The following is a 144,179-nucleotide window of genomic DNA, read 5'->3' on the forward strand; positions in this document are numbered from 1 at the left end:
CAAGCTTTACTATTCTTTGGGATAAACTCTAATCATCACTGGTGGTACAATTACAGCCAGCAAAGAAGTGAGGAGAGGAGTCTTGAAGCTGCTCCCAGTAGGTGCAGAAAAGCTGGTAGAAAGCAAGTGAGCCTGGTGGGTGACCTAAGGTGGAAGCAGAGCAGTGAGGAGTTCATCTTGACCATAAAGGAACTGTAAGCCCTGTTGGACAATGTGGTGGCCAGAGAAAGGTGCCTTTGGACACTTGACCTAAATGTAAAACTTCCGTGATACACGATTGCCCGGATCCAGAGCACAGTACAAAGAATCATCAGGCACCAGGTTGTCTCTTGTTTATTAGCAGAGACAAACATGAACACCTTAAAAGTTGTCTCATTCTTCAGGCCACTTCTCCCTTTGTTTGCCTGTTCCTGCCTATCTTCTGGTCACTTTTCTGCTGCATGTCTTCCCTGAGAACTCCCCACCCATGCTATGCTGAGAGAAGGTATAAGTGCATAGTGCCTGTTTTCTTGCAGAAACCTACACTCATTAAATAATAGCGGGAGAAATCCTCACAGGCTCACTAAGTTCCTGTTACTTCCACACAGGGCCAGTTTCAAAGGCAGACTAAGGTAGCAGCCATCTATCCTAGCAAGAAACTGTATGTACTTAAAAATTTTATAAATGTGAAATTAGCCACCTGCAATAACTGTTGTTAAATTATTAAATTAGTAACAGTGATTATTCTCATTTCTTGCTGGGATATCAGGGAACTAGCACGGAGCAGCAGTAAAAAAGGCTCCTACACAGTTCAGAAAATAGGCTAAAGCAAGTGTTGCTCCTGCAATGAAACCAGAAACCTTGCTGAACTCACTGCAGGGCCTCCTGCTTGCAAGGACTTTAAGTGTCACCCTATATCCCCACTGGAATAGTACAAAAGTGAACAGGAAAGAGTGATCCATTTTTTAATGCCTGCTAAAAATTAATCTGGCATGAAAAGTATTACAAGTCACAAGACGCCACAGAAAACTGTAATGTTTAAGCTTAATAAAACCACAGTTCCCAATCCCATATTTTTCCAGTGTGAGGTGTCAGATCTTCAACATACATTTCAGTGAATCCTCTTTATTTAATTTAATGAAGTACTTGAAAGCTCCCAATTAATAGCAAGGCTTCACTCAAGCATGTACTGTATCACAGAAGGATCCACTTCTTCTGCCATCAGACTGGCTTGCAGACTTTGAATCGTTGCTTTTTTCCCCAGGCGTTGTCTCCACAGGACCAAGGCAGCTACCACCTGCGACTGCAGGTTGTGAGGGTGGTTGACTTTACATCGATAGATATCACTATGGGACAAACCCAAGCACAGAACTACATGCTCCCATTCAGGTCCCAGTCTCCTTGCAAGCTTGTTCAGCTGCTGATCTGTTGGTGAAGTCTTCAAAATAGATGGTGCAATTTCAGTTATATCTGTAAAAAATGAAAAAGAAAATGCATACATGTGTCACTAGGCAATACTGCAACTATTAATATAAGACCTTGACAAAGAAGAAAATAAGCAAAGCTGAGGTGAAAAAATTAATTAATTAAAGAAACAGCATACATAGGCACCTAGAAAAATTAAGTGCATAATCAATGAGAAGATTAATTGGAGGATAACTAATGCACAATGAATTATACTTGGGAGCCTTGATGGTTTTGGGCATCAACAATCCAGATATCAAAATTCTACTCCAAAGTCAAGGCTTCCAAAAGTAACAGAGTATAGATTTGGGGGCAAAGGTTTGAACAACAAAGGTTTCCAAAAATCATGCTTCCAGCAGCCATGACTCTCAGAAATCAGTCTGCTTGTGCCAATATGATATAGCGACAAATGACAAATATAGGACCAATGACACCGTGTTAATCCTATTCTGTGACCTGTTTATACACTTCAGAAATAACTTTGATTCCTTAGTTACTGAGTATCACCCAGTTTCTTTGATGAGGGCTGTTTACAGGAAATTCTTCTGCCTTCTAAAATGCTACTTATCCTTTATGCCCAGACATTGGACTTCAGTAAAGCCTTTGACACAGTTTCTCACAGCATTCTGCTTCGGAAACCGTCAGCCTCTGGCCTGGACAGGCGCACACCCTCCTGGGTGGAAAACTGGTTGGCTGGCCGGGCCCAGAGAGTGGTGGGAAATGGTGTGAAATCCAGCTGGAGGCCAGTGACAAGTGGGGTTCCCCAGGGCTCAGTGCTGGGTCCAGCCCTGTTCAATGTCTTTATCAATGACCTGGATGAAGGCATCGAGTGCACCCTTAGCAAGTTTGCAGACGACACTAATCTGGGTGGAAGTGTGGATCTGCTGGAGGGTGGGGAGGCTCTGCAAAGGGATCTGAACAGGCTGGACCGCTGGGCTGAGACCAATGGCATGAGGTTTAACAAGGCCAAATGCCGGGTCCTGCACTTGGGGCACAACAACCCTGTGCAGTTCTACAGACTAGGAGAAGTCTCGCTAGAAAGCTGCCTGGAGGAGAAGGACTTGGGGGTGTTGGTTGACATGAGCCAGCAGTGTGCCCAGGTGGCTAAGAAGGCCAATGGCATCTTGGCTTGTACCAGAAACGGCGAGACCAGCAGGCCCAGAAAGGTGATTTTCCCTCTGTACTTAGCACTGGTGAGACCACACCTCAAACACTGTGTTCAGTTCTGGGCCCCTCATCACAAGAATGATGGTGAGGCTCTGGAGTGAGTCCACAGAAAAGCAACAAGGCTGGTGAAGGGGCTGAAGAACAAGTCTTAGGAGGAGCAGCTGAGGGAACTGGGGTTGTTTAGCCTTGAGAAGAGAAGTCTGAGAGGAGTCCTTATGGCTCTCTACAACTACCTGAAAGGAGGTTGTAGAGAGGAGGATGCTGGCTTCTTCTCCAGTGACAAGTGATAGGACAAGAGGGAATGGCCTCAGGCTGCACCAGTGGAGGCTAAGACTGGATATCAGAAAAAAAAAAATTCACAGTAAGAGTCACTGGACACTGGCAGAGGCTGCCCAGGGAGGTGGTTGAGTCGCCATCCCTGGAGGAATTTAAAAAATGGGTAGACTTGTTCAGGGACATGGTTTAGTGGCAGACAGGAATGGTTGGACTCGATGATCCAAGAGGTCTTTTCCAATCTGGTGCTTCTACGATTCCATGATTCTATATATGGCAATCTTGTCTTGAGGAGACCGGCTTCGAGGGCCTTTCTTCTGTTTGAATGAATCTATAAGCATGTTTCAGGTGAACCCAAATGAATAGGGCATCAGCACTGGTCCCCAGTACAAATTATGCTTCCTTATCCCACATTCCAGTGATAGTAACACTCCTAGAAACATGCATGTATGTGCTATAGCCCCATTCACGTGGCCTCCTTGAAGCTGTTTTCAGGAGAGTGTAAGGAAGCCCCATGTGTTCTTAGAGATTTCTGCCCTATGTCCATTAGTATTGCCCAAGTATCGAGCATATCGTGGAACGCACTCTTCATCTGAGAAGATGTTTAGCTGGTACCTGAGTCATGGAGGATAGGATCAAAACAACTACTGAAATAGATTTCATAGGAAATATTAAGGTACCTGTAATTATCAGTGGTAAAAATATCTCAGGGACTGAAGTATTCCTTACCAATGCAAGTGACTTCTTTGTGTATTCCCTGTGGTAATTGATTTTTTTTTTTTTAAAAAAAGAACATTAATACATACAGTGGTAATAGCAGAGGAGAATACGGTGCTATTCAGAAACATGCTGGGTGGGATCCACCTCACCAAACTACAGATAGCCCCTCCAGAACTAATTATACTAGGATTAATTATTGCTACAAAGAGAAACAGGCTCTTCTCGAATACAGTCCATCTCAGAAGATGTTTAAAATAAACAGATTAAATACTCCTCTAAATGTGTGCATTTCTCTCCATTGACTGTAAAAGGAGTGCTAGGTACAAGCTTAGATGTTGACATTGATGCTGTAAACACCCAGTGTTGGTGAAACAATTCTCTACCTATAAATTCAAGCCATTTACCAGTTGCTTCAAAAAGGTGCATTTAGAAAAGCAGTATAAGATGTCTATAAAGAATATTTGCTCTTCAATACCCTTTGCAATCACAAGCTGAAATGAAAGGTCAATGCAGCCTGCAACGGCTGTTCTACTTTTGTTGCTGAAGATACTGCATCAAAACAAAGCAAAAATATCCCCAAGAAGATGCTAATTTTAGTCTGTCAGTCTGAAGCAGCAGCCTCCCTGCAGAAGAGCCGCTTTGCAAAATCTAATTTATAGCTCCAATATCATGCTCACAGTCTCCACTACAGCAGAACAGCAATACTAGAAAGCACCACTCCTTTATTTTATCAAAAGTAATTGTTTTTGCATAGAATACCCAGAGCCTGCAAACGTTTGTACAATTTAAGCCAAATCAGACATAAGTACTATACAAAGCTGCTTTGAGTAAAGGGAAAATTGCTTTCTGAAGAGCATTTCGGTCCCTTTGATCTTTCTGTCTCCAGATTGCCAGAGAAACCTGGGTCAAGCAGCTGGTTCGAAGACAGGGCAGAGAATGCATGGCTCCTGAAGAAGGATGAGCGATACTGGTGGGGCTATCACATAACACGTGATACCAGCTCCACAGGTAATCAGGATAAGGGAGTGCCTTTCACAAATGTAAATATTTGAGAATATCTAAAATTTAAAAGAAATATAGCTACACTGTGTTGTCACCAACACTGCTTTTTGATGTTAAACCCTTGCATTGGCTTATGGTCAGCTACGGAGCAAAAAGTGTGCCCAAAGGAACATTATCTGCCAGCCTAGTCTTCTTGCTCTCCTGCTGGAATTTTTATACTTCATTAGCAGAATGATTTTATGATACAGAAATGTGATCAAGCAGGGAGGCCTAAAGTAATACATGTCAGCTTGTCCATCCAGCTTTTGATATTAGGCAGATTTTTTTACTACAAGTATCTTGCCTTCAGCCTGTTATCAGCCCTTTAGTAAGAAAAAGAATAAAACCCATCCAGGAAATCTTTTCATCTTAGGCTAGCATCTGAGTCTAATATGGATGCAGAAAATTCTGGGACAGAAGCCAAATGTTAGATTTAATGCAAAGGACTGTTATTTTAGTCCCATTTTATTTTCTGTGATATCTTTTTTTCAGCTCTGATACAAAGCCACTGAGGAAAATCTGAGACAAGTATTACATGATGGGCAATATTATTTAGAGGTATAGAGAAATATTTAGTGAGATCTTTTAGTTATGACAAGTGCAAATTCATAAAAAGATTTGGAGATGTTCTAAGATTAATGTCACTCATAATTTATTAAACATAATGGCATCTGAGGTAAAAGAGAAGCAAGTTTTCTGTGCTCAGCACCCAAGGTGCTGTTTACTACAGATCCTCACTTATAATCTCCATTTGTCAGGTACTGCCTGAGGGAGGTAACGAGACTAGAACAAAAGTTTCAGTTATGCAGATCCTGCATTTGAATCCTGACCTCAATTTGGCAAAAAATGAAGCTCTTCTTGCTTTATGTGGATCTGATGCAGAGGTGTATGTGCTTATGTTAGATATGTGCTTTGGCTTAGCAAAACAAGGACTGCACTGCTAGGAAGAAGGAGGACTGGACACACCACTGGACGTTGTCTAGGATTTCCCCAGAGAAGGCAATTTGTTGTGCCGTTGCTTCCACCAAGCACACCAAGTGAAACACCTTGAAGCATCAGGACTGTGTGCTGTGGAGATTTAGGGTCTAAAGTCTTGCTGCTCACACTGAAATCCCTAAGCCCCTGAGGAATGAGGAGCTGATGGCTTTATGCTGGGGAGCACGTCAGCCTGGCACAGAGCTGCTGTACTGGGACTGCCAGCCAGCTGACTGGTGCGGCACTTGGGACCATGAAAATCCTCTTTCTTCAGGCTGGAGGTGGTTTTGGAACTGAAACCCACACAGAGGAAGAGCCACAGCTCCGTCTATTCAAAATTGCAGCACGAGGAAACATGCTTCTCTTCGTCTCCAGGTCTTGCTGGTCAAGGAAGCTCATCCACCCTAAGCCTTTATCCTAGCTGTCCCAGCTATCAAACAGGAGATGTTGACAACTTCTGGCCTGTGTACATCTGTGCTTCCAGACTGTTGCACAGATAGGGAGATACTGCAATGCTGGTGAGCGTGGACAGGAAACAGAACTGGATATAAATAGACAGGATCACAGATATGTACCAGACAAAACAGAGTAACACAGACACCAAAGCGATATATGGGGCAAAGGAAGCCAGTCACCACTTTAGCATTTCTTTTCCTTCAGGACCTCTCCAGCTTTAAGTAGAAGACTCCAAGATGTTGCAACAGTCAGAGGGATGGAAAATAACCCCACCCCGCTGCCCCAGTTCTGTCCCGCTTGGCATATGTGGAGGGATGCAAGACAAAGTCCAGAGAAAATGGGCTTTGAATCACTCAAAGAGGGGTTTATTTGCCTTTGCTTTCTCATCATGATCTCTAAGTGATGAAAAAAGCTGAGATCATCTCCTAGGCTGTCTTGCACCACAGGAAATCTTTATCAATATTGAGGAACTGACCTCCCACTCTCTATGCTGCTGGAACTGAGTGAGGAGCAAGCAAGCCAGTTTGGCTCCAACAAACAACAGAGCAGTGAAAAGTGCTGAAGCGTTTTTGGGTGATCTGCAAAGTACCCAACTGATTCCTCAGAACTGCTGGCAGCCCAAAGCACCTTACGGTTTTGTCTGAAGGATCCTTCTCCATGTAAGTATGACTTCTATGTGCACGCCCAAAAGCATCTGTTGGAGTTTCAGGGAGCTTTCTCCCTTATGCAGTCAATACGTTTTTACACAATGTAACACAAGAACAACTTTTTTGGGTTTTGCTCTCAGCTGTGTAAAAGAGACTTGACTTATCTAAATTCTCAATCAGCTGCTACCTAATCCTGCAAGGACAACTTCACAGGCAGTTCAGAAGACAGTTGGGGAGACAGGGATACAATGGCCCAGATCTTATCTATCTAATATATCTTTCTCTTGGTAAAAGATGTTCAGGGGATTGCTCTCTGCTTTCAGTGCTGCCTCTGTATTTTATACTTTAAAGCAGCAATGTATTCACTCACTGGATAATAAGACAGAAGCAGCCCTGGAGGAAGAGATGGGAATCCAGGTCTCTCTGAGCTGCACATCCCAATGCTGAGGCACACAGTCATGCTTCTCCTCTTCATTCCCTTTTTCTTGATAAATCACACCAGAAAGATAAATAAAGGCTTCCCAGAATGAAGCCTGTTGCAAAGAAAACTCTCCTATGAAGTAGGCTAAGAAGGGGCAAAAATCAATGCAAGAGCCCTTGGCAGAAACAATGCTAGGCAAATACTGTGATTTTTATATAACTACATCATAAACAGGTAGGCAATTCTGGGCTTCAGACCCTGCATAGCTAGAATGAAGCTGAAGAAGTAGAAACTGCTTAGGCATGCATCTGGCCTTGACATCTCCTGCTGATTAGCGTAGAGTCCTTCAGTGATCTGAGCTTGTCACTAACTGTTTTTCACTTGATCCTCTTACCAGATCCTGCTCTTAATTTCTGAAGAGTTCAAAGCAAGCATTTCAGAGTCTTCTTTAATTGTCTTTCCTGGCATCTGGAGTACAGTTCTTCCCTGAGAAGTGCTAAACTTAGATCAAGCAGTTCCATAAGCAGCAAACCAAACAAGCCTTGTTTCCCCCAAGTGTGAGTCCTACAGCTGACTCATGCCTCAGGCACCTCTCTCCTTCAGCTGCTTACTGATTTTTGAGACACTCATGCTCATGAAAGTGTCCCTTTCTAAAACAGCAACTAGGTGGGCTTCTTGAAGCTGGCCAACAAGTTCAGACACTACTAGGGGTACGTGCATATACACAACGGCCCACAGCAGAGGAGCAAGTAGGTTATTATAAGACATCATGCTAAAAGGAACTCTGAAGCTCCGCAGAACCATCATGGCCAATGTGTCAGCAGTCAGAGACATTAAGGGCTCTTCAGCTAAAGGGAAACGTATATAGGAATCTAGTGCTAGGTTCTGCTTCCCTGTACAGTGCACTTATTCACGTAGCCTGAATCATAGACCCAGCAGTGGGTACTGAACAGGCATGATCATGATTGCCACACTGTAAGCTCTGTGTTTTGGCAGCTGTGTGTTTTGGCAGTGTTTTGGCATAATCTACTAACTGAATGTCACAATAGCAAACAACTTGCACATAACTAGGTATATTTGCGTTAAAGTGAAATCCCTTTGGCCTGAGCACAATGGTAGAAGTGGGTCATGAAGCAGAACACCAGTTGGTGGATCAGGTTGGGACAAGCTGGGGTTGCAGAACCTGAATTGGAAGGTAAGTATGTAATGATCCCACTAAGGGAGGGATCAGAGACTTGTGAGAGCTGCATCCCCCCCTTTAGCCATCAGAGATGCTGGATGAAAGGGAAAACAGAGAGTAAGAGTCTTAAGGGATCCCAGTCGGTACAGTAGACCGTTGAAGTCAAAGGGCAAATCATGGTGGAGGTCCTGGTGAGAACGGCAAAATAAACAGAAGGTGCTGAAAAACTGCAGGGGATAGCTTGACTTAGTTTGTTAAAAAAGGGGATAGGAGGTGACAGCGGGCCTCCATTTCTATGGGGCTCTTCTGCTTCTTGTTCAGATGTTCTATCCCAACCCTGTTCTAACAGGCTGAACGGCAGGCAAATGCTTCCCTCTTCCTACAGCACATTCAAATTCATGAGCTCTAAGCCAACCTGCAGCAATGAATGACTGAAGTGCCAGATGGGAAAGTACCACATTAGATATATGACACTTGGCAGGCCTACACAGAGAAAGCAGCACTTACTCCCTCCTGTGCAAGTTAAAAATGATCATGAAGGATTATAAGGTTATTTCATCACTGTGAACTTGAGAAAGGTCTGATTCAGGACCTGCTTAAATACAAGAAATAAGTTCCAATCACTGAGCAGTGAAAAAAGTAGAATAGACTATCCAGAAACCAATCCCTACTATATAATTTAGCTGTTCATTTTTTTCTTCTTGTTGTTGTTGCTGCTGCTGCTAATTAAACACTGAACTAATTCAAAGGCTGGAAAGGGAACATTAGTGTTTCGCAACTGCTCCAAAAAATCACGCTCCAGGGAACCTGGGAAAATATTTCTCTCCTACATATATCACCATATACATATCTTTTCTATATGTTTGTGAGCAGCATGGATCACAGAGTCCAAAGTGTATTCAAACCCACTAAGATTTGCCCCCTGGTGTCACTAGGTTTCAAAGAGCAAGAAAAAAGTTAACCAAATCCTGCACTATTTGAAGCAAGATGGCTGTTCCCATTATAGATTCCTTTCCATATGAAAAGACAATAGACTCAGATTAAAATAACTTGGAGATGTATAGCCTTCTCCTGCTTTTAGGACACATGCAGCTATTTCTCTGTCTCCCTGCTGAATGTGAGAGGGAAGTTGCATGGGTCGCCTCCTTTTTAGGCTTCTCCTCCTACCGAAGAGATGCCCACCTCTTTCATCCAATTTGAGGCTATCAAAGGTCACCATTTAACGATGACCGCCAAGCATCCAGTGAACACCCTGTTCTTCCTCCCACAGAACTGACTCAGCACAGGGAAATTCCAGTGATGGAAAACTTGCATCTTTGTAGGAACAATAGGCCCAGTTACCTTCCCAAGAATACTTGCATAAATCCAGAACAAGTAGTATCTTCTCTAATGTAATCAAAATAAAAATCTCAGTCAGTTAAATACTCGGAATGAACTACGAAATGGAGACTGCACCATAAGCTTATTAAAAGAAAAATACCTAAACCAAGAGTTTAGAAAGCAGTACTTTTTTTTAACTGACTACATTACAGTATAACAAATTTGACAGAGACTTTTTTGTTCGCCTGAGTATATGCGGCAGTTATGCTTCATAAATGTAGGACTGTAAAGTTTCTGTGTCTTTATAATTTCTGATCTGATGAATGCAAATAGCCATTAATATAAAGAATATGTATGACTACAACCAACCTCTGTCATTATTGATCATAAAACACTTACTCATAAGTGTACTTCTATCATGGTAATTTACATTTCCATGTCTTGTAATTAAATTGTGGAAGGCATCAATTAAAATGAAAGCAAATATGAAAAATTTTTAAGACTGGCTGCATTCTTCCACATCGTGCTGGTTTTCTAAGAGCAGCGTTAAAAGACAGGAAATTCTCTGTCTTAATTTAAATAAATTTGAATCTGATAATATGACAACCCACTTGCAAAATAAATTGTGGCCATGACTGTGAGGCAATAAAATCTATGGCAACTTTAAACGGTCTCCAACAAGCAAAACAGAATCCATCCATGATACTAAATTCAGCTCTTTCCTGCTGAAAGCTTGCTGGGTCTCTGCATTACTGATGCAATTTAAAAGTACTGATATAATTTAAAAGTGCATGTATCTTCATTCATTGGCAATCTCTTCTCTTGTGTGAGCTCTGACGTATTGCACTTTGTGACATTAAATACATTTTGAGTGTTAGGGTAGGAAAAAAAGGCAGCATAAAATTTCATAAATCTACAGGCAATTCAAAAATGCAGATGTTTCTATTTTGGCTCAGTACCAGGAGCTAATTTGTATATTCTTTATCACTTGCTAATGACTCCCCAGTAGCTGTGGATTTTACAGTAGGCTGCTAAAACCTGAAACACAAACCTTCAGATTTCATGAGAAAAGTTTTCAATTCTATTCCCACTATTCAGTTCCAGAAGCTACGCAGTTTTCCTGAACTTTTTCAAAATCTGTCTTACAGGTTTCATGCTGCCTTATGTTTTCACCCTTTTCAAGCCATAGGGAGCAATCCCTAATTTTAAGGAGCAGAAAGAAATTGGGGGTTCACTTGTTCATTTGCTTTTATTAGGAAGGGCAAGGAGGAATTTTCAGCAGTTAATAGCATGGATGTAATTCTGTTTCCCATGCAAAAAATTATCTATGGCCCTATCTACTATTTCTCTGCTGTTGCACACCCTGAAATCAAATAACTAATTTCATAAATAAAATAGCAACCATAGATCCATGCAGGGAATACAATATCTATGCAAAGAAAATACAAACACAACATATATCTGCTCTCTTTTCAAGAGGGATTGGATTACCTAAGCATTACAGACAGGATTGGACTTAATAATTCTGTAGTTTTACAATTTCTTTTTTATATTTAGCAGCATTTTATGCTGACATAGACACTGAAGTGGAAGTGAAATTTGCTTAATATTTCCTATGAATTTCCATATAGTTATATGTAACTAAGCTGTGTGCATCAGCACTGAAGCCACAGCTAACAATGACGTTCTCGCAAGGATACCTTTGGTATAAATGCATGAACAAGTTCAGCATGCAGCATTATACTAAGGAAAAAATAAATATCTACTCTGTTGGGAGGTTCTAAGGAACACCTGAGCTTTTAGGAATCAGTTGGAAGAACTGCTTAAGTACAGACACTGAGCATTCAGACCTTGGCCAGAGATTTTTTTTTCCAAATGAACAAATAAGACTTGAAACGTTATATGGAAAGAAGATGTATGACCATTCCTTTGGAAGCCAGGTGCAACTAGTCATTAGACAGCACAAAGCTACTTGATAGCCTGAGAGAAGAGACAAGAGTCTCTAGTTTACACGCCAGCAGTCACATTGAGAGTTGACTCTAGAAATAAGGCTGAAAAAATCAAATTCTGAAGTGTGCCAGCAGATTTCTATATACCTTTGAGTGCTCTGCAGTTCTTAGTAAACTCAATGGAGTTTGAGAACACTCATGATGCTTTCAACCGTTAATTATTGTCTTGAAGCACACAGAGCCATCATTTCCTTCAATCAAGTTTCTCCTCCGTGCTATCACAAATAATAACTACCAATCAGCAGATATTTATACGAAGTCAAGACGATCATACAGCAAATTCTTATTCGCAATAGACTTCTCATGGTTTCACAGGAGGCAAATGTTTAAACCATGTGGGTCGGGCAGCTCTGACAGTAATTCACCCACTCTAAGTGCAAAACAAAGACAACTGGAGCAATTAATCATTATTTTATCACGTAGGTGACACACTCATCATGCCAGTTTTGTCAGGGAATTGGAAGATAACTTCTTTTGACAAATGCTATTTGAATGCTTTTTTTAAAAAGGCTGATCTGTCTTTCAAATAGCTGAGGCAAGTGTTAATCCTGTTGCTCCATTGCGTGCAAGAATCATGGCAGACTCCTCGGGATGTTTATCTGCCGAGTACAATAACTGAGTACATTTTTTACTAGCAACTTTCCTACCAAGAAATCTTTCTAAAGGCTGCGGCATTTCAACAATAAAATCATTTGCTTGGATTTTAGCTATTGATGTTCCTTTCAGGCAACGACAGAAATCATACTGCCAGTACGAAGGACTGTTTTCTTATATAACACAACTAATCACACATGTTTCCCTTACAGCAATTCAACCAAGTATGACAACAAGCCATTATATTTAGCCTTGATAAAACTGTTCATTCTTCCTAAAGATATTTTTCTTTAAGTTGGCTCTTCTTTTTGCTTTGGCTCGAGTAGTAGAAATATCAGAACCAAAGATTTGCGCAACAGATGGAGCTCGGTTGAGAAGAATTCCTTTGGCTGGTGAGGATCTTTGGCTGGTGAGGATCTTTGCCTGGCAGGTGTCAAACCAAAATTAATCCTGCACATATTATGCTTTACCGAGTTTCAGATTTTAGTGAAGTGAGACTGCGTTCCTTCCTGACCACAGACCTATATTAATAGAACAAGCCACGCAGAGCAAGCTAAAACAGTACTATCATTATGCTGAATACTCCACTGCTTGGCATTTTATTTCATCATTTGCACCCATGCGAAGCAAGTAAACAAAATGTCGCGGGTTACTTCAGTGTCTCTTTAGAGATATTTTTCACAGGTCTAAAAGACTTCACAAAATGACATAAGGAGCACAGACTTAGACACCTCCTGGTTTCTTTTTTCCCTCCTTTTCTTGTGTCAGTGCCTTAAAGGTTTATGAACTATAGAACAGACTTTTCAACATTTCAAAATCCACAGGAAAAACAGGTACTGGTACTAAAACACGTTGCTCAGCTACAGTCAGTTGCTACGCCTGACTTGCCAAGTGCAATTCAACAGCCTGAGTCAGAAGGCAGAGTTTTCCATAGGCATCGGGAAGGAGAGCTTCAGGTGGCATCATCTGCTTCTCTCTGTTTCCAGACTAGCAAGAGGCTTAGCAACGCAACTGGCTCTCTCAAGTGCCAAGTCACTTGAAGATCTGAAAGAAACCAATTTGGAATCTCATGGCTGATTTGACAGATTGGTAGAGTCTAAAAGCAATTTTATCTGACCAATAGGGCAGTAATTTTAGAATGTCACAGTCACAGGACTTTTAATGATCTGTAAAGCAACTGTGAGATTATATTTGTGTGTATACATACACACACACACATACACACATTTTCAAAATCTTAATAACAAATATGAACTTTCAGATATCTGCAAGTCGATTTCATCCCTTTTTTATTTAATTTCCAGAAATTCAGGTTAGGGAACCATCCCACCACTTTGTGAGAAAAAGGATGGAATCTGGAGCGTGATGAAGTCATTTCATAAAGAGAGGTCCTAATTCACGGAGCACTTTACACTCCCATGGGTTTGATGAGTCCTTCCTTTCCCCTCTGAGTCAACACTGACCTAGCATCCCAGGTGATGTGCTCACTGGCATGGCTCGTGGCTGGCCTGTAACATGGGTTGTACCGAGTGACACAGCGCGCTGACCAGCTGCAATCATTAGAGGTCACAAGACAGTACAGAAAGTAATGAGGTGACTCACAGTTGCAGCCACGCATTTGAAAGCTGCAGATCTGATTACTCTTTTACTCACTCAAGAATGGTATTTTGCCAAAGGAATTGAAGCAAGATCAAAATCAAACAGGCTATTAGCAAACATTTGTATTACTTACAGTATTCATAGATGATTTATGCCAGTATGAGTGGGACAATTCATATGCAAAACCTAAACATCTGAAAAAATATTTTTCTTAAACAATTCATTTTCATGTCTCGTGCATACAGAACTATGTTTTCCCTCATAGTTTTGTAGTTTATTAGCTGCCAGATCTTGATCCAGAATAGAAATTTCAGTCACTTTGGCTTTTGTACATAGCAAATCAGAAATAAAAATGTTTTAACATCAGAAATAAAAAGGCTGGAAGATCAGACAGACCATAAAAATTTGTTTTACTTGGTTAGGGATTTTTACACAGCTATGCTTAACCTAAGTAAGACTGAAACATAACCAAAAGGCAAAACTAAAAACTAGACAATTCTGTTCTTTCCCAGAGATGCAGAAATACAAGTGATGCCTGTGTCCTTGGGGGAGCTAAATGTGAAATCCTCCTACATAGAAGAGATAGGGCTGTTATTTCCTCGACAACTGTTCCTGCCATAACTGGTACCTCCTAGAGGTAACAATAGAAAAGCAATGTTAACAAAGGAATTTTTTTTTCCTTAAACAAGCATCTTTTTTAGTTCTACAAACTCAGAAACAAAGAGATGAAGGGCTTTTTTATAAAGCTGGAAATTTTAGTGCCAGAACTGTAAACATCAGCATCTTTCTCTTCCTTCTTTCTTTAGATGTAACTGCTATGCATTGGTTGACTTTGTTGAAGAAATCAAACACACTCTGTTCTGAACCTTCTAGTTGCTTTAAGTGTCAGATAGGGCTAAATATTTTGAGCTTCACATTAAACATGTTACCTAATTTTGCATGTGCGCTCCTCAGAGAAGAGCTGAATGATCTTATGATGTGAGGTTAACACATTCTGTGGAAGTGGCCTCAAACTTCCATTTGTGGAAACAGATCAATGTACGCAAACCAAATTCTGCTGTGTACAAACCACAAAAGCAGTGTCTGGATACCTAAGCTGACCTTTCACTTTTGCTCTTTAGTGTGTGTAAATGCTAACAATAAGCACAGTGTGCAAGTTTACAAGTTAAAGTGCAAAAGACAGATGAAAATTCAGCTGCAATGCTTTGTTTTTCCATTGTTTGAGGAGAATACAGACTTGTAAGTCTGTTGCACAGCCTACGAGTTGCATTGTATAGTCAAATGATTGAACTATTAAAATACCTTTATTTAATGTTTAGATTGAAATAAGGCTTCTTGTCTACTCGAAAGAGGTTGACAAGAATATGAAGGTAACACTATGACTCAGACTTTTCCAGACACTGACTAGACATTATTTAGTGATATTTATACTGTATTTGAATCATTTGAGAACTTCAGGCACGCCATGAAAAGTCCTTGCTCAAGACATCTCAGAATCTAAAGATATATGAAAGTTTTCATTTCCAAAATTGCTAAGTGAGTAAGGACAGTCAAGCTGAAAAACCACGAAAAGCCTCTCAATGTTTTCAGGAAGTCCTGTGCAGGTGGGTTGTGAGAATTGGGACAAGAATCCCTGGATCACCCCCAAGAAGCCTCCAGATCTTTTTAAACAATCTACATCCAAAGCACTCAACTAAGAGACTCAACAGACCCCTTCTGTAAATCAAGCAGGGAAAGCAGAAGCAATTTTTAATGCTCCTATAATATTTGTGTCATGCAATTATTTCCACATGCAAGTACAGAAAGTCAGCCAACCAAGGATGCCTGTGCCTGGAATTGCCACAGGAGCACACCTTTTACAGGGAACAGAAGTATATTTGGAACAGCTGAATATAAGCTTAATGGAGTAATTTTAAACAATACATAAAATTGCCTCAGATACACAACTGCAAAAAATTTGTAGCTCTGTAAATCCACAGACTGCTATTTTAAGGACAGTTTCATTAAGAAACGCAGCTTGAGAATATGTATCAAGTAAGATCAGAGTGACATGTAGTGACAGCACAAGGCAGCTGAAGCAATCTGCAGCACAGGTCTGGTGCCCATTGGTCTCTGACCCTGAGAAAATTATAATTACTGCATGAATACACAGAATCAAAAGATATTTTAGATTTTAGATCAAAAGAGAAAGCCTAGAAAAAGACAAAGCTCTACTAGAAAGATATGGTGAGAACTCCACAGGTTTTATGCAACAGTCTACGGCTCTGTATGTCCCAATTCAATATACTTTGTTAGACTGACAACATGGTTATGGCTTTAATTTTTAAGTCCACATTTTTCTACGGGAATCATTAAATATGACATATTTGTCCAGTTCAGCAGAAAAACAAATCTGCCCCTACGTTTTATTCCTCTGAAGCCTTAATTTAATTGTGCAACATTTGCTTTAGAAATGTATTTGAAGATGTTTTAGATATTACCTCATCTGTACACCATCCCAGGCTTTCCAGGAACTCTGAACCAACAGCTTTCTAGCCTTTCTTATATATGGCCTATTATATTTTATGGCTTCCTCACTGTACTGTCTAGAGATTCCCCCTGACACTGGCCTTGTTGTATTAAATGCAAATATGTAGGGACGAGAGGTACTGCATTGGAGAGTTTGCAATCTCAGGTGTGGGTTGCGTAAAAGGATTTGCATGTATTAGTTTATGTACACAGAGATTGCCATAATTGTGTTCCAATAATTGCAAAAAGCTAGGCCACAGATTAAGAAAAAGGAGAAGCACCAGAGGAGCCAGCAGCCCAGCAGCTCATGCATGTTGGATTTCCTGCTTGTGACAACCGCTTTGAAAGGTGCCCATCTTCAGATGCCAGTGAAGCCCTGCTATGCCTCGACAACTTTAATAAGAGAACCTAATTTACCAGGTCTCAGAAATAAAAATAATAAATTGTCAGATATAATCTCATGGATAGAATTGAGCATGCTGGAATCTGGAAATCCACTTAGGTGCTGATAACCAAAGGAGTCAGTAGCTATTTAGGTTAGAAAAGCTGAAATGTCAGGACACAAGTATGGACATGTGCTTAGGACAAGACTGCTGACCTTGTGGCTCTGTTCAAAGCAGATCCTCCTGAAGCTTTTGACCTGCAGACCTAGGAAGGCTCTGCACAGAGGAGTTCCATGCATTTAAGATGACGACAGTGAAGTTTTGCCCTGTTCTGTTTTCATTTATCCAGAGACCACAGGTAACTCATGAAAATATCTGAAAATATTTCCTATCTGTGCTCTTTGTGTGTGTAGGTGCTGTCATGACAATTTCTTGAAAATTCATGAAAAGCTACACAAAGGCCATAGCTGATCTACTGTCACTGCTCACCAAAGCATTCTCCAGCATCTGCACCCCATCTCTGTTCTGCAAGTTGCTTCAAGTGGAATTTAAGGCATTAGATTTAATTTGGAAAAAATACCTTTGAGTCAAATTCTGATGTCTGCATTTACACAAAGTGATAGATTTTTCCAGAAAGTCCACTGTGTGGATTTCTTTCGGTCTCCCATTCTTAGCAGTGACTTGGTCCATTCCCATTGTCTGCCATCTCCTCCATCTCTCTCCTCTTCTCTGCCTTGTGCTGTGGCTGCTGGAGGACCATAGAGCTTGGTCAGGGTGCTATCACCATGGCCCTCCAACAGGGAATGGTAGTTGGGTCTTGTCTCCTAATTTACGCCAGGCAGGCACGCAGCCCTTCCACCGGATGGGTGGACTCAGCTGTGTCAAAAGCATGTTGCAAGATTTTCCGTAACAAAAACTCCCTCCTACTTTTCAATAATGAATTTAGGGGATTTTTTCTTTTTTAGTTCCTTCTCCAATTTCTTCTCTCCTTCCCCACCCATTTTTTCAAGCAGGAAAGAGTGACAGGAAGAATAATGATTTCCTCAGCTTCTGTTGGAAAATAAAACACAAATTTTTTTCACCAAGACAGAATTTTTTGGTTTGTTTTGCTCTGTTCCATTTTTCAGTGAGGTTCAGAAGGGTATTTTTTATTTACACTTCCTAAATAAGTGTCCCGTTAATACTGGTATTTTGTGTGGAAGGTATCAGGGATGATTCATTTAGCACAGATCCCAACCTTAAGTGTAGCAAGAGGTCAGCTTGAATTTTTCTCTTGAATCATATCTTTGCAAACCTCTTTTCAGGGCTTCAGCTTTGTAAATCAAACCCCATAGCCCAGCGTGGGTGCACAGCTTGTGATGATTTCCTTCTGCCAGTTGGCTTTGCATGCCTCTGGTGTTAATCCCCACTGCCTCCACATGTTTTGGAAGGAGGGAGGAAAGCACTGGTGAACAAGAAGAGGAGCAGCCAAAAGCTGAGGCAGCCTCCCTAGGCATGGAGAGAGTGGAAGAGACCGGAGTGGCCAGTGAAGGAGAAGAAAAAGGCACTAAGGCTACTGGTTTTCCAGTGGCATTGATGGGCAGGGGTCTGAGCAGGTTTGGGACCCTGCAGTCACTGATGAGAACTGGGAGTGTGTATACATCACACACTGTCTCTGTTTCTGCTCAGGAGTCAACCTTGTTTAAGGCATGTTTTGTCTGAGCAGATGGCAAAGCATGACGGCTGCTGGTTAAGATGCTGCTGCCAAACCAGCCCCTGGCTGTTTTCAAAAAGAAAGACCACTGCTTTCTTTACCAATGCAAAAAATAGATGTCTCTCCAATTCTCTCCTTCAAACTACTATTGTATGTATTACAGGAACACAAATCTAGCCAGAATATATAATTAACATTGCACAATTTTTAATTAACTACCTACAACAATATTCCTGCTTTGACTGGGGATGGTGGAGGAGGATTTTTTCTGAGGCTACTAAGAAAATCTGAATTCCCATCAAGAAAATTCATATGGCTGAGAGCAGAGCCTGCAACACCAGGTGCAGAAGGTGACCTGTTGCTTTCACTATATCACTCTCCCATGGAAAAAAAAAAAAAAAAAGCAGCTTATGACACAGGAACAAGCCCAAACCTCATTTGCAATAGCAAGTACATAAGGCAAGTTTGTACCAGAAAAGAGAGTGACAGAAACGCATTCTGATTTAGTTTATTCCTTCAGCAGCTTTTTGTTAATTTTCATTTATTTTTGGCTAGGAACCTCCTATAAAGCTTGGCTGTTAGCCAACCAAGCCCTTTCCAACATCTCCAAGGGCATCCTGCAACCACAAGGCAGCATGGCTTCTTTTGAGTATCTCTCCTTACGATGGTGCAGCAGGGCTCACTGGCACAGTGAGATGTAACTCAGTGCTGCCCTGACCCAGCAGCAGGGCGTTGGCCTCCTAAAACTCAACAACTATCTACAAAACATGAAATAAGTGAAAGTCCAGCAACCATCATTGGCACAAGTAAGTTCCATGCAAACCAACACAAATAACAGCTCTTGGAAACATGATGAGTTCTGGGGACAAACAACCATCATCCTCTTTCCTCCGCAACTCTAAGTCTGCTTGCACCTGGAAATAGTAGTGGAAGAAACACCTCAATTGCTCACACATACACATGCAGCTTCTCAGCAACTGTTGATCCAGCAACTGCAGCTGGAACATAGCAACCCTACACCGGCATTAAAGCACCAACAGGTCAGATTTTATGGTGTCAGCCCAATTTCAGTATGACAGAGCATACATCAGCCTGGCCAGCTGTTCTCCCTAGTTTCAGGGAGCCTTGAGCACTGCATGGAATTGTTGCTTTCCACAAGGAATGTCTCATTAAGAGCAGTGTCTGCCACAGCAACTGCAATAGCACCACATATATTTGGTGTGATAAGCCATATTTAGAGTGCGAAAGTATCACTTTGTGAGCTGAAAAGCAAGCCAAACAATGAGCAATAAAGTCCAGAGCTCCAGGCCAAAGGTTTTAATAACTGGTGTTCACCCTGTTTCCCAAAACAAAGGACAGTTTATGCACTGTAGACATTTTCTGTCTGGAGCAATGTACATTATCTCTTTATTTACATTGCTCATGAACCCACCTGACAGCCTGAATCTAGATACACCCTGCTGTTGTTCGTGGGAGGAAACCCAGGTGTGTCCCAGAACTGATGGTTCCTGATATTCTGCAACAACATCTGGCAGAAAAGACAACTTGAGTCCTTCCTCACAAGGCTCCAGGGTCATCCCAGAATGATTTTAATATTGCCTGCGGCAAGGAGATGAGACTGTTAGGCAGATTCGTGGCAGAGCTAAAAACTCAGGTTTTCTAGAGTCTCCATCATATGTCGCAATTGTAAAATCATGCTTCCAGTCTCCCATGTGCACAGTAAATCTTTTTTCTCTCTTCATTCTGGAAGGGTACAGATGATAGGGAAATTCCCTAAGCTTCCCTTGCTTTGGTTTCTTCCCTCATTTCAGCACCTGACTTCAAAACCAGATCAAGCCATTGAACACGGTCTGGTCTTTTGCTTGCAAACACTCCTTTCAGCATGGATAGCATCAACCATGAAACAACCAAACAAGTCATCCTGTTATGCAACAGATGGGAAAGCTATTTGTGCCGGCACACTGTGGTTTTCATTTCTCTGAAGGCTGCTTTCCTCCAGGGAATTCCAGTAACTGGACTAATTGAAGTGTGTTTTGACAAGTTAAAACAGCCCCAAAAACCCACCTATGAAATTACATCCCGGTAGCATTTTCCAAAGTAAACAGAAATCTTGGTACCGTAGCTCATTTGAGAAACTACTATGCCATGGCTTTCAGTCATTATGAGAACACAGCTTGATTTTTTGTTGTAGATAACAGGTGGTGTGACACCTAATGATGTGACCTAATCTTCCCTATTACCAAATTTCTGTACCAGCAGGGCCCTATGGATCATCTCCTGAAACTCTAACCAGAATGAAACCATATAGTCTTAATTTATTCACATTTAATCTACTTTCTTTCACTTCAGGTGACTTCCTCACAGAGCCATCAGCTCACCCCTAAGGTTGTCTGTCCATCAACAATAAAGTGATTGAAGAAAAACAGAATACGCTGTCAGCGTAGACGAGAGCCTTGTGAGAAGGCAGGGATAAGGGCAGAGTACAAGGATCAGGCAATGTTATTCTGAGAAAGCCTTCTTACTACTAAAACCAGCAGTGCCTGTAAGCCTCAGCCACATGCCAGGCACAGCACATGGTTCCCATCACTTAGGTTTTCTTGATTTATTCCACTGCTCCACAAGCCTACTAGTCTCATACTGCCTTTTGATTGCCACTGCCACAGAGAGAAGACACTTGGTTCAGGAGAAGCTCTTATATAAAAATAATTCAGGATTCAGAGGTCAGAAGCTTTAAAATGCTAGAGGTTAGAACATTTTGAAAAGTGAGCCACAAGAAGCATGGGTAGACGAACTCCATGTTGACTCCTGGGCTCAATCACAGCCAGGACGAGTTAGCATGTCCTGAACTACCAGGAAAACAAAGGAGACAAAGGCAGTGAAAAGGAAGGAAGTCCCAGACTGGAATATTCTATTTTTCCACATTTTTATTCCTCAATATCCCAAAACATAGAGCAGACAGATTTTTTGCAGAACTGACCAGGATTTATTAAAGACAGGATATTGATATGAAACATTCATGACCCTCAACTTAGCAATATTTCTCTTGGATGGGGTAATGAAGTGAATTTATTGCATATCAGTGCCAAGAAGCTCATAATAAAAATACAGATTATAGTTCTCAGATTCATCAACTCAAACCAGATATTTTTGAAAAAACACTCCAGCAGGAAGAATGTTAAGTCTCATAAGATACTTGAGCTACCAAAGCAGCATATGAAATACATATTTTATCCAACAATAGGATACAAAGTAAATAATTTGATTTAAAAACCCTGAAACAGAGGCAGTCTGTGAACATATGAGAAGGAGACTCCTTGTCAGGTTATCCCAGGTGCGTGCATGTGGAGGAATGTACATATATATGTTAGACATAAACAAAGCAAGCAGCAATTTTATTGCATTGCAAGTTGATGATTTTACAAGACTTGAAGTAAAATAATAACGCATGGATAAAGTAAAATAGAGAAATACTGCAACTTCTTGGGAAGTCAGGCTTCGGCAAAGGTTCAGACAGACCACAGCGTTCTACCCTGATCATTTGGTCTCCTCTTCCCTTCCATCTCTGACCTTCATTTCCTTCTTTACTGGGACATACCTAGTGGAGAATCAGGCAAGGAGGACCTATTAATTAAATACCTAATAATGAGCTTTGACTATTTCATTCTGCTTCTGCCACACTTCCTGCAAAAAAAGGAAAGATCTCTCACAAAACGCTCCCAGAGATTGCCTGTGTCACTTCTGCATGGTTTGCTTGGCTTCAGGAAGACCTAACATGTCAGCATGCTGTTAGAAAAGGAACTCGTAAGCCCCTAGGTATGACTGAAGGCTACTGATAGTTTCCATAAATCAGAGTGTAATGGACCAACTCTTTAACAACTCATCTCTCTGTATTTCCAGACATACTACCAAGGGGAAAAATTTATTTTGATTTTAGTGTCAAGGATTTCCAGAGTTTTCAATTCCTCACTTTTTCCAGTCCATCCTCAGGAAAATAAAGCAAAAAAAAAAAAAAAAAAATCCCCCCCAAACTCCAAAGTAAAGAAAAATCAACTAAACCAAAAAAGTAAGTACCACAGTGTTTCTAATTGCCTTCCAAAAGACAACAAACAAAAAAGCATTTATAATTGCTTTAGTTTGTCGAAATTACTAATCATGAGATCTCCAGTGCCTGTCTGTGTTTAATAGAGAATGTAATGGAAAAGTAAATAGACCATTAGTGACCATCCAAGAAAGATTTCATGAAAAACAGAGTGGAAAGGAGTTTGTTTGGATTTTATGTTTCCCCAGAAGCATCTCTAGTCCAAACATTACACCAGAGTTCAAATGGAGGGGAGCCAGAAAGTGTTACACTTTCTAAATAGCACTTTAAAAGGAAAGTGAAAGTGGCCAGTCTAGTTCTACCTTTCCTGACCAGGAAATGCAAATTCTGTGATCAAAACCAAATCTGGGCTCTGGTACCATCACCGAGTGTCACTAAATAATGCAACCTACACATTTTAAGTCCTATAGAAAAATATTGGTCCAGCTTCTAAAATTCTTCCAGACTTGGCAATCAATGCTGGTACTATTGTTTATATGTAAGCTTACATTAAAATATTTCAGTTTGGAATTGACAATTTAAAATACTACAGACTGTCCTCAGGCTTCTGTTGTAGCCCTTCCAAGCCACCTCCTTGCAGATGGGGAAGCTCAGCAAAGCTCTCTCACTAGACCAGCTGCCACCAAGATGAGAAAAACTGCACGGGACAGCTGCCTTGGTAATATTTTATAGCTGTAAGATTAGTCTTGCTACCCTGTTTCACACACAGAAATTCTCACTTTACTTTAGGTGTTCCTTTCAAATGAAGGAAAGAAAACTTTTTAATGTTTGATAATGCTCAGGCTTTGCATTTTGATGCTCACATAGGTTCATTTTCCCTTTATAGCATTACCTTGGACCTCAAGGTTGAAGATGCTGAGGAAAGAGAGAAAGATGGTGATGAGATTACAACAACGGAAAGCAGTCAATCATCCCTAGCAGATTCTCACAGTCAATCCCTGCAAACCCCCTCAATGCCTCTCAAATCGGCAAGACAGCAAAATGCCTTTAAAGCATTTTTTCTCTCTTCTCCTGCTGCTCTTTGAGAAAGAGATGAGCTCTGTTAAACGGAACCAGAGGGTTAAGCATTAAATTGCCTGAAAGATAGAGCACTTCAGGCTCAAACAAGCTAAATGTCTTAGTCAAAGAAAAGGTAATTCCAAACTTCTTGTCAAGTGTCATCAAGAAAGGAGTTATCATGAAATGACCAGCAGCCTGCAGCACTTACGCAAGAAATACAAGCTTTGGGAGAAAAGTCTGACACGTTCTCAGAGGCTGCTGACAAGTGCTGCAGAAAGCTAATCTCCCCTGAGGCTCATGAGGTGGAAAGGAAACCCCCTGAGAAGGCAGGGGAGGTGACATCTATCTACTCTGACGTGTCATCTTGCAAGAAAAGCAGTAGCCCAATAAAGTAGCAAAGGAGAAACACTGAAGAAAGAGAAGTTTCGTATCTTGGAATTGACGCAGAGAGTGGAACCTGCTCCAATACAGCAAGCTGAGCATTTCAGGCTTCAGAAGCAAGCAAGCTCTGCATTTCTTAAGAGGAACAGGCAAATATAAACAGTGCTCCAGGGAAAAGATGCTGGTGAAAAATATTGTGCTCTGTGATTAAAAAGAAAAAGAGAAAACTGCTACAAACAGCTAAGGGCTCCACAGAAGTCTGAACAAATGAAAAGTGGTAAGTACAAACTTGAAAGATTTCAAAGGCTGAATTTTCATGGGACCTTCAGACACCTTCCTGAAGGCTGAGGCTCCCTCCATGTTGTGCATGGGGCAAGCGAGACTTGAGACCGTGATCCACAATAGCTGGCAGACTGAGTAAGAAGCAAAGAAATGAGAAATATCAAGCTATACTCTCCTCAGTAATGTGAAAGCTTAACACAGGGCAATGAGGAGTTATGTGTCCATTGATGGTTCTCAACCTAGAATCCTCTTCCAGAGCTGGAAGAATCCTTCATTTCAAAAGTAAGCAATGTCACAGTTCTCACAGTGAGAACTGAGAACTTGTGCTGCTGCTAAGCCTCTTTGCCCAACATCCCTTGGCACCCATAAATCATAACTAAGGAGGTCTGAATCCACGCCTCTCAAGCTTCCAGAAGATTGCCCTAACTTCTTTGTCCCTCCTAGTGAAGGTGTTCCTCTGGCTACCCTCAGACACTGAAAGCACGCAGGGCTTTTAGCCTCCTGCCTCAGTGTTCACAACCAGTGCCTGCTCGAGGGTCTGCAAATTACTAGAGAAACTCTTGGCCTGAGCTGCAAAAGGAGATGAGTCTCAAGCAGGGCACAGCACAACTTCCTATCCCAGCATAGCCAGAGGAAGCCAGAGAGGAAATCGGAAAATTGAGTCAACTCAGGAAGCAGTCTTGGCCAGGAACGTCTTTGGTTTCTAAACTGCCTGATTTAAAAAAGGAAAAAAAAAAAAAGAATAAAAAAGAAAGAATGGGGGTGGGGGGAAAGGCTGTACTAGAACAAGCCCAGTCAATCAATTAGTCACTCATTTCCAGTTCAAACATCTCCATAAGTGCTTGGCAGTGTTTTCTATGTAACGGATGTCTACTGCTAGTGAAAGATTTCTTAGATGGCAAAAAAATCCCCTTGATGACAAAGTCTCCACAGACAAGCTCCAGTCTGAGCAATTTCCCTTTGGAAGCCCTCACAACTTGTTAATTTGTTCAAGCATTCTGAATCTTCTTGAAAGAAAAAACAGTTGGCTATCAGTTACATTTCCATATACTGACAGATACAGCACTAAAGGGTAGGAAAATTCCTAAATTTAAGACACCAGGAGCATATTATGTACCTGATCGGAATACCTTCACAGGAAACATTTACACAAGTCCTTAATGTGTCCCAAACAGGTCTACAAACAATCTGTGTTCAAGAATAATTTTGTGTGTTATTGAAATTCAGCTTTATCTGAATTACAACCTGGCAGCTGAAATCTGTCAATTCTTACACAGAAAATTATGTTGCTATAAGTAAACAGAAGTACTATAATAATTTATATTCTGATAACCTAAAGTCCCCCTGAAAAAAATCTAAATAATTTAAGAATTGGACATGGTTTTGAAATTAGGCACCCCTTCCTCCAGAAAATATTGTGGGCTTTTAGTCAACTCTGTGAGCTCTGTAGAGATTTACAAGATAAGGAGTTCATGATCTGGCTCTGCAAGCAGGCAGCAATATGTTCCACTTATTAAAGTTATTAAAGTATATATGAACATCACAGCAGTTCTGCCATCTCCTCTGCTACTGAAGCGCTATGTCCTTTGAGGTCACCTTCAATATTTTGCAGACTAATCAAATTGGCATTGCAGGTTTGCTGAAAAGGTAGAAAGTTTGCCAAGAAACTAGAAGCTGTTCTCTTCAATCCACATCTTCCCTCTGATTCTTCATCACAGCGAGCCAGCTGCCTTACGAGTCGAGCAAAGCCCATATGAACATAACACACCTGAGTCCAAACTGGAGGGCAGGGCGCAGCCAAATTCTGATTATTAATCCCAGCTCAGATCACACTCCCACAAATGGATGTACAGGCTAGCTAGTACACAAGTAGGATTATGAACGCTAATGACACAAAGGCAAATTTTAATTATGGTACATAAGTGTCTCCACTATGCAGCAATGTCTAAAAATATCTATATATTTATTCCTAAACTTTGAAAAGCAGTTACAATGCCAGTAATGGAGTATCTACAATCATAGCATTTGGTGGCTTTGTCTTATTTTTCTTTCTTGGTTATGCTGGCAAATCACATATAAGGACAGATGATAAATATTCCTCATACTGCAGAATGCTCTAATGCTTTCTTATAAAGAGACATAAACGATGTCATTTCTCTCTCTCTGTTTTTTTTTTCTTTGTTAAGGTTTTTTTAGCTTTGAAATGGGAAGTGAAGTGCTCATCAGCTGCAAAGTGCTACTTTAATATCACCCATGCAACAATTACCTCTGCAATAACCCTCATTATATTAAATTACATGCTATCCTTCTTCAGCTCAGTGTGAAGACTAGCTAGAGAATAAAACAAGCTAAAACCCAACCCACTGCAAAGTTGTCATGCAGGACTGTGCCTACATAATGAAGGTGAATATACTCCCTGCAGGGAAAATAAGTATCACTTGAGAACTGCCTGCCTTTGTTTGAAGTCTTAAATAAAACCTAAGTGAAGTCCGTTCACCTATTCCAATATTCATTTCACTGTAAGGATGTGAAAATGCATACAATATGACTGCGTAATTCAAGAGTATTTCAATACACAGTCATGAAGATTCAAATAGCGAAGCCATTTCTCCTTTCAGAGTTTTCTTAATTTTTAGTAATTCTCTTAGCAACCCAAATATTCTCATAAACTCTCAGTACAGAAAAGAAGTTTATAGATTCCATTACTTTCTCTGAATAACCCGTACTAGTTTGTTTCTTTCTATGCCATTCTCAAGATATGTCTGTCTGTACTTGCTAGCTTTTAACAAATACATTTACCTATTCAAATTCTCAGGTTTTAAAGTGAAATTTATTCTGAAAAGTGGCTTATCCAAATGACATTAAAAATTTGTACCTTTTATGTCTCAGTGACTTCCAGATAAAATGAATGCCATTTGCAAAGTATGGGCCTAGGGGAATTTTTTGGTGGTGTCTTTTCTTAATTCTGTCCCTGTTGACTGCGCAGGAGCTGAAAACTCATGTACTCTTTTTGATTGAGTCATTAACACTCATAATAACAATTATGCAGAATAAGATATGCATTCAAGAGAACAGGGCACTGTAAGTAAAGGCAAAATGTAATTACTCAGCAAAGAGTTAACTCGTTGATACTGAATAGAAAACAGTTCATAGCTATGCAAAAAAAATCAGCATTCTGAAAAAAAAAAAAAGAAACAAAAAGGGAACTAATAAGTTTCAAGGTTGTGGGCAAGGCATGTTCCTCATTGATGGATAACTCTAGAAACGCCATGAGCAACCACAGCACCAAGTGGAGAGACTGCATGACAGAAGTGGGCTGACAGAGCTGAATGGAGAAACAGAATGCTCCGCTCCAGGATCTGCAGCCCCAGACCACAGCTTGAATACTGAATGACAAATGTCCTCTGTGTCCTTGGGCACAGTAGATCATTGGAGGGTAGGCACCTCAGGGCTTTCCATCAGGCGGCCTGTCCGTGCTACCATCCAGTCCCACACAAGGCTCTGGGCTGCTGGGCCCTTGGGCTCAGATTGTATATCCAGTTATAACTTCGGGAAGTCCTGGCTAAGTTGGACCAGCAGTAATAATCATGCACATGACCAGTATGTTTTCTGGAAAGAACATGGAATTGTGTATACCCTTTGACGCATATTTATGCTGTAAAGCAGCTGCTGAATTCTCAATGGAGAGAGGGTATTGCCAACTCTGTTCCAGTCAGTTGGGATCTCTGAATGTTCTCATGGCTTTCTCTCTTCAGTCTTTTGAAATCTTGTTGGAAACTGGAGGAACATGTTGAGAAATGCTTTTCAAGCATCACAAAGATAATGTCCATTGGGGCCTACACTCTGGATTTCTTATAAAAGTGAGAATATGGTACCATAATGATGGTTTAGAGTTCCAAAGCATTCATAGGACACAATGTCTTCTAAATACCACGTCTGAAACTATATATTCAACTAGGCTCCCCAAATTATTCTGGAAATACTAATGAGCAAATCCTCTACTGAGGGTCTGGTGAGCTAAGAAGCAAAACCTGCTGTGGGAGTTTAACTCATCTGTTAACTGGAAGACATGAACCATAACGAAAGCCTTTTAGTATACCTGCTGTTAAAATAACAACAGTTGCACTGAAGTGAGAGCTTTAGGAAACACAGATAACATCTAGCAAACCACAGCACATTCATGAACATAAAGGTATCTTAAAGCACTACAAAGTGTATCTAAATTGTTTTAACTGGATTTTATTTCAGGCCACTAACACCAATAATCTTTAACAAGAATACTTTTTAGTGTCCATGTTTGTCATCATTGATCAGAGATGACATTACTGCATTTTTTTAAGGATACAGCACAAAACCCAAGAAGAGAATATAGGCTATATGCAGTTAACTTTATTTCTCTTGGGCAGAATTCCCAATTGCTACATTGCAAGACAGTAGAAATGTCATTTGAAATCATGTTGAGGAATCACAAAAGTGTACTGCGGAGAAGTTGATTAGTACTTTCATTTATCTGCAACATCCAAAAATAAGCAGATGAAAAGAAGAAGGAGAATAATCTCTATTTACCAAACAAATCTAGTAAGGACAAATCTGAAGTCTTATAAAAAGAACTGGTTGAATACATTTCAAGGTCCATCTCACTAATACAGAAAAAAAAAAGGCAAGACGTAAAAGGACAAGATTTGCTTTATTCTTTCATATGCTCATTGGAAAGACAAGCAGACATGGAAAAAAATGAGTGACCCTGACAGACAATACCACTCAAAAAACCTTTACCAAGTAGCCACACACCTACTGCAGGATGGGACATTAACATATACTTTAAAAAAAGGCCTCTGCCATCTAAAGGAGCACCCATTACACACTGAACCAATCTTTACACAATCCACATACTCCTGCTGAAAATCCCCTTAACCCACATTAAAAATTCACCAGTGACTGGCATATACAAATGCACCCTGGGTGAAATCTTGAGGTAACTTGAGGATCCTATGATCATAGAATAATTTAGACTGGAAAGGACCACAGAAAATCTCCAGTCCAATCTCCTATTCAAAGCTGTATCAGCTGTGAGATCAGATCAGGGCTTTATCCAGGTGAGTCTTGAAAATCTCCAAGGATGGAGACTGCACTGCCTGTCTGAGCAACCACTGCTTGTCTGTCCTGGTGGAGAAAAAGCTTCTCCTTGTATCCAGTCTGAACCCATCTTGTTTCAACTTATGCCTGTTGACTTAACCTACTTTTTCTGTGAACAGCCTGGTTCCAACTCCTGAATTATTCCCATGTAAGCAGTGAAGGGCAGCTATCAGGTCCCTCTGAAGCCACCTTTTCTGGAGGCTGAACCACTCCATATCCCTCAGACTTTCCTCACATAGGCAGGTGCTCCTGCCACCAACCATCCTGAGCGGCCTTCACTGAACACATTCCACTTTATCAATGTCTTTCTTGTGCTCATGGGGCCAAAACTAGCCATGGTATCTATAAGGACTCTCATGAGTGCTGAGGGAGTTAAAAGCTTCCCTCAGTATACTGACTCTGCTTCTCTTAAAAGAGACCAGGACGCTGTCGACCTTCTTTGCTGCCAGGACACAGCACTGGCTCAAGTTTGCTTTGTCTCTCACATTCCTATGTTCCCTTCCAGCCCAGCTACTCCCCACAGTCAGTTCCCAGCCTGTGTTATTACTTTCCCAAGTGCAAGCCTTCACATGTGTCCCTGCTGAATTTCCTAAAGTTCCTGTTAGTCCGTTTCTCCAGTCTGCATAGGTCTCTCTAAATGGCAACCGTGTGCTTTAGTGTACTGACTGCTTCTCCCAGTTTGATGTCTTCTATAAACCCGATGAATCATAGAATCACCAGGTTGGAAAAGACCCATCAGATCATCGAGTCCAACCATTCCTATCAAATACTAAACCATGCCCCTCAGCACCTCATCCACCCGTGCCTTTAAACACCTCCAGGGAAGGTGAATCAACCACCTCCCTGGGCAGCCTCTGCCAGTGCCCAATGACGTGCACTTGGTCTTCTCCCCCAGGTCACTGATGTTAAACAGGGTATATCCCTGTATACACCCGGTTCTACTCCACTTGTCACAGGCCTACAGGTTGAGTATGACTCATTAAATACTAAGAGCACATTCCAACCTCATACTACCATAGAACAACAAGAAACTGTCCCCCTAAAATGGTGGAAGGATCATTAGCCTAAGTGATGTCAATCTATGTCAATGCATGCAGCATGGGCAACAAAAAGAAGGAGCTGGAAGCCATTGTGCAGCAGGAAAACTATAGTATTGTTGCCACCATGGAAACAAGGAGGGATGACTCACACACCTGGAGTGCTGCAATAGATGGCTATAAACTTCTCGGAAGGGATAGGCAAGAAAGGGGATGTGGTGGTTTAGCTCTCTATATTAAGGAGTGTTTGGTTGTCTAGTGCTTAATGGCAGTGATGACAGGGTTGAGTGTTTATAGGTAAGAATCAGGGGGAAGACAAACAAGGTAGATATCATGGTGGGGGTTATAGACCACCTAAACCTGGACGAGGAGTCAGATGAAATATTCTATAAGCAGCTGTGAGAAGTCTCATGATAGCTTACCCTTGTTTTCATGGGGGACTTCAACCTACTAGATGCCTGCTGGAAATACAATCAAGTAGAAAGAAAGCAGTCTAGGAGGTTTCTGGAGTGTGTGTGTAGCATAAATTCCTAACACAGCTAGTGAATGAGCTAAGTAGGGGAGGCACCTTGCTGCACCTGTTGTTTACAAACAGAGGACTTGTAGGTGATGTGATGGTTGGAGGCTGTCTTGGGCACAGTGATCACGAAATGATTATTTTTGATTCTTGGAGAAGTGAGGAGGGGTGTCAGCAGAACTGCCACCTTGGACTCCCTGAGGGTAAACTTCGGCCTATTTAGGAGACTGGTCGACAAAATCCCTTGGGAGGCAGTTTTGAAGGGCAAAGGAGTCCAGAAAGTATGGACATTTTTCAAGAAGGAAATCTTATAGACACAGGAGCAGGCCATTCCCATGTGCCAAAAGACAAGTTGGCAGGGAAGAAGATCAGCCTAGCTGAAGATAGAGCTTTGGCTGGAGCTTAGGAAAAAAAGAAGAGTTTATGACCTTTGGAAGAAGGGGAAGGCAACTCTGGAGGACTACAAACACATTGTGACTTTATGCAGGGAGAAAATAAGAAGGGCCAAAGCCCAATTAGAACTTAATCACTCTACTATTGTAAAAGACAATTAAAAATGTTTATATAAATACATTAGCAGCAAATGAAGGGCTACAGAGAATCTCCATTCTTTATTGGATGTGGGGGGAAACACAGTAACAAAGAATGAGGAAAATGATGAAGTACTTATTGCCTTCTTCACCTCAGTCTTTAATATAAGACCAGTTGTTCTCCAGGTTCCCAGCCCCTTGAACTGGAAGACAGGGATGAAGAGTAGAATGGAGTTCCCATAATCCAAGAGGAAATTATTAGCAACCTGCTACACCATTTAGTCTATGGGGCCGGATGGGATCCTCCCAAGGGTACTGAGAGAGCTTGTGGAAGCGCTCACTAAGCCACTTTCCATCATTTATCAGCAGTCCTGGCTAACTGAGGAGGTCCCAGTTGACTGAAGTCTGGCAAATGTGATGCACATCTACAAGAAGGGCTGGAAAGAGGATCTGAAGACCTACAGGCCTGTCAGATTTATCTCAGTGCCAGGGAAGTTTATGCACCAGATCATCTTGAGTGCCATCACACGACACTTACAGGATAACCAGGCGAACAGGCCCAGTCAGCATGCGTTTAAGAAAGGCAGGTCCTGCTTGACAAACCTGATCTCCTTCTATGACGAGGTAACCCACTTAGTAGATGAGGGAAAGCCCATGGATGTTGTCTACCTAGACTTTAGTAAAGTCTTTGATACTGCTTCCCACAGCATTATCCAGGAAAAACTGGCTGCTTATGGCTTGTTTGGGTGTACTCTTCACTGGGTAAAAAAATGGCTGGATGGCTGGGCCCAAAAAGTTGTGGTGTGTGGAGTTGGTGGCTGGTCACAAGTGGTGTCCCCAGGGCTCAATGTTGGTGTTGGTTCTGCTTAATATCTTTATCAATTCTCTGGATGAGAGGATTGAGTGCTCCCTCAGTAAGATTGCAGATGATGCCAACATGGACAGAACTGTAGATCTGCTTGAGGGAAGGAAGGCTCTGTAGAGGTATTTGGACAGGCTGGATTGATGGGCTGAGGTCAACTCTATGAGCTTCAACAAGGCCAAGTTGCTGCATTTGGGTCACAATAACCCCATGCAACGCTACAAACTTGGGGAAGAATGGCTGAAAGCTGTCTGGCAGAAAAAGACCTGGAGATATTGGTTGATAGCCAGCTGAATATGAGCCAGAAGTGTGCCTAGATGGCCAGTAGCATCCTGGCTTGTATCAGAAATAGCACGGCCAGTAGCAAAGTGGTTGTCCCCTATACTTGGCACCGGTGAGACCGCATCTAGAACACTGTGTTCAATTTTTCCCCACACACACACTACAAGAAAGACATTGAGGTGCTGGAGCACATGCAGAGAAGGGCAACAAAGCTGGTGAAGGATCTAGAGAAAAAATCTTATGAGGGAACAGAGCTGTTTAGTCTGGAGAAAAGGAGGCTGAGGAGAGACCTTACTGCTCTCTACCTGAAAGGAGGTTGTTGTGAGGTGGATGTTGGTCTCATCTCACAAGTAACAAGTGATAGGACAAGAGAAAATAGCATCAAGTTGTCCCAGGGGAGGTTTAGATTGGATATTAAGAAAGAATTATTCACTGAAAGGGTTGTAAAGCATTGGAACAGGCTGCCTAGGGAAGTGGTCAAATCACCATCCCTGGAGGTGTTTAAAAAATGAGTAGATGTGGTGCTTAGCAATACAGTTCAGTGGTGGCGTGATAGTGCTAGATTAATGGTTGGACTCAATGATCATAAAGGTCTTTTCCAACCTAAACAATTCTGTAATTCTATTTTTCTATGAGATTGCATCATTTATGCAAAAAAATGAGTGTTTTCACAACATCAATAACCCAAACTGCTTTGTGGGCTACAGTAAATTTCAAAAGATCATAAAAAAGTATGTTCTTATCTTATTTGAAACTATGTCTGTAAACACTGAAAAAAAAACCCCAAACCATCTGTGCAGAGAATATATGGTCTTCTTGAAAAGATTATTTGTCCTCATACTTCCCATGTGGTAATAATTTTTTATATATAGTACCTATCACCATGTCAGCAACACTCATTGAAAACAAAGGAACAGAAAGACAGATGCAAGCCACCCTTGAGCACAGGTGCTTACCATACATACCTTAACAGGCTGCTTATAACTGAAAAACACTAAGGAAAAAATTAGCTTTTTGCTTCATTCTACAATTTGCCAAACTCATAGACACAGGATTTTCTAGAGGCTAAGGTAAACTGAGTTCAAAACAGATTAGAAAAATTCAGAGGATAAACAGTCTCCAGCGACTACCAAAGATGGGGATCCAAATGCAGGCTTTGGGCACACTGAGGACATATAAGGTCTGACATAATAAAACCCTGAGACTAACCCTATAGCTTGGGAACCAAGAGTGGGAGGGTAGAGACAAAGAGATGGTTACAGAACACGTTATAACCCATCACAGTTGAGACAAGGCTCGACTCAATTACTTCACTCAGTACATGTGGATGTGTGTTCAAAAAGAGATGTTTTCTTACCTTCAGTCAGAAAATGTCCGTGTGCGCCAGCCCATGCTTTGTCTATGAAGTAGTTTTTAGCTGATAACAACATAAGAGTGCTTGAACGCCCACCCTATTCACCAGACCTGGCTCCCTCTTCCCAAAGATCAAGTCAGTACTCAAAGGAACCCATTTTTTGTCTGTAGGAAATCTGAAAGCAAAAACAGCAGAGATTCTCAACAGCCTTTCAGAAAATGATCTGCGGAATTGCTTTGAACGTTGGCAGCATTGTATGCAGCTGTGGGTTAACTCAGAAGGGAACTATTTTGAAGGTGATCATTGTTGATTTTTTTTTATCTTTTTTTTTGTCGGATGTTTTATACATCTCCATCAGTATCTTCCATCAGCCTCTTTCAGAGAAGCAACACTTCACTAGACAGGCTCTTTCCCCAGTCCAGTCCGCAGCTTTTATCATGCCTCTCTAACACAAAGGAATGCTTAAAAAGAGGGCCTTCCATAAAAAAAAAAACCCCAACTTTCTATCAACTGCTTCAGAGTTTCATATTAAGCTCTAGTAGAAAGATCCTAACATTTTGTCTCAGCTGTCATGGTACTCCAGGCTAGGGCTAAATACCCCTGCTAGGCTATCATGCAATATTAATCACCATGGCACAAGAAACAAATCAATCCAGAGATCCAAGTCTGGATCACCTGAATACCCAGAGTAACTGTAAAAACACTTGCAGAACTTCTATAATAGAAATTCTTATCTCTATTAACAGGTTACGTGAGCATCTTCTAACAGACAGTATCCATTTCTTAAGGAGCTGGATAACCTGGAGAGAAAATCTGTCATTCACTTCAGATAATCTTCCAGCTCTTTCTCCAAAATTCTCCTTTGCTATGCTGCCTGCAAAACATCAGCAATATTCAGAGCACAGAGATGCTGAGTTCAGTGCATACCATCCTGCTGACAAATATCACTTTATAATGCACTGTGGACCATGGTGGTTCATTGGTTTGTTTGTTAAGTAATTGCAGTGGTATAAATAAAGGTTGGGATTTCTGAGAGGCCCAGTAGATTAAGATCTCTGTTGGCTGACCTAAAAGACAAATAATTTCTTTTCCCATACGTCAGAAGAAGGAATTGTTTCCTGCTAATTAGGTAAGAGGCAATTAAATGTGTGATGTACTAGTTGGGCAGCTTGGAATATTTTGAGAAAGTGGAGAAGATGATGTTATATAGGTTATATAAGGTTATATAGGAGCATTTGGGTATGACATTATGAGATAAAAAGTTTGGATAAAGTATTTTGTAAGGTCATTGTGACACTGATTATATTCCCAATTCAAAAGCAGGTAAATATAATAAAAGCAGAGTTCGTATCATAAAAATAAAATCTGGTAGTTTGGTTTATATTTTTTATAAAAGGCCATGTACGTGGAGCTTTCTCCAAAATTATGAGTCTACCTCTTTCTATCAACAGAACAAGATGACCAAAATGTATGTATAAAAGTGAACTCAATCAGCTGGTGGATTTAGGCATTTTAAGAGTACCTGTTTGATTTTACGAAGAATGTTTCTGCTTATGTAAGCTAATAACTTTCCTTTAAGTATCAAATTATTTATTTGGTGTAATGACAATTTATGCCAAGTATGACTTGGAGCAGGAACCATCTGCAAAATGAAAATGACACTTTGCATTTGCATAATGGTTCCTGGTTAGTCCATAAGCTCATAATAAAATGCACATAATAAAAATAACAACAAAACCACATCACTTAAAGCAATGTTTCACAGTCAAAAAATAACTCTCACAACAAATACCAATTTCCCAACAACATATTACTTCCTACCATCTTCCTAGCCCTACGTAGAAGGATAAGAGTAGTTCCTGTCTTCTGAACACAAGCTCCCAGGAATTATAATTGACCGATTTCTGAAATGCATTACAAACACTGTTTTTATTTTTTACTTGCATAAACAACTTTTCTCATTGTTGGACTTTCTGTCAGTGGATCAGATAATAACAGGTAATCTGCTTGGAAAGTCACACCTGAGATTTCTAGAGAGTAGTGGTGTTCAGCTGGAGCTGAACCCCGACACATTGACGTGCTTTTGGAAGTCTCAAACTTGGTTCACAACAGTCTCTTATTCCTGATTCATGTGACTATGGACACGATTCAGCTCTATGTCTAACAGTGTCACTGCTACAGGGATTTTAGTGGGAGAATCACAAATGGTGACAGAACTATGACCTAGTTACAGGAGTCTCAGTCTACTTTCTGCTGTCATATTAAGACAATTATATGGGTTTCTTAATTGCTCCACACATCATTAATTCATAGGTTACTCATCTTCAAGGCCTTACACGTGTCCAGGATCACAAGAAAATACAACACGTTGTATTTGTTTTATCTTCCATCTTAGGATAAGAGAGTTCCCTAACCGCACAGCTATGCCTTTGTGAATTAGGCAAATGTTTTCTCTATTTTATAAATGAACATATTGAGCTGCAGTACTTGTGTTCTATACCCATCCTTGCCTTGCATCTACTTTTCCAGGAAAGTCTGACTGAGTTCAACAAAAGTTATGAGGTTCACAGAAGAATTACTATGCACACTACGTGAGCTATAATGTGGGAGGGCAGGTTAAACAGTACCCTGTAACTCCTAACTTCCCCTGCCAATCCCAGCCTTAAAATTGCATTGACGGGACTTTTTTCCTCTGTATTTCCTTCCTAGCCCTTAACTGCTTGTTTTCTGTCTCTTAAGGGAGTTATGGGGTTCATCAGCACCATTCCTGTATGGTTATGCTATACTGGTGATGAGAACTTTCTTGGGGCAGTTGCTATGAGTTCCCTCCTAAATTTTCCAGTCTTTGAGTTTTGACTGTAAGCAGATCACCTTGTCTTTCTAAATCATTATTCCAATGTCTGCACTCTTAAACATTTTTTGCGTATCTAATCGCATAGCTTAGGCAGACGTTTTACAAGTGTGGCACTAGCTGAATTTCAAGGGCTGGAGTGACCCTGCAGAGGTACACCTAGGCTTCTGCATGTTTTTAACTGTCCTCACAGTGAGCGACCTGTATGTCTTAGCAGAAGTAGCTACTAGCCACAGTCTTCCCAGAGGCTACTTTTCACTCTATCTCACGATGGATAAGTGCTACAGCAACAGAGAGTGGCAGGCTGGATGAGGGGTCATGTATGATCTAGACTTAGGTGCTGAACACTCCCAGTCTTGTCTAATCTGTAGCATTATCACGAATCATTTTATTTCAGACTGTTGCTCTTTCACTAAGTTCAACTGTGTTTGAATACAGGACAAATTTATGTTTGGCTACAGTACATCTTTCAGAAAATCTTCTAGTCTTTACTTGTAGGTATCAAGAATTATTTGATTTGCCAACCAGCAGGTTCCTCCAAAAGTTAGCCACCGCTCTTATCAAAAATATGAACCCTGCTTCTAATTTGAAATTTTCTGGCCCTAGCTTCCAGCCACTGATTCCTGTTATGCCTTCTGCTCCTGTTAAAGTGACCTTTAGTGACCCACTATTTTAGCATCCAGCATCTTCTACCCATGAAAGTACTTACACATTACAAATGACCCAATATTCTAGTTTCATTTAAAAAAAAAGAACTCAAACTGTTAAGCTTAACTGTCTGCTTAAGTAATTGGAGGTCATATAAAAAAATAATCATGTTTTCCCTCATTTCTTCATCCTCTTAATTAGAGCCGAATGTTAGAAATATCCTTAGAAATACAGAAATAGGCAAGACATCCCTGCTTGGCCTAGATACACAGCATGACTCAACAATGGCCACAGAGTTGCAACACATTAAAACTTTTTTTTAAAAAAAAAAAAGAAAAGAAAAAGCACTGCTTATGCAGACAGTGAGCCAAAGTTACTCCATGTAAATCTAGTATAGTATTGAACACTTACAAATTATTTACTAGCACAGAAATTAGAAAGTTAAACCACAACAAGAGAAAACAATCACAATAGTAAAACAGTACACAAAATTGCAAGCTCCAAATTTCACTCTGATTTAGCTCACAGCAGAAAAAAATTTAGCCACAGTCGAAAAGCCTCAATAATGCAGTGTATGTGGCCCTCTTGCTCCTATTTTCTAAAAAACTTTAACATTACTATCGCCAACCTGCTTGATCCAAAGTTCAAGACTAATTTTTGGCATGGATTTTAGGTCCCTTTTTTTTGCAAATATTATTTTTAAAAAAACAGCTTGAAAAATTTCACTGATTATTTGTTAAATTAAATTAAAATATATTTTTCTATCCTAAAAGCAGCCAGCTTCAGACTTCAAATTGTATCCAAGTTTCCAGTTTGAACACCTGGCTACCAAATTCACTGGCTGAGAAAGCAATGCAGCAGTGTATAAGCTGCTGTTTTTCTCCTCAGTTCTTTCATGGCAATCTGATAGCCCAATCTGATGGTGTTCTACTATGGGATGACTGTTTGGTGATGAGAAGAGAGCAGTGGATGCTGTTTATCTTGACTTCAGTAATGCTTTTCATGCTGTCTGTCATAACATCCCAGCAGATAAGCAATGTGGTTTGGTCTAGTTGAATAGACAGTGAGGAAGACTGGAAATCGAACAAGCTGTTGGACTTCAAGGATTGCAGTTAGAATCATAGAATCATGGAATGGTTTAGGTTGGAAGGGACATTAAAGATCATCTAGTTCCAACCCATTTGCCACGGGCAGGGACACCTTCCACCAGACCAGGCTGCTCAAGGCCCCAGTTCAACTTGGCCTTGAAGACTTCCAGGGATGGGGCAGCCACAACTTCCCTCAACAACCTGTTCCAGTGCCTCACCACCTTCATTATGAAGAATTTCTTCCTAACGTCTAATCTAAATCTTCTCCCCTCCAATTTATCCATTCCTCCTCAGCCTATCACTACATGCTCTTTTTCAAAGTCCCTCCCCAGTTTTTCTGTAAGCCCCCTTCAGGTACTGGAAGGTTGCCCTAAGATCTCCTTGAAGCCTTCTCTTCTCCAGGCTGAACAACCCCAACTCTCTCAGCCTGTCCTCATCAGTGAGGTGCTGCAGCCCTCTGATCGTCTTTGTGGCCCTCCTCTGGACCTGTTCCAACAGTTCCATATCCTTCTTATGTTGAGGATAAACAACATTGTGCCAGTTAGTGGCACAAAGTCCAGCTAGAGACAAGTCACTAACGGTGTACCCCAGGGGAAGATACTGGGACCAAGACTAACCTCTTCCTCAATGATCTCAATGATGGGACAGCGGGCACTTTCAGCAGATCTGCAAATGATACAAAACTGTGAGCAGTGTCTGATACAGCAGAGGTTCTTGCTGCCATCCAGAGGGACCTGGACAGGCTGGAGAAATGGGCCAACAGAAACCTAATTTAGCTTAACAAAGGGAAATGCTAAGTCATGCATCTGGGCAAGAATAACCCTAGGCACCAATACAGGTTGTAAAGCAGCCTCCCAGAGAAGGACTTTGGAGTCTTGATGAACAAGTTGACTGTGAGCCAGCAATGCTTCCCTGCAGCAAAGCAAGCCAACAGACTCCAGGGCTGCATTAGGCAGAGCATTGCCAGAAGGTTGAGGGAGGTGATGGGCTCATTCCCCTCTCCTCAGCATGGGGAGACTCAGCTGGAGGGCTCAGTCCAGCGCTAAGGTCCCCATAAAAAGAAAGACATGCTGGACTGAGTCTACCAAAAGGCCAGGAAAGTTTGAAGTATCTGACAAATGAGGAGAGGCTGAGAGAGTTGGGAGCATTCAGTCTGGAGAAGAGAAGTTCAGGGGGATCCTATTTATGTGTGTCAATACCTGGTGGTATATAGTAGAATAGATAGAGGCCAGGCTCTTCTTAGTGGAGCCCAGTAACAGGATGACAAGCAATGAGCACAAATTCAAATGCAGGAAACTCAGCTTAAATACAAGAAAATTTTTTACTGAGAGAATGATCCAATACTGAACCAGATTGCCCAGAGAGGTTGTGGAGTCTCCATTCTTGGAGATGTTAGAAATCTGATGGGTCAAAGTCCTGAGCAACGTGCCTTGACTGACTGTGCTCTCATCAGAAGGGTTGAAGTAGATGATGTCCAAGGGTCCCTACCAGCCTCAACCATTCTGTAATGTTGTGACTATGTATGCGAAAGTAGAAAATACTTTTCTTATTTTGCCACTCTAAGAAGTCATCTGCCCTACCCTCACTGCAAACTAATATGTTTCGAAACTTCCATGCTCTATAGAGTTTTGTTCTCTTGGCCTTTTTGGTAAACATTTCTTTATCCATGCCTCACCCACTTTTTTAAGAAGAATTAAGTCCTTCCAGCACATTGCTTTTCTTGTAACCTGAGAGAAATACCTCAGAGCCGTGTGTTTTTACGTTGCACAGAAAACACCACTTCCTACGGGACTGGTGAACAAATATGCCCTAACCACACTCAGTGGGCTCTGTTTGATTATTATCTTGAACCACACTTGAAGAGCACTTTTTTATTATTACTTTCAATAAAAGAAATAATATGAAAGGAAACAATTTTTCCTTTGTTTTCTCTCCTTCTTGTAAAAAAATGACACAGCCCCAAGATTAATTTTATCATTTAACACACAAATTCAAAAGTATAGCTTTCCTATCTCTAAGGTTCCTTATCAAATGCCAGTATATTTTCTAAAGAAGGAACTGATCAGCTTTCCACCACTGCCACAGATATCAAAGCCTGCCATTTATTTCAAAGCCACAGGGGGCCTCCAGTTCCCCTTATACTCTGGTAAAAGCAAACCCCAGTTCAGACAGGAAAAGGAGAGTTTGGCCTTGATACACACATTCTATTAAAATGAGCAAACAAACCTCACGGAGAAAAGAATAATAGGAATAGTAGGGATGCTCTGAACACTCAAGCTACCTGCTCTAGTCTCTCTACCCTCAATGACTGCAACTAAGTTTGGAGGATTTCTGGACTAATACTGGCTTTAGAAAGCTCTGATTTACCACAGATGAAAAAGTACTTCAAGTCATTTTAAAAGTCTACCAGTAAAATAAAGATATAAAGCAAAGCAGCTACTGTAGTTGACAGTTCCCAGTTTCTGTGAGCCCTTCTGCTATTTGTGTCACTCCACCAAGCAAAGTTCACACCAAATGGATGTTCTGGCAGAGGTCCCAGATGCACATGCCACCAAATCACAAGCGGCCCATCGCCACACCACTCTTACTAATGAGAAAGAGCAAGCTACAGCAGCAGTTCTTCAACATCTTTTCCTCTCTGCTCTCCCGGGATACATTCCTTAGGCCTTCTCCTGCCTTCCTCAGCCAGCTGGAGAACTGCTGATCCCAGCAGGAATAAGAAAGGGACAGATGGAGAACTGCATACAGTGTCTTATGAGGAAGAGGCTGCTCTTCCAAGAAAACACCGGGGAGGGCAGCTAGCAGTGACTGGGCAGGGGTGCCAGGAGGTGGGGTGACCAGAACTGACCACAGCTAGAGGAGTGTAGGCTGGCAACCTCCATGACAAAAGACGGATGCTGCACTGGGCAGTAGTCACCATGCACTCCTGCTTGCCCTGTTGTCTGCCTTACTCCTTCACCTTCCCCAAGCAACTGAAGACTCTCACAGTCCTGTATGAGCCACTTTTTTTCCAGGTACACCCTTTGCTCTGCTCCTTGAAGCACACTGTAGCGCAACCCGCTCTGGTCTCCTCAGCGTATTCCACATTCCTTGTCAGATAGAGGTGTGTCCTGGCTTGGCAAACCACCATACTGCATTGCTGGGAAAGCAGAACAGCAAAACATTATATGATGTGAAAAGCTGTTTGGATGGAGGGTAGGCAGCTGGTATGTGAGAGCAGGAAGATTCAGAGGGAAAAGTTGCAAAGTAAAACCAAACCCAGATGAGACATTGAGTGGTAGGCACATTAACAACATGAGAGTGAAAAAGTAAAGAGAAAGATCTTCCTTCAAAAGAGCTGGAAAGGATTATCTAGGATTGTGACTACATCTTTCCTCAACCATTCAGGCCTGCACCCAGCTAAGCAGAAAAAACACAGAGCTTATTTTTTATTATGCATGAGGACTCCCTGGGAAGTTTCTTTTGAAGAGTGGCTATTCTTCATTCAGGGGACAAGAAACAGATTTTTCTTTTGCAGAGTGCTTCAAGCACTGAGATAATCCAGGTGCTGGCTTCTTCCTGGAGCCTGGAAAGAGCCCTAACCATGTACAAAATATTCATGAGGAGAATAGTTAGCTCGTTCCAGAAAGCAACGGGAAGGAACAGCAAACAGATCCACCAGACTGTGACAGCATCTCTGCCTGCTGGAAAGTGAAGTGGACACTTTCAGGAAAAGACAGAAAGGGGGATGAGTGAAGACAGAAGCATTGGCCACGTTCAAGGCTCAGAGAAAGTCTAATAGAAGGCACTGAAGGTTTAGAAACTAGAAAGTAGAAGCATGAGCAGCTTGAGGTTTCTAAGAGGGAAATAGCAGAATGTTGTGATTGGGGAAAAATGGAGAGCGCTCTCTCTCTATATATATATATATTTATATACATTATATCATTCTCTTCTTCTCCAGGGAATTAGCATCTCTTCTCTATGCCCCATGATGAGGTACCTGTGCGGGGTTGGGGGAACACTGTATGACCAAGACAGGGGAGACTCTGCTGCTGTGTGCAGGATCCAGCACAACTTTCACTGTCCAGCAGAAGCCACCACAGCCCTGAAGGCAAATTTATCACTCTGCCAAATCAATGCAATTTACACTATGTACAAGGCAAAGACAAAGGACGAAGGAGGTGGTTTCTAAACACCGTTTTGGGGTGCAACATAAGCCACACTATACAGCCTTGAATCAGCCTTTCTCCTTCTGCAGGAAAGAGGTCCCTCTTCTCCACAGGCTCGCTGGCCAAAGAGACTGGCATATGAACTTGCTGGCACGGTCTCAAAGGGGTGGCGACTGTTCAGAGGACAGGTAGCATGAAAAATCATAGGCATCTCTGGATTACAAGACTCTGGATGGTTTCTCTTATCCACTTTAGCAGTCAAGGTCACTGAATGGGTGAAAATGTGGTGGTGGGTTCCAAGAAAAAGAAACCTCCAGCAGGAGAAGGGGATGACAATCTCAAGGCAGACCTAGTAGGTGCCAGCAGAAGCAGTATCTGCACAGGGATATTGGAAGGATAGCTATTCACTGCCTTTTCCCGACACAGCAGGGCTGTGGTGATTGCAGCCAGCATCAAGTTTTGTACGAAGCACTCAGCAGTGCTGCAACTTCAAGGATTCAACATGTCCCTCCCTTGAAAGGTGTTGTGCAGATACCATCACACCTGAAGCACATTTCATCACCAGGGCATACACTCTCCTTTCTTATTTTCCGTTATCTACCAATAAGTCATTAAATGAAAAATTACTTTCCAAGACAGTACAGGCATTTACCACACCCAATTTCAACACCTGCTCCTAGCAGCACAAGCACAGAGACATTTTACAGAGGGATTTTCTTTTTTTCTTGCCATTTCTATGCATTTCAGCTACCAGACGCTTCTGACCAACAGAATCATGATATGTGAGAAAACTCTTAAGGTTTAAATAATTAATCTTAGATATTAAAAGTTTGGTGCTTAAAGAGAACCTAATGGGAAAAGCAAAAAACACAACTGATACCAGCATTATAAGTAAATCTGCACTAAAAGGCCAACTCTGCTACTCCTTGGCAGGGAGAAAATTGCAGGTTAGGAAGAAAAAATGCTTTGCAAATACAGAGCTTCACTCAAGTAACCTGTTATTATACTATGAAGTGAGAAAATGGATGTTATTCCTGTCACCGGGAACTGCTACAGAGTGGACTTAAGTCAGTCTCCACACGCAAATACAAGGGCCAACATGTCAAGAAAAAGCATGCATATCAACAGGAATGTACTTTTCTCAGCATTGAGAAAAGTATAATTTAATTTACTATAGTCAACATAAAGAAAACACCAGCTATCAGAAAGGAGATTGCCTTTATCATTAGAACCTACTTAAGAAACTCAGGTGGAGAAAAGGAAAAGCTTTTACCCAAGAAAATGGAAGCGAAGAAATAGAAGAGCAAGGCAATATTCAAGATGGCAGATAAGATCAATTATTTGGCTATCTGTTAAATTGTGAAATGGGTAATCATGTGTCCAGTTCTGAAGGTATGCAGCAGAACCTCAAAGAAATGCAGACATTATGTACTACTTATGATTTGCTTGGCTAACAGCACACAGCCAGTACATACTATAGTGCTGGCCTTCAAGTGTTAAATATATCCCAGGATGCACACCAGGACAAGGAGTGGAAAGGTATTCCTTTGGAAGGCAGCAAGTCATAGTTTTTTTAGGGCCATTTCAGGGAAGACAGATATAGGCTCAAATGAGCAGCCCATGCCTGCTGAAGAAGCTGCCGAGACCCAGGTCTGATGGGAAGGACAACGATCAGCCCTCCACAGAGCTGTGGAAGAGCCAATTTCACTACCAGTCGTTGTCTGTTTTGGACCTGCTTTCCTCTAACAGACTGTTGGAAAATATCCTGTTTGCACACATCAGTAATTCTTACTCATAAAATAAACCTGGGCTGTGATAAATGAAGTATTTGTTGCTATGTACTGACTGACTACTGGGATAGCATTTGTACTCTTGACTGACAATTCAGTTAAGCTGAGCTCAGAGTCTTTCACCAAAGACATTATTCACTTCTCCCAGAGAGCAGAAACTGTTGTAATCCCAAGCAGGATTAATAGACATATATTGTTTTACATCATGTGGGAATCAGCCTATTTACCTTAAACTGCCTTTAACTTCATAGGCTACTTATTTCATCTTTTACCAGGAGTGATTATCATGATCCTGAAAAAAGGAGGAGATCTATACCAGGTATTAAAACCCAACAAGACAGCTCTGGCAGCTGAGACACATTCTGAGATAACAGGGCAAGTGAATTTCAGTTCCTAAAATCAAGCTTGAATCCTGCTGATGCAATACCTGCTTGTGTTTCGAACTTACTAGCCTAAAGCTTCCTTCCCTCTCCTGTCTTTTTTTCTAATTTATAAAAACAAAAAATTAATAGGTAGGCATTAGATTTCAGTTTGCAGACTCTGGTGCTGGTGACTGAGGTAGGAATGTCCTCAACTGTTCCTTGCTAAGAACAGAATGGGACCTGCTAGTCTAAGGAAAATACTACCATAGTTTCTTCCAAAAACTGAGCATCACTGGACTTGGGCCCTGAGAAAAGAAGGATGAGGGTGGAGAAAATATGGAAAAAGACAGGAAAGGACTAAAGACAGAATAATTCTGAGGAAACACCTGGAAAAGGAGAAGAATAAAAAGAGAGAAAGGTCAAATTTTGGCATGCTTAACATGAAAAATTAATAGGAAAATGATAGGAAAGAAGGAACGTGCAACCTTCACAGAAGCCAGTGAGAATAAAAAGCAGATATGAATGGCAACAAGCTATTTCATAATTTCTGTATTTTTTAAAAATCAGGTTTTATTATTTAGTTACTTACCCCTTCCTTTTTTTTGTTCTGTTATTAAAGTCACTATTTTTCTGGAGGAAAATGTTTGTTTAATGTAGCAAGAATAAATCTGCAATTACTGTTTGTGTTTTTTTGCTCCACAAAGTGCAATTAAATGATATTAAAAAAGTTTACAAGATAGCAAACAGAGTAACAAATTAGAAACCTCTATTTCACTGCTATCCAAATTTCAACTCCCTGAATTGAAGGCTTTATGTTTTCAAATTCTAAGTAGAACATTTCTTAGTTCTCGAATTCCTGGAAAACATTAAGAGTGAGAAAAAAACTAGGAACAGCACGAGCTCAACGAATAGCAACTGTAACTTAATTAAAATTTACTTAATTTCATACTTGGCTCCAGGAAACACCTGCAATTGTTACAGAAATTTTGGTCTCTTATTCCACTATCAGACTGAAATAATTTATCTGTATTCTATATTTTAGTATGTTTTTAACATAGGTTTTTCTGGAGAGGGACGATCATCCTATAATTTTCCAAAAGCTTTAAACTATGCTGTTCTATACTAAAAAAAATTACTCAGTCTTAAGAAAGAATAAGAATGTAAAGCCCTGACTGTGACTCCACAACAAACAAGCTTTAATAATTTCCCAAGTACTGTAAAAGATTTGCTGGTATGCTAAGAAATTATTCTGAACATTGCCTGCACCTTTTTCAGTCTCAAACACACAATGAAAATTTATCTTCTTAGAATCAGCCATATTAAAGGAATATGCTACTTTCATCTATTAACTAGACTTTTGTACAACTCCAACCAGAAAAAAAAGTCAACTTATAAAAGCAGCTTCATTTTTCAGGAAAAAGAAAACATTCTTTGAAATTGCAGCTTTAAAGTATCTCTGTTAATATATACAGTTAAATATTAAAATGCTTTCCTGCAATGCTGCTAAGATGGTTGGTGGTTTGGTTTTTTTTTGGTATGCATAGTAGTCAGATGTTCCTTTAATATGATAACAAACTATATTAAATTCATCAACTTTTACTACGCTGTGTGCAGTTCTTCAATATAAGCCTTTTTTTATTAAGCAATTCACCAACTGATTATGGTATGTATTTTCTCGAGAAAGAAGCCAGTAACCATGGATCAGATCCAGCAGCCTTGGAGCCAGCAGCAGAGAGCAGGAGAGAGGGCAGGCTGCTCAGGAGCTCAGAAGAAGAAGGGTTTTCTCATTGGTTTTGCTGTTACAAGTTCAGGGCAAGGATAAAAAAACAATGACAGTGACTACAGCAGAAGTGGGGCAGACCCAAATAATTACAAATACAACAGAGATAACTGGATATAGAAAGTGAGGATATTTGACAGATGCTGGTTTTATGCAGGGAGACAACCAGTACCGCGGCAGGGACTTAGCACAAATTTGCCAAAATAAAAAAAAAAACAAAAATCCCTTAGATAAGGGAGATTGTGTAAGCAGAGAATAAGCCCTGTGAGCAGTGGAAGGAAAGGGAACTTGAGGAAAAATAGCATTACAAAAGATAAAAGAACAGAAACACTGAGGGACTGGATCCTCACAGTGTACTGGAGACTGCAGCTAACACAGCAAGCAGGATGCTCCATTGACAGGAGAAAGGGTGGAAGAAAAAGGAGTCAGATGCATATCAACACTGGGCAGCGGAAGGAGATACACACAACAGGAGACTGACCACAACAAGAGCTGAAAACCTGTCATCTGACTGGATCTGTGAAGAATGGCATATCACATGGATATAGGATATGGGGTTAGGTTTAAAACTGATGCTGAAAAATCTTGCACTTAAAAGATATGGCAATGGACAAAGGAATGTCAGTGAGGAAAAAAATGAGAAAGAAAACAGATTCAGTACTGCAGAGTGCAGTAATTGAGAGGAAACACAGGATTATGCCTAATCCAGTAAGGGAAATGGATGTGGTTAGTGAGAAACAAGTGTAATGTTTGTGTACTAATACTTAGGCCATGGACCAGAGAAGAAATAGTGGAACTTCAATTGCTGGTGCAAAAAGTGAAGCAATATATTGCAGGAATAACAGAACATGCAATCAGGACTAGAACATGACTGTGTTCGGCAAAGGTAAAAACGGGAGTAAAAATAATGGACAAGAATTGAACATAAATAATATCAATGGCAACGTGATAAGAAAGAATAGCATTGATAATACAAAATCCATTTAGGAAAAAGATGATCTCAGTAGACTCAGATCCTTTGCTGATTCCTTCCATTTTTCTCCCAAGGAACTTTTACCTGGCACTCAAGAGACACAATGCCTAGCCAAAATCAAGATTTAAAATTATGAAATACAGAAAGCATATCAAATGGATCTAGTAACAGCAGGGGACCCTTTATTTCTGTATGTGAGATCCTATCTATTTCTTTACCAAACACTGGTTAAACAAGCGGGTCTGTGGGTATTCCTAGAGGTGGTTTGGGGAGTGGCTAAGATACCTGTAATATAACTGGATTAAGAAAATAATCATGAGTTGCAAGAGAGAGAAGCAATATTGCCTGTAATAAAAGTTCAGGACTTCAAAGGGGCAAGTTTGATAAACTAAAAGAAACTTGTTTATTAAATAACCACCTGGCCTGAGGAGATACCAAATGGGAAGAACCATCTGAGCTCATGAAGCATTGCTATAGAAGTGCAACGGGAAAAGCAAGGTCACGAACAAAAGGACTGAAAGTAGGATTTCTGCTATAAACTGGAAACTCATCAGCTGGAAATGTCAAAGATGATAAATCCATTAAATCACACAGAGACTCACCCTGACATAATCATAAAAGACAAAGACACTGCTAAAGTTAATCAGGTGTGCTTCTGCTTGATAAAGATCACTGCTGTGTTCTTGTTCTACAAAGCAAGAACTCACCTTGAGCACTGAGCAAAGGTTTTCATTACCCATATTGAAGGGACCTGCTCTCAAACTGGTGCAAAGAAGGTTTACTGGGGAGGTCAAGAGAACAGACAAGCTTCTCCCAGATGAGAAAAGGACCTGAAGAGCTTGGCTTGGTTAGCTTTGTAAGATATAGGCAGAGAGGGCTACAAGATTTGCTGCTATAAATACATTTCAGAAGAAGCAAAAGAGCTAGTTAACAAAAATGTCAGTGTTAACTCAAGAACAAGTGGATATAAGCAGGTCACAATGAAATTCAGGATGAAGTTAAAAGAAGGCTTCTAGCCTGACCACACTGAGGTTTCAGAACATATTTTTAATGACAGTAGTGAAGACAAAGAACTTAGCAGGATTTTGATCACTTTGCAAATGGCATAGCAGGAGGAGGTTGCCTGGAACAGTAAGAGAACAAATCCTAGGTTCTGGAAAACTTTTTCATTCCTAATTTAAATAAAAATTTGTTCACTGAAACTTGGCAGAAGCAGTTCAATGCTGTCTTTTAATAGCTACATTTGTTACATCATGAAGTATACTTAAAAGGATTCTTAAAAGGAAAACCTTTCTGGTGAAAGATAGCATGGTGTTTTTATGATGTACAAACAATAAGTATCCTACAATCCTAGCCAGCACACTGAAAGTCATGAAAATAAGTTGCAGCAATTTCATTAGGGATGGTAATAACTATAAAAATGAGAAATTATTGAAACAGCTTAAAGTTTGTGCATTCTGGAGTTAGGTATTTTGGTAAAATTCCCCCAATCCAATTCCAGATTCCAAGTGAAAATTCAATGCAAATAATCTGATACCTATTCTTCATGCCCACTGGAATCTAATATTCAGACATGTACAACTGTACTGCAAAAGAATTTATCTTTTTTAACACATTCTTCTCTGTGCCACCTAATCTCCAGAACAGAAATAAGCCCCTGGATTTACACAGAAGGGAATGAGAACATTAGGAAAAAAAAGATCTTTAGAGCTAATATAGGGTTGCAATTTTTCAGGAATTTAAATAATTATTTTACAAGTTTTTCTAGAAAACACACACTGATAGTTTTGAAATACTACCTCGCATAATTCTCTACAGGGGAAAGAGCAATTTCTCTCTTCTTCCGGGACTACGGAAGAATTCAAAAGTGAGCTAGTAGGAGACTTTAATCTCACAAGTTAAATTCCTGGAAATTTTTTAAGTAAAATAGATACCAGACTTTAAAACACTCACAGGTTAACATGGACTGGCATCATCAGTGCTGAGACACCCTTGAAAAATAGCCTTGAAAGCTTTCAAATTATTTCATTTAATTGATGATAGGAAAAACCATGTGTGGTTAGGACAATGGATGTGGACTTAATAGTTCAGTTGCTGAATCTGCCATAAACTTTAGGGAAACCATTCATTCTTCTGCTTAATTTGTTAGCTCTAAAAGCACAATAATAATCTTCCCCACCCCACACCCCCCTCCCTTGTCCTACATATCAAGGCCTCCGCACTTGGAGATGGTGACTGCAGAGAACAATGGGGTGGAATCTCATTTTACATTTCTCCCATTACAGTGACCAGCAAGTTGATCACACAGGATGACTTTGGCTCCATCAACTTACTGTGCCAGCTCCTAGTGACTGACTGGGCTTGCACTTTTACAAGTAAAATGGTGCAACAACCTGGAACACAAGTATGGTCGACATGTCAGCTGTATCAGGTCTATATCAACCTGATAGATCAAAGCTCTGGTTTGCAAATGAACTGAAAGGCAAGGCAATCATAACCACTCTTCACAAAGTCAGTCAAAAACCTTCATATTAAAAACTCCTAATCTTCAAGTTCAAAAGTCAAACTCAGTCATATTTTTAATATTTAAGTAAAAATAAAATGTACATTTTAACTTCGTCTTTAATATCTCTTCACAGAAAATACTCTATATTCAAGGCTTTTCTCTGAAAACACTTGTTTTATTCCACTTCAGTACCTCCCAACAACATAACAAAAAGAAAACAGGATAAAAAACAAGGACCAATGTGTAAGCAGAAAACCCCACTGCACATCTGAAGACATTTGTGAAAACAAGGATTACACATTCTCATAAAAGTTGACTTGGTTTAATCCATATTTTGCTGGGGACTAATTTATACAGAGGAGACAGACAGTGCCCTTCCATGCATGAGGCTGGTTTGTCGTGCACCACGCACCAACAAAAGGAAATGGATCAAGTCTCTGTACAAGATTTTATGTAAATAACACCAAATCGACAGCTTCAGGTGGTTGGGTGCCATTATTCTTTATCAGAAGAATTATTTGTCAGACTAAAACAGTCTCACTACAAGACTTTATAGAGCCAATCCTAAAAGCAAATAATAGGCTCACTTTGGTCCCCGAGACTAGGAAGGTCCCTGGTGAATGAAGAGGGGAGGAAAGTCAAAGATCAAAGGTCTTCCTATATGAATCTTCTTACAGAACTCCAACTTGCCTTTCTGCATGAAGGTAGATGTTTTTATTACACAGTCATCACAGGCTACATCATGGTGAAGAGTATATTGCCAAACTAACCTGATAACCTGATCGCCTTCTATGACAAAGTGACTCGGCTGCTGGTTGAGGGAAAGGCTGTGGATGTGGTCTTCCTAGACTTCAGTAAAGCCTTTGACACAGTTTCTCACAGCATTCTGCTTCAGAAACTGTCAGCCTCTGGCCTGGACAGGCGCACACTCTCCTGGGTGGAAAACTGGTTGGCTGGCCGGGCCCAGAGAGTGGTGGGAAATGGTGTGAAATCCAGCTGGAGGCCAGTGACAAGTGGGGTTCCCCAGGGCTCAGTGCTGGGTCCAGCCCTGTTCAATGTCTTTATCAATGACCTGGATGAAGGCATCGAGTGCACCCTTAGCAAGTTTGCGGATGACACTAAGCTGGGTGGAAGTGTCGATCTGCTGGAGGGTAGGGAGGCTCTGCAAAGGGATCTGAACAGGCTGGACTGCTGGGCAGAGTCCAATGGCATGAGGTTTAACAAGGCCAAATGCCGGGTCCTGCACTTGGGGCACAACAACCCTGTGCAGTGCTACAGACTAGGAGAAGTCAGTCTAGAAAGCTGCCTGGAGGAGAGGGACCTGGGGGTGTTGGTTGACAGCAGACTGAACATGAGCCAGCAGTGTGCCCAGGTGGCCAAGGTGGCCAATGGCATCTTGGCTTGTATCAGAAACGGCGTGGCCAGCAGGTCCAGGGAGGCTATTCTCCCTCTGTACTTGGCACTGGTGAGACCGCTCCTCGAATACTGTGTTCAGTTCTGGGCACCTCACCATAAGAAGGACATTGAGGCTCTGGAGAGAGTCCAGAGAAGAGCAATGAAGCTGGTGAAGGGGCTGGAGAACAGGCCTTATGAGGAGCAGCTGAGAGAGCTGGGGGTGTTTAGCCTGGAGAAGAGGAGGCTGAGGGAAGACCTCATTGCTCTCTACAACTACCTGAAAGGACGTTGTAGAGAGGAGGGTGCTGGCCTCTTCTCGCAAGTGATGGCGGACAGGACAAGAGGGAATGGCTTCAAGCTCTGTCAGGGGAGATTTAGGCTGGACATTACAAAAAAATTTTCACAGAAAGGGTCATTGGGCATTGGAACAGGCTACCTAGGGAGGTGGTTGATTCACCTTCCCTGGAGGTGTTTAAGGGACGGGTGGATGAGGTGCTAAGGGGCATGGTTTAGTGTTTGATAGGAATGGTTGGACTCAATGATCCAGTGGGTCTCTTCCAACCTGGTTATTCTATGATTCTATGATTCTATATTGCTCTCTCTCCAACAATGTTTAGGCAACAGAAGTGCATCAAGTACAACAAAATGGGTAAGTAGGTCAATAGTTAAATCTGTCACAATCTCCAGGTGCCAGATTTCAACAAGCACATTCTCAAATTAAGGGAGAGAAAGATCCATGAAGGCCTATACAACACTAAGATACAAATTGCAGCTTATGAGACCTCTTCAGCCTGCAGAAGAGCACGGCAGGTACCTACTCCTATGGGCAGGTCCTATTCTTGCAGCTTTCCCTCCACCACTGGGTTACGGATCTTAATCGGAAATAGATTGCTGAGACAGATGGACCTTCGTCTGGCTTCATAGGGCCATTCCTAGATTATTTTTATATTCATGTTTTCTCAAAGTTTGTCCATGCAAAAAATATGCACACAATATGCTGTTTCAAAGAGTTAACACATGGATTAGAAAAAATTGGTGACACTTAGTACAACACTGCCAGCCCTGAGCGGCTTACATACCAGCAAGAGAAAACAAAAGAAAAATCTGGAAATGGCAGGGACAAGGAAGTTTATTTTGTAAATTTTTGGCAGGGTAGCTAATTTGTTTTTCGAAGTTTGTTTCTGTAGTTGGTAGGCGAAATGTTTTAACATTACCAAAAATTCTTTGCAGGACACAAGTACCTTTGCAAAAGGAAAATGAAAGGAGAAGCTCTAAAATTGCTACAAATCTGAACAGCACAGTATTTGGCATGTTGATACCCTCTAAAATCAGAACTTCCTTGTTCTTTTTTCTCTCCCAGCACTCCTCAATATTAGATTATCTAATGCACATTGCAAGTGTAAACTTGCAGATTAAATGGATGCAGAGCTCTCCTTCCTATATAAAAAAAAAAACAGGAAAGAAGGTTTAGGAAGAAAGTCAGGACAGTGTTTTATCTGCTGTAGCACGAGATTTGTCTAGCTCTGCTTAAGTGGAACAGCTGTCCCTGAAGAAGATTCCCAAGATATTTCCTTGATCCTGGGTATTCTCCAGAGTGCCATGACATCACACGCTGGTGTTGATCCCATGAACTTCTAATTTCACAGCCATAAGACTAAACCAGGGGAGCTGCACCTGCCCTGGCTTGGCAGCAGGATTCTGGATGACACACCTAGGAGTGCTTGCTAGATTTTTTCTCAGCTGCATGGCACCAGGGGTGGGGTTGGGACCAAGAACATAGGATACAGGGCAATTCTCCTCTTCTGCCAAATCTCTGCTCCCACTGCATGAATCTGGGATCCTTTTTGCCTGCCCAGGGACTGGGAGAAAATACAGCTCAGCCTTTTATGTTCCCCCTGCCTTTGCAGAGTAATGAAAAAAATAATGAACAGAGGATAAGTATCAGCCTGTCAGGATGTCCTGTACTACAACAAGAACAAAGGTCCTGAAAATCTCCTCCCATGCCAGACAAACTACAGCCAAAGACAGAAGAGCCTGCTGGTTATAAAGCTGTTAAGTTTTGCTTTTCTCTTCCTCTTGCGGGCAAAACAGTCTCACCTCTGGGAATTTTACCTAACTCACTTTATCACAAATCAGCACAAACTTTTATTTACTGATTCAGATGTTGGGGTAGGGGGTGAGGGATGAACTTCTCCCTCTTCCTAGCCTCAGTTTGCCTATTTTCCCCATGTGCCACACTCTGTCTGTGGGAGGACAGGCAGCACAGGTAGCTGGGGTCAGGCTGGTCAGGTCAGTTCGTTCCTGCTGTGCCTCCCTTATTCCTTGTCCTCCACACATCTTGTTCTCCCCTGCCCCTCCGAGGACCAGGAGCAGTCCCCAGCTGTGCCCCAGCGACGGTCCCCTTCCAGATGTCTCTTCTGGCTTGCTGCTCTTACCCCAGCACATGTAAGCCAGGTGGCAGGGGCTGCTCAGGGATCAGCAGCAGGCACCCCACAGGCTCCTCAGCCCAAACTCTGCAACTCACACACCCCAAAACCTCACTACCAGCTGAACACCAGAAGCCACAGCTGTTGTAAATTCAGAAATCACACTGTGAAGCCTTTTTTTGAACCAGTAAAATGAGGGAAAGTAACGGCCAGAGGCCAAAACATGCACTGCCCAGGCATCTCCGACAGCGGCAGCAGCAGGGCTGCTACAAGAACACAGCTCACATCAGCCAGGCTGAGTTTTTGCACGAAATTCGTTCTGTATTTTTTCCAGATAAAAATCAGTTTTAGCTGCAAAATCCAGTTGTCCAGGTGGGTGCCTCTGGTCTGGGGGGAAGGAGAGGGTGTTTCAAGCATGGGGAAGATGCACTAGCAGGGCTTGGGAAGGGACAGGCATTGCATCTGCTGGGGTTGCAGCTGGCATGGCCACACAGGCAGAAGTGTGAATTTTGTGCAAGTAGAACTTTCGGGGTAAAGCTCTAGATGTAATAGCTGTAAATATTTATCTTCTATGCTTAAAACCCCTGGCTGCACAGAACTGCTGGATGCTGGTGCGTGCGCTGGAGGGGCAGGAGAAGGGGAGGAGAGTCAAGGCCCAGAAGGTTGCCTGCTGAGCTCCTTGTAAGGTAAATTTTCTGTAGCCTGCTAGCAAGAAATCATCTGCTTTAGAGAGAAGCATGCATTGGCGTGTTCTGTTTTCTCGGAGAAGTGTGGAATTTGAAGCCAGGTCCTTTGGCTTATCTGTTGTAAACGATGACTGCTTCTCAGCGTCACACCACTCAGTATTTCCTAGAGAAGGGATTCTGAGAAAAAAGAAAGAGCCCCAGTTCCCTAGAAGCATTAAATTAACACAAGGGATCTGTAAACGAAACAGCAGAGGTTTGAAAGCCTTACCCTTTACTGTTTCCTGCTTTCTTGGAAAAATCTCAGTATTAAAACAGATTGGATTACATTACAGGACTAGTTGCTGCTGAAGAATTTTATTTTGGGTTATAAAACACAATGTTTGCTGTTTTTCTAATTCAATTTGCTTTTACCTTCGTTATGTCACACTGTTACTAAGGTTCCTGTGAGAAAATGCAGGTTGTTACTGCCGGCAAACTACCCCAATTATTATCTGCTCTCACTTTGCAAAGTAATTGGGGGTAGAAATGGTGTAGTAAGTACAATGCTGACCTAAAGAAGTATGTCATAATTTCGAATTCATTTACAGATTTTGCTTTGGGCATATTAAAAAATTACATTAAGAACTTATTCTTCCCCCCCCCAAAAAAAAATCCCAAACTTAAAAGGTTAACACATCTCTACATTAAACAGTGAAGACAACACTACCAATCACTTTACATCTCCAAATTGTGAAATGTAAACAAGTTATCTTGCAAACGTTATTTTCGAGGGATTGGGCTTTTGTAGTGAAGTTTTCAGCTCAAATAACAACACCAGCAGCCTCGTGTGGGCTCAGAATAATTTCTGCATGAAGGGCTGACTGTAACTCCAGCCATACTCCTGCAGTCCTGACACAAGGAAGACTTGCATTTAATCCAGTGGGAATTTCTGCCAGGTGATAGCCACAGGATCAGGCTTCCTGAGTAGGATAAAAGTCTAAGGCAAATTTTTATATTCACATTTAAATGTTTTAAGTAGGTGAAGTGAAAATTCTTGGCACTCCTAAGTGACATCAAAGATTAAGGGAGGAAAAAAACAGAAGATTCTTGGTAGCAATATATTTAGCACCTTTCTTGGAATGTAATTGTTACTGGAAACTTTGGGGGTGTATCCATATGTGTTAACCATTCTTGTACATTAAAGTCTGGTCTCTGAACTCATAAAAATATTACACAATATTCTAACTACCTCGAGAGGCCTGATAATAATCATAAAATTATGGCATTCCACAATAATCCTAAAGATAAAGGGAATAATTAATTTGCAGATGGAAAAAATATGCTACTTCATATGTTACTGCAATTACAATTTCTCTACATACTGCAGTGATGCTTCTCACATAGCAAGTACGAACAGAATTAAAAATATAAAAGTGACAGGCCCAGGCAAGTAATTAACTCTGCCAAATTTACAGATGTGTGTAAAAATTTGATTTAACAATGTTTTTTTCCCCAAGTATATGGGCTGTGTGAAAAACTCAGGGTGGAGGGATTTGCAGTGAAAACAAGCAGTGCAGGTCAGGATCAGATTTTTTTTCCTGTCATTTTTTGGTAATATTAATCTGCTTGGTTTAACCTTCCTACTGCCACCTGTATGCTAAAACAGTGAAGTTTTAATGAAGAACATTTAATGCTACTGTAATGCTTGTAATCAATATTCCTTCTTGAAATGGCACAGCACTACCAGATTTGAAAAAGGAGGAACTATGTGAGTGAAAATCTGTGACCACCATCTAGTCTGTGTGGTTGTTCTTGAGTGTTTGTAAGCAGTTTTGTTTAAAGGTAAGAGAACAGGGCAATCTATCAAAAACCCCTGTACATTCCTCTTGGCAAATATTTTACCACCCCTACCAGCTTTGTATTTAGAGAAGACATAGATCAACCCAAAACCAGACTATAGAGCCATTTTTAAGCTAGGCATGAAGAAAACAAGAAGTTACAGGAACAAACTAATGAAAATGACATGAGAGCTCTGCAGATTTTTAGATTATTTATTCTTGTTCTCTTTTACATACTAATACAGTTCCTAATACCACGAGCAGAAAATGTAGACATCAAAACATAGAGTTATTACAATATTAATCAAATACCTAGAGTGTAAAATATTATGCATTTCCAACTGAAATACTGAGATTTTTTTCAAAAAGTTAAGTACAAAAAATACGACTCAGACCTGCCCACAGTTCGCAGCTGACTTAAAATGACCTGAAAAATAAATTAAGATATTATTCACCCAAATGAATTCTTTGTTGAGTATTCAGATCAAATAGCAATAAGGACAGTAGCTCATATCATCTTTAGGATGTAATTTTAAAAGTCAGCCACAGAATTATAGCAATTTTGACACCACAAGGAATATAATTGCAGTTCATACAGAAGCTTTTCTGTCTACCAACTTCACATGTATCTATTAAGTTATAATAAGGTAAAAAGGTATTTGCTGAAGGAAAAAAAAAAAATAATTTTTGTTGTTCCATACACAATATTTCTTTTCAGCTGTCAATACTTTCAGAATTATTTTCTTTTACCTCATCCCCTTTGGAGTACATTTACCACTGACCATCAGATTTTTCTGAGTTGTGCCACTGTCTGCCTTGGGACATGAAGGGTGCTCCTTATTTTAACAATTAATCCCCAACTACATTAAAAAGTACACATAAAACTTTAGTGGACTAAAAAATATTCTAGGCTGTCACAACCAATAAATATCCACGCCTGAATGTTTTTAAAGGAAGTTAATGTTAAATGTAGGTACTCTGAGCCACAAACATACCCAATATAGTGCAATTCAAGCAGAAAGGAAACAGTCTGAATTCTTCCCTCTCTTCACCCATGCAATCCCTACCAACTTCTGGGAAAATTCGGATTTCAGGAAAATCAGATTGATGTTACATAAGTACATTAAATTTTATGGAAATAAAACATTTCAGGCCTTTATAATCTTCCACACCCAGTTCTCCTTTACATATATATACACACACATATATATGTGTATGGGTGTGTATAAATACCTATTTTAGATATCTGTATGCATCTGACTTCTTTAAAAATCTTACATATTGATCACATATTGCGTGATAACGATGAAGTGCTAAGCTACCCACAGCCAACAACAATAACAAAACTTTTCTCAGAAAAGATTTTTCTTAGGCTCTCATAGTATTTGCAGAAACAGTTCTGTATTATTAATTTTTATAACTAAAAATTATGCCACTAGCAGATTTGTGTGAAAAATACAGACAAACTTAAGATTTGGTACAAGTCTTCAGAATAAATATAATTAATGAATATAGTATAGTATCAATTATTTTCCATAAATGTTCAATTTTTGAGACTATGATACACTTCTTTTTTTCAGAGGCTGTGCTAGCAAATAGGTCTTAAGAACTTGCCAAATATACAAAATACATTTATCATGAAAATTATATGCTTGGAGGAACATACTCCTGATTTAAATGTGGATGCTATGAAAAAATATTTGCTTCAAGGGGAGGGAGGGATAGAGTTAGAAATGCAAACTCATTCTGTCTGAAATATTTAAACAATTTAGTGAACTTCCTACTCTAAATCCTACACACGATATTCAATATGAAAACAGGTCACTATAGCCTGAGAATGAAACCAGAGGTGGTAGCCTTGGGTGAAAAGGAATAAGTTGCTTCTGTGGAGAACGTGGGACAGGTTCTTAGTTGATGGTCCACTGGTTTAGCTGCTTTCAGTAGGACTGTGACAATTTAAACCAGCTGAAGGATTACCCCACCATTTTGTTGTTCAAGCACTTCAAAATGATGCCTGTTTCAAGGAGAAAAGGAGGGCAAGATTTCTAATAAAATGAATGCCACTACCTGATTTTGTGTTTTCTTTATTTTTAAAATAGGCAGAGCTCTAAAAGTCAATAATACTATCACATTGTAGATGTGGGACTGAAGTCAATAAGAAACAGTAAATTCAGTTATGGGAAACAGCTTTGAATGGTTTTAATTATATTTTCCTAGAAAGGCTTATAGAATGTTATTGATATTTGACCTGGATAGTTCTGTTTTCTATTACAAAGTACATAATATCAATACAGCACCATATATGTCTGCATTCAGCAGTCCTTAACCCTTTGCAGGCCCCAAATGAAAGGAAAGGCAGGTGGATATATTTAATTCTTTTTAATCTGAGAAAAGCAGATGCCATCAAACCTGTCACCTGCCATAAAGCATTAAACCTCAGTCGAAGTGAAGAAGTAATGAGGTCTGAAACACCATCACATTCTAGTGGGATGAAGAAAGAGAGCAGACAATTCATTTTGTGTATGGTATTTTGTATCTTAACTGCATTAGACATCTTTTATTTTACAGTTGCTTTCATTCTTTCTCTCTCCTAAAGCTGGATCTTTGGCCTGGCCTCCCCAGAAGCCTCTGCTGCCCATCACTTTCCAATCTGCACATTCCAGCTGATTGAATCCTTTATGAAATTAGATACCCCCATACTGGAAAAATAAAAAAAAGAGAAAAGAAAAAAGAAAAGGGCCCAAAAAAAAAAAGGGGGGTGGGGGGTGCAGCTCTATACAGTATGAAGAAAGGAATCCAGTTTCTCAGAACTATAAATTTTGAATCCATCTGGCCCTGGGAGTGGGACAATGAAAATACACAGGAAGTGATTAAGAAGCACTCCACAATACCCACTGCAGCTAAGTTACCACAGGTCCTGTGGGTCCACCCGCCCCGTGCATTCATTCCACAGCTGAGCAGCTCCAGGGGATGCATAAATGAATATCATTGCCTCCAGCGAACGTAAGGGAAAGCAAACCAGCAGTCACTTGCCCAAGGCCACGCTTTAAATCAGTGCTAGGACTGGGAATAAAATTCCCAAATCATTCTGCTTTCCCAGTTCAGACGCCATTCAGTAGATTGCAGCACAAAAACCCAAACAAGCACACACACAAAATTAACAGTTTGGTGTAAAGGGAAAATTATTTCAAGATAGGAGCGCTGTGGAAAGGCTAACAGCACCCAGGCTCAATCACAGCACCTCCCTGAAATGGGAATGCTGATAAGCCTCAAAGAAAAGTGGGTAATTTTAAGAGGCCTGGGAATTATCACCACACCAGTTCAGGAAAAAAAGCAGGATTTTTACACACTGCCATCAACAGTAACCACCCCACTATTTACAGCTTATACACTGTATGCCATGCGTATACACCCTCACATCCACATAGACACAGAAGACAGCTCTCCGTGCTGATTCAGTAAGGTTAGAAGTGAAAATGAGCTGCATGGCACCTGGCGTGATGACAGAAACAACCAGAGACAGCAAGGTTCAGATGCACGCCCCAGTCAGACATCGTTAGGATGCAGAAAATCAGAGCTACAAGTTTGACAGCAAATATAGGTTAGAAATACATGGGAGTGACTGGTGGAACAGGCATGGGGAGTTGTTTCAACACCCTAGCATGCTGCTCAGAATGATCTTTAAAATCCATTAAAAAGAGAAAAAGCAGTGAGAGTAAAAAGGCATCAAATGCAGAAGATTGAAGAAAACAACCTCCTGCCCAGTTAACGCTCTGCTGGGCTGTCCCCTGCACCGACAAAGCATCAAAATGAAACCAAGAGGGCACCAACACACGTAGCAATTTTTCCTTCTGTTTTCTTTTTTTTTTTGTTTTAAATACCAAAACAAGCTTTCTTGTGCTCCACAACTTAAATGCAACTGTTAACCCTAAGAAGGCAGGGAAGGATTTTTTCATATGGGAGAAGTTTTATTTGTAACTCAATAATATGGGGATTCTTTCATGTTTCTCAAGAAGCTCTAAAACCTGATATTATGTAGATGGATGGCACATCGGGGAGTGGTTTGAAGAAGCCATCTACTGAAAATCTAAGCAAAAGGCTCTTAGGATAGTTTTTGATGCTGGAGGAGGAAGTCTTTGGAGACATCACATACAGTGATTATAAGGGCAGGGAGTCAGTCAGCAATCTTAAAGGTGAAAGGGAGATTACTGCCCTCAAACTAAGACAGGATCAGTCTGTGGAAGTGTAAGATGTATGGCATTTGGGTAAGTGCATCCGATCAGGCCAAGACGTGAAATGTAAAACATAGGTGAGACCACACAGGGGTTCAGACACAACTCAACAACAGCACGTCAGGAAATGGTTTGTGACCTGTGAGATGGGCCGTAAAAAGACACCGTTAAGCCTGGGTGAGTAAGCCACGAGTTATGAATGCATGAGAGCTACCGAAGTGTCCTTTAAAGAATAAAAATCCAGCTCGCACATAAACAGAGATCGTCATGTCAAGGAAGGTGCAAACTGAACAATCCATGTGAGCAGCGAGGCTGCGGTGCAAAGCAGGAGCTAATGGGGTAGTCTCCAGGCCACGCTGTCCACATCCCACCCTCACATTTGCTACTGACCCAGTACCCACAGCTCTTTCTCCACAGGAACTCTGCTGTTTTGCCTAAATGCACAGCTCCTGGCATCATTTTGCCAAACCCGCTGCCCTTGGTTTTCATGAAGAAAAAAAACACACATTCTTCATGATGATGGAAGGGGGTAAGCCTTGAAAATGTTAACCCTCAAGAGTCAGAAATGAAAGCCATGTGTTGCTCCCTTCAGTGCGGCTGGGGGTAGCACGCTCCAGCTACCCCTGAGACACCCTGGGTAGAAAGGCAAGTGGTCTCAAGCACAGCCTCAGGAGACAGTGGATTTCTGGGATCTTGGTTTGGCATCCAAACAATGTTTAGACATGGTCCAGATCGAGACCAGAGTCCCCTGTTTAAATATCTCATCTGCTGGCACAACTTATCATGTAAACAATCATCTAAATCCCAGCTTCTTTGGTAACATTTTTTAGAAGGAGAACAATAAGATGGCATGCGTGACTGCAGCCCATCTCAGCCACCCATGGGAGCACAGCAGACAGCTACATTAACTTTTTTACATCATTCCTTGCTATTGAATTAAAAGGGGAAAATCCTTTTCCAAACAATTTTTATGGGTAGTGTGCCCTGGACAAAGATTAAGATCCATGTAAAGTAAATAGTAGTTTTGGAAGTTCAAGTGCAGTACATCATTTGGATCAGAAATTCTGGAAAAGTAGCATAAAGCAGCAATGATGCTTGCTTGAGAGAGCAAACTGAACCCTTCAAAAGAGCCACTATTCCTGAAAAGTCAATTATGCGGTGCCATTTTTTAAAATGGTCAAGTTGAGGCAGAACATGACAATTAACATATGAGACATTACCAGCAGCAAACCTTATCTCAGACCTAGGGGAGCAAGGCAAGACAAAAACTTTGGGTTATGGATAACATCACACAGTCAGATCTAAACAGGTTGAGTAAAGGAAAAATGAGGTTTCCGTAGCTACTGATACCATGAGCTCAGCCAAATGACTACGCATATTATACACCAGTTTCCTCTTCTCTTCCAAATATAATATAAGGTGCTGATCACAATCTGCTGAAACTCTAAAAAAAACCCCACGCTGTAGTGAACAAAGATGTCTCCCATACTAAGTTATAAATACTTGGCACTTCCAGGCTTTACCCCTGGTGTTAAACTGCCCTCGAGCAGAAAGAGGTGTCTTGCAGGAAAAACTGAAATCTGTGGAAAGTGCATGCTCTCAAACGTCATGCTACGGCCCCACTGGGCCCTGAAGGATCTTCAGTATTACACGAGTCAGCTGTATCTTCTTTTATGAGTTTTAAACATGAGCTACTGTAAAGGCATCAGGGCCTAAGAGTAAAGCATCTACACAGGACCAAGGCTTTGAAGTTTGGGTTATTTTATATATTTATGTGCTTCTTAATGAAAAAAATATAACATTGCTCGCCTTTAAGAAGCCTGGGAGTTTTGCCCCTCTTAAAAGAGCTTTCTCGCTAGTCCCAGTGCCTGGTGGGAAGATGACATGTGTGTACTCTGACATGTTACCTAACACTAACTTGGTTTGAAGTTCAGATTTCACCAGCATATTCCTTAAGGCAGGTCCCAGGGTAGACCTGAAATTTAGCACTTTTCCTTTGAGATATATATGATGAAAGTTAGCAGGTGATGCAGTGATTTCTACTCCATAGGCCAGGTTCTTTACAGCAATTTAAATAAATTGTTAGCAAATTAAATGATTTTTCATGTCACTGTCTAGAAGTCCTACTAAATATTTTTCTTTACAAATTACAATCCAACTGTTCAAACACAGTAAGAACAAACCCCAAAAAATATATCATAGAAAGATTAATGAGTGACAAAAAGACAGCCTGGCCTGATTCCCAGAAGTTTGCTGGGATACAAAAAATTTGGATATACAAATATATTCTACCTGAGGTTCATGTTTCTCATGGTCCACAAGAAAACAAGAACTACTAAGAAACATGATGAGAAAACACAGAATGGACAGGACTTTATACATCAAGAGCATATTTTCCTTAATCTTTCTTGATATTAGTAGATTTCATTTGTGTTCAGAACAAAAACAAAAAAAACAAACCAAAAGCTAAACCTTCAACTTGTGGCAGAAAGACTAGCTTTATCTCCAAACAGAAATGGTTCTTTAAAGTTCCATTTCAAGACTCAGTAATGAAACTAGAACAATTACTAGGCTTTGAAGATTAATTGAAACTCTACAAAACAGCTGTAGACAAAAGGCAAATTTCAGCTTTTCCTCTGGCTTTAGTCACGAAGAAAACTAGCCTGAAATTAAGTTCTGGCGTATTTTACAATACAAATGCAACACACACACTTTCTGTACTGGGGCAAAGCTCCAGCTGCTACGTGCTGCTTGTTCAAAATGCAAGACATTTTTCTGAGAAGACTCAGCTCAGTTGGGTGCTGCCTAGAGCATAACATATCCAACTTGCACAGAGGGAAAGAAGTAAGTGATATAAAACAGTACTAAAGACAAGCCATTTAGCTTTCGTCTGTACTAAATATAATTCAATCATACAGATTTCCCCATGAGAAAACACTAAGAACAGCAACAGATTCAGCTGCTTTTCCTCCCAGGGCCAAAGGTTCACCAGCCACCCTAGGTACACCACAAGGTAAGAGAATCATGGTCTCCCAGAAGCACTAATTCTTTTGAGCTTCTTCAGCTACTGAAACACATTCATTTCCTGAAGGAAATAAACTGCTTGGGTATCTATGTATACTCTGAAATCAAGCTACCAAAACAGTGTGACCCTCTCAAAGCTGAGAACAGCTCTCAACACTTTCTCATAACCTGTAAGCAAAAACAAATGTAGAATTGGTTATAGTTCTGTCAAATGGCTACATCCTCTTTGACATTCCTAAAGCACCAACCACATTTGTATGCAGATGTCAATACTTATTTTACAAACCTGGAATGATGGGGAAAGATTACCTAATAGCACATTTCCCATATCTTGATCCTAAATCATACCTTGTTTTGAGTGATTGCTTTCTGCCTGTGTGTCTGAGGTAATTCATTTTGGTGTTCCAGACATGGCACAAACACTTACTTCAGGTATGTGTTGTATTATCACTTTGCATGAAAACAGTGATGAGTGTGGTGTTAAATGACAGAACTTTGATTAGTTACCTCCAGTCAAAAAAAAAAAAATCAAAGCAGTACTAAAATCTATGCCTAAAAGGCAGTCACTGAAAACCCTCAGATTAAATGCTCACTCTCAGTTTATCCCTTCCTAGACCACTGTCCTGAGTGGCTTTCCTACCTGGGACAGGCATCAGAGGGATAAATGTGGAAAAATCAAGAATATCACTGTATGTGACAATCAAGAAAAAAAAGAGAGAGGCTTGAGGAACAAGAGGTTCAAAAAATGTAAGAACAGGCGTCCAAAGGGCATCTCAAACAAGGCATCCCTGACACCATTTCCCAAACACATAAGAAAGCAGTAGATGCCACCTGTCACTTCTCTGTCTGGAAACAGGACAGCAAAAGGGAGTGGAAAGAGGTCCTACCCCAATGTTGGGTTTCCCCCGTCAAGCTTCCTTCGCATGGTGCTGTGAGTGTCCAGCTTGACAGAGCCTGGCAAAGGTTAGTGGTGAGTTCCTTGACGTGGTGGGCATATTGAGCAAGACAGAGCCAGCATGGCTGTCCTTTCACCATCTCTCATCCCAGTGGCTATATTAGGGAAATGATCACAAAACCTCAAGCATGTCTCCTTTTACAGCTAAGACTTCATGGGAAGGAAGCTTTCTGAGGAACTGCAAGACTACTACAGAAGAAGGAAAATTATTAAAAACATAATGGATCCCACTGGTGGAAAAAAAACATCAAAGCCTATATATATATATGCCACTATGGCGCAAAGGCAAGGCAAAAAACACTGGTAAATTTGTAATGTAGGCTATGCAAGGACAGGATAATGATGAAGCCTTGAGAAATACTCTTTCAAAACCAAGGTGAGGAAATCTATAAAACATCATATGAGGAGTAAGCCAATCAGCTCTGGTCAGGAATCAGTAGGTGTCTGCTACACAGTTGCAATGATTTACGGACAAAGCAGTAATCACAACTGTATATTAGAATTTATATCAGATATATTGCAATCTATAAAAGGGAAAAGACTAGGGTGGCAAGCATGAATGTTACCACTGCAAAAGAAAGACAAACAGCTAAACAGATTTTGTAGGAGGAGAATGCTTCAGGGTCATTTTGGTGTTGACAATTTTTAACATAAGGAAGAAATTGTATATAAAAACCCAAACATAATTTCAGTGTCATGTAGACAGTAAGCATGTAGATAACTCATAGCAGGTCCCTATGGTGAGACAAAGCAGTCAGTTCTTCATACTTTATAAATTCTATGTGCCAACGACACTTTTTTAAATTTTGTGATATCATTGGACTCAGAAGCTGATAAAAACAGACATGAAATAATAACATACCCACTCCAAATATCTTGGCAAAGGCAGAACATGCAATCCTAGAGAAGGGTCCAAGTAATAACTTAGCTTTTAGATCTTTAAAAAAGACACAATACAATTATGGGGGGGTTTTTTCAGAAATACTATTAATCTCTATTCTGGTACATATGACCAACATGCTTTGCGTATCAGAATTAAATCAACTTTATATTATAACGTTAATTGATCTGTGGAAAAGGTTCTGCATATGGACATGGTAAACTAAGAAGGAAAAAGCTATCCAGAATGGCTAAAAGTCTTAGAAGTTGTGGTTCAGACTGACAGGAACCAGATAAAGAGAAAGGGAACTATCTACACTTAGGTGTTTGTGGAAGAGGTATCAGATCGCAAGTGGTTTTCCAGGATTTCCTTTTACACCCTTCTCCTGTATTAGCTCACTCCACAAACTTAATCTATTCAGAAAGTAACTCTTCATTAACAATATGAAAATATAAATACTCTTCTTGATGCACAAGATTAAATCAGCAGTCTGAGCATCTATATGATGGTAACTCTATGGGAGGAAAAGGGGCTCTGACAACGACTTGTACAGTTGATAGGAACTGAGCAATAAAAAAGCACAAAGCACATACACATACGGCATAGAATAGGAGAAAAGTGCTTTGTTAAGCAGTGCAAACCTTAGAGATGTACAAGGTGCAAAATCAGAAGGCAATATTTAGAATTCTTGGAGTTATTTAGAATTCTTATTCTAACACCTGGCGTTATTTAGAATTCTTATCAGAATGTCTTACCACCTTTGTCTCCCCGCTAGGAATAGGCATGCTTTGGGACTGTGCACCCATTCTGATGCTTCAGCATTAACAGTTACTAGATCCCCAGTTCCAGGACTAGTATTCTCCAGCCTCATGTGGAAGGAGTTCATAATTACTCTATAGGCACTAATGCAAAACAGTGATGAAGTCTTAAGAGCTCCAGTCTCGCCTGGATGTGTATATCTCAGACAGTGTTGCTGATGTGATGACAGTTTCCCAGAATGAACCTACAAGGTAAGGACAGCACTTACAAAAAATAGTATCTGTCTGTATATATACAAGAGGGTTTGCAATTTTACTGAACAGCATATTATTTAGTACAAGAAGCACTAGTAATGCTGTATCTGCAAGTAATTTATAACCCTTCCTTGATTCACACCAAGAGGAATCAGTTGGCTTGAAAGCAGTGTAAAGACATAGACATCCTTTATGTTTCCTTAACTTAAACCTCTGAAGCTTTACGGACAAAAGTTACCCAATATTTGGTAGTACTCAATAAAAGAATGCTGAAGTTGAAAACTCAAGCTGGAAAGTGTACAATGATGAACTTCATCTTGGGGGACACTATAAGGAGGCTACACACTAGCAAATACACACAATCTAACATTTAAGACCAGCGTGAAAGGCTTATGCATGAAACCAAAAAGCTAGCTCTGCCTTTCCTGACATTTACAGATGATTACAGAAGAATTGCTGAGAATCTCATAGGATTACTGTTGCTAACATTATCAAGATTTATTTTCCTTAAAAAAGTCCCAAAGTGATTTCAGCGCTTACCAAAGAGGTTTTGAATGGGAAGGAGTACACTTGTGCAGGCAGAAGAAGAGAAGGAAAATCCAGCATGCCGCTTTCTTAACCAGAATATAATCAACAAAAAAACCCAGTGATACAAAAAAGTATTTTACTAAGTGCATGGGCTACTGAGCAGTGGAAGTGAAAGCTGTTCGATCATAAATTCAAGGCTTCAAGCCACAATTCCATTCTTAGCTGGCTGCATAAAACGGGGGAGAAATCTTATAAACTAGAGGCTGGTATGCCAAGAACTTTGTAAGAGGCTGCACATACCAAAGGCAAAATGAACATTGCAGTGGGCATATAATCACACTAGGAATGCCTCTGATCAGTATTAGCCAGGGAAACACGTTGTTATGCAGTAGGCTAGAATATGAAACTCAAGTGAACAGCAGGGTTTACACTCCAGTTCTTCTTGATACTGGTCTGAACAGAAAGGCACCACACCAATGAAATTCACTTTTTCTCTAAATGACTTGATATTTATTCTTTGGACTACTGTAGGTGACAAATTGAAAAACAAAAGAAAAATGCTAACAGAACCCAAACAAGACACATACAACCCTGTAATATTCCCTGGAATCCCCATGCATCCTTCAGTGGAAACATTGTTTTCACTCCTACAGACTCTGTTTATATACCTGTGGATAATTCAAGTAAATTTAGACACAAGTGATCTAACTGAGGCCAACAACCATGCTAAGGTCCATACAGTCACACAAACAAATATTTGCAGGTTGAGTGTGACAACAAAAATACATTAGCTCAGGCCTCTGAACTAGCTATTCCAATTGAACAAATTTCAGCAATGCATGTTTTTCCAACATTTGGCATCTGGACACCATGTAAGATGACCATTGCCTTCCAAAGACTGAGGAGCTCCTTTCAGGCCGTGTCTTGTGCAAGATATCAGATCAATGCACCGTTACGCTGGCAGCTGGCCAAATTAATTTTAACTAAACATAAGTACGGTTACAGCCTCTTCATAAAATGGTAGACATTTATGGTAAACAGGTATTACACATTTCTTTCTTACCTATATTTTACTCATTGGTCATACTGGAAGATGAAGAATCCCTAACAGACAACAACATTAAACAGACATGTGAAATGTATCTATTTATACTTTGCATGGGAAAAGGGAAGTCATGCACTTAGTTGAACAACTTAAAGGTACAATAACATTGCTCTATATGAAAACTAGGATAAATTAAATATATAAAGCAACAGTGATAAATGATAACAAGACTCTCAGTTACAAGGTCAGTTCTCCTGGATTCAGATGCAAGCCAAAGACACAGATTTGTTATCAGTCCCTTTCCCTCAGAATGGGTCAGAATTATTTTGGTAAAATCCATGCACAGTTTCTGAGGAAAGTTAGAGGCATTAAGAAGGGGAATATGAATGTCAGTGCACCAACTGAGAAGCTGCCTCAATTAGCCCAGATGAAACAAGGAGGAGAGGAACTCAAGCCCTATCTTATCTCTTTCTGGGACTTAGATATGTTTCATAGAATCATAGAATCACTAGGTTGGAAAAGACTTCTTAGATCATCGAGTCCAATCACTCCTATCTGCTACTAAACCAAAATTCAAGACTTGAACTTTCTTTTAGAGCGATGTCTCCACCAAAGATTTACAAAACACAGCCAAGGGGGCACCGCTGATATAAACCGTGGATGTGCTTACTCGAGAAGTGTCTAAGATATCAAGTCAAAAGTTGGCATCCTACCTGTTACACTGTGGGGTCATATTAATATTAAACTATGTCATGCAGAGAGGTGCACCTCACTGCCAGCTGCTGGCAGAAATGCCGCCCTATCTAACAATTGTGTGACATAAATGTCCAGAGGATTCAGCCCTGCGGATGAGATCACTGGAGAAAGGTGTGGCCACATGTCCAACACCAGCCATGAGCAAGGCGCTGTGCTGCTTGGCACTGTTGAGAGGTGAGAAGCCTGGGAACCACCAAGAGCAGGATTTGAAATGCCCAAGCAGTTTTGATGGGAAAAGCCGCAGTCCTCAGGGACCTGACTGCAGGTGCAACCAGCAGTTCAGTGGAGAAAGATTTAAAGCTTTCCATTTTGGGTCCAGGTGCCTGGAAGAGGAATGCCCCAAGAATCCCAAGAATTCTCCTGCAAACAGCTGGCTAGTGTTTCTATAATACCTATAACTATAGGGGTTGTGAGTTGTGGAGGGGTTGTGGATGCCTGTTCCCTGGAAGTGTTCAAGGCCAGGTTGGATGGGACCTTGGGCAGCCTGGTTTAGTGGGAGGTGTTCCTATTCTATGATTCTATGATTCTATGATTCTATGATTCTATGATTCTATGATTCTATGATTCTATGATTCTATGATTCTATGACCTGACGTTGCTTTTAAAAAGAAGTGTTTTGCAGGTGAACTCATCAGACTCACCATAAGCACATGAACCAAGGGGATGATGACAGCATTTTGCAACCCTAACTGCAGCAATGGCTGCTCAAGGGTATGAAGATGAAACTACCTCTTGTGGCATGAGGCAGAACTGGATTGCAGAGAAATACGTGACTTTTTAATTGCACAGAAGAGAAGTAAGAATAAAGAACATGTCTTGTCACTTTGAAAAGCTTAGTAAACACAGCCATCACCTAAAGTAAATAAAAACATATTTAAAGAAATATTTTCTTCACATAGAAATACTAGAAAGTACTGGTTTTCCTTTGTCATTCTGGCTTTCCTTTCTCAACAGTTATTTTGCTGAGGATTCATATGCCTCAGCTTAGAAGCAGCACCAGCTGCCTGTGGAGTCAGCCTACCCCCTCCAGAGCCAGCCAGAGAGCCCCAGGGCTGGAAAGGAGGTTAGTCAACCCTTTACCTCTGTAAAGTCCTTTCACTCAACCATAGCATGTGTTTTATTAGAAATATCCAAAGACGGAAACAGGCCGTTTATTAAAGATCTCAACACATTATTAGCTAAATATGAAAGGTAAGACTTTCAAAAGCATCAGCACAAGACTAAAATTGCCTTCTTTAAAGCCAACGGGAGCTTACCCTTGACCTTGACTAGAGGAGGGTTGGGTGAGCTTGGATTAACTATGATTCCTTTTGAAAATCCTAGGCAAGGTGGTGAAACACTAAGATTAAGAAGGCTGCCAGAAGAAGTGGTACACTAATGGCAATTTATTCCCCTTGACCTGATGCATTAATGCTTATTTCCTGCACACACAAACTATATAGTATAAATCAAATCAGCTCCTTCTCTAAACATAGATTGGAAGAAACACCAAAGCTTCACTGCAGTTCACAGCAGAGGTGTTTGTCAAAACACATGTACAGCTCCTTGCTAATACATCAGTATACAAGGGGACACAAATCTATCCACAAAGCAAGCACAGGAAGAAAACTCAAAAAGAAAATCTGACGGCATACTGGAACAGTGGTACAACAGCTAAAAGAAGCAACAAGATTGGGTTTCTGCTTACACAGAAAATTGACAAATGGATAAAAATTGGCTTTAAAAGTCTTGTATACAAAAGCGTAAATATTCCAACAAGATAAACTGCAGCTGTATCACTCTGACGTAACAAGAAGTGATACTTGGGTGCTCTAGTCATCATTTGTTTAAACATATACATGACCATAAACAAATCTGGAAGAAAAGCTTACCTGTCCATAGTAATGCAAGGAGGGTTTCAAGATACAAAACCCATGCAAAATTAACTGGATCCTAGACAAACTTCCCAACCTTTGCAATACTACTGACACTTCCCAGTGAGAAGTAAGTCACATCAGTGCTGATACTCTCAGTTGACAGGCAAAAGGAGTCAAGTCTGAACTAGTAAAAGTTTTTCAGCTGCAGATATCATTCTTCTCTGAAAGTCAAGACATGCTGCCATGTCAGTGTAGGAAAGACAGCATAGCACCCACCCCTTCCCAGAGAGAACATTTCAGCCATCAGTGGCAAGACCTTTGTCCCAGTCTGGTCAACAGGAGTCTGGCCTCTGACTTCACTGGAATCAGACTTTCACTGTGAGACGCTAGTTAACTTTTTTACTCACTTTGGATGGCAATGCAGCCTCCACAACACATGCAAGCTAAGGTGAGTGTGTTTGCTGCTTGGTTGTTTTTAAAAACAGCATTAATTGGCTTAACTTATGAAAGACAATAGATTTTCCCATGCAATGGGAATACAAAAAAATAAACATTTTCAGATGGAGCTCCAAGGCAATTCTGGGGGTGCTAAATGAAGAGCTGGCCAGCTCTGAAGGAAAATATTAGTAAAGAAAAAATTCTTTAGAAGAAGTCTACTAAATCTGAAGTAGGAAGTTCTCTCCATTACTCTGGAGAATATATTAGTGTATATGTATGGGCCACAGTGGTCATTAATTAGTATCAACACAATGCTTAAAAAGATGACATAATGCAAAAATAACAACTGCTCTTGTTTTTTCATGTTTACAAGTGGCTTTATCAAGCTGCAGGATCAGGTCCTTACCAGAAAGTTCCCAGTCTGTTCTGGAAAGCAATTATTGTTGTCCATGTTTTTTTTCTTGCTACATCCTGGGATGATGCAGACAGTGGGAAGCCAGCAACAATTAACAAAAGATCTCAAAGATCATACAGGACTGCAACTATACATGGGTTTTGGAAATATAAGATTCAGGTATGATTTATCAAACTGTGATGCAAGTTGAGGAGGAAAATAGACAGACAATTAAGATATATTGTCTAATGGAAAAACACAGGTCACGAACTCCATAAACCATTTAGAATAGAAAGAACCTAATATCAAAAAACAGTACTATAAACTGTGGGAAACAGAGATATTAAATAATCAAAGCAAAAAATGCATTTATTTGTGGGTAGCAGCATTTCTGATATGACATACATCTACATCTCTATGTATGTACAAACACAGAATTTTGTGAAGAAAGAATGCAAAGACTACAAGTGTCATCTACCTCATCCACTGGCCAGAAAAGGCTATATCTATATTAACAAACAGTACAGACCAATAGGAGAGGACCTATAGACTGATACAGATCACTCTGGAGTTCTGGCATTCAGACTACACACAGCTGGAAGCATTCACTTCTAACTGTTCCTATAGACTCTGTGAACACCTGGAGCACACGTTCCTGTTTAGATTCACCTGAAAGAAATGTAATTCCAACAGTCCAATTGACTTAAAAAGCATATTCCTCATCTGAAGTAGAAGTCATGCATATGTATCCAAAAAGTACTGTGTCAGCACCAGTTATATTTGGATTAAAATCTCACATACTGTGTACACAAGAGTGTGATGCCAAGCTTACAGAATCAAACAAAAAGAATAGGTTGGGAGGGACCTTTGGAGATCATCTAGTCAAACCTCCTGCTCAAAGCAAGGCCAGCTTCAAAGTCTGATCAGATTGCTCAGGGTCTTCAAATGTTGAGTGTTGACTGTCTCCAGGGACGTAGATTCCACAGCCTCTTTGGGCAACCCTGCTTAGGCCACAACCCAGGTGGCCAGTGCTTAACCTCTCTTGTGAATTCTTTTTCTTTATATCCAGTCAGAATTTCCTTTTCCTTTTGTTTTGCACCTGTATGAAGTGTCTGACTCTGCCTTTCCTGAGTCCCTTTGTTCTTCTCCAAGAACAAACTCAGTTGTCTCAGCCTTTTACGGTACTTTATGTTAAAATAACCACTTTAATGGTGTTCCATGGGCCTCTCTAGTTTATTAATCTCTCCCCTGTACTGGTGGCATAAAGCTAGTCACAGTATTTTTAATACACCCTCCTAGTACCAAGTACAGGGGAATAATCACCTCTCTCAACCTGTTGGCTTTGCTTTTGCTGATGCAATCTGGTGTGGGGTTAGTATTCATCATCATACTTGCTGTCTATCAAGGCATCCAGCTTCTTTTCTGTGGAGTTGCAACTGGCCAGTCAGTGCCCATCTTGTGTTATTTTGCAGGAATTTTGTACCCCAGGTGCAAGACTTAACACTTAGTTCCATTGAACATCATAAGGTTCTTGCTGGCCCATTCATCCAACTTGCTGGGATCCCTCTGAAAAGCCGTCCAACTCTCATGTTTCAAATGATCCCCACGGCCTGGAGTCATTCAGCCTTCCTGCTTTAGGCACAGTTCAGAAAATCCCAGAACACAAACTGGCAACTGTGCAAAGTTAATTCATCTACAAATTTCTTGAAGAGACAGTCCCTCCTATCACCAAGGTCAGTGACAAAGAGGTTAAACAGAATTGGTCCCAGTGTCAGCCCTGAGGAACAGGACTTGTAACTATCCTCCAGTCAGATGGATATCGAACCACCTACCACCACCCTTTGAGCCTGGTGCTCCAGCATTTTTTTTTCACCCACTGCGCAGGCCACCCATTCACTCCATACCTTCCCAGCTAGCTACAAGAATGCTGAGACTGTGTCGAAAGCCTTGATGAAGTCAGTTACATGAAACCTACTGCTGCCATCCATGGAGGAACTCATTTTATCACAGAAGGCAAGAATCAAGTTGGTTGAGCTTGATTTACCTGTGGTAAACCCAAGATGGTTGTTCCCAGTCATTTTATTGCACTTTGTGCATTTGGCATTTGTGCATCTGTGTATCAGAGACTACCAAAAATTACAGATTATAGCCTCTCAAATACATAGGAAGACTCCCTCAGCACTGTCAGATATATCCCATCCAGATCCATAGATTTGTGTATGTCCACTCTACTCAGATTGTTCCTAACTCAATTCCCTTTACTATAAACAGAATCTCCCTCATCCAAATTCTACTACAAGGCACAGAAACCAGGGCCAACTGATAACAGACATTATATGAAGACCCAGCCTTCTCCATGGCCTTCATTAGTCATCACCTTGGTCTTCCTTCCACTGCCAATTGTTCCTGTAGAAGCCCATCTTGTTGTCCTCCACATCCTTGAATGGTTTCAAACTCAGATGAGTTTTGCCCTTGATAACTCTATCCCTGTAAGTCCACAGAATGTTTTTATATTGCTCCTGGCTAGCCTGTCCTTACTTCCATGACCTAGACAATTCCTTTTTAAATTTAAGCTCAGCTGGGAGTTCTCTTTTCAGCCAAGCTGGCCTCCTGCCATGCCTGCTCCTTTTCCTGAACGCAGGAATGGACCATTTTTGTGTTTGGAAGAGCTTTTTCTTGATGATCAGTTAGGTGTCCTGAGTGCTTTTGTCCTTCTGAACTGCCTTCTGCAGTGTTCCATCAACCAGTTTCACAAACAAGCTAAAGTCCAGGACCTTTACTCTGCTACTTGATTTCCTCTCTTCTCTCAGTATCTTAAACTTGAGTACTACATGGTAACTACATCCAAGACTGACATTAACAAACACATCCCTAAACAGTTGTTCCTTGTTTGTGAGTAGCAAGGCCAGTAAAGCACCACCCTCAGTCTAGTTCTCTAGGACATTCATCAAGATATTGTCCCTTCTGCATTCCAGAAGTCTGGATCATCATACTGTGTCACATTCCCAGTAAACATTAGAGCTGTTAAAGTTTCCCTGACAACCAGGGCCTAAAACAGAAGCACTCTCTTAAAAAGCTTTCATAGGATTATAGGTAAATTCAGGTTGGAAGAACCCTCAAGAGGTCTCCTGTCCAACCTCCTGTTGAAAGCGAGGTCAGCTCTGTGACAGACCATGTTGCTCAGTATTCTATCCAGTCAGGTCTTGAAAATCTCCAAGGACAAAGACTACTCAACCTCTCTGGGCCCACATTTCACTTCTTGGCTCCACTTTGGATGGAAAACTCCCCGTATAGCCAGTAAGAATCTCCCATATCAACTAACACCCTTCATCTCTCATCTTCCCTCTATGCATTACTGTGTAGAGCCTACCACTGTCTTCTCTTGATATCTTCCTTGCAGAGATTGGAAAGCTACAAATTTCCCTTCCCCAGGCTTTACCTCCTTTTGACTGGGCAGCCCTATAATAGATGCCACCACAACATCTCTTACTGAGTTCCCTTCTGATCTTAACCTGTAAGCTCTTGACCAGCCTGTTGCCCAGGCAATAGCAAAGCTCTGTGCATTCAAGGCACTCCTTTGAAGAGAATGCGGTGGCATCCTTGTCTAAGAACCTGAGGTCATACACTACGGTACTGCAGTTGTATGAACTATCCCACTGTGTCTCTGCAAATCAAATGACATCACATTGTGGCAACTGTGCAGACTTCCTCCCAGCATATCTGCTAGTAAAGACACTTCTGTTCTGCACTGTCGAGTTGATCCAATCTGTCCCTAGAAGTCCCCATTTCTTGGAAAAGGTCCTGTGGTCACAGAGTCCAAAGTGTTGCCATGACACCAGGTGCACAGACTGGTGTGAATATTCAGGATGCATCCAATCCTGCATTAAGCCCCGTACTCATCCTTAAACTGCTTAAGTATTACTAGTGCACACATCAGAGAGTAGCAAAGTCTGATGATTGGCCAGGGCTTGGCAACCTCTGTGATGTCCTGGCTCCAGTTCCTGGGGAGGCAGCAAACTTTGGAAGTCATCAGGTCTGGTCAGCAGATGGATGTCTCCATTCCCTATACCAGGGAGTCTTCAATCCCAGTTACCCACTACTTCCTCTTAGTGGCACTGGTTATGAGTAACTGATCAGGCACAGATGACCCAAACACCTCTCTTGCCAAAACTCACTCCTCCTCTCCTGTTTCCAGGGTATGTACATTTTATTAAATCTATATTATTATTGCCTCACATATTTGTGTTACTGAGGATGACACCAAGTATGGTTATTTCTTTCTATTCACTCACCTGAAAGAAACTCTTTGAGACTGGAGAGTTCTTAACAGTGATGCCTAAGATTTAGGCTTCTCGAAGTGAAAAGCATAGATGCAAGCAGAACAAACATAGCCGCTTATTAAGATGGTAAAAAAGAAACAAAGCAAACACTCCTTAAACTGTAAAAAAAAAAAAAAAGAAACTAAAATCTTACATTCATACATACATTAAAATCAAAATACATAAATAGAACACTCTGTAGAACCAGGAAAGTTGATTACTTGTCCATGTCATGATGCACGCTGTTAATACTGAGTGTGTGCACAAACCTTTAATGCCAGACTTCACAGATCTCACTGCGGTCAGGAAGAAAGCCAAAGCCATAAATGTAACACCTGATTTTCAGGGAAGATGGGGATTTGGAAACAGTTTGGGAAAATCTCCTACTAGGATGCCTTTGAATCTCTCCAGAGAACAAGAGAACATTGTCTGCAGCCTCCGGGCATTGGGATGTGGCACAAGGGCATTCCTCCATCGCCAGGTCAATGCAGTGCAGCCAAGGCTGCTAAGCCCATCCCTTTCCTTCAGATATACATGGAAGGAAACTCCCCCTTCTGTCACTGGACTACACAAGACAGGGAAAGGAAAGAGAAGAAAGAAAAAAACCATTGTCTTCTGTCCACCATTTTAGAGAGATAAAAGGAATTCATCAGCCGCTCTCCTATCTGACATCTAAATGGAAAAGGCAAGAGGCCTTTTCTTTCCTCCCTGCATTCGATGTGAAAGGATGCAGGACAGGGAAGAGGGCAGGAAGCAGCCTACAAAAGGTAAGAAGAGATGCTAAACTTCCCCATGTCCTAAAGCTGTTGCAGTTGAATCTGAATTCTTAAAAACCTACAACACAGCTGTGTAAAAGGACTTTGGGAAAGTCGGGGGGCAGGGGAGCAAGGAGGGTGGGAGAAGGGAATTATTACTTTCTCAGGAGAAGTATGCATTTTGCTTTGGTTTATATTTGCATGTTGCACCCGAAGTGTAACACAACATAAAGCTTTATATAGCTATAGGAGAAAATATGCCCTTCACATTCCAGGGAAAAACCCCAACCACGCCAAAATCTGTTCAAATCAAAAAACCTCACCCAAACCTGACAGGACCCTAACGCAGGCTGCTGACCAGGTACCACAGCAACAACAAAATCAGGCTTTAGAAAGTATTCCTTGCTTAGTTATGACAGAACAGCTTTCTCAGCATGATTCTGTGTAACTCCATGCCCCAAATTCAGTAGCGTTTGCCAGACAGCAACGGCTACGGCAGGATTCCTTTGGCAAATGCTGTATCTCAGACTTTTCTCTTTCTCAATCTGCTGGGATTTCTTGTCTAGTGGATAAATCATCTATACTAGAAAGAGGTGCAGTACTAAGACTTTAGAAGTAAACAATTTTATAGGAACATGTAGTATATAGAGAAATATAATTCTTAGGTAGAGAAACTACTGAGTGGAGAGAGATTAGAAAAACATTCTGATAAACAAACATCATTTAAGTATTTTTTTTTTTCGCTCGGTGTGAAAATATTAGGTAACTGTTTGCTGTTCCTAGAAAGAATGGAATTCCATGCCAACAGCTGTAGTTATTTGTAGGAATTATAACACTATATTGAAGATTTATGTTCCTGACAAAGGCAGAAAGTTATCCAAACTAGGGCAGAAAAACCAGAATAGTCTTTTCCCCAACTAAACAGACCCACACTATTTTTTTTTTAACTCTTACTACAGCAGAAGTTTTGATCTTCAAAACCAGAAACTCATGCTGTGGTTGATGTTTATAATGATTAAGTATTGCAATGCCACTCTGCACAGGGTGAACTGTTTTACCATGGGTTCTCACACAAGCAAGAAACACCCTATCATCTTGAAATTGATTAAGGTAATTAATATTTACATTCAAAAGCACATGACTAAATTTTCTCCTTGATATTTTAGGGTTTTACAATGATGTAAGTATCTGAAGGGGGCCTTACAATACCTGAAGGGGCTACAAGAAAGCTGGGCAGGGACTTCTTATAAAGGTTTGTAGTGATAGGACGAGGGGCAATGGGTATAAACTGGAGAGGGGCAGATTTAGACTAGACATAAGGCAGAATTTCTTCACAAAGAGAGCGGTGAGGCACTGGCACAGGTTGCCCAGGGAAGCTGTGGCTGCCCCGTCGCTGGAGGTGTCCAAGGCCAGGTTGGACGGGGCCTTGGGCAGTCTGGGCTGGTGAGAGGTGTCCCTGCCCACTGCAGGAGGGTTGAAACTGGATGATCTTTAAGGTCCCTTCCAACTCAAACTATTCTAGGATTCTATGCCTTTTCCTACTTTAAAAAAGCTTTACTCAAAGCTGTGGTCATCTGGCACACACACAAAGAGAGGAGAAAAGTGACCCTAGGCAAAAGACTGTTCTGTGCATAAAGTAAACAAGCAAGAGGAAGGAATCCTCAGACTCTTTGCTGCAATTACAGAGATACAAGTGGCCCTACCTGCCTGCACGTCACACTCCTGATTCCCACGGAAAAACCTGTTCATTATGCTCTGCAGGATTAGGGTCTTCTGTGTTCCTTGGAACTACAGCAGATAACGGTAAACAGAACTATTATTTTTAAGTCAAACTGACCTTCAGGAATAAAACTCAGGATATCACAGGTTTTAAAGCTCATTTATTTGCAAAGCAGCCAAACAGCATACTCTGGGTTGAATCCTGGGCCAATTTACACTGTATCACCAAAAACGTTTTTACTGCTATCCTTCTGAAATTCCTGTTTGTTTGGTTGGTTTGTTGTTTGTTTGGGAATTTTTACCAGGAGAAGAAAAATTAAAGCTTCTTAATAATTACAGTTGTGATTTATTTTTTTTTCAACTTGGAACTAACGAACTGTATTTCTCAGCTGAAGCAAAGATAAAAACTCTGATCTCTTTGAAGAAAATGCACAATAATCCAAAAGCCTACATGGAAAAATCACCGTACACATGCCACATATCTGTACATCCGGATAGAGAAAACCTAATAGTCTGCTTTTATGAACTTTAAAATTCCTACATGTAGTCAGTGGGAAGTAAAAGATTATAAAAGAAAACCTTCCTTCAAGGAAAAACTTGCCATCAGCCCCTAGTCCTGCAAAAGATCTGCAAAAACTGAGGATATTTTGCTTGAATAAACAGAATTTTAATTGAGCATAAAAAGTGAACAGCAGGCATGCGATTTCCATAAGTATACATGATTCAAAGATTTAAAAAAAAAACGAAAAATAAAAAGGCCATAATGAGGCCATAAAACCAAATTCAATTTTAGGGTCTAAAGAAATTTTAGGGTCTAAAAATAGGTAGTGTGTATGTAGCAGGCTTTCTTCACTACAAATGGATTCTTTAAAAGAAATTGTCACTGACAAAGCATTATTTACAAGAACTGTTTCCAATAAGGCAGAAGGTAAGTTATCTAGCATGGCACTAAAGCATATTATTTAATTTGAAGTATGCTTATAGTTTTATTGGAGCCAATGGCTTTTTCCATGCTCAGGGCCAAGCATATGCTCAAGTACTCCACCAAGACAAAAGCTTACAAGTTGGTTGTTTAGAATGCAAAGTGAGGCTTTTTATCCCAAACTACATTTTCTTGCATATAATCAGCACTGATGATACCACCATAGCTTCTAATTCATACCAGGGTGCACTCAGCATTTATTAGGGCACAGATGGTGCTCTCTTTCTTTGGCTTCTAAAAAGCATGCCTAAATATTAAAACAAACTGGGCTATCTGCCTCTTATGCTTTTTCTAAACTGTATTGCCACAGTAAGAAATAACAGTAACCTTTGATCTAATCTGGAAACCTTTTCTCATTTACACACAAAATTTGTCAATAGGATTATCGAGTATAGTCAACCCACTCAAAATGAGAAAACCTGATATGCGTAAGACCAGCAAGTTAGTCAGAAGTAATCAAGAACAGGAACAAGCCATCCACAAAACAATCAAGTGAACAAAAATCGGAAACAATTTTTCTAGTAACAAACTACGCAGTCCTGACTGCACTCAATGGCTGTGTGTGTGTTTCTGGAACTCTAAGGATTACTCAAGAGCTTAATCAGCAATTAGCAAATGAACAGGCTGATTTTTAAGGCAAATAAAGAGCATTAACATGACAGGATTTGTCATAACAGCAAGCAAGGTCTTTTCCAACACACTCAATGCCACAAGTCTGCATAGTGCTGAGAACCTGCAGTGTTTTCCCCTATGGGCAGCACAGGACATTTATTTCCCTAGTTCTGAAAATTATTTATCCATTTCCAAGCAAGCATAAAGCAACCTCCATGGAGAGCCAACAGAAAGACAAGCTGTCATGATGTTCCATTAAGAATGTCATAAGGTAAGACAATGTCAGATTTGTCCAGCAGATCTTGACAAGAAGTCCTTGAACGTGCAGCTAATTGGGACGCAGGTGCACATGACGGTCAACAGGTCTTAGTCACCCATCTTCACAGGTTTTCAGTCTCACGTAAAGCACTTTGACACTGGAAAAATCACACATCATGTGCAACAAAATACATATGACCAAACTCAAATGGGGCAGGGGATGCAGGGGTGGAGGGCTTGGAGAAAGTTAGTCCAACCGCTCAGAAACGATGTTCCCTACCGAGACTTATTTCATTATCTCACTGGTAATGTGAGGTTAGCAGCCAGTGCATGCTGCCAGAACCTATGGCAAGAAACATGCAGTTTCTTAAAAAGCATTTGTCTTGACTTCAAAACAGTTCAACAACCGCACGCATGTATTGGTAAAGAAATCAATTCTGAAACATCAAGTCCAGAAAACTAGTTTTAGAAGTACATTTAAATGCTAGAAAGCCAAAGATTTGACTAAACAGGATTATAAAACATCTACTAAATTAGTCATCTCCTAAATTTGTTTTAAAATTAAGCAAAGGCTAGTAATTTTGGAAGTAATGATCTTAAATCTTTGCACTCCTGTAAAAAGAATAAACTAAATAAATTGGCATATGCTACTAAATCAAAATGACATTAAAATCATAGTAAAACTAAGTAAATAAAAATTCTGTTAATATAATAAAAGTAAATTAAAATTCTGACAATATGAATAATCCAGAAACAAACCACTGTAAAACATACATAAAACAAACCATAGTCAGGTATGGATGGTGAAAAGACTGTTCTGCAGTTAGACAAAACTACTTTTTATAGTCTGTTCCCTTTGAGGTAATGGAGTCTGGGTCCTCCTGCATCCCACCTCTCACGAGGTAGCCTCTCCTGATGTCTCCTGATCTCTTGAAACTCATTCCGAACCAGTCCAGACTTTGCAGTACTTCCTGGTATCTGGCTGACTTCCAGGAAATTCAGGCTGTGCCCGTTTTTTGGTATCATGCTCCACATCTACATGATGTATAACTTTAAATTACTGATATATTCAATGCTTTCAAAATTATGGCTCGAGAACAAGCTTTAAAATATCAATAACAACGATCCTGGCCTTACCTGCAGGATCTTGTACTGTTATTTCCTTACGCTTCGCCACCAACTTCTCTTTAACCCACGGAAACTCCTGTAAGGAATCCAAGAACACATCAAAAGCCTTGGGTCCTCTGGTGGGGAGGATATCAAGGAGCATCATGGTTCTCCTCTGACTGGTGGTTTGAGATTTTATTTCTTGAACATGGCTGTCTGTGAGAATCCCTTCTTGGTAGAGATACTGAATAACAATTCCATCCACCAGCACCTCTGTGCAGAGCTCCAGGCGCAGGGAGCGTAAAAGCTGCTTGTCTCTAGCATCCATCTGGCAACCTACAGCGGAGTAGGGAAATGCATGATGATTAACATACTTCAACCTTTAACATCCAGAAGTGATTCCTGCACATCCAGAAGTGATGTTTGATACCTGGCAACCTTTAGGAAGAATGCCTAACTCAGAATCACCAACTGCAGGAAACTATTAATGATCCCGACCATCTTCTCTCCACTCAGACTTCACAGTCCATAAGCTAAAATGCAGCCCTTTCTGGGAAATATTAGACTGGAAGAGAACGTTTGGCCTTGTGAAGACCAATCCTTTAGTGGAATAAACCCCATGCCAAATAATCCTGCTAGCTTACTGGTTGAGGTCCATACTAAAGACAGCAGGAGCATGGTTTTAAACTGGAAGGGGGAAGATTTAGATTAGACATTAGGAAGAAATTCTTCAGAAACAAGGTGGTGAGCCACTGGAATAGGTTGCACAAGGTCGTTGTGGATGCCCCCTCCCTGGAGGTGTTCAAGACCAGGTTGGATGTGACCTTGAGCAACCTGGTCTGGTGGGAGGTGTCCCTGCCCATGGCAGGGCGGTTGGAAATGGATGACCTTTAAGGTCCCTTCCAACCCAAACCATTCTATGATTTGCTAGTCCTTGAGAAACTCTATCCCCAAAAAGTTAAGAGAGATGTCACACCTGACCTCTATTCCTGATGCCTCTGATGCAACTGCTATTGCAATAAAAAAGCAGCAGGAGTGGCAGATGCACCACAGCCAGGCAGCAGCAGCAGCAGGGACAGTGTCAGCAGGTAGCTTTGGCCTACACGACGCATTTTAATTTTAGGAGGGGAAGAAATGTACCTTACACACCAGGTTGTTCTTCCCCCGACTCATCCTGGAAGGCTGCTTTGGAACTTGACTGATCTGATTGTAAGAAACTTTCTTTGAATTCCCATCTCAAATTTATCCACCTTCTATTTATAGGCATTTGTTCTGCCAAAACTGTTCTTTAGCTTAAGTAGCTCTTCTCCCTCCCTCGTATTTACCCTTTTAATGTCACAAGAGGAAACAATCAGATGACCTCTGCCAGCTTCCATTCCACTTGACTAACACCAACTAGACAAAACCTGGAAAAAATGCACTTTATAGCCTCTCTGCAGAAGAAGAATCAAGGTCCAGAGGGACCAAACAATTCATCTAAATCATACCAGGAATCCGTGCCAGATCTATGAACCGAATCAAGATGTCTAGTCTAGTTCTTAACAACAAACACATCCCTAGGCCTATTAATGGCACTTGAAAAGGAAAATGACAGTCGTACAATTACTTTCTCATGATTAAATAATGAAGTAAAAGAAATGCAGCAGGTGTTGAGTGTGATCACCAAGAGAATTTCTAATAATTAAACTAGAAGCTGCTGTTCGAACAGCTAGACCTTGCGGAAACTGTACTTCATTCAGCTTAAGGATACAAGGAGAGACAGAGACTTTCAAAGCTTTTGTGAGAAACCTGCTGAAGTCTTTATATTGTCAGATGTGCCCACTGATTCCCAAGACCGTGGCAAAGATAGGTTGGTTGGCCTAGTTGTTAAAATCTAGGGCAGGCAAAGAACAGAACACACAGGCACATAAATGGCATCTTGGACAGAATACAAGAACACAGGACCATGAAGGAGACTGGAAAACCCCATCCGTAACACCCCCCAACAAAACCACTTTCTGAAAACACTTCCCCTAAGTGCTGAAAGCATTACTGGATGACACCTTCCCAGGAGGACTTCATCTTTCCTGGGTTACCCAGTATATTTCTTGTATATTGAACTGAATTTTGAGGTGCCCATCTTCTGTCTAGGGGTCATTTGGGAATCAAATAACAGCTATCCTGGTGGATGTCCTTAAAAAAAGCTAGTTTGCTAGGCACAGCTCAAACATCAAACTCCATCAAAGAGTGAGATCATAGTGCAAGCAAGGAGATGGAAAAAGAGCAGGCAAGAAAGAAAACTAGGTTTTCCCACTTCATGTTAGGATGCTCATTTTGGACAGGTGAAGCTGAAGATTCTGGTCTTTAACACCACTACCTTTACACTACTTGCAGCAATCATTAGACTAAAGCAAAACCAGGTGACATTCAGGCAGCAGTTTTCCACCATTTCTCCCTTTCAGGATTCTCTGACCGCCCCTGAGCTCATGAAGTGCTTGCAGACTTCAAAACAGGCACCCAGCAGCAGCTCTAAGGGTCTCTTTAAAGATTAAATATTTCTTTGTGTGTGTTTACGGTCAAAAGGAAATGTCTGGATCAGGAACTAAGCAGCCAGATATGGAAATGTATCAGGATTTTGGTGTGTAACAGTGTAGGGACAGAGTTATATGCAGCATGGAATTAATTTACATTAATTTTAATCACAGTCTATATCTAGGGAACCACAGTAAGCTCTACAATAAATTTTCACTAGTAATGCTGCTGCTAGAGGGACAGCGAAAAGATAATAAGTCCATTTTATCCAGAAAATGAAGGCTTAAACCTTCCCGAGATACTCCTGAAAACATATCTTTTCCATTGTAGAGCCAAATTTTCAGAAACATACTCCCATGTCCTGCTGAAGGAGCACAGTCCTATCCCTACATCGTTACAGACAGGTTTGGATTTTTCTGGATGTGACATAGAACCTGTCCATGGATGAGCATAAAACTTGTTAAAACCCTGACCTTAGGGGAAAAAAATGAAAAAAGGAAAAAAAGAAACATTTTGGGCATAAAATGAACATTCACTTAGCTCTTGGCTAGAAACACTTGGGCATTTTCCCACACACCAACTGCACAGGCCTCTGTATGGCTTGAGCATGTTCCCATTGCGAGAAACACTTATTCACTGGTAAAATATTGAAAAGGACCAAGTCTTCAAATCAAAGGCAATAATATTTTTGGTTTACAATTCAGCGCTGAATCGGACACCCTTCTGAAAAAAAAAGGCATCCTGTCCTACAAAAGCAGTGGGTATATTGAGTAGTTTTAGAAAAAGAATCATGTCAGCCCCCCCGATGTCAGAATAATAAATCATTATTCTATGATTCTAAGTCCAGCCATTCCTGTCAGACGGACATTTTGCCTAACTTTCAAATCACAACTGCCTAGACAAAACTTTACTGCACTTTAGCTTAAATCGAAATCACAGAATCATAGAATCATAGAACAACCAGGTTGGAAGAGACCCACCGGATCATCGAGTCCAACCATTCCTATCAAACACTAAACCATGCCCCTCAGCACCTCCTCCACCTGTGCCTTAAACACCTCCAGGGAAGGTGAATCAACCACCTCCCTGGGCAGCCTGCTCCAGTGCCCAATGACCCTTTCTGTGAAAAATTTTTTCCTAATGTCCAGCCTAAACCTCCCCCGGCGGAGCTTGAGGCCATTCCCTCTTGTCCTGTCCCCTGTCACTTGGGAGAAGAGGCCAGCACCCTCCTCTCTACAACGTCCTTTCAGGTAGTTGTAGAGAGCAATGAGGTCTCCCCTCAGCCTCCTCTTCTCCAGGCTAAACAACCCCAGCTCTCTCAGGCGCTCCTCATAAGGCCTGTTCTCCAGCCCCCTCACCAGCTTTGTTGCTCTTCTCTGGACTCGCTCCAGAGCCTCAACATCCTTCTTGTGGTGAGGGGCCCAGAACTGAACACAGTATTCAAGGAGCGGTCTCACCAGTGCCGAGTACAGAGGGAGAATAACCTCTTAAATATTCTGCATAGTGTATCAGGATGAGCAACCCGATGGGAGGTGTCCCCTCCCACGGCAGAGGGATTGGAACTGGATGGGCTTTCGGGTACCTTCCAGCCTAAGCCACTCTGCGATTCCATACGGGAGGTCACTGCCGCAGTCTCGTAGCCACGCCCCCTCCTTTTAGCCACGCCCATAGGTTTATACCCTGTTGAGCCACGCCCCTTCTCATAGCCACGCCCTCTGCATAGCTAATATCGACGCTTAGCCACGCCCCCTCTCACTTAGCCACGCCCCTCCCCGCACGCCGGCCCTCGCGTAGCCCCACCCCTCGGCCCCGCCGCGAGACGCCTTCCCTCCTCCTTCCCCTACACCGGCACCCGGGGCAGCGGGAGCCGGGCCGCTGCCGGCACCGCACAGCGGAGCGCTGCGAGAGTGGGGCAAGCCCTCTCCGGCCGCTGCCGCGTACTTACAGCAGGGAAGCGGGAAGTAGCCGGGGCGCCCGCGGGGCCTGCGCGGGGAGCACCATCTTTGTTGAAGGCAAGAGGGCTTTGCCGGAAGCCGCCGCCGCCACCGCCCTGTTGCGGGCCGGCCGAGCAACGGTCGCCGCTGCCGGCCCCGCTGGGGGTGGGCGTGGCCGCCGCCGTGGCGGCCATGTCAGATGTGGGCAGGGCGCACGGCGGCCATGGCAGATGCGGGCAGCGGAGCTGGGGCAGGACGCGCGGCCGCCATGTTAGTTGGGGGCAGCGGGGTTAGTGGGGGCAGGACGCGCGGCCGCCATGTCAGCTGCGGGCAGCGGCGGCCAAAACGCGTGGCCGCCGTGTCCCCGCCGCCTCCTAGCCGGGCAGGTGAACCCCGGGTCGGGGGACGCGTGCGGCGGGGAGTCCGGCTGCGGGGAGCCGTGGGAGCGGGCGGCCAGCGAGGGGATAGGGCGAGCAACGGAGAGGGGCTGCAGGGGGGAACGTTGAGGGGATGTCGGGGGGGCTCGAGGGGCTCGGGGGTCCTGAGGGGAGCTGAGGGTGTTGGAGGGGTTTAGGGGAGGAGGTGGAAGGGTTTGGGGGGCTTGGTGGACAGGTTTGGAGGGGGAGTGCTGCTGGAGGGATTTGGGGGAGTGTTGGAAAGGGTTGGGGATTGTTGGAGAGTATTGGGGAGGGTGGTTGTGGAAGTGTTTGGGGAGTGTCGAAGGGGTTTGGAGAGGGGGGGTGGTGTTGGAGGGGCTTGTCAGAGGGTTTTCAGGGAGGGGGACGTCAGAGGAGTCTAGAGGGGGTGCTTTTGGAGGGATTTGGAAGGGGAGGTGTCCCCCCAAAAAAGGCTCCTTTCCAAGACTTCGGAGGACCCGCTGCGCTCTCTGCATCTGGAGAGTGGGGTGGTTTCAGAATTGGAGGACTTGTATCTAAAATTAAATTAGAAATTACGGAACCGGAGTTTCCATGCTATTAGAAGAAGCTGATCTTGTTACTCCCTAGGGGTACTGGTTCCTATCTGCAAGTGTTTGCTGAGCCAAACTTCATCCAGGTGCTCGTATCATCGTCTTGAACCCACAGCGATGTTGTATTGAATACGATATATATTTTCTTGTATTACTTTCATCTGAACAGCCTAAAAATGAAGAAACTTTCATAGATGAAAACCAGTTAGTGAGACCCAACCTTTATCTAACAGTTTCCAGGTGCTGAGCACATTCTCATAGTTCTATTCATCTGTCACTGAATGTGAAAACTTGTCTTTCACATTATATATGAATCTTTCAAACCAAAGTATGGCAGAAGAGGGAAAACTGTGATTCACAGAGCTGTAAAATCGAGGCAGTGTAATTTCCTATCGCATATCATCAAAGAACTTTTTTCCATCTTTACGTAGGTGTTGGGTGTCACGCGGGCTTGAGCAGTGTCAGCCCTTTTCTTTTGAGTCAGGACTGCAGTAGCGATGAAAGGAAAATGAAAAGATCCTGCAGAGCTGGAACACACTACCTCAAAGCTGCAGGCACCCACAGCAAGCTGGCTGTGCTCTGCTCGGCTTACTAATGCCTACCTTCTGGAAAAACGGGAAAGGTGGTTGCTGCAGCTGCTGCTAGAAAGGTTGCTGCTGTGTGAATCCCATTTGTATGTTCAGTTTAGATTAGTCAGATTCAAGTGTATTTGGGTCTTAGTTATGGAAACCTTTACATGCTTTTCATAGGTATTGTACCCAGGAAGTATTTGCCATAGAAAAAATATATCTGAAAGTATTGTCAGAGCTCATATACTGCATATGCTCAATGTAATATTTATCTTCAAGATTTTGCATGAAGATGCACACTTGGTAGCAGTTAGAAAGCTTAGATCCTTTTCCTTTGATTATCCTGGGGCTGACAGCAAAGTTGAGAACTTACGTGGATGCAGAATGTAAATCACAATCATAATGGCTAAATTTCCATACTGGATTTAAGAAATGTTTAAAAAACTATATACATTTATTATGTGGCCAGCAGGGGTGCTACTTATTTGACAATTTTAAAGCAATATTTTGGTGCATTTGACATAGTGCTTTTATCTAGGATTTTTTTTCTGCATAATAAATGTGATAAAGGGGTTTAGATTGCTTTTAAATAATTGATAAATAATATTTTATTCCAATATCTGTTAAAACGGGGTAAGTGTTTTTTGTCTCACATACGCATGTTAGTCTTCTAGGAGCACAGACATAAAAATACTCATATGGGTTGCTTCAGAGTAATGGATTAAGGTATTTACTGTGACCTTGACAACACTGGAAACCACAGAAGTCAGTCATCATGTGTAACTCTAAGACAAAAAGTACACTGCTGTTGTAGCCAAAGTATGACTTAGGTGGTTTTACATTTTCGTGTCATGTATAGTTTGTCATACCCATCGTGAGAAAATACATTTGTCAACAATGCAAACCAGCACCAGGGAGCAGAGAACAACATAAACCATTTTTTTTTTTCCAGTTACAGTCACTATGTAAGGAACTGCATTATATCTGGAATGGGAGTGACCAGACTTGGAGACTTAAAATATCACATTATTGTAATCCTGACAGCTGCATCTAATTGAAGATAGTGTGCCTACATTTTAGAATAGAAAATGAACACAAGCAGTTACATCATTTGCATTTGCCATATCTTTTTGCCAGATGAGGCAATTAGAATTATTTGTTTTATACTGTCCAAGAATGTCTTAGAAAGTTAGCAGAACATGTGGATATGCACAGAGCAACACCAGTTCCCACTCAAGTAGATGGTAGCAGTCATACAGCCAGCATTTAGTCACATCCTTTGCTTACAGTCTAAACAGAAATGTAAAGAAGGAAAGCAGTGAGAGGAAACAGACATGCCTAGGAAGGAAGAGGTTGACAGCAGAGGTCCAAATCTGATTAAAGGGAAAATCTGGTGTTTGCTCTTCCTTCTACTGGTTTATAACTAGTCTTGCAAATTCACAAGTGGAAACTAAATGTGCTACTGGTGTTTTGGGTTTATCTATAGCCTGGGTGTTGTTAATATTCTACAGTTACAGAGTAAGGATGCACATGGGTAATACCGTAAAGCCAAAGTGAGAAGGCTTTAAACTTTTCAGTTTGGTTCTGTTTGGGTTCAGCCGTGACTCAGGTTCGTCCAGTCCAATTTTGATCCAAGCTCAGAAGGGCGGTTTGATTCTGTTCCAGTTTTGGGGACAGAAAAATTTATATACAAGTATAATGAGATTTTTAAAAGAAAAAGCTTTTGAGAGGATCCTTTTTGCTAATTAGAGTCAAGCTGTATCCTAGCATGTACTTTTCTTTTTTCCTACAGACTAATTTGTTTCTGGTGATAACAAGAGCCAAGATGTGTTTTTAAAACTAGTGCAAGCAGATTTAATCTATTAGGAGTATGCTGTTTTCAGTTGCCTGTAGGTCAGCATTCCAACTTTAATGACAAAGGAAAAGAAATATGAGCCTCTAAATTTGTTTGTTAAAAACACATCTAATTAATTGGTTAAATCTCTCTCACAACATCTGAAAGGAAGACAGAAAAACAGAAACATAAATTACACGATTCCCTGTCATCTTAAGAAAAGTGAGCACAAAAAAAAACCCATTTCTGAATGTAATGTATCTCAAAAACTGTTAAAATTTAAGTTGGGGTGGCCCAGACTCAGTGGCCTGAAGACCAGATGAGGGTCTTGCAAGGTGTTGCTGTCCCAGGCAATAATCCCTTCCTCCCTTTCCTCTTCCCCCTCACTCTGGGCTCTGTGGCACTTCCCTTTGCAGCGTGGCCCTTCCTAATGCCAACATCCAGGTTTCCCATGCCAGCCACTGAAAACCAGGCTGATGCCAAGGAAGGGAATGTTTTGGTATGGGAAGGCTGCCCAACTTGTAGACTGAGTGCCAGCAGGATCTGAGGGTGCTGGAGCTGGACCACGGGTTGGGAGTTGGTGTCACCCTTAAGGTGGCATTTGATACTCTGAAAGTGATTCCTGAGAAAGGATGACAGGACTGAAGTGTATCACTGAAGGGGATCAGCCCTCGGGCTGCTGCTTAGATTATTCTGGTACTTCATAACTTCCCATTCATTTAAATAATAAAGGCTTTAAATTAAATACAGTTCAAAGAGAGACTATAAAATGTAGGTGACACATTGTGAACTTCTTTAAAAGTATTATTTTATTAAAAGGCGTCTCCAGCATGTAGGTAAAATACAGCACCAAAAGTTTAAAACATCTTCAACCACAGGGTTTGAAGTGACTGTAGTATCTATACATTTACATTTGTTTCAATAATAAAAATAAGTGTTTATTAGCAGTACTGAAGGAACTAATTCTTACACTGTTTAGTTTGATACAAATAATCTCTAGCCAAAAGTTGAATGCAGAATAGTTATAAAAAAAGAGAGCAGGCACCAAATGTGAAACTTTTGTATTCATTCCAGGAAAAAAAAATCTCTGCAGTTAATTGTAATAAAACCCCTGCAATTAGTATTTGCAAAATGTGACTCAGTATTTCTCAGAATTTTTAGTCCATTTTCTTTAAATACGTAAATAAACATAGTGCTCTGTTTTTGAAGTTTAATGTGAAAATGCTTTGAGGAGACCAATGAAATACTGCAAGCCTCTAAATATTTATTTCAGACTTATGAAACTATTTTTTAAATGTAAAGCAACCATTTTAATAATGTGAGAATAAACAAAGAAAATTCACAAATTAGCCTGAAAATCAAACTTTGACAAATAACTAAAGGGAACTTAAAATTCAATTCTGAAGCCTTTTCACAAAACCAGCTTCTTTTGTTTGCAGATGACAGTATATTAAATGATTGTCTAGCATTTTAGATAAAAGACTGGAAGGCTGGTCTTATTTAGATTAGAATAACTACTGCTTTTTGTAATATTTTGTTTCTTTCCCAGGCTTTGAACTGCACAAACTCATGTACAGTACCTGTATTTTTAAAAGTTCTTACTTTCAGGTTAAGCTTTTCAGGAGCTAGTGATGATTCATAGAAAGTAGCCCAGTAAGGGATTTCCAACTGCTTACACTTCTTCTGTAAGTATTTTTAAAGAAAAAATACTCTTGGATTAAAAATTCCTTTACTCTATTTTGTTCCCTTTCAAAATGAAACCTGTCTGCATTCGTGGTTACAGTGGGCTAGTTAAGCAGCTGGCGGTAAGCACTGCGTCCTCCATCAGGGGAGTTAAAAAAACCAGATGAATTTCCAGAAAACAATATCTTCTCGATGGCAATCTCCCTTACAGACAACATGCGTATGAAGCACTTCATCTTATGAAGGAGCTGTGATGCCACTTCCACTGCAATCTAATTAGATCAGAATCTCATTCTTCCTAGCAATGCAGCAGTTAAAAGATATTGCCATAATTGCAGTTTACGTTCCTGTCAATGTTAATTGAAATATAAGCAACCTTTCACACCATGCTGGTAAATTACAGAATGTTAAGTCCACTGCCCACTTTACAGACTGTTGTATTGTAGCTAAGACAGGCTCAGCCCTGTTTAATATTGCTCTTCCTCTGAGAAAATGAACCGGCTAAAAATCCCGTGAACAGTTAGTTGATCCACAGCTTATTCTGCTCTCCAGACTGTGTCAAAAAGCAGCACTTCAGGGAAGGAAAAAGGAAATGTATAATGTGTGTGATATAGGTGACTAGAGCAGCCCCTCAAATTTGGAGATTCCCCCCAAGACAAACTGAGTTTGGGTACAGAGATCCAGCTGAACGGATCCTGTTTCAGGACTGCAACCTAAAGAGATACAATTGAATAGTAACAAAGCATTTTGAAAATTGATTTTACAGCTTTCAACTATCAGTCTTACAACTGCTTCTTATATAATTCTTGTTATCAAGTCTGATCCAAATAACCTCAATAAAGTCAAAAGAAGAATTTGCACTGGGCTTTGAGTCTTTTCCCACGTTTAACATACCTCTGCATTTACTATTTGGTAACCGACAGAGCATCGAATTGCAATCCTCAGCTATGAAACATCAGTTATGGAACAACTTGCCTGAAACAAAAGGATTTACTTATGTAAACCCTGCCTGCCAGTGAAAGAAAAATTGAGGCAAGAGCATCGAATCTGCTTGTGTTTCTTTAAATGTATTTTTTTCTCTTTGCAGCACTCGGCACTAAAACTTTTCCTGGGTATTATCTGTTTGAACTTTTTCCTACTAAATGCCAGCTCATTTCTTATGCTAAAGTAAATAGCTTTTGCTCCTGCTTTTTATTCCTCCTTAATACCGTAGAAAGTAATGGTATTATCCCGGTATTTCGTTTCCTAGAAAATTAATGGTTCCAACTCTGGAAGAAAACAAAACAAAACACAGGTGCCCTCCTTTTTTTAAACAGGATTTAAGAAGAATAAAATCCACAATTTATCAGGCAGATTAAATACCATAATTATGGTGATATGTTATTACATTTTCCTGGACTTTTTCACAGGCACTGGCTACTTCAAAGCCCTGGAGATAACCTGATTAATAAACATAGTTAATCCCTCTCCCCCTTGGCAGCCCTGGGACCAGGAAAAACTGATTTTGCTATGACTTTTTTTTTTTCTTCCCCCCTCTCCCTGAAATTCAGTTATTTAAGCAGACTTTCTTTATATTTGGGTTCAAATTGTGTGCTGATACTGGTTGCTCCCTTGGACTGTGAAGCTCTACTAAGACAACTTTCAGCATTGTAGTTCTTCTGATGGTTATTTGATAAACCTTGTGAGAAGTGCCACCTCTCATAGGAGCTGCTGGCATTTCCATGTTCTTTGACACCAAAAGCCAGACAGATAATTCCTTCCTCAGCAAGCAGACTATCTTCTCATCTGGTTTCTAAGACAGTGGGTAAAGGCCAGCCATGTCAAACACTGTTGCCCTTCATAGCCCCTGCCAGCAAAGACTGTCTCCTGGTTTCTTTGACTGATCTCCAGCTGATGGTAGAAATTACCCGATTCCAGCAACACTGTAATGACCCATCATGTTGTAAAGGGAGCCCAGACCTTGGTAAGCTGAAATTATGTGTTGGTGGGATGTTGTTTCCAGGCATTTTCAGTTATGCTCAGGGCTTAGCAGAACTGAGGCCTGCTGAAGTTAACACCAATAAAGCAGTGGTTTTCAGGAGCTAGGCTGAGATACCAAAGCAGCTTGTCATCTCCGCTTCCTTTGTGTAAACGCTAACCAGCTGAGACCGTTCAAGTAATTTCTAGTTATTCTATTTGGAAATCTGCGGTTTATGTACTAAAAGTTCCATTTATTTCTGTAGTTTTTTAAAAATAAAATATCTCCTTTTGACAGTAAAGTTAGCAGTCAGTATGATGCTTGGATTTGTTTTAGTGACAGCAAAGTCAGCAGGAGTTTTATTTTACTTTATTTTAAATGATTGTTAGACACAACACCCACATCTAAAGGTATCTCTTCCTATTTCCATCATGTATCCTGGCCTGAGAAGAACAAATCAGTGACACCACTCGACTTACTTTCTGCTAAGCTTATAGCCAAAGGGAAAAACCCATGGGAATTTTATCAGGAATACAAGAAAAAGCTCTTGAATAAAACATGTAAGTAAATAAATTTTTTTTCTGCAATCTTGAACAAGATAATTTACCTAAGGTAAAATACCAAGGTAATTTACACTTTGCTAAGATACAGGAATTCGTGCTAATACAGAACCACGTCCTTCCTATTGTATATAGATTCTAGGTTTTTTAAGGTGATGAGACTCATGTCTCGGATGCTAAAGCTTCACGGTTTGCAGTGAGGAGTAAATTCTGGATTGTTCTGAGATATAAAAATAAACCTCTCTACCCCCATACTCTAGTGAATGATTTTTTCTTCTTGCTAGTAATTATATATTGTTTATCTAGAACATGTTTACATAAAATATAATTAGGACAATACTGATGAGATAAGATTAAAGTAAATTGCTTCTAATGCAATGGGTGCAGCTGCTTGGTTGCATTCCCACTCTTGGCACCCATCTTGTGCTTGAACCATTTTCTGTCTCAGGTGATAATACTAGCAGCAAGGAAATACCCATACAATTAAAGTCGAGCCTTAGTTCACACTTCTGCTGGGTTAGCGCTAAACTAAATACAGTCGCTGATTCCATTTTCATCATCTTGTAATTAATTTTCTATTATTTTTCTCAAGCATTACTTTTAAGGATTGTGGGATACTTAGCTCTCCTTTAATTAAAATTAAGAGGTTTTCAGCAACTCACATTGCAGGTATAAGTTGGAAAATCTGAAACCATAAGACTCAAAAATGAAAAACCAAACCAACACTTGGGGTGGGGAAAAAAAGGATTAAAGTGTTTGTCATGATTTTCGGTTGACTCACAGGCATTGAACCTGTGAAACTGGCTTCACTGATTGTTCTGTACTAGCAATTCAAGATGACCTGTATCAGTTAAAAGTAATTTTTGGAATCTGAAGGTCCAGCAATTTAAAAGCTGGCCTTGTGAACAAGCAACCACCACATCCATAAAATAAAAAAAAAGGTACAAAAAAAACCCCAAAAGAGCACTGGGACTTTTCAAAAAATGTTTGGACAACATCATCATGCTTGAAGATTCATAAGGTCTAAATGCAAGACTTTTGCGCCACTGTAATCTAATCATGTGCTATCCTTGGATGTTTTGTACCAGAACAAGTCATTCCTCTGTGCTGCATTAGAATAAAACCGAGCTTTCAGCAAGCTATAGTGTGGTTTAGTTTTACTAGTGCAATGCATCAGCCCTAGGGCTGGCATTCTAATGAGAACAAGAGCTATGCTTTCATACGAAGAGGACTAGTTCCCCCTCCAGTCTGTTCAAAATATTGTTCACTGCTTCAAGCACACTATAGCTCCAGACCCCAGTTTTCCTCACAGTAACTAATATGATGCCAAATGTTAAGTCACCATGCTCAATGTTTGGTGACTTGATTGCACATCACAGTAACTATTCATTATTTACAAGAATAGCCACCTTTGACTCTAACTCTACTAGCACTCTTTGTCTGCAGCCTGCCGTTTGCCCTTGTGCATTGGAGAACCACTAATGAACAGCCCAGGGAGCTGCTCTGCATCTGCCCTGTGTCATTCCTCAGAGCCTGGATCGGCTGTGGAATACACCTGGCCTGTGACTGCTTACAGCAAGCTGCCAGCAATGAGCCACAACAAATTTCTTGTATGTACACCACGATGGTCTCATTACACCCCAAAGCCCCTATCTTCTCAGGCTACTTGTTCCAGCATTGGTATTGGTGATTTTAACTCCCTGGGCCAGGGGCTAGCCTGGAGGGAACTTATTTCAAAGGACCTTAGCATAAAGTATTCACCAGAGATACCCTCAGCATATGACCGCCAAGTATCACCTTGGCAAAAAATGCCCAGTAGTAGAAGGTTAACGTTGCGGCAGGTTACCACGTTTCCTTACTGCAACAGAAGTTATTCCAAATAGCAGCTATCTCATTTCAAGGCAGAGCTAGACAAGAACTGTAAGAAAAGAGATTAATTAGAATGAAAAGTGTTGCAAGGAATATGGTTCTTTCACAAGCACTGCTCACAGGAAAAGTTCTTCAGTTGCAGGGTGGCAGATACTAGCAAGGCAGATGACAAGCACAGAACCATGGCCTTACAACACATATCTGGAATACAAGAGTTTTTCTGGGATGGGCACCATGTTATGTGAGAAACTTCCAACGATCTGCTACATTTTGGCAGGACATAGGGAAAAATTTTACATATAAGCTCTTGTTTTGTTTTTCAGGAGAAAACTTGCCCCTAAATCTTGCATTAAGAATAGGGAGAGAGAATTGAAGCCCTGGAGGACAAGGGAGAAAAGCCACCTTTACCACAGAGAGAACAACAACATGTCAAGTATTTGCCACACCAAAGGATTATCCCCTCTGCCTCGGGTTCTTAGTGTCTTCTTTGTCTCAAGGGCCATGCTTCTCATTTATGCCAGCAAGTTAATGACAAAGCTGCATACATAACAGTGGGAGTTTAAATCATGCAACAAAGTAAGCTGGTCAGTGCCCCAGAGTTTATGAGAAGGGACACAGCATCTTGACTGTACTACAGAGCAGTTAAGCCACAAGGAAAACAAGATTATTTTATGTTGTTTCTATTTCAGCCTGGGCAGGGCTAGATTTCAGCAAGTCTTGACAACCCTCCTTGTTCAAACACAGCCTATTTGCTTTAATTAAAAAGTAAGCGAGGGAAAGAGTTAAAACTATGAAATGGTTGGCTGAGGATGAATCTATGTCCTTGTTTCTCTCTTTACTGCTCTCTTATTATTCTCATCCTGGATATTCCTTCTATCAAATACTTTACTTTTAGACTGAGGAATGGTTACTGATGATCTTAGTCCCTTCTTCCCCTTTGGAGGACTACTGTAAAACAAAAAATGATGTCCTATGCTAATACCTAACTACAGGAATTCAGCCGGCAGCCTCTAAGACACTAATCCAAACGTAATCCAGTTATACCTCTGAGCAGCACCACAAAGGGAAAGCGGGGTATTCATCCTCACCAATACGTGTGCATTTGTTTAAGTATTAGCTGGGAAACTACATAGATTCATAAGATCACTCTTTCTTAAACAGTAGAAAATCCATACAAAGATTGGAAGATCATTGTGCAATTTAATGTACTTTATTGAGTAATAGTCTGACAGACACAATGGTGAACTAGAAGAAAATTAAAGAAAAAATAAACACCTCCCACCCTCCTCACCAAAAAAAACCCCAAATCTATATTTCCCCACATTTTGGGAAACAAGCTGAAGAAAATATTCTACACTGTAGAAGACAGCTGTAACTGCTGATATTCATGTTTTGAAATTGGAACTGAGCATCTGCAAGTCTGCAGCGTACAGTCCTAAAGCCTCAACCAAAAGAGGCTTAATAGTAATAACATGGATATATCGCCACTGGGAAGATGTTAACATGTTAACCAAGATTCTGGGATACCAATCTGGTATAATCAGCAATATACTGGGTTCCTATGAAAGAAGTGGTATTTCTCCTTAAGGTCAGCTTTTAAAGAACTTTGAAAAACAATGTCTTAAACTGGTTACTTAGAGTACTCCTTTGCTTGCAGAAAAGCACAAGAATTATAGTTCAATAAAAACTGAATAGATGATCACTTTTTTTGACTGCATTTGATTAGTTGCATAACTTTGGCAAGATTATCACAGTGTGATCCAGTTAAGCTTTCAGGATTATATGAACACCAGCACCAAATTAATCTTGGAATCAGGCAACTGAGATACTTATGCACTCTCACACGTCTCTGACCACTTCTGCAGTCTCCCCCGTTCCCACTACTTCAATTAGCATTTGACACTTAGTGCAATATTTTATGCCATTGACAAAGCAACACAATCTGGGCAGATCCCTGGCTTCTCTCCCCTCGCAAGAATAGCGAGTCACCTTGTCGAACCCCCGAGGATGCAAGCTGGGATTATTCTACATAAAGTCTCCCTTTGTGTGGCATCTGAAATAAAAGCCTTTCCCCTAGAACTGCCACTGTTTTGATAGTGAATTCCATGCTGAGTTGTACAACTGGTTACTCAGTTCTTTGGCTGATTTTAAGAATTGCATTTAAAAGTTACTCAACATTAGAGGCATTTAGAAAAGATATTTATACCTGGTACTGGTACTCTTTCAAGTACTCTTTCAGTCGCGTTGGTAACGGCAGCTCCCAGATCTGATTTGTACATTTGTTTATAGTTATTCTGCAGCGGTGTTGCAGAGACGGAGCAGATGTATAGAGAGGTTTGTTCAAGTAGAGATGAACTGTCCCATTTGAAGGCGTTTCGGTTCTGTCCTTGCACATAAGAACATAGTATTCGATCAAATGCACGACGCTGTTGAACTGTTTAAGTCTAGATCTGACACAAGTGATAGAGTCCAGTCTAAACTTGCCATCTTGATATTCTATACGTAGATTGGTTGGTCCCGCTGATGTTTTGACTGAAATAGTCAGTAGGTACTCTGAATGTGAACTGTCCCTAACCAAGAAGGTCCCTTCAGGGGCATCCTGTAATCTCTCTTTGGCTTCAGCAACAGTCATGTTGCCCCAGTACCACCCTGTAAAGAGAAAGAAGGGGTTTGTTTATTCTTGTTTGTTTGTTTAAAAAAAATCTGCTCTTTGGCTGATACATTTGTTACAACTCATTCCCCCTTGTTATTTGAAAGCCAAAGTCCTGCAGGCATCGTAAATTTTTTTTTTATTTGCTATTTAAATTCCTTGGCTTCACCAAGCGTCTGGTTTTGACGGAGCCTTCCAGGTCCCCGTTTGTCTTTATCACAAACTCCCCCGCACCGTCCCGCGAGGCTAACGCCGGGGCCGCCCGCAAAAAAAAAAAAGAAAAAAAAAAAAGAATAAAAAAACCCCCGTGGTAGGTGCCTGCAGGTCGCCGCCGCCGAGACGAGCTCCGCCTGGCGAACCCGCTCGGGGAAAAGCTCGCCGCCCGCTTTTCCCGTCCCGTTAAAGGAGGAGACGGCTGAGAGAGGGGTAAGAACGTTCCGTCGGGGCGGCTGCGGTCGTAGCGGGGAAGGGACGGAGGCGAGAGCGCGTCCCTCCCTCCTCCCGCAGCCGCGTCCCGCCGGCGGAGCGCAGGTAGGCGGCGGCCGCCCCCGGCCTCGCCCGGCCCCGGCGCAGCGTCGCCCGCCGCCCTCCCCCGGGGCTTACCTGCCCTCCCCCGGGGCTTACCTGCCCGCCGCAGCTCGTCCATGGCCGCGTCCAGCCGCGCCGCCTCCTGGGGCTCCTCGGCGGCCGCCGCCGCCGCCGCCCCGGGGCGCTCCCAGGCGCCCTCCGCGCTCCGCAGGGACCCGGCGCAGCGCAGGGTCATGGGCGGCGGCCGCCCGCGGGCGCGGGGCTCCGCTTCGCCGCGCTCAGCGCCTCGCCGGCCGCATCGCCCCGGCCCGGGGGCCGCCTGCGGGCGGAGAGACAGCGCGGTTAGCGGCGAGACCCGCTCCGCGACCCGCCGGCATCCCGGGGCGACAGATCACCGAGCCGGGCAGGGACATCGCCTCCCCGCCGCCCGGCCCGGCCGCGGCTCCCCTCGCCGAGGCCGGGGAAGGGGCGCTCGGGGGGTGCGGGAGGCGGCGGGGGCAGAGCCGGGCGCGGGGAGGTACGAGCGGGGCCGGGGAGGCGCGGGGCGGCGGGTCCTCGGGGCGCGGCGAAGCTCGGACCACGAAGCCGGACCTCTAGGAACGGGATGGGAGCTGCCGGGGCGGGAGCGAGCCTCTCCCGGGGCTCCTCGGGTGCGGGAAGGGGCAGCGCGGGAGCGGGAAGCGTGTTTCTCCCGTCCCGTTAAGTACCGATATTGGGGGGGAGGGCGTGGAATTATCTTTCCGCTCCGCCGGAGCGAACGCGGGGGACGAAAGGAGCTGCCCGGTCTCCCGGGAGCGACACGAAGCCGGGCAGCGACTCCCGGGGAAAACCGGGACGGGAGCCTCCGCCTCCAGGTGCGCAGCCGCCGCCAGGTGAGGGGTTACGCCGGAGGAGCTCCTTCCGTCACCAGCCCCTCACTCAGCGGGAGCTCAGAAACTTAGTCCGAATTCAACTTTCTGGGCGGTGGAGGGGCGGCTCCGCCGGGTTCCTCTCGCAACCTGCGCGGGCAGCCGCGCACGGGCACCCCCAGAGCCCCCGGGGTCCCCCGTCCCCGGGCACCGGGCGCAGGTGCGGGGCCGCCGGGCGCAGGTGGGAGCAGCCCCGGCGCGGCCGCTGCCCCGGCGCGACCCCTCGCCAAGGGAAAGGAGCCCGGAGCGAAGCCGCCGCCGCCGCCCGCGGGAGCACGGAGGGGATCGGCGGCACGAGAAGCGGCGGAGCAGCCCGCCCTGGGCTCCGGGGTCGGGGGTTGGGGGGGTCACCGGGGAGGGGAAGCGGGACTCACCCGGGCTCGGCGGGCCGGGGCGGCGGGGTTGTCCTCGCTCCCGGCGCCCCGGGGTGCGCAGCCCCCGCCGCTGGGGCGGGCAGAGCGGCTGCCGGGCGCTCCCGGGGTGAGCGGCGCCCTGGGCTGCCCCCCCCCCCGCCTTCCTCCCCGGCGCGGGCGGTCTGCTCGCCTTTGATTGCGAGGCGAGGGCATCCTCCCCCACCCCCCCCACCCCCCTCCCCGGCGCTCCCCACCCCTCCCGGGATGGCTCCATACAAAGGCTGCTTTCCAGGAACTTTCCAGGAACCGCATCATGTGACGGGACCCGCTCCGGCGCCTCCACCGCGAGCGCGGCCAGCCGGAGCCGGGGCAGCGCTCTCCTCGCCCTCCTTCTCCTCCTCCTCCATCTTCATCCACACCTCTTTCCCTCCCCACCCCCCCCCCTCCCACCCCGGAGCGAGCAGGTCAGTGCCCGGGGCCGCCGCGCACCCTTCGTTCCCCCCCCCACCCCGCGGGCACCTGAGCGGCCGGGAGCACCGGCAGAGGGCGGGGAGGGGGCGGGGGGGTACGGGGCGGAGGGGACGCGTTCCCTGCTAAAGGAACCCGGTGCTCGAGGAGCGCGGTGCCAGAGCACTTGCGGGGCGGCCGGAGCTCCTGAGACACCCACCCGCCCCCCCCCCCCCATCTCCACCCTCCTCACCCCCTACTTTTCGCTAAATACCTCGCTGCTTCGAACATCCATCGCGCCGCGATGCGCGCGCCGATCGTCCCCCCCACCCCCCCAACTCCCATCATCTTCCACCGTGATATTCCCCCCCCACTCCCCCCCCCCTTTTTTTTTTGTTTTGTTTTGTTTTCTTTTAAATAAACCCCGATCTCGGAGTGGTTGGGGTTGGAGGGTGGGGGCGCCGGTGCCGCTCGGTGACCGCAGGCACCTTCCGTCCCTGCCCCTCGTGGCTTCAGAACGATACAAAAAGAATTAAGGCAGAAAAGAATGGAAAACGAAGTCAAAGTAGCCGGATTGGGCTTCCCCCCACACCCCCCCCCCACCCCCTTCCCTCGCCCTTGGCTGCAGGTCAGGGCTCCCTGCGAATTTCACGGCTTTTTGACGGCAGAAAGGTGAATTAGTGTGTTTTTAAACTCTTCGGGGGGGGGGGGGGGGGGAAATAGTATACAATAATACAAAATGATCCCATTAAAAATCACGGGGGGAAGGCTTTGTTGTTAAAGAGAGAAACGCAGGCTGAGCCCCCGGCGCTCCCGCACTGCTGAGCCCCCACAGGGAAGCTCCTGCCTTGGATGCTCCCTGGTACCTCATGAAATTCAACATTTCTTCAAAGAAAAAGGAAAAAAAAAGAGAAAAAGGTATCGCGGAGGACAGTTCCTGCAGGCTTTTGTAGTAGGTATTGTAATTTTTAAACATCAGGGGATGAGTGAAGAGCCCTAGAGTTAATAGTTCTCTTCAAAAATAAGTGCTGTGTTTGGTGATTAAGCAAATCCATTAAAAAAAAATAAAAATCGACTTTGTTAAGTGAATTTGTCAGTATGGTTTCATCTGTTTGTAATACCTGGGTGCTTTTGAATTTCATTTACTCAGCTTATGAAAAAAAGATGGGTTTAATCACTGACAGCACCGCAAATTTAAAATGAGGTCTGAGGAACAAACATGGGCTTTCTTACATAACCATTCTCAGAAACGGTTTAAAACAATTTAGGTCTTGAAGGTCGTTTTTGTTCCTGGTTTTATCCGTGCAGTTCAGATAGTCTCAGATCCAGCTTTCGACGACTCTTGTGGAATCCCCACTAACTTTTTTTTGGACAGATGTGGAGAGGGGAGAGAGTATGTTTATGTTCTTTGAAATTTAGTTGACAGTTCTGCTACCGATGATGTGAGATCTTGTGTAAAATCTAGTAAAATTTTTCAGAATTTCACTGGCTTCACTATGTTCAGAAGAAGGGGGAAAAAAACACATTTCTGTTTTTGTTACTAAAATAATTCCATGTATGCTTATGCAGGCACAGAGCTGTTGCTCAAAAACATTTTATTTTGATTTAATAGTGCTCAAATCAGGGCTATTCCTTTAAAATTTGCCATTTCATCTTAAAGAAATGGAATGTATCTTGTCTAGATGCAGAGCTGATTTTTTTTTACAGCTTTACTGTAGTTCTCTTTCCCTACGATATTCATTAATGGTATTTTTATGTGGGCAGTATCTCAAGACTGCCTTTGCTTCTGCTGTTTATTCGTCAGTTGAAGTCATAATAATTTGTTTCTAAAACCACAGCTGGCTGCTATAAAGGCAGAGAGAGGAAGACCATGATTTATGTGGTGAATGAGAAATAAGAACAGAAGAATGTAATAAATATTTGTTACTTAAAACTTCAGATATTGTTATGAAAAAAGGTAGAATAAAAATTAAATGGGCAGTTTATGAGCAGAATCTTTCCTAAACAGAGTTCTGTTAATTTTTTATTTTCATGAGAAGTTAATGTCTTTTAAAAATAGTACTAAAGATCTGATAAATTTACAAGAGTAATGAAATTCAAACTTAAAACCTGCAAATCGATCTTTAAATAACACTTTTGGCACCTCATAAGAGTGCTTTGGTTCACAGTTACCTTTATTCTCTGGTATGAGGCTTCCATAAGTACCGTAGGCTCGGTGGAATATGTTAGTATTTCACTGCTTCTTTCAACAATGTTAGTTAGCTGGTTTTCTCCTCTGCTTGTGTGAGTCTTTCACACAGTCACAAGGGAGAGAAAAAAATATTTTTAAGTGTAAGAAAATGTGATTAAATTAAATTACTTTTGGGATTATGGGCCACATGCGGTGCATGAAACTACTTAAAGCTACGTCTTAGCTTCTTTGACATTAAGATGTTTTATGCATACTTGGTCTGCCCTAAGTGTTTCACTATATAAAAAGTTAGAATGGAGTAGGAGAGAGATGTGAAATGGAGAAAGAGAAAAGCAGCAGCACGGAGATCTCAAACTCTGAAAAATTAGCTTCCCTTCACGTAAACAAAATAAAGTTTTTTTAATTTGCCATGGAACAAACAGTAGTTCTACACAGAGTCACCAATATGAAGAGAAAATTACACAAACAGGGTTTTAAAATTTGTAAATACAATTCAAAACGAGTGTTTTATTTGTTTTTAGTCTGCATGTTTTGGGGTAGCAATTCTAGGGCAAATAATGCCTGTGTGAATACAGTTATGAATTCCTCTGAGCCAGTTTTAGAGGCATATCATCCCACAGGAGATGAAAGGCACAAACTTAAGGAATCTCTGATTCCTTTTCCAGATCCTTTTACTGTACATCAATGTTTTGCTTTGGGCAGTATATCATCCGTAAATTAAATATTTTTCATGGAAATTTGTATTAGTAGTGAAAACATGAACATTAAGAGTTCTTTAAAGTCAGAAGCAGAATATATTATGTTTCCGACTTGTTTTCAGACGTACGTGCTCAAAAAGGGAAGGGGAGGGACGAGTGATTTTTTTTTTTATTTTTTTTCCTTTAGGCAAAAATCCCTTTCGAGACCAAGGAAGGAGGCAACAACATTTTTACAGTAGTGTGAAGCGCCAGTTACTAGAAATGATTTTCACTTTGTTCCTGAAAAGTATGCCAAATTTACTGGAGAGCCAGCACGCTGATTTATTTATATAAAATGACGTGAGTGGAGAAGGGGGTAACGCCTTTTTGGCCCGGCTGATTTTGCTGGATTTGCTCTGATTTGCTGAAAAGTTTACTGATTTATTTAGCTAGATTCATCTAGCTACCTGAAAGAATATAAGGGGCCTTTCCTTGCTCTCTGCATTCTTACCTCTCAAAGATGCAGCACAGAACATCTGTGATCCATGACATACCATTTGGTCTGATAAAATCTGCTTTAGTTAAAAGGCCAGCTATTGCTTATCACAAATGTCTATTTATTTGCCATATTTTGACAACTCCTTACCTGAACAGATCTAAATAAAAATGTGTACCTGCCACAGCTCCTCCCTGTCCTGTGGTTACAGCAGCCAGGCAGTATGTCTGGTCCTCGAGGTAAGAAATACCAATATTGAGACTTTATCTCAAGCAAATTTGAGTAAGTTAACTGTAGATCCACACCATGAACAAGGTCTGCAGCGCCAGCCCCGAGAGAATTTCTCACTCAGCAGGTAGCAGGAAGGTTTGATTATTTCACAGGAGTTCTTAAAACATAAAAAATACAGCAGAGAGAAAACAAGTATTTTCATAAATGGGATCACTCTGCTCTTTCCAGCTGCTCTAGAAACAGAATGTTTTGAGGAAATAAATTATGATGTATACCAAACAATCTTACTCTTAACCAGTTGCCACCTTATTTCCTGCCATTTTTGTCTATTCAGATGTAAATGCTTTGTCTTTCTTGAGAAAATATATTTGGTAAAGGAGAATAATAACAAATTCAGTGAATAATTTCTGTGAATCCGTGGTGCTCTAAAAGAAAACCGGCACTTGTAATTTAAAAGCAAACCATCAAGAGATGGCACCAAGAGAGCAATGCTTTGAAATAACGTCCAGATTATTTTCTTTCAGAGACGGTGGAGAAAAAGAAGGATCATTTCCTACAGTTCAATGGATAGGTAGATGGATACTTACCAGCAAGCATGAAGCTCTTACCATAAAAAGGTGACATTTAAATTCTTCTCTCATTTCATCGTGTGCTTTTTACTGTTTAAAACCTGCAGTAGCATCTAAAGGCCTCGCTGATTATCAAGGCATGTTTAGGATCTTTAATTAAAGCTATTAAATGTAGTGCATTTGTAGTTTCTCTAATTTACTATTTAGAATTTAAAGTAAAAACAAAATAACATAAAAAGATTAGTTTGGCTGGACTTACTGAGAAAAAGTGGAATGTGGCAACACAGGCTACAAAGTATTAAAAAAAAGATAGTTTACACAGCAGTTTTCACTTTATACTATGTTAGGCTTCTTTATAAACAGTGAGCAGAATTCTGTTCTGTCACTTTGTTATTTTGTGAACAATGCAGTTTCACTCTGACTAGAATGAACTAAATATTGCTGGAAGTTACCTGAGGATAATTGTAAATATACGTGCTTTGACAGCATTTTCTTCCCCGTCATACTTCCTTTCTATGAACACGGTAAGAAAAAGATTATTGGCAAGAACCATTTGAATAGCAGTAATTTTAAACAACTCCTAGGAGAATATTTGCCACGGATTTCAATATTCAGATTCTGGTATAAGGTGCTATGACTGTAATATTGGGCTGAGAAAGTGTATATATGGCTGAGAAAGAGTGAATAGGTATGTATAGACGCATACAACTACACACACACATTCATGACTGTGGTCTTTGAAGTTCTGAATTTTTTGAGAAATATATACTTTTGTCTTTGCTTTAGAAAAATCCTAGAGATAGCACAGCTGAAAGCACTCTGAAATCTTACATTCTTGTCCTAGATGCTGCCAGAAAAAAACAAGCCTTTTATGCCTGAGCAGGCTTGAGACATTTTCTTGCCAGTTGCAAGTCCTACTTCTCAAAGTAAAAAAGAGCAAGTAATAGCTGTGAAAGAAGTTTTCCTGACAGACAGCATGCAGGCAGCTCTCCTGTTCTCCGCCAATCCATAAGTAATTAAAGTTCCTTTGTTGGCCAAGAATTCAGTTCTGAATTGAATAAGGAAAGTTAAAACAGGTGATGCAGTGGCTATCTCCAAAGGAGAGTTTTGAGTGCAAAGTAAAACAAAGATGAAGAAGAAACTGGGTTATATGGCTCTCAATAAATGGTCTCCCATCAGAAAAAGACTAATTTTAAATCACTGTTCTAGTTCTTATATTAAGGATGGTTTGATTCACCCAGAGTTATTTGGCCTTGAGGATAAATTCCTACAATTAAGTGTTTATGATTGAAAGGGCTGCCATGGAAAGCAGACAGATGAATATCATTTCAGGAGCACTGTGAATCATTAAATGAGTCGTAGAACCTTTTCCTGGGCATGAGCCACTTTTAAATTTCAGACTAAGGCTATTACAGACTTCAGCATAAGGCCTGGCGTGTTGCTGTATTTAGGAGTTTAAATAACAGGATAATCAACACGTACTAATGTGTTTATGTAATTTTAAACTTCTTGCAGTTAACTGAAAAGGTGCTGCCCGTGGTAGGTGTTGATGCTGCTCAGATCAAATGCATTTTTCAGATTAGTATGTTACGTGTTAGTGCCAGGCAAGGAACTTAACCTGCCTCTGACTTGTTGGCATCTTTGAGTGCAAGATCGGCATGGGTGCTTTCCCCACTTCAGAATTTATACCAAAGGAAGGATGGGTGTGGAATGTCGTACAAACCTGAGCAGGTGACAAGAAAACAGTGTTAGTTGCCAACTACCTTCTCTCTCTTTATTTGTCATGATTAGTGCTTGGGTTTTTGTGAGGAAGGCTCAAGGCACCATCCTATAACTGACTGGCATGTTGGGAGGATGTTAACTGAAATATAGGCCAGACAGACAGACTGCTATTTTTGGGGCTTAACAGAGAGAATAGACACAACGCTACTGTTCTTGGTTAAGGAAGGAGTATTGGTCCACATCTCGCCTTTTCTTGGCACTACCTGTCCATTCCCAGGATTACTTGCCCCTCCTATAAGCAGTTTTGCCAGGTGCATGGAAATTAAAACTCAGACAGAAGTAAATAAAATGGGATAGACTGCTCAAGGCAGTTACTGTCTCCCTTATACTGCACCTGAATCTACCTGAACCATCCTTCCCATGGTTCTGACGGGAGTGCTGCCTGCAGCAGGGGCGAGACATCAGCTTGTACATCTCCTCCTAAACAACTTCAGCTTTGAGTCTGGTGTGTTTGGATCAACCCCAGTTTCAGCGTGGCTCTAAACTGCAGTTATTCAGGAGCAGCTTCATCAGCTGTTTGGTCATGAGGTGGCAAATTCTCTCATGGGGTGGGGTTAATGGTTTGGGATGAGAGTGGGAACTCCTTCAGCCATCTGATTTTAATCCCTTACCATATGTGACTCGAAGTCCTTAGATGCCCTCTACTGCCATGTACCAGAATTAATAGATGGCCCTGTGTAACCAAACTGAGATTTGCTGAAGGTGGTTATTATCTCTTTCTGTCTTTGTAAATGAATGGGGGAGGAGAAATAATATCCATGATTATTACGAAATTTGCCAAACCTTTTATAAAGTGTGAGTTTGGGCTAGACATCTTTTCTGACTTTCAGTGCCATTGCCCTGCATTTCAAAATTTTAACACTATTTTTAGCATTCTTTTCAGAGCTCACTTCTCTGATAAATTATCCCTCTGGGAATAAATTTGATCCAGAAAGATGCTTGAGGCACAGCAGAATTTTTCCACAGCATTTCAAGCCACATCAGGCTAGATGGAAGGAAGCTGCAAAACCTGCTGCTGCAGCTCTGTCTCTGTTCTGGGAAGGAGATGAGGGATGCATTTAGCCATTGGATGCACCGTTTGCGTAAGACAAGAGTCAGCAAGTAAGACAAGAGAACAGCAAGCAAGAGTCTATGTCTAAAATGGAACAGGAATGGATTTTCTGTCCCAGGTTTGTCTGTGTTATGATAGTTTTTATTTGCTGGAAGGCACAAAGGAATCCCAAATCGAATGGGATGAATACTAGGGGGAATTACTCTACAAACTCTTAAGAATCAAGTGTTTCTGTTGTACTTGAGCTTCGGCTGTGTTGGTTGTATCAACTCCTTTCCCTTCTGTAAGCAAAACCCAGCAAAACAATCCCAACTTTAGCTCTACAGCCCAGGTTCCTATTGCAGATTTGACCGAGTGGGTTTGGTCCAAATGAAATCAGCAGCCACATTTTGTGTACTATTTAAAAGATGCCTGATGTTTTGTGAGGACAGGCCATTACTGTTAATTTTACTCTCAGTGGTTGCCAGGGATGTTACAGATAGAAGCAGGCATGGCAGGAGGGATTGTGAGCTTTCCAGTGGAACACGTGTCTGTGGGGATCTACTCCAGGTAAGTGAAGGGGGGACATGTAGAGAGGACATGCAGGAGGCCCTCTGCCAAGCTAATGAAAAGATAAAGCTTGGGTTCATTGAAGGATGAGCTTTCACACTATGCTTTCTTTTCCCTCCAGGACAGTCTTCCACCCTCAGGCACACTGGTCTAGAATATGCTGCTTACATTTCTCAGGAGCTTTTGTAATTTTTTTTCCCAACATAATCTCAAACTAATAGAACTCCGCAGCAAAATCTTGTTGTGAATGGGGGCTTTGTTCTGTGAGACTATTTCTGAAAATGCCTGCCTCTCTGTTAGCCATTGCATAAAAGGCTGAAATATGAATTTGTTCATATGCTTTTGTTTTGAGTGTGTTCGTTTAACCTCCCTCACCTCTTTCGCCAAGAAATACGTGAAGCTCCAGTCCTTTTGGGAGGTGGGATATATACTGTTATGGTGGCAAATTTGTGAAGCTCTATCAACTTCTACCACCCAAAAATGTTGCCCATTGCATGTATTTTTACTAGACCTACATTTTCCTAATTTCTTCATGTTCTTTTAATGGCATTTTTTTTACTCTGTCCAACAGGGAGTGAAATCCTGTGTCCAGGGAATGTAAATAACAGCTGTTTCCACTCAATTTGCATTTATATACTTAACACTTCAAAATAGATTATTTCTAGTAGCTTTCACAATCTAGGCAAAAGATGTTAGTGAGATGTTAATGAAATCCCTTTGGACTGGCTGATGGAAAAGATGCAGCAAAAGCAACAAAATTCCCCAAACAAGACTGAGCAGTTATGCTCCTGACAGTTATACTTCAAGAATCAATTGAAGCATATCTTTTAACCTCCATGGGCATTTTCACGATCAGTTCCTCAGGCTGTTCTATGGGGTGAGAATAGGTCAGGTAAGGAGATGAATTGCTAAAAAATCTGTGCTGAACTGGTAGTGTATTTCCAGCAAAATTGATTTATCTTACGAATACAGCTGAAAAGGATAAAAAAAACCAAAAACAACCCAACACCTGGCATTCTATTTAAAGTGAAGAGCTTATTTGCCAGTGTCACAGATTTTTAAATAAATAAACAAACTACTTATGGTCCAAGAATAACTGGAAAACAGCCCTTTGTTTCTTATACCAGTGTTTGCTTTTGTTGACATTTTGCTAGCCCTGAAATGGAAGCACGGCATTTGTATTTAGTAATGCCTAAGTGAAGATTTTAAGAATTATGTCCAATTATTGAGTTTTTTTCCAGAAAACTGTGAAAGCCTTTCACCTCATTATTTTCCATATGCCTCCACTTGAACCGTTTCTTTGGATTTCTTTGATCCTCTGAAGGCTGAGTATTACAGAACATTGACATTTAGTGACCTTTGGTATGGTTCATTTACTCTGATGTGGACTGTTGAAGAAGATGCTTGCTCCTAAATGCAGATTTTATTTGAAGTTATAGAGATACGCTTTCTTGTCTGCATGTTTAATTTTATTTATCCAGAAGAAAAACCTTTTTATTTTTACAGGTGTTTCAACTGGGACATCTCTGAGCTGGATTGGATAACCTTGCTGACTCCAGTTGTTTGGAGAGAACAGTAATTATGTGTGTGTTGCTGCTTTTGCACATCTCAGTAAGCCTGGACCAGACTCATTCAAACTTAATAGTCCAAGCAGGCAAAGACAACTTGAGCTCAGGTTGTCTGTAAAACTGATTTGTGATTCTGCTTTAGCTCAAATCACAACATCAATGCATGTCCCAGACACCTGGTTTCAGAGAGCACGCTTCTATTTCTAAATAATAAAAGTCTCTGATGCCAAGAGGCTTGGTTTATATTCACACTAGCTCAGGCTAACTCCATCAGGAGGAGATTTCTATATTCACACCCCACAGTGCTTCTTGGACTCTTCCTGGTGCCCCTATAGACTCAACATGTAATTCTGGATTTTTTTGTGTATCTTTCAGTTTGAAGTACCTGAAATTATATGAAACTGTACTTCAGCCGGAAGGGAATGGCGCTCTCCTAGCATGGAAACAAGGGTATGTGTTACATGTTCTGAGGTGTGGTAGTGTTTGATAGTAAACAGTCAGCTTGAGCAGTTTAGAGGAGCATGTAGGGCAAAATCAAACAATATGCGATGTTGGGAGCAGTGCTTGGTGTGAACTTACCCTGCTGGGGTGCACAGCCATTGCTTTAAAGAGGGCAAGGTGGAACAGAGGGAAGTAACACAAGGTGTGGGGATCAGCAGCTGGAGCTTGAGCTTGCTCCCCAGCCTGCAGCAGTGAGGACATGCTCAGAGGGACCCCGAGTGTCGGTCTGTGCTGAGGCAAAGCGTAGACATGGGTACGTTGACTGCAGGATAAATGCTTCCATATTAAAGGCTTCTTGCATCATATTTTAGACTAGACAGAAGGAAGAATTTCTTCATTATGAGAGTGGTGAGGCACTGGCACAGGTTGCCCAGGGAACCTGTGGCTGCCCCATCCCTGGAGGTGTTCAAGGCCAGGTGGGATGGGGCCTTGGGCAGCCTGATCTAGTGGGAGATGCCCATGACAAGGGGGGTTGAAGCTAGATGATCTTTAAGGTCCCCTCCAACCTAAACTATTCTATGATTCTATGATCATTTGCAGGAAGTCATCAGTTAAAATCATGGTTGTATTGAAGTAAAACACTCACCCAGTTTCAGCAACTCAAGGTTTTGTCCTTGGACTGGACCAGGGCTGTCTAATGCCTGTGTAGGTCCTAGCCACAGCTGCTCTCTCCATCAGGACTGCCACAGCTCTTCTATTCAATGGCTGTTGTGTCACCTTTCAGCCTTACTAATCACTTCTTAGGGTTCACTTCTAATGTTTTTCTTCAACAAATATGGCCATGTAAATTCAATGAATTGTAATCCATCCAGCAGGTTTATTTTAGTAGATTTAGCAAACAATTATGTTCCAGAAATGAAAAACATCAGATAAATTCCCTATCTCTTTTTATGGCGTGCTTGCCTTGAATTTTGCTTGCACTGTGCCTTTACTGTGGATGGGAAATTCTTGTTCTTCATCCATTTCTAAAATTTGTGAAACTTGCTGCTACCCTGTTTTCCTCTTTTTAAGAAAAGATAAAACTGCTTTCATTTGCTATAATATGGGCATCTGAATTTTCCATTCATAGATGAGAGGGAAAAAAACACCTCCAGAGAACAATGTGTGTGACATATTCTAGACAATAAAACCTTAAAATAAGATCAACTGCCTTGTGTAGGTACTTCTTTTTTTGCGTGTGTGGCAGTTGACTATTAGGAGAGCCTACAGAGATTAGAGCAAGCTTAGATGTCTAATTAGTAGCTGTCTCAATCTTAGCGATGAATCCAACTTCTGTGTGTTGTAGGTACACAATAATTTGATGTTTATTCTAGTGAATGGTGGGCTTTAAATAAATTTTATTCTATTGCAGCATTAAAATACACATCCTCTGTTACAGAAGAGGAACGCAGCCTACACCTGTTTGATCTCTTCATTATATAACTTTGCACTATTTTTGAGGATGGAATGAGCATGTGAGAAGTTAAGCAGAGCTAAAATTTGTAAAGACTGTAAACAACTGAGAAATGTGGCATTGGCTTTAATTTTAGCAATCATTACTGTGACTTACGGAGCTGCAGTAATGATGTATTGTGGTGCAGTGGAATTTAGACACGACAGCTGAAATTCATGCCTATTACAACAGTGAAAGGACAAGAAAGGAACTTCCCTATAGGAATGAATAAGCTGGGGGAGGGGTTGGATAACTACTCCATTATAGTCATGAGGAACTGAAGTATAAAGACATGAAACTTTTCACATAGCTGTACTTGGCAAGTGGGTCCCATTACTGCTTCACTGTTGGCTCATTTTTTTTGACAAGGGAGAGTGACACCTTTGCTACACATTACAAAAGCCTTATTAGTCAAAGCAAACATGTGAGTCCTGCAAAAGAACTCTTGTCCCTTTGAATCCAACCACTGTCAGACCTGCTACAGAGTTCCTTTTTCTTAAGCGCCTACAAATTTAATTAAAGAGCAGCTAATGCATGTCTCTCTCAAGTGTTAAATTTGATGATCCAATGCTCTATGGTTTCAGACAAATCCAGTTGCGTTACTGTGCAAGGTCGCCTCCTGGTGGTCGTAGCAAGAATCTGCAGAACATCATCATCTGGACCGAGAAAAGGTAAGAACCTGCAATTCAGATCTAACTAGTGCAAGTGAAGGAACTTTCCTTTCACTAAGACATCACGATAAATTGACCAGTGATTTAAGTGGTCTGAATTGACGACAAACTTTCAGACCTTTGCCCAAAACAGTTTTCTAATGGCATGCTATCACGCAAAGCTCAAGACGACTATTAATGAGATATTAAAAAAAGACAAACAGTAAGAGGTACTCAACTGTACACCATCCACAGCAATGGAATGAAGACAAAGGTCTAAAATGCCCAATAATTCCTAGACACAAAGGAAAAGGCTAAGTGTCTAAATAAAGACACCAGAGCAGACTTCACGTTCAGCACGTTCTATGCAACTCAAGTTTTCAATTACAAAGAACAAGAGAAAACAGAAATCCCAGACTAACTTTCAAATGGATTCTTCTTTTGCATAAGAGTGGAGCAGGAATCAAATGGATGGATTTCCAATTCCAAGTTTTCAAATGAAGAGGGACAGATCTAAGACAGCTTTATGTAGTTGTTCAAGATCCAGAAAATCAGGAGGGCACCTTGGAATCACTGTGAGAATAGGGTTTTAATTGAGTGATGTTTCAGATGACCCAGGAGAAAGACTTAGTATAAAAGAACACAGAAAGATTGAGAGCGGCAGCATAATGCATGGAAAGATTTTAAAACATCAGTTTTATGAATTAATGTAATAACAAAATGTCAGAAGGTACATGTAGCAAACACGTGTTTTAGACTCAAGTTTCCAGTAACTGGTCAGAAAAGGAAATACTTTAGAGATAAGAGTCCAGCACATCATAGATTTCTAGCCCTCAAAATGCCTGAAAAGCATCCAAAAATATTTGGGCAATATTGAGAAATCCCACGTTTCTACAGTGATTGTGGATATTTGATGATAAATGGGGTTTGACAGGCAAGAACAGACAAATGTGGTAACAGAAGTTTTCTGTCTTAACAGTATTAGGCAGCTGTAAACAACTGGGAGGCAGAAGGGGGAAAATAATTGGAAGTTTACAAACTTTTTATATATCAAAGGATATATTTATTTGCACTGGAGTAAAGTCAAACAGTGACAAATTAAATCTCAGCTTTCCAATAATAAAGTAGGCTCAATTTTATATGGTGGAGCATAACGAAACACTCAACACAAGATGTAAGCTTCTCTCTTATGGATCAGTGTCAGTACCAGGCACCATGAATTCATGAAAACACTGAAATTTGTTGTACTACAAATTACTAAAAATTATTTTAGAAGTATGTTCTAGGCAGAAAAAAATATGTTATTGTGCTTGAACTTCCAGAGTAAGCAGGGATGCTTTTCACAGACACGAGTCATTCTTTTGTGACAGCATGTTTGTTATCACACGAGCAACACATTGCATAATAGAGAGCCAAAATCACTTGGGTGATTAAGTCTTAACCATGAACTCAGATTTACAAGCATCACAGAGAAAATAAGCAAAACAATTTCATACTCTGCCAGAATAAACCATTATCAGCTCACTGGCATCCGGATTTAAAAATGCATTTTTTAAGATAATTTGAAGATTGGTACTTAGACTGGCTCGATGCAAAATTTTCCAGAAGTATTTAAAGGCAGTCTTTTTACAGACATCCAATGTTGCTTTTTTCACAATTAAAAGCAATTGAAGGAAAAAAAGGTTACTTGGTAATAACTTTAGAAGAGTAAGTGTTCTTTCTACCGATAAATACCAAGAGTAGAGGCATTACATGCTACTCAGCTTCTAGCAAAATGTCCAGCTGTTCCAATTTATATACAAACATAGCATCCACACTGAACAGTAGATAGAGTGGGCTTAAAAAAATTCCTCATGAACCATGAATGCACACAAAAATTATCTCAGATATTTGGGAACACTGGGTGATTTAGAAGGGTGAGTTGTTACACCATGGAAGCTACAATTTAACCAAGTTGGCCAGTTTTCAGTACATGACAATAGCCCTAAATACAATCACTTGGCTGAGGTGGGATGAAACATGGAATCTGATATCTTGCAAGCATAATAGAAGCAGCCAAACTACTTCATTGTTCTAATAACTAACTCATATAATATTTTTCATCAATACTATTTCATAAATACCTCAGCATTCACGCTCACCTGCATTTCAGTTAAGAGATTACTAAAAAACCCAAAAAAGACCCCAAACAACACCAAACCCTAACATGTCCAGTTGTAAACTTCCCATTTTGCCATAGTACTTCTAGGAATTCATGTTACCAGCAATAAGCCTCCAATCTAGTTCAAGCAGAGCACTCCATCACCTGTTACCTCCAGTTCCAAGACCAGCACATTCACTGACCCTGCACGGACAGTGGCCTTTCCAGATCCTTCTTGTAGTGCAGTTTTGTTGGTTTTCTGTCAACTCATTGAAGTAGAAAAAAACCAGTCAAATTTAGTTATAGCATTCACACAGAATTGCCAAACTTCTCACTTTCTGTAATTTTTATTTCCAATAAAGATTAACAGCAAAGTGCTGATGAACAAAAAGATTTCTTAATTATCTGTCTTTAGGAGGATTAGGATTCCTGCGTCTTCTATGATACCTAGAAGAAAAAAAAGACTGCAGTGAATGCAAGCTTTGGACAGTCACTGGTTCTCCTGATATTTTTCCCCCTAGTCAGTGGCCTGGAGGTTGCACAAGATCTGTGGCCACAACCCATCACCACTCATTAGATGTCATCTCTGTTGTTCATAAAGTTACATAACGCTACTCATTTCCACTGCTACATCTGCTACAAGCATGCAAAAATCCAATCAGTTCTACAGCTGAATAGGTACAAAGGCTGCTGTTTATTCTTAATTCTTCGTGTGAAGTTAATTTTATTTTACATGGTCAGCTTTTCTTTTGGCTTAAACAATTGCTACAGAACAAAGAGACTTGATAGTTAAAGGAGTTATGTCAGACTGTATGTCAAACAGTGTAATATATTGCAGACAAACTAAAAAACAAACTGTTCACAAAACAAAAGATCCTAACTTTTCCTCTTAATTGCCCACCCCAGAACAATGAAGATCTTGTTTGATGCTTATTAAAGTGACAGCTACCCTTTGGCCATAGAAAGTTCTACAATTTTGTTCGTTTTATTTACTCCCAAGACACAGTAATTAAAAAGTGTTCTATGGACAAAAATAAATTTGGCTATACCAAAAGTCTCCATAGCTACAAAATTAGCAGCTACTGAAAGGTGTAGTACCATTAACTGAAAAGGAGTAACACAAACTGGAATGCCGTTGTTTCCAGTGGTTTATCTGAATGTCTGTAGTTCCTCTTTAGGCTCAGTCATGCGTATTTGCACATCTCCTCCTCCCAACTTTACAAGGCACACCAAGGTGTACTTTTCACCATTTCAAATGAAAAATGCCTACTATTCTTAAGTCTGAGATTCATCCCATTATTTTTTTTTCTGAGGAGTTTTTAAGGAACAGACAATGCATGTTTCCAAGCTGTATTTGGTTATATCCATCGAGGGTATTTTATATACTAGAGTCTTTTATGCTGACTTCACTTATGCAACTGTAATAAATCACCTGAACCAGCAGGTAAATAGATGGTAAAAATTCCTACTCTGTAACACATTTTATAAAAAAACCCGAAGTTGCAAAGACTACCAAAGAGGTAGTGTTAAAAAAACCTTATGGAATGCAGTCTTCCATTTACACAACACCACATTTAAGATTTTATGTAGTAGTCCATGTGCTAACAGTATCTTGGCTCACATGATTTATACTAGGTTGAATCTAGTCATTACATTATTCCTGTATCTCCATTTACATCCCAAAGGAACAAATATTAAAAAGAAAATACTCACTGTCCCACAGGAAACCAGCGATGTTTTGTTGTATAAAACATTTTGCTGAGCTCTTCAACCGTAAGACCTTTGTTGTTCTTTATCTCTTTTTCATTCAATCTCGATTTCAAAACTTGATCAAGGGTTTCTTCTTTATTATTCACTGGATCTGGCCGTGGTATGGGCTACAAAAAAAACCCCAAAAACCAAAAAACAAAAAAACCCAAAACAGTGTATCTATTTCCTTTTACTCCTTTTTCTCAGAAAATGAAAAAGCCAAGCTACATAGTGTTATAATTTACTCTTAACAGCTGAAACCACAGGAATATCAAAGAATACCGGTAAATTGTATAGGCTGTTTACCAGCTGCACCCCCAGCCCTGAACAAAACCACGTCACTGTGGAGCAGATGTCTAGAAACCTCTAATTACCCCAGGAGCTAGAGCTGATGACCTTACCTCTAAAATCAGCACTGCTGTCATTGTTATTGCTGACCTCATTCTTACAATTCACTAGCTGATTCATAAGCTTCAGTTCTAGTAATACAAAAGTACTCATTCCTATTTAGACATTTATTCATAGTTATGATCCTATGGGCTAAAAAAGCTTTTAGAAGATTTATACCTTGGAGAAGAATCCAATTTTGTAATTGTTTGTGTATGTACTGAGACAAAACTTTTGTTCTCAACCTGAAACCTTACTACTAGCACCGCTGCAAATATTTTGACTTGTTTTAGTCTTTTACACCTGTTTTTCCTGAGACACAGGCAACTGGTAAATTTAAAAACAGCGATATGTAATTTTCAGGCAAAGAGCACTAAAATGTTTTAAGTTTTCAATGGACAATTTTCACATTAGGTAATTCTTCAACATAGCTACCATTTGCAATATTTTACCAGCACATGAGAACTGGAAATTGAAACAAAATGTGTACACGAGAAAAAGATTATCTAGACTTAGTTTCATCAGTGTAAAGAACACAACGTCAGTACTACTGATAGGTACAAGTGTAATATTTAAAGTTTTTTGTGGCATTTATGAACCCGGAGTGCTGACTGGACTTTAAAGCTCCAGTTTAAAACAACAGCAGCAGCAGGAGCACTGCATTACATTGTCTTTCCCAGACTGCAGGATCTGCACAAAGCAGGACGTGTGAACTATGAACCGCATTGCAAACACCATCTTTGAGGAGGACACTCATAGACGGACAGCTGTTTTCTCTGTAGCACACAAGTATTTCAGTGACTCATTTAATTCTATTTAAGTTACTATCTGCTGTGATACCTGGCATTTCTTGCTCTGCAACTTTCCCTCAATTCAATTAAGAATGAGGTCTCCTCATGGCAGCAGCTATATTCATCATTCACTCACTTAAATGACACACTGATCACGTAATAAGGAGTACCTCAAGTATTTTAAACTAAAAATAGATGCCCAAAAGACTAAAAAATTATGAACTACTTCTGTTACCCGAGTAAGAAATATAAATATGTGATTTGGACGTACTTTTGTATGCTCATACGGAACCTCAAGCGATGGGTGGTAGCAGACAATTGTCTTCAAATCTGATGTCACTGCGAGTTCCACTTTGCTATAAAAATAAATAAACACTTACATTCTTGAATATATCCTTTAAAGTTTTCAGAAATGCTGAACAACCCAACAGCCCAAGTCCCAAAGAAAACCAGACCTGAGCCTGCATTTATGAATTCTTAAGAATCCTCTATAAAAAAGGCTTACAAATACGTGATCTGAACATCCTCCTTTCCCTCCTCCCCAGACACCTTTGGGTTTCTTTTTTTGGATTGAGATAAAAAAAAAAAAGGCTAAAATGAAATAAACAAAGATAGCTGGAAATATGGGTTGAAAAAAAAATCTGTGACGCTTTGAATAATTACATATAAAACTATAGCAACTGATGGGGATAACGATCATCATAGATACCTAGGACAAAACCCCTTTATAAGAAGTATGGCACCTACCAAAGAAAGAATAAAAAACAAAGCTTTCTTCACGGTTCCAACTTTTATATTTGGTAAAAGAAGCGTGGTAAACAAGAAGTCCTACTGAGGGGTTCCTCTCCCTTCTTACCTTCCTTCCTTACTAACTTCCATGACTATCCAAAACTGGCAGAAGAAGATGTGTTTGATACAATTGGGGAGGGGGTCTTTATCAGGGAGTGTAGGAAAAGGACAAGGGGTAACAGTTTTAATCTGAAAGAAGGGAGATTTAAATTAAGTATTGGGAAGAAGTTTTTTACTTTGAGTGTGGTGGAACACTGGACCAGGCTGTCCAGAGAAGCCATGGATCCTCCATTCCTGGAGTTTAAAGCCAGGCTGGAAAAAGTTTTGAACAATCTGGTCTAGTAGAAGGTGTCTCTGCCCATGGGGGAGAATTGGAACTGAATGATCTTTAAGGTCCCTTCTGACCCAAACCATGCTCTAATCCTATGATCATATGACAACTTCGTGACAGTGAAAGTAGCCCTGGAATGACATTACATGAAAAGGTCACACATCAAAGCATGTTTAAGTACCAATTGTAATCTTCAGGGAGAACCGAGTATGTAGATTTATGGCAAGCATGATACACAGCTCCACCTGCAAAAAAATATGTAAAGAACACTCATGTAAAAACACACAGAGCTGTGCCAAATTGAAGAAGGTTTTACATTTTCATTCCATCCTAAATCTTGATCAAGGTTTATATTCATACTCAGTTTTAAATTAGCAAACCCCAAATGCTGTCTACATAGAAGTTCACTTTACTACACAGATTTCTACTGTAATAAAAAAGTACAGTACCTCAGTAGGTATGGCCTACAGTTACCTTTCCAACACTGTATTGTCTTCCTAAGAAAAATCACAGTATGAAGAAAATACCTATAGATTTCACCATTATAGCATACTCTTTATATATGTAAAGAACACAGCTTTACGGCGTACAGTGAAGACCATAATTTCATTCAGAGCAATATTCATTATAAAAAACAAATTTGTACTTCACTGGCAGCTGAGATATATATGCTATATAAAACACAAAACTATAATGTGTTGGCTGCTGTAACACGGGAGAACTTTATCCCTTTCCCCTGATTTCCTTGGAGAAACTAATCACAAGAATTACAAGCGGTAAAGAAGACCAATAGCATCTGAATTGTACTCAGTGGACTAAGGGAAGGGATTATCTTCCCTTACTTTGCACCTGTTAGACCACATCTAGATACTGTGGCCAGTCTGGGACCTTTTAATAGAAGATAAATTTGAATCAGTTAAGAGAAGGCCCACCAACCTTCCCAGTGGGGAGAGGCTGAGAGACTGCAGCTGGCTCAGCCTGGAACAGAGACAGCTTTGGGGAGACTTGACAGCAATGCCCAGTGACTATGTATGAGGAGTTACTGAGGAGAAGGAGCCAGTCTGTGCATGTTGGGGGGGCATGAAACAACATCCATAAGTTGAAATGAGAGGCTGTGACAGGATATGCAGAAGTATTTTCCTCAGGACACCAACCAGTGGGGCTGGGGTCTAGGCACGTTTGTGCAGTCTCTGCCCTCAGAGATTTCAAAGACCCAGCTGTACAAAGCCCTAAGTGCCCTGATGTGACTGCAGAGCTGAGCCTGCTTTGAGCAGGAGGTTAGACCACAGTTCCTTTGAACTGAGTTCTCCCACAACTCCATTCCCATTTTTCAAAAGAACTTAGGGATCACTGAGTCTTAAACCTAATGTAAGGTGTTAAACAGTAAAAGTTGCTTGTACAGGATCCACACCACAGGCATCTTGCCTTCCACAGCCATGCAGCACCTCAGATGGCCCTGGGAGGTGCCTGCAGTTGATTTTACTGGCTAACCCCTTCCTTTATTTCCAGAATCTGACACAAATCCACATGGAAGTTTCGAAGTCCAGTGAAGCTTCTTCTGCCACTACACTTTAAGAATTGAATTAGGATCACAAGAACTAAGTCTTAACAGGTTCTGAGCCTTCTGTTTTCAAGTAAGTCATAAAAAGGTTTCAACTTTTTTTTCTGACATTATTTTATTTTAGTTTTAATACAAATAGGATTCTTGGCTGTTCATAATGGAAGGGAGAGCATTCAGTGTGTCAAAATTGGTAAAGAATCAGAAGAAACTTTGGTGTAGCTGTATTCCTCTTGGAAATATTTTAGATATAAAATTCTTAAATTTAAATGTGGGTATTATATTTAAATATATATTTTAGATGTAAAATGCTTAAATTCAGAATTTCTGCTAGCACTTCCATGCTTCAGTTCTTCTAATTACACTATTCTTAGTTATCAAGAAGCTGAGTTTGGGTAAAATATTACTGCAAATAGCTCAGATTTCTTCCTAAGATTTCTTTGCCTTCTTTGTCCACTAACCTCTAAAATGCAACGTCTTTTATATTTTCTTAGTTCCTGTATTTTCTACCACCTTTATTGTCTCCTCTACATCTTCCCATTGACATCTAAAACATGCACAAAAATCTAAGAAATAGCATTGCCTGGTGTCGCTTGTTCTCTGTTTATGTTAAGTTATGAGACTTCACTTGTAGCCTTTTCTCCACACTGTTTCTAAGTCTGGAAAAATAAATTCAAATCTTCAAATGTAATCAGTGGTGAGAGGGTGGTATATACAAGGTAATTAATAAATTAGATGAGCATCATATGTGGACCATGGAACCTTTAAAAAGCAAAAAAAAACAAATAAATCAAGATACCATTTAATTATTAGCAGAAAACACAGAATATCAGACTCGACTGTTCAAATAAAAATTGCCCTCCGTGCTTCCATTACACTAAACACTTCAGGAAACAGGCTTCCAAAGAACAAATTTTGATCTAGGACTACTATAATTTTTCATCACTACTTACTCTGCAGTGGGGCCTGCTTGCAAGTTGCTACTGAACGCATCCAAAAGAAGCCGGACCACACAGTTCTAAGTGATGTTGCCATTCTGACAGCAGAGACCAGTCCTGGACAAGATACAACTCAAAGGGACACCATATCCTTTCTTCTGCAGAACACCCTCTGAAAGAAAGCAGTTTCATAACTGTTCAGGGTACAGAAGACCAACAATTTATATAATATCTTAAGGATAAATAGAATTTGTGCAGTATGCTCCTCATTCTTTGTCAGTTGTGTAGAAGTCCTTATTATTTATACACTGGCAAATGCTTCCTTAAGAGTCAAATGTGAAACAAGAATTAATTTACCAAGAGGTATTTTTTGAAGGTAAATCATTAACTTTTTTTAAAGTTTCCAACCTCAGGCCTTCTTAAAGCTTTTCTGCCAGTATTCACACACCTAACTGTGGCATCCTTACTTCTGCGTGCTCCACAGATTTATTCATGAAACATGCTTTTCTTGTTCAGGATGTAACTATCGTTGCCCAGTATAAAAGTACAAGCAGAATCATAGAATGTCCCAAGTTGGAAGGGACTCACAAAGATTACTGAGACCAACTCCTCTCTCTGCACAGGACAACCTCAACATTCACACCATGCATCTGAGGGAGTTGTCCAAATGCTTCTTGAATATTGTCAGGCTTGGTACCACAACTGCTTCCCTGGGGAGCCTGTTCCATTGCTCCACAACCCCCTGAGTTTTCCTAATATCCAACCCAAACCTCCCATGGCACATCTTCCTGCCATTCCCTTGGATCTTATCACTGGTTGCCAGAAAGAAGAGAGAAGTAACTGCTGCTCCTCCTGTCCTTGTGAGGAAGCAGCACTTATTTATAACACTTGCTGTAATTAACGACTGCATCTAGACAGTTTGGTTTCACAAAAGCAGAAAGACACGTAAACACATCTTTTATTGTCTACAGGAAAAAACAATTGCTTTGAAGAGAAACTTATAAGATGCTTAAAGAAACATAACTGGAGGCAGTTTAAATACATACTCATAAAAAAATAAAAACTAAATTAGACCTCTTTCAAACTACTTCATGTTTAGTGCTTCAGAACATCACCAGAAGTGCATGTGTTTTAATTTCAACAAATAACTGCTCATCATTTTCTTTCCCTGTGGCAAGTGCTGCTGAAGTCAGGGAATACTAACACAGCATCTACAGAGCTGATCTTAAGTTGTCCTTGACAGCTCATGGGCTGGTCAAGTGTGAGGAGCACAGCGGGCAGCACTCAGCACCAGCCCCTGCCCACCCTGAGGACATCTCCATCCCTAAGGCAGCACACACAAACCAGTAACGCCCTGTCAACAGTGAGAAGGAGCAAGAAACCTGGCTTTTCTATTAAAGACAACATTAAGCTTTCTGAAAGCACAAAAATTATCTTCCTCTGGCCCATTCCAGAGGCCTCACTTGTGGTTCCTCTGTGGAGGGGCTGGGAAGCAGGGGGCTCCACAGTGCAACCCACGGACTAACTGAACTGAACTGGCCCAGCCAGCAGGAATGAGCACTTTTCCAGTGCAGAATGCAACAGCTGGTGCAGCAATTGCAGCCAGGGAGGAATCACCATCACTACCACCATCCTCCTCATCAGTCACCACAGCCTTTCTCCCTCCCTCTCACTTACGCTCCCTCTTTCTCTTTTTCTCCTTCTTTCTTTCTCCTTCTCTCTTCCTCCCTCTCTCCCCCCTTTCTCTTTCTCCCTCCCTCTCTCTCGACCACCCTCCCTCTCCCTCCCCTTTCTCTTTCTCCCTCCCTCTCTCTCGACCACCCTCCCTCTCCCTCTTTCTCCTTCTCTCTTCCTCTCTCTCTTCTTCCCTGCCTCCCTCTCTTCCTTCCTCTTTCTCTCTCCATCTCCCTCCCTCCCCCTTTCTTTCTCTTTCTCTCTTCATCCTTCTCTCCCTCTTCCCCCTCTCCCTATCTCTCCTTCCCTATTTCCTTCTCCCTCTTTGCTCCCTCTACCCTTGCCCCTATTTCTTCTTCCCTCGTTCTCCCTCTTTCTTCCCTCTTCCTTCCTCTTCCCTTCTCCCTATTTCTCCCTTCCTCTTTCCTTCTCCCTCTTCTCCTTTTCTTTCTCCCCCTCCCTTTCTCTCTCATCTGCCTTCCCTCTTTCTCTCTTCCCCTCTTTCTCTCTCCCTCGTTCCCTCTCTCCTTCTCTTTCTCCCCCTCTCCCTCTTTCTTCCCCTCCCTCTCCATCGCCCTCTTTTCCTCTCTTTCTCCCACTCCCTCCCACCTCCGGTCCCGAGGCCGCTCAACGCGCCGTTACCCGTCCAGACGCCCCCTCGTCCCTTTCGCTACCGCCGCCCGCGGCACCGGAAGCACAGCTACGCGCCTTTCCGCTTCCGGCGACAGCACCGGAAGCGGGTTCTGGGGCGCGTCGCGCGGGTGCTGCTGTGGTGACGTCGGCGGGAGCTCGGAGACCCTCCCAGCCTCTCCCTTCCCCTCGCTCCCCTCTTCCCCTCCTTGTCCGTAGGTCTCGCTCCTCGGGGTCAGGCTAGCGCCTTGTGTCGGCTGCAAAACGACCTCCTCTCATCCTGTAATGTGGAGGGATGTTTCTGACAGCTTTGGTTATTTCATAGAATCATAGAACAACCAGGTTGGAAGAGACCCACCGGATCATCGAGTCCAACCATTCCTATCAAACACTAAACCATGCCCCTTAGCACCTCGTCCACCCGCGCCTTAAACACCTCCAGGGAAGGTGAATCAACCACCTCCCTGGGCAGCCTGTTCCAGTGCCCAAGGACCCTTTCTGTGAAGAATTTTTTCCTAATGTCCAGCCTAAACCTCCCCTGGCGGAGCTTGAGGCCATTCCCTCTTGTCCTGTCCCCTGTCACATAGAAGAGCTTTGAAGCTGGTGCTTATAGAAATACCTCATCCACTAACAGACAGAACTGGCAGAACTCCAAACAGCCACATCTTGGAGCTAGAATAGAAATCTATAGCCAGTAACAGCCTGGATGAACAGGAAAAAAACGTGGACAGGCACACCAAAACTTATCACATAAATAGGCACCTGTGAAGAGCAAGACAAACTTGGACAAAATAAAAACTGCCTTCTGGTTTGGTCTGAAAATAGCTTTAATGCTGCCAAGTGTGAAAGTGCTCCAAGGTGAAGTAGGAAAAAAGCGAGAGAACTTTGTTGCCAATAATCTGGAAACTTCTCCTTCAAAGCCAGGCCTTACTTTGACATTATAGGAGGAGGGCAGATTTAGACTAGACATGAGGAGGGAATTCTTCACAATGAGGCTGGTGAGGGGCTAGCACAGGTTGCCCAAGGAAGCTGTGGATGCCCCATCCCTGGAAGTGTTCAAGACCAGGTTGGAAGGGGCCTTGGGCAGCCTGGGCTGGTGGGAGGCGTGCCTGCCCAGGATAGGGGAGTTGGAATAGGCTGTTTTTTAAAGTCCCTTCCAATTCAAACCATTCTATGATTCTATGAATTGTATTATTTTGGAAGTTAGACAGGATGTCCCTCTGACAGCATGTTTTCTTTTAAACTTCCAGACACTGTTCATTCTTTGAAGATGATAATGTCTTGTATGAAGTATGATCTGTGCTGACCAGATATCTCTTCTATAATCACCTCTGTTTAGAGTCTCTCCTGATCTCAAATGCAAGGTCAGGCAGAGAGCTGGCTCCAGCTCCAAATTAGCAAGAATTTTGACTGTTGTGAAGTTTATAATAACATTTAAATTAGTGCTTGGAAAGTAACAGAATATGCATAAGATTTTCGGGAAAAATTATACACTTGCATGTAAGTTGGAAGTATATTCTGTAACCAGCTCTTGTCTCGTTGCACACGATTGATGGTGATCACTCCCTCTTGTTGCCGAGGCCTGATAAAGGATGCTTGCTTTCTAAAACTCCAGAACGAGTCTTAGTATATTTGCCTGCATTTTCGGTATTAGTGTTAATGAGTCAAGAGCTGGTTACAGAACATAGTTCCCATCTACTTGCATATGTGTACTATTACCTAGAAATCTCATGCATATTCTGTTACTTCCAAAGACTAATTTTAATATTAACTTCATAACAGGCAAATCTCCACTATTTGGTAGTTCTCTGCCTGACCAGTCCTCTGACCTTATATTCTTCAGGTGGAGACTATAAACACACAGAAATGATTACAGAAGACAACACATCTGCTCAGCACGTATCATACTTAACACAAGGTGTTATCATTTCTGAAGAGAGCGGTGTCTAGAAGAAACTCTGTGTGAAAACAAGCTGTCTGAAAAACACGCTATCTGAGAGACGTTCTGTCTACAACTTTCACAAACAGTTACTTAAATGAGACTTAGCTGAAGTTAGAAAATTGATTCTACTCTAGCTCAAACCAGAATATTCCACTTTTGTAATAGTAACTACTTGCATCCGTTTCACAAGCTGCTGAGCACAACCTGTGTGTTTTCCAGGTGAAATCACACAGTGGCTGCAGCATCTTCCTCTGTTCAGCCCATCGAACTTTTGCAGTACCTGTAGTACCTTTCCATGGGGCAAGCCTGGGGGTTATAAATGTGAAAGAGCTTCTGAAACAAGCAGCACTTTGGTAGCAGCTGCAGAGGAGGGAACTGCTGATGCTTATTTTTTTGCTGAACTAGTTGCACCTAAGGCATGCAGAAAGCTCACCTGAATACCCCAGAGGCAGTGCTGCTCTGGGGCTACATGCTTTGCTTCTTTTGGAGACTGAGTCACAAAGCATTTCAAAGACAACGTTATATTTACACAATACTGATAAAAGACAAGAAGTACAGGAAACAGTCAATTATCTGACCTGCTGCTGTAGTACTTGAAATGGCTCCAGCACCACAAGCTTTCACATGCCTAAAAGCATCTCTAGGGCACCTCAGCTGACTGCATCTCGGTTCCTTTCAGAGAGTTACTCTTTCGGAGAGTCTTGAATAATGTCTCCTGAAAAAGCCACAACCTCTTCCAGGTATCTTAAAACCATTGCACCTTTCCTGGCTGTTGGCTCTGCTGTAGCAATTTCCTGTGGTTGTCAGTGGAAGTCTCACAATTTCAGTAGTGCCGGACTTTGTTCTGTAGCTGCAGAGTAGTAGTTACACTAGTAACTTCCAGAAGTGTACTCAGAAATTGCCAGCCAAAAGGTGATCTTTCCTATTAGCAGTGGCAAACTTTTCTTTTTGGATGTTTTTCCTGAAGGGGAAAACAGAAGACATCCACTCTGTGCTTTCTTGCAATATTAGATTAAATCAGCCATAGAGAGAGAGGGTGCAGAGATGGGCCAAAATGTTTTGCATACTGCTTGGAGAGATGCGACCAAGGTGGAGACCACATCTCCATGACAAGACCCCTCCATGTTTGTGGAGATCAGATCTCTCCATCGTTCACATCAAGTTTCTGCATGCAGCTACAGGGAAGTCTGATCTGGGCTCAAGCACCAAACAGAAACAACACAGTTCTATTTATCTTCTGCTGTGTACCAGCTCATTATTCCCACAAGGAAATCCTTGTGCTAGGATGAGGTCAGCTCATGGATGAAGAGCCTTTTGAAGGTGAAGACAAATGAGAGTGGTTATACTGATGAACAAAGAAAAGATGTTGAGGATTTTAAGCTCAAGGACAGCATTGACAAAAATAGATAAATGATTATAAACTGTCTGAAACAAGTGCAACCCAGAAAAGGAAGGACTGAAAGTGCATCTAAGGAACGAGCTTCAGGAATATCCTGTCCATAGGCAAAGTGGGGATAAACAGAGTTACTTCAAAATTCCTCGTACTGGATTTAAGACCAGGAGAGGATTGTGACAACGGTGGGTTGGCTGCTCAGGATTCTTGCCTTTCTCCTGGATGGCTGCAGTGTGGCACACACATATGTGAATGAACCTTGCTGTGGTGCCTTAGCACAGAATGCTGTCACGCATACTACATGTGTGTGTGTGAACCTGTGACACAAGCAAATTAGCCCTCTTTCTAGTTTCCTAGGAGATAGTAAGTAGATTTAGGGCTTCTCTGATTTACCTTGGAGATGCTCATGATTGCCTAAACTCAGTGATGATGGTGACTCTGGCTGGCACCTCTAATTCTTAGATGCCTTCTGAAAAGGATCTTGTTCGTCCATGCAGGAGACAAAAATCCTTTATTGTCCTGTGTAAATCTGGATGTTAACTTCCTTCACAATTGGAGACCACTGCAAATTGCACCTACTTCTTTCTCCAGTGTCAGACTTGTATTGTAACTTATCTTCTCTATATTGAGCAGCATCTGTTTAAAAAATTATCTTTTAAAACTCTCTTGAAAAACACTTAGAAAATGGCCCTCTCCAAAAAAATGCTGGATCTTTACGTACCCGGATATACTAGTAACAATTGCAATGTAAGCCTGCGGTGCTCCTACATTACTCCTAGATATACACCCTCCTTTATTTCCTTGATTGATGTATTTGCTTTTGTCAAGACAGTTCTTTTACTCCTGGGTGCCACATGTATTTTCTGAGACCTGCATACAGTTGTATACTCACAGCTACGTGTTCTCCCTCCTCGGACACAAGTTTGATAAAGCAGAGATTGTGATATAACTGATGAATGCACACAACAGCCCTTCTAATGGTGGGATTTTATAGGCTGGTGGTATTCAGATGTTAAGAGCTAAGGAGCTAATTCATCAATGAGATTAACAAGAACAGCAAAAGATCTGGAACTGGAAGTTTGGTGTTTTGGTTTTTTTTTTAAAATAAGTGTTGCACTCAATTACTGTATTTTATCCACATAGCAAATGCTACATGGTTGTCTGGGGCGAGTTTCTGATTGCAGACAGGAGGGCAACCACCAAGAAGACTACAAGTATCTGTTGTCTACTGCTACCACATCTTTAGTCCTCTCTTTCACATTACTGCCATGGAACATCACTTACCAAGTTTATCAGAAATTGTTGGTAATAATCTGTCCCTTGTATGAATTCCACTTAAGAGCACTCTGGAATCTTGATTCACAAAACAGCCTTCACTAGATTTATTCAGATTCCCTAATTTCATACAGTCATTGCATAATTAGTTTTAAATTACAGGTAACCTCTGAGTATTTCTGTAATTATATTGTTCTGGAAATATGTGCTTTTATAATGTAATTTTGATGTAATGAAGAATCTTATAACTTGAATCCTGGTTCTAAGATGCTGCAATTGAAAGTGCCGCAGATTTTTATTTTTAAAAATCTAAGCCACACCCCTATTTAAGTTTCCAGGCTATTTTTAGATTATTTCTATAAAAAGGTTTTTTAGGAGACAGTAGATGAGGTCTACCCCATCCCCGACACATAATGTTCTGTGAGTCTATTCTTAGAAGCGTGTTCTGATGTATTACTGCTTTCTGGTAGGGAGATGGGAATTGCTTAAGGACAGTTCAGAAGCGTGACTATGCACTTCTCCAGTATGTCTGGAGATGAGGTTATTAATAACTGCCAACGATCTTGCTTGCTTCAGCAGGTTATAGACAGGTTGCTCGCTCGGTATTGGCTCAGCAGAGGGGAGGTTGTTCTCTCCATTAACTGTGGGGATACTGTGGGGGCACTAATGGTAAGCTGGAGACCTCTGGGATTTAACGTCTTTGAAAACCTGGAAAGTTTTGTTTCTAAGTTGTTCTTTTACTGAAGAAAACCTGTCACCTGTTCTTGCTCAAACAGTCAGTTACAAACTTCTCCAGGAAGTATTCCAACTAATAAAGTACTTGAGCTATAGTTAGGCAACAAAAGCTATGTAGTAACGAGGGCAGGACTGTGTTGGTTGGCTCTGTTTTAGAAGAACAAATTTATAAATCAGAGCTGGGATCTGGATTGGCGTGGGTTTTGTTTAAGCAGTTGTACACACACACACTCTCTCCTTGTGGAAAATGGAAAATGGGTGCTTGACTGTTCTAGCTCTTTTGCTGCAGCAGCCTGTTTAGGAAATTATTTCTTAAATTAGTTTAGGCTGCTCATTAGTAAAATTAATATAATAAATATATTTTTTTAAGAGACCAGTGTTTCAAAATCTTCCATAAACAATCATTTGTTTTCCTTTGTTCCATTAAATCTGGAGTAGAAAAGGTACTGTACAACCATACCTAGAAGTGAAACTGAATTTGTGAATCGATAGGTTTGTTTTATTGCAAAGATGGTTTCCTCACAACTGAGATGGGCAAATCTTCACCCCTGAAATAACATATCTTAAACTCTGCAAGGTTATTCTATAAATTTAGGATACAAATTTCTGATGAGAAATTGTAGTTTAGTTATTGTACTAATTCTCAAATTTTCTCAAGTTATGCTGTAACCAGATATGTTTCTAGTTGACCTGTAAAAGTCCAGAGTAAGCGCCAATGCTTATGTGAACAGGCTGTCTTCAGTCTCTAGTAGGTCTCATGCCATCCTGTCACGTCCATCCAGTTACTGTTAAGCAGTCAAGCTGCAACTGTGAATAACAGATGACAAAACTATGTGCCTGTAGTGGTCATACACAGCCTAATTAATTTGTGTTCCTGTTAATTACTGTAGTTCAAGTAAGCAATATTATGCCTATATTCAAGTGGCCACTTAATGAGAAAAAATCAGAACTTGTTTGCTACAGTGAAAGTTTCTACTCTCAGCATCCCACTCTAACATCCTAAGTTGGAAAACATATAACTGGTGGGTTTTTTTCTTCTCTCAGTACATTTTCACCCAGTATTGCCAGTTAAGATCCTTCAGAAATTGTCCAGTGACTCTTACTAGTAGTGCTAAATACAAAACGCTGCCCTTATGTACCTCAGTTTCTGCATTTGTACGTAGGGATCATAAGAACTCTTGTAAAACACCCTGGAATTTACTGAAGAACATTTTTAATATAAAAATCTAGATATTACTGTGAAAATTCATTCCGTATGTGTACATGCACACATTTTTTTTTTTTTTGCAGCTGAGCAGACTTTCTACAATACTTGACAAAAATATCAAAATGCTCTAGTGCAAAATAAAGAATCTGGGATTTGAAATAGAGTCATAATTGCAGTGAGACTTATAAGATTGCAAAGCGGGCGAGAGCAGGAAGTAAGATTAGTCAGCCACAGGCTCTGCTGGCCTGGATGCACCCAGTTGGTGACTAACTTGATGACAGCAAAAGCTGTCATAGCAGGATGGTCAGCAGCTGTGCTGGATTGTTCTGGGAGTATCAATTGCATGATTGCAATCGTTTACTTACTTTTCTGCCTTTGGTGACATTACAAAGTGCTTTGTTGGTGAATAAGGTGATTGTCTAACTTTGTTCTCAGAACCACTGTAATCCTAGTGATGATGTGACAGTCATGGATATGTGGGAGGAGAATCATGCTCTACATCCTGGCTTTCACATTGGCGCAGTGGGGCAAGATCAGCTGAGTCAGGTCCCTGTTGTGGGAAGGGGTAATCCTGTATCTCCCACATCTCACTACTGCTTCTCTTGTGCCAGGCTTGATGTGCCATTGAGCTGGTTGGAAAGGAATCCAGCCAAACCCCTCTCCCTGTCCCTCAGCTGATACACACCAATGGAAGCAGGGGATCAGGAATACAAGGCAAAACACAGGGAGAGGGAACAGGAGCTCAGTGTTCCCTGCACCTTCTCCAAAATGACAAGAGGCATCCAAACTTAGGTTAGTAACTCATGGATACCACAAGGGGCAATTTCACTCCCACTTCTGTCACCGTTTATTGTCTCTGGTGCCTGCTGGACACCACTGTAAGCCAAATCAATTCACTCATCCAGCAGAAGACCAGACACAATGACTGATTTTCTGTTGAGTTTTGCATGGGAAAGGCTCAGCAGAATCCAACAAGCCCCAGGAGTGAATGGTGGAGGAAACACTGTGTGTGAGAAAGGAGGGTAGGCATGAGATGGGAAGGGGAAGTAAGAAGTCCTCTTTTTTGCAGATTGACACAGCTATCTGGTATAACTTGACCTCAAATATGTGGTTTCACCCCATCTCTAATGCAGTGAACCACAGACAGTCCCCTTCCCACACCCATAGGTATGGGTTCATGTCCCCTTTCTCATGCCAGACCTACGCAGCTGCATGACTGCCTGTGGTTCACATCAACTCACAGCTCCCCCTGGAACTACTCATGCTTTTGATCAGCTCGTCTTTCGTGAGATCATGATGTGAGCTGACGGAGCAGTGGTGGTGTAGCAGAGGAAGAGAGCAGGAGTTCACTTTAGCACCAGTGCAAATACGAAGTGGCATAACCCTGACATGAAACTACACCCTAAGTAACCACCGTGGAGGCAGGGCTTGGTGGAGCTGGGCTGTCGGGATGAACTCTGACCCAAATGGGGACTACAGATGACAGCAGCCTTACCGAACACTGAACTTTCATTTCCTCTGAAATGCAAATGTAAATGTTGCTTTACAAAAGCCAAACAGCAGCAATTGTAGCATGACAAGATCACTTTTCTAAAATGAACCTGCATTTTCAGGTACTCTGAACTCAGAAGCAAAGCATCGGGGAGCAGCAAGGAGGGTGCTGCTCCCTCAGGGCAGTTGAGCAGGGAGCTGACAAGCCAAGCAGTGACCTCACCAGGAGGGCACAGCCCCACTATGCCAGAAACTGGTGAGCAGAGCAAGGTGGTTTTTGGGCTGTTGATAGTCCAGGGATCACCTGGTAACAAGCCAGGTCTGAGGCTGGACCAGGAGCCTTCAATGGTCAGGTAGGCACAGCTGAGGTGTAGCTCAGGAACTGTCAGAGGGTGAGCGTAGAGGCCCCTGTTAAGGCCATGACAGTGACTGAAATCTATTTGGTCACTCAATGCCCTGACACAAAGCTGCGGAGTAAAACCAGCAACTAACAAAGCCTTTACTGAGCTAAGAGAAGAGAAAGCTGAGGGGAGACCTTATTGCTGTCTACAACTACCTGAAAGGAAGTTGTAAAGAGGAGGGAGCTGGCCTCTTCTCCCAAGTGACAGGGGACAGGACAAGAGGGAATGGCCTCAAACTCCACCAGGGGAGCTTCAGGCTGGACATCAGAAAAAAAATCTCATGGCAAGGGTCATTGGGCACTGGTAGAGGCTGCCCAAGGAGGTGGTTGAGTCACCTTCCCTGGAGATGTTTAAAAGACAGGTGGATGAGGTGCTGAGGGACATGGTTTAGTGGTTGATAGGAATGGTTGGACTTGATGATCCTGTGGGTCTTTTCCAACCTAGTGATTCTGTGATTCTGTGTAAGTGCAATTCAACCACCCAGAGTCCTGTCTGATATCCTTGAACTGTTTATTAGCACCTATCTTACAAAATAAAGGTGTATAATACTCCCAGATTTCCTCACGTTCTGCTTGAGGTACAGGGTGAAATTAAATTTCAAAGTAATTAAAAATTAAATCAATCTAAATTACTTCCAAACACACAGCATCTAAATCTTTTGGCCTAGCAAATGAAAAATACTAGGTTGAGTCAGAGAAGGCAGCTGTCTAAATGAGGATGCATGACTTCAGTAATGACAAGACTTGGGATGAAAGCGAGTTTTTTTTATCAAACGTATTTTACAAATTAAAAAAAAGGAATTGCTGAAACACCCTGCAAGTTTTGACAAATTACACACATAGCACTGTGGAAAGCTAGTTTTATGGATCTACTTTTTCTTCTTTCCTTTTCTCCTCTCTGTCTTCCTTCCCATGCCCTCCAAGAAACTCTTAAGTTTTTGTAGGTGGTTTTAATAGCATTGCCGTATGTTTAATGTGGCTTTAAAAAAACGGAATGGATAAAGAATCCTTGTGCCACACAAAATAAATAATCTGGCAGATAAGAATAAATATGTTCTAGCAACAACCTTGGACTCCAGAGGAGAAGCACTGAAGTATTGCTCTACCCAGGGAAGCAGAAAGAAGAAGCATACTGGGCTGGATCACCCGTGGTTCTTCTCCAAGGATGTCTTTCAAGGTCCATGCCAAATAGAGGATAAGTACACAGAGCAGTGCAGGCTGCGGCCCAGAACCCAGCTATAGTGGCAATAATGGCTGAGTGGAAAATCCTGAAGGGCAAGGGTGGACACTGGAAGGTCATTGGGTTGGGAAAGCATGTGGAAGATACAAGAACCCCTATGGGTTATGGCTAGCTTGGCAAAGCTCTGCTGGCACTTGTGTGTCTTATTCCAGCTCTGATTCAGATTATTAAGTTGCACCCTTTGGGAATTTGAGAATGCTAGAAAATAAGGACAATTTTTACAACAGCTTCTCCTGGAAAACATCACTTGGTAGAGAGGGTGCACAAAGAAGCGAAGTCTAAAGCTGGCATTCTGGAGTAGCCAGTTCAAGTGGCTTTTCCAGCACCTATATGGATTCTTGGGAATCTCTGCAGCAGTTCTTGTAGGAGTTAGAATGACTTAGCTGAACAATCTAAACCTTGGTAGATGTGACAACAGAAAACAATGCTTTTGTTCACTGCCATCTCCTAAGCAAGTGGACCTCAAAAGTCTACTCCTAAGAGGAGCCAGAAAGAGAGATCTCATGAAAACCGCAGCTTTCCCAGGATGCGGCTGGCCACTCGTTGAGCAAGGACAACTAACAAAACATAATAGCCTGCCAGACCAAATTGCTGCAACTTCAAACTTAAGCAAGATTGCCGATACAGGACTCTTGAAAGGAGACACTGAGTGCAACATTCATGAGTGTTTGAACCGCTGCTCTGTTGTTGCATCTCGCATATATAGGGCAAGGTTCACAGAGAAGAAGTTCCAGTACTTTCAACAAACTGAGTGGCATTGCACTTATATTGAGTCTAAAAGCATCTTTTGGCCCATGTTTTCTTCTACTTAATGGCAGTCCTTTAATGGTCAGTATTCCCAGAGAAGGGTAAAACCCAAAAAGAATAGGAGAAAGCAGAAACAAAGAAAAAGAAGTAATTCTGCAAGTAGTGTAAAACAATACATTGTTTCCCAAGTAGGTTGGTATTGAGGATAAGGCACAGTGAAGATAATCTGAGGTCTAATAAAGTGTTGAGTTACAGAGACTTTCTCCTAGTAGGATCAACATTTTATTTTCTTTCGTCTTCTTGCATTCATAAAGTTCACAAGGAATTGCTTCACCTCTCCAGCCATACCTTCATATTCATTAGCTGCTGGCAAGTGCTTATAAGGGTTACTGGCATAGGACAGAAGGGTAAAAACAGATCATTTGGTTTAGGGACCATTTCTGATCTTGGTCCCTAAACTGCCTGTCATATTATGTGAAATTTAGAAAACATGGAGAGAACAATTCATAACATAACCTAAATATTTGCATTCCTTCTACATATGTGATCTACCTGCTTGCTCAAAATGAAGGCTCCTAGTCATTACCAGATACCATAGCAACACGTTTACAAATATTTTCAGTTATTCACCAAGTTTCATGATTATATGAATGCTACTTTTCTCTTTTCACTAGCCTTCTCTCCTGATTTTTTTTCTCCTGACTCTCTAAGCAAAGTTCACTGTAATCCAATTCCTCAAAACTAATTTGATTCTCTCCCCCACCTGCGTGCTGCTCAGTGGTGAGCAGCTTTTTATACATAGGTCAGCACTGCATTGTGGTCGTCACTTGAAGCTGCTAACTCATTTACACCAATCTCACTTCTCTCCTAAGTGACAGGTGATTTGAGAAGGCATTACTATATTTATGCCTTGTAAAATTTACTGCGAAGTGAGTTTTCCTTTACGAAGATATGAATTCTGGAAATGGGCACTACATATAGACTCAAAATTCTTCCAGTCAAACAAGGGTTGCTAGAGAGCAATTTTAGTACCACATTGGTTCTAAACCCCCCATATAAGCCCAGGCCTGAGGCTTAAATTTTCCCCTACAAAAATTATCTTGAATACTGTACTTTTCATTTAGACTGTTTGCTCCTGCAGAGGGGTGGAAAGCTTGCACTTGTCATTTGGAAGAGGCTTCACATCTCCATGTGTGATCTCATCTGTCTGAAGAGAAAACACACACAAAAGCAGCCAACGAGTAAATCACTGAGATTGTTCCACCAGAATCAAATAAGACAACACTGTGCATCCTTAGGAGAGCCCTAGGAGCCCAGATTATAATTGCTTTTTCTAAGACACCAGATATGCTCTAGATACTTAAGCATTACAATTGTTTACTCTAACGCACCAGATGTGCTGTCCAACACTTCAATGTCTGTGAAGCCAGGAAAGAAAACAGCCTAACATGCAGGTGACAAACACATCATCTTAGAAGGGTTTTTCTCCACCTTACAACTCTTTTTCTCTAGGGATCAGCATTTCACCTTTTTTGGGTTAGATGGTAAGTCCTGCAGATGTGGAGGATACAAAAGTATCTACTTGATCTTGTTTAGTAGTAGCAACAATTTGTAGTAACTAAGTAAAAAGAAAAATACACAATTAAAGAGTAGTTCTTCCTGTAACTAGCAAGACCAGATGTTGCTGAAGGACATCTAGATGCAGACATTCGCATGCTAATTTATGTACATGAACTCAATGTCTCCACTGCAGAATAAGGGGATGCTATTGATGAATGCTTTGAGCCCCAATTCGGCAAATACGTCTTCATGCAGTTCTCTTGGTGTGTGTCACTTCAGCGTTGATTTGACTGATTTCAGAGAAGGTTACATACAGAACGATGGGAGAGGAATCAAGTGCTTAAAGGGCTGAGAGAGTACACTAGAGCTTAGGGATTATGGCAGAAGAGACACAAAGTTTGGAATTACTGGTGTCTTTGACAGGTGGGGATAACGAAAAGTGTAGAACAGCTCCATACTTACTAGTTGCCTCCTATAGTGCCAATGGCTTAGTCAGAAAGACCGAGAAAGAAAACTAGGTAAGTTTTTGGGAAGTATTTTAGGGAGGGTGATGGAAAGAAGCACACTGCTCTTTTGACACACCTTTCCTGTTATTGTAACCATCATGTAATAACATAAGTGCTTAAATTTTAGGATCTAGAACATGTTTGTGGTATCTGTGATAGGAGTGTTCCAGCAATTACACACTCCAGACTTGCCAGGGTCAGGGAGCTTTCCGTTCTACCAGAGTATATGGAAATTATGTAGAACATCCAGAAGTTCTGTTTGTAAACTAGAAGAAAACACTTCATAGGGAATCATACGTATGCAGGGCCCTGTTGCTGGCTGCACTGCTAGCCTGCCTGGTCACCCGTGGCAAACGCTTCATCTTTCTGTGCTTTTATTTCCCACCAACTGTGATGCACAGTGCAAGGTGTTACTGTCACTGTGCAGCTGTAGTAGTGTCTTAAGGCACTCGTATGATAATTATACTCTAACATCTACAGCATCCCTGCTAAAAATGGAAGATCAATAACCAGGTGTTATTACGACAAAGATGTTCCAAGATATCTTTGTGACAGGTTTAATAACACTCATACTGCCTAAAATGAGGAAATGCACACATTGCCGCATTACGGTGCCAAGACACCCTGATGAGATCCTAATTCTGTCAGTGCTGAGTGCAGGCATACCACACCCCATGTATTACAAATGGGCTTCTCCTGTCCTGGCAGATAGCTGGTGTGACTCACAGAGGGGGCAAACAAGGGGGCCTGCCAGCAGCTGGGCTCTGCCAGCTCATACTGAGGTAGCCAAGAAGGCTGCTGCCTGCTTCTTCTGGGGGACTTGCATAAGCCAACACCCCTCTTCAGCCTGCAGGCTGCCTGATTATGATTATAGAATCATACAATTATTTGTTTAGAAAAGATCTCTGAGATCATTGAGTCCAACAATACCAGTACACTATTAAACCCTATCTCTGAGCATCTCGTCTACCCATCTTTTAAATGCCTTTGGTGGTGGTGAGTCAACCATTTTCTCTGGGCATCCTCTTCCAGGGCCTGAGAACCCTTTAGGTTAAGATTTTTTTCCTGATATATAATCTGAACCTTTCCTGGTGCAACATGAGGCCCTTTCTTCTCATCCTATCACTTGTTACTTGGAGGAGAGACCAACATCCACCTTGCTTCAACTTCCTTTCAGGTAATTGTAGACAGGGATAAGGTCCCCCCTCAGCCTCCTTTTCTCTGGTCTAAACAACTGCATCTCCCTCAGCTGCTCCTCATAAAACTTGTGCTCTAGGCCCCTGACCAGCTTCGTCACCCTTCTCTGGACTCGCTCCAGTGCTTAACCGTCCTTCTTGTAGTGAGGGGCCCAGAACTGAACACAGAATTCGAGATGTAACCTCACCAGTGCCAAGTGCAGGGGGAGAATAACCTCCCCAGTCCTGCTGGCCACATCATTTCTGATACAAGCCAAGATGCCATTGGCCTTCTTGGCCACCTGGGCACACTGCTGGCTCATGTTCATGGCTGTCAACCAGCACCCCCAGGCCCTTCTCTGCCAGGCAGCTTTCCAGCCCCTCTTCCCCAAGCCCGTAGCTGCAGGGGGTTGTGTCCCAGGCGCAGGTCCCTGCACTCGGCCCCATTGCCCCCTCCCGCTGGCCTCGGCCCGTGGGCCCAGCCTCGCCACCCCCCAACAGGAGGGGCCGGCGGGGACAACATTTCCCGGCGTGCCCCGCCGGAGGGCGGTGCCACCGGAAGCGCGGCGCGGGCTACTTCCGGCAGTGCGCGAGCCGCGGGCGGAGGCGAGGCTGCACCGCGACGAGACAAGATGGCCGGGCTGCCCCGCAGGATCATCAAGGTACCCCCCCGCCCTCCGCCCCGGCGCGGGCCCGAGCGGCGTCCCGGGCCGGGTCCGGGGAGGCGTGCGGGGATCGGGCCTGGGCCGGGCCCGGGGCCGCTTCCGGTGCGCGGGAGCCGCGGCCGCGCGGGGGCAGCGCCGCTCCCGGGCCTCCCCTTCCCCGCCGGGCGTGGGGCCTGGCGACCCAGCCGCTTCCTGGGGCTGGGAGTGGCGGGAGGGGACGGGAGGGCGTTTTCCTCGGGAACGGCGCCCCCCGGCCTCCGCGGGTGCTGCCCGCCCGGTGCCTGCGCGCCCCCGGCCCCGTTCGGCGAGCGGGCGGCACCCCCGGCCGGGCCCCGGCGTAGCTAAACGTGACCCTCGGCTCTCACAAGACTCGCTAAATTGCTACTGTTCGGCCAGCTGACTTGTTTTGCAGAACTGTAACACGGCAATATTAGCCAGTGGTCTTGGGAAAAAGGCGGCAAAACGTTACTCCCAGCGTGTGAAAATCTCAGTCGCAGCCACTCAGACACAAAAAAAAAAAAAAAAGAGAATGATGAAACAGATAACAAGCAGACCACCATCCACATAATAAATGCAAGGCTTGGCATCTGGAAGGAAGAAGCGTGCCTTGGCTCAGATGTCTGTATGTCTAACAGATCAGGAAGCAAGAAAGTATTTTACACTATTTAGCATGGACTAGAACATCCTCAAGGGCATTTTTGTTGTTATTTACTCTTCATCCTACAAACAATGTCTAGTGGGATGATGGAGTAAAGAAAGTGTGGCTCTTGTTCTCCTTTAATGCCTCTATTTACAGTATTCTGGTGCTGGCAAGCACAATGTACAGAGGCCATGCTTTGGCTGGGGGAGTCTGGTGATGGTGCGGCCCTCCCACTGTGCCAGGAGGGACAAAACATAGCGAGTGGTTAAACCTGGGTTGGGGTTGTGTTTTGGGGGCATGAGACTGGTATGCACTAAGCCAGCGTAGTTGCTGCTACGTGTGCTGAGCTGTAAGTCCTTGTGGTATGAGTGTGTTTGTGTTGGCGTTTCAATGCTATGCTTCGACTTTAATTTACCAAGGGCTCTCAGTGTTGAGGTGTCTTCAGCTGAGCCTTGAAGCCCAATTTGAGCCTAAGACTTGAATGATTTGGAGTCACTCGGCGGAGAGATGGATAGATGCATTGAATTGCCCTTGAGTCCATTTCATAGTTTGGTCCTGTAGCTAGTGTGGATTTTTGTGCTGGGCTGCCCCCTCCCTCTTGATTTGCAGTGATGTGAATTGAAGCCCTCAAACTGGTGATTGCTCCCTTTACAAAAGTTACTAAATGATTCCAGTAAGGTTTGTTAGCTTTCGTAGGGAATAACAGCATGCTTGTACTCGCTAAAATGAATGAATGTCATAAATAACTTATGACTGTGAAGCTGTCTTGCTTGAGCACAGAATGCTGGAAAAATGCCTGTAAAACACCTGAACGTAGAATACGATGTTGAGTAGTGTTTGAGAAAATAAATGGCTTTTCTGAGAAAAGTCAAGCTATTAAATAGGCGATAGGGGAGGCAAGGTAAAAACAAGGTGGGAGAAGCATTTATCTTGTGTGAAGCAGACTAGACTATGATTACTGCTCAGAACTGTAAGCAGTGAAAATAGCAAAGACAAATCTTACCAAGTGACTTTGATGCTCATCCAGCTACCTTAGCGCACACCATGCGAAGCTGAATATATTTCATGTGTGAGAGGAAACACTGTTTCATAGTACGGTGGAGCTGGTATTCATCCTGGACATGTGGTAGGAGCTCAGTCATGAGGGTGGTGTCCGTGTTAAATTTCTTCAATAACTCTTGACAATTCCCCTCAATACGACCGAGAAGCATACCAACTCATAAGCTGGTGCATATAGTTCCTCTTTGGCACTTTGGGTTTTTCTTATGCTTTTCTAGAAAAATTCTGGAGCAGTTCATATGACTTATTTCAAAGATATGTGATGGCACGGGAATGTTTCTTCACCTCCTGGAGAGGAGAGGTGGAAGGTAGCAGAAAAGAGATTTAGAAACTCAGATTTCCTCTGGAGGATCCCCTTTAGAGTTTTCTGGATTATTACCTGTTATAGAGGGGTGCGTGCAGTGGGTTGTGTATTTCCATGTATGCATTGTAAGTTGTATGTGGCCAGTCTGGAGCTTTTAAATCTTGGACTGGTTGCGTTAGGTGACCGATTCTCTAGCTCCCATGCTGCGGGCATTAGGTTGCCAGATGTATGAATGGTCTGGGACTTGAATCTGACTTTTTACTACAGCCTCAAAAATGTGCAAAGTCATATTTTGAAATATCACAGCTGCAGAGGTGGAGACCTAGAAGTATGCCTATTGGAGTGTTCAGGAGTCTTGTGTGAGAATTGTTTTAACCTTTTCTGTCCGCCAGACTTGATGTTAAATTTCTTATTGCTGGTTGCTTTAGAAGGAAGGGAGGGAGTGAACTCTACTGTTGGAGAGAATTTCAAAGATCAAGAAAGGAGATGGAAGAGAGAGAGGAAAGAGCCATAGAAAGGTGAAATAACTCCAATAAAAAGGTGATCTAATCTTCTTTATGCACAGTAGTAAATTTGATAAGTAAATGGCTTAGATTACTGTTAGGAAAGACTGTTTCCCTTTGATCCACATGTACTCTTTGTGTTGTTATCTGAATGACTCTGTTGATGGCTGATTGAGGATAGGAATGTATATTTGGACTGTGGTGAAGTCCAGAATCTAGCGAACCACTCAAAATGCAGTTGGTGTTCCTTGTCTTGACTGACTGACTGACTGCTGGCAGATGGCCTGGCTCTCAGGTTGACTGTCGGCCCTGTACTTCTCAGCCTGCTTCTTTGCTGTGGGCAGGCTGTCATCCAGCCCAGCAGGAAAGCAGTAGCTTTCCTTGTCTCAGTAGAGAGCTCTGTGTTTCCAGTACTTTCACCAAATTGAATTGAAAGGTGACAGTATAGATGTTGCAGAGCAGTTAGAGAAGATGGAGAATTAGTCCTGGTTTGCTGTCCTCAGGTTGCATAGAAACAGACTTTAACAAATGGGGGTGGAATGATCTGTAAGTTCAAGAGGTGACTTGCTTTAGAGTTGTGACTTAGTGACCTAGCAATTCACAAATGGTGAGTAGAAAATGATGATACAGTTTTGAGTCTTTAAAGATGTAATTGAAGTTGGGAAACCTTCTGCCTTGTGAATAGGGAGGATGTATTGTGATTTTCTTCAGTAGCCCAAACAAACCAGAGGCCTCTGAGAATCACCTTAACCAGAAAATCTATTAATGTAAGCTAAAATAAAAATATGGTATGGCACGTTTACAGAGGTGTGTGCTTTTGATGCTGTAAACTTTTTTCCTACTGCACCGTATTAAAAAGTGAGCTTTTGCAATATACACGATAAATAAGCCCAGTGGTTTTTATTTTCAAGCACCTTATTACACCCATTCTCTCTAGTGTTGCAAAGTCACGTAGCTCCAGTCGAGTAAGGAGTTGAATTGCATCTGGTATTTTTTTTTTGGCTGACATTCAAACCACCTCATTGCTGTGTCGAGTGCAGTGGGTAGATCTGAATGGGGTGGGCAATGCTGCCTCGTGTCATGTTTTTGAAGGTTTTTTCTGCTGTTTTCACTACTGCAGTGAGGTCATCATTCATGATTTGATGTCCAGGTCTATGTGTTAACTCTGTAGCCAGTTGTTAGTAGCATGTGTGTTGCAGTCACTGCACCTGCTTCTATCGTGAAACAAAGCATATGAAGACCCTTTCAGTTTTTCTTATTAACGAATTTATCAGTGTTGAATTACTGAGGCTTTGAGTTCCTCCGCTGTATGGTTGTGTGGTGTTGTCTGAGGTATTCCTTCCTTGCTATTCGCTGTGAGAAACGATTTCCACATTGCTGCCAGTGAGCATCTGCTTGCAGTATTTCTTGAGAATCTGGGTAACGTTTGGACTGCTGAATTATAAAATGTTACCTCAAGATGTGAAATTTCTGGGAGGTTCTGTGGGGATAATTGTGGTGTATGACATGATGGGCTCCTACAGCGTTCTATACTGTAGGTCAATATATCAGCTTTACATATGCTGTAAAATATAAATCAAGTATTTAGTCAGCAGTTTCTGAAGTGTTCTAGAAGTTCTTAAACAGTGTCACTGGTAGCCAACTTCAAGTTTTATGCTTTGTCTTGGAAGCTATGGGCTTCTGGAGCGTTAATGTGTCTCCACGTGAAAATTTGTCTCTGTTTCTGACATTTGTGGCCTTTTCAGTTCCTGGATTAAAAAAAAAAAAAAGGCTGGAGGTAAACTTAATACTTTTTTTTTTTTGTGGTATTTTGCATTTGTTTGAATGGTGGCATAGAAAACCACCATTCTTTTGCCCTGTTCTTGTTAAGAAGAGGGTTCTTTTGTCCTGTTCTTGTTAAGCACCTTCTCCTGCCTCCAAACAAATGCAGAAAGATAATACATGAGCTACTTTTTGACCCTCTTTGAGTCTTCTTGTGAGGTTACTGATACAGCATAGGCTGGCTGTGGTAATGGGGGGTGTATAGGCAGCTATTGGAAGCCTGAAGTTTGTCTGGACAGGTCTTTTGTGGAATTGTAGGAGGGAGGCTGAAAAGGAGGCTTGGGCCCAGAGGATAGGAAAACTTTCAAGTTAGACCAAAGTACCAGTTTTAAAAGGAAAACATGGAGCCTTAAAAAATGTCTTAAAGAGGACACTGATAATTTTTCATAGTCTTTTCCTTAAAGCAGCTTTCAGTAGTGAGTTGAGAACGAAAACTGAGGAAAAAACAGCAAGTAATCCAACTAGAGGCAAAAATCTTGTTTACACCACCTTCTTGTATAATACTTGAGCAACTTTCAGGTCCAGATCTATAGTAAGTGCACTGAGCTTTCTAAGTACTGATGCTAATGACTTTTTATTGCTTTGCATGCAGTTTTATGCTGTACTCATCTGTTACTTTTACTCAGCTTTCAGTGTATTGTCATTTGTTTTGTGCAATAGTACAAGACAAAAGCACTTTTTTGTAGTTCCATGTGACTCATGGGTTAATAGTGAGAAGCAAGTGGTGAATTTTGGACAGAAGTTCTGTATGAATGATTGGTTCATTTTAACCACACATTGATAAGTGACTCTGCACTGTATATTAGTGCAAGGTGCTATTGCAAGTGTACTCCATCAGTGGAACTGCAGGGATGGTTTACGCTATTAGCTTAGTGAATTTACTTATGCCTCAGTTTACTATAGCTGGAGATGCACCATGAAAAGCTTGATCTGTGCTAGTGCATAGATAATCCTCTAGGAATTTGCGTAGGATCTCGGTTTCACAGTTCCAAAATCCTGTAATCTGCTGTGGAAAATTTGAGAATGAGGTCATTCTCAGGGGAGAGTGGTGCTGTCCTTAAAAGTGCCCCTCTTCACGTTACTGTTTGGTAACAAGATCTTCTTCCAAGAGTGGGTAGATTCTATTGGTGTTGGGTTTTTTGTTTTTTTTTTTTCCTTGGGAAAAACCTGGAGTATATTTGTCTTCATCTTCTTCATCTCTCAGTAAGGGATTTTGCAGTGGTTAGAATTGTTTGTGTGGCAGTGGGAACTGGAGAAACCAAAGCTGCATGAACAGAGATTGTGAGCAGTAGGGAGTTCACAGTACTGACGTAGCAGAGCTGTAGTTTCAAGTTGCTGGACAGTTGTCCGTGGATTGCGTACTGATTAATGGTTTTCAAATCTGTTGTACCTCTGTTCTTTCTTTTTTTACAGCAGACAAATTCGACATCGTGGCACTCAAAACACTTTTTGTGCCCTGTTTTGGGGGTAGATACAGTTGAGGCTGTTGATGGGGTCTAGGAACCCACAGGGTGGGGGAGGCATTAGTGTACAGAGACATTAGCCCAGTAATGAGTTCTGGAAGTGGAGATGTGGGATGCTGACACCTGGGGATTATATAGCAGGGAAGAGAAGAATTCGTGTGGAGGCCAGCTACTGGAAGCTACAGGTGCAGCCTTCTATTTATGATGTTTGACCTTTACAGTTTAATGGGCTTTGTTGCTATTTCTTCTTTTCCTAAAAGGCAGACATTATTTTCAGAAGACTTTCTCCAATGTAGTTGTTTTATGGTGATGCAACTTTAATATAAATGTTCTAAAATCTTTCTGACAATATATCTGCTTAGGTAACCAATTTATTTACAGTAATGCTAGATATAGCCAGTTCTTTACATAATTGTACCTAATAAATTGATAGACCCTGGAAGAATTTGTGCCAAAATGTGATGTGCTGTTATAAAGTTTTTGAATCAAGTATGTCTGGTTTTCTGAGGCAACTTTACCGTTATATGTAGAAGACAGTTTTGACTGATATGTTTCACTTTCTCCTGCTACCTCACCCTCAAAAATAAAAGTGAAAACATGCATGCGGTTTACCTCCTTGTGTGCAATTTATCAGTTCTTGGTGAAGGAGATCAGTGTGATCTTCCCCCTTATCCCACTGTGACAGAACAGGAAAGAATTGTCATTTGGCAAGTAGTTGTAATTTGTCCATGTGCCAAGGTGCTGCTTTAAGTTTTACCCTATGCAGCTAAAACCTTTAGCTTGTAATTCATACCTAAAACTCATCCAAACTATTAGATGTAGTTGGAAGATAATGGCACTGGTAGCTGGTAAGGATTTTCTTCAATCAGAATAAAAATATTAAACAAATGTATACTGTCTGTAGTCTGAATTAAAATGCTAATTTGAGTGTTGTACTTCTGTGGTTTGTGCAGAAAGCCAGCACGAGGTGGAAAAGTTACCACCTGATTAAGTTAGATTCACCAGAAGTTGTCGAGGTGATTTTCCTGTGGTTCATGTTGAGCAGCCTCACTGTATAAACAGTCTTAGCCTGGCCTGCACTGGTACAAAAATTTTTGTGCTCTTGCATTAAACTTGGACTGAGGGACTGATTTGGCTCTGAACACTGCAGTAAAGCTTATTTCTTAAGCCAAATCAGTTGTATGATCTCATTCGCTGTTTGACTTATAAATGCTTGAACTGATGAAAGGGGTATGTGGAAAGGTGACTACGCATTAGCACTGCTACTGAGAAGTTAGGGCTTCCCACGCAGGCAAATGCTTGTTTTATGAGGAAAGGAAAAGGTGGGGGTAGTTATAGGTGTGAGTGA

The 144,179-nt window shown here is 41.7% G+C and overlaps 4 protein-coding genes across 5 annotated transcripts in view; 1 reads left to right on the top strand and 3 right to left on the bottom strand.

Moving 5' to 3' along the window:
- Window positions 1-930: 930 nt before the first annotated feature.
- Window positions 931-85,806, bottom strand: CRADD (CASP2 and RIPK1 domain containing adaptor with death domain). Its single transcript, XM_069853578.1, has 3 exons — window positions 85,708-85,806; window positions 81,282-81,587; window positions 931-1,449 (listed from the first exon to the last, which is right to left on the bottom strand). Exons 2-3 carry the CDS (start codon window positions 81,577-81,579, stop codon window positions 1,154-1,156), a joined length of 594 nt encoding a protein of 197 aa, XP_069709679.1. The 5' UTR covers window positions 81,580-81,587; window positions 85,708-85,806; the 3' UTR covers window positions 931-1,153.
- A 10,517-nt stretch (window positions 85,807-96,323) lies between these two features.
- On the bottom strand, window positions 96,324-98,625 carry SOCS2 (suppressor of cytokine signaling 2). The gene is made up of 2 exons (XM_069853589.1): window positions 98,410-98,625; window positions 96,324-97,784 (listed from the first exon to the last, which is right to left on the bottom strand). The coding sequence occupies exons 1-2, from the start codon at window positions 98,546-98,548 to the stop codon at window positions 97,336-97,338; spliced, it is 588 nt and encodes a 195-aa protein (XP_069709690.1). The 5' UTR covers window positions 98,549-98,625; the 3' UTR covers window positions 96,324-97,335.
- A 14,133-nt stretch (window positions 98,626-112,758) lies between these two features.
- On the bottom strand, window positions 112,759-122,778 carry MRPL42 (mitochondrial ribosomal protein L42). 2 transcript variants are annotated; one of them, XM_069853601.1, is made up of 6 exons: window positions 122,718-122,778; window positions 120,417-120,573; window positions 118,087-118,150; window positions 117,057-117,141; window positions 115,572-115,735; window positions 112,759-114,305 (listed from the first exon to the last, which is right to left on the bottom strand). In XM_069853601.1, exons 2-6 carry the CDS (start codon window positions 120,496-120,498, stop codon window positions 114,260-114,262), a joined length of 441 nt encoding a protein of 146 aa, XP_069709702.1. In that variant the 5' UTR covers window positions 120,499-120,573; window positions 122,718-122,778; the 3' UTR covers window positions 112,759-114,259. The 2 variants fall into 2 exon arrangements, with proteins under 2 accessions (XP_069709702.1, XP_069709707.1); XM_069853606.1 differs by having other exon boundaries at window positions 122,685-122,754.
- A 14,141-nt stretch (window positions 122,779-136,919) lies between these two features.
- The window catches only part of UBE2N (ubiquitin conjugating enzyme E2 N), a 22,196-nt gene continuing 14,936 nt past the window's right edge, over window positions 136,920-144,179 (top strand). The window contains exon 1 of the mRNA XM_069854204.1: window positions 136,920-137,038. Coding sequence (XP_069710305.1) covers window positions 137,009-137,038 — 30 coding nt within the window. The 5' untranslated portion in view covers window positions 136,920-137,008. The remainder of the gene's footprint in view (window positions 137,039-144,179) is intronic.

The sequence above is a fragment of the Phaenicophaeus curvirostris genome, chromosome 1, assembly GCF_032191515.1.
Source record: "Phaenicophaeus curvirostris isolate KB17595 chromosome 1, BPBGC_Pcur_1.0, whole genome shotgun sequence".
NCBI lineage: Eukaryota > Metazoa > Chordata > Aves > Cuculiformes > Cuculidae > Phaenicophaeus > Phaenicophaeus curvirostris.

Coding starts and splice junctions, on each gene's coding strand:
- SOCS2 (XM_069853589.1), bottom strand. CDS start 98,548: ATGACCCTGCGCTGCGCCGGGTCCCTGCGGAGCGCGGAGGGCGCCTGG. Junction 97,785..98,409: donor GGACGAGCTGCGGCGGGCAG/GTAAGCCCCGGG, acceptor TTCTCTTTACAG/GGTGGTACTGGGGCAACATG.
- CRADD (XM_069853578.1), bottom strand. CDS start 81,579: ATGGATGCTAGAGACAAGCAGCTTTTACGCTCCCTGCGCCTGGAGCTC. Junction 1,450..81,281: donor AACAGTACAAGATCCTGCAG/GTAAGGCCAGGA, acceptor CATTTTTTACAG/ATATAACTGAAATTGCACCA.
- MRPL42 (XM_069853601.1), bottom strand. CDS start 120,498: ATGGCAACATCACTTAGAACTGTGTGGTCCGGCTTCTTTTGGATGCGT. Junction 118,151..120,416: donor CAAGCAGGCCCCACTGCAGA/GTAAGTAGTGAT, acceptor ATTTTTTTGCAG/GTGGAGCTGTGTATCATGCT. Junction 115,736..117,056: donor TTCCGTATGAGCATACAAAA/GTACGTCCAAAT, acceptor TTTTTTTTGTAG/CCCATACCACGGCCAGATCC.